At 44.8% G+C, this 117,646-nt stretch overlaps 3 protein-coding genes across 20 annotated transcripts; 2 read left to right on the plus strand and 1 right to left on the minus strand.

Moving 5' to 3' along the window:
• The first annotated feature begins 5,622 nt into the window (after positions 1-5,622).
• Positions 5,623-15,402, plus strand: egfl7 (EGF-like-domain, multiple 7). 2 transcript variants are annotated; one of them, XM_079290033.1, is made up of 9 exons: positions 5,623-5,801; positions 8,873-9,115; positions 9,707-9,829; positions 10,747-10,859; positions 11,484-11,579; positions 11,752-11,964; positions 13,810-13,886; positions 14,018-14,180; positions 14,880-15,402. In XM_079290033.1, exons 2-9 carry the CDS (start codon positions 9,042-9,044, stop codon positions 14,897-14,899), a joined length of 879 nt encoding a protein of 292 aa, XP_079146159.1. In that variant the 5' UTR covers positions 5,623-5,801; positions 8,873-9,041; the 3' UTR covers positions 14,900-15,402. The 2 variants fall into 2 exon arrangements, with proteins under 2 accessions (XP_079146159.1, XP_079146160.1); XM_079290034.1 differs by lacking the exon at positions 5,623-5,801 and adding an exon at positions 7,180-7,292.
• An 866-nt stretch (positions 15,403-16,268) lies between these two features.
• Positions 16,269-28,448, minus strand: agpat2 (1-acylglycerol-3-phosphate O-acyltransferase 2 (lysophosphatidic acid acyltransferase, beta)). The gene is made up of 6 exons (XM_079288847.1): positions 28,133-28,448; positions 22,960-23,093; positions 20,725-20,900; positions 20,376-20,471; positions 18,936-19,008; positions 16,269-18,850 (listed from the first exon to the last, which is right to left on the minus strand). The coding sequence occupies exons 1-6, from the start codon at positions 28,306-28,308 to the stop codon at positions 18,693-18,695; spliced, it is 813 nt and encodes a 270-aa protein (XP_079144973.1). The 5' UTR covers positions 28,309-28,448; the 3' UTR covers positions 16,269-18,692.
• A 4,738-nt stretch (positions 28,449-33,186) lies between these two features.
• fnbp1b (formin binding protein 1b) lies at positions 33,187-81,905 on the plus strand. Of its 17 annotated transcripts, XM_079289644.1 has the most exons (19): positions 33,187-33,485; positions 47,611-47,726; positions 51,787-51,843; positions 52,213-52,360; positions 58,108-58,170; positions 59,825-59,929; positions 62,970-62,984; positions 64,539-64,667; positions 65,338-65,484; positions 66,721-66,912; positions 68,414-68,602; positions 72,810-72,824; positions 73,089-73,124; positions 75,468-75,577; positions 75,695-75,827; positions 76,315-76,453; positions 76,580-76,756; positions 77,385-77,543; positions 79,332-81,905. In XM_079289644.1, exons 1-19 carry the CDS (start codon positions 33,462-33,464, stop codon positions 79,337-79,339), a joined length of 1,962 nt encoding a protein of 653 aa, XP_079145770.1. In that variant the 5' UTR covers positions 33,187-33,461; the 3' UTR covers positions 79,340-81,905. The 17 variants fall into 17 exon arrangements, with proteins under 17 accessions (XP_079145770.1, XP_079145769.1, XP_079145760.1 ...); XM_079289643.1 differs by lacking the exon at positions 79,332-81,905 and having other exon boundaries at positions 76,315-76,454; positions 76,593-76,756; positions 77,385-79,324; XM_079289634.1 differs by lacking the exon at positions 79,332-81,905 and having other exon boundaries at positions 77,385-79,324.
• Positions 81,906-117,646: the final 35,741 nt, after the last annotated feature.

A 117,646-nucleotide genomic window follows, 5' to 3' on the forward strand; every position in this document is an offset into this window, starting at 1 on the left:
ACTCTTCATGTGACAGCGTTCTTTACTGTGTCACCTCCGCGTCTACTGCCTGGACTCTAGGCAGTAGATATTTGTGCGGGAACAGAACATTCAATTGTGGAACTGGCTGGAGAAGATATTTCAGGTGTGGCAGCGCGGCGAGTGTTCACATTTAACACACTTGCAGCCTCAGAGAACAAATCTTGCGAGACGTTGTTGGACCGCAGTCGTCACGGCCGCTGTTCCAAACATTAGCCTCGGAGCAGGAGAGTTTGATTACTTTGGTAAATAAGCCAATCAGACTCGCATGTGTTTTTTGAGGCGCAGACTTCAGTGGAATGTGTATAAACTCCCTAATCTCTCCACACTGTTGATGACAGACTGGAGCTGGCAGCAGGAGGACGGAAACACCGTTAGGAGAGGCCATTGAAAGGGACGTTACACTGGAATATTGAATGAGAACAAAGAACACAATTTGTCAAGGATATTTTTGGGTTTAGGAATTCTACAGCATCAGTTTTGAATTATGTATTTTGAAACTACTCTGGCCGTTGAAATGGAGCACAGGAAGTGCCAGGACCATCAGCGCAAAGTATTTTCAATTCCAGGAGGACTTTGGATGAGTGCATGCCTTGGCTTTGCCTGATGCTCATGGTGTTGGTGTCAGGCCTTGGACAACAGGATGTCCTGTTTGGCTGCTCAGCATGAAAATCCTCCAGAGCCGAGACACACACGCCCACACCTCTAGTCTCAAAGCCTCTCTCGCTTGTGATTCAGCAGAGTTGATCAAATCGGACACGACGGCGCCGCAGTTTGGCTGTTCAACTTATTGAACTTAACGAATTCCAAAAATGAAGGAAATCTAGGGGAGATGTGAGATTGTTTCCACATCGTCATACCCATCTCTGCCTGTTTCAGAGTGAACCACAATCACACAGCATTAAGCCTGGCTTCACTTCTCTAGGCGGCAAACGCGTGTTCTAACCATATTAAAGTATCGTGTCTCTAAAAGCCGCAGTTACGTAAAACATTGCTCATTGGGCTCCTCCATTAGTGGTGATGACTAAATCTGGACCCGAAAAACGCGGGCACACAACACGGATTGAAAAACTCAAAGGGGACGAAAGGAAAGAACAACATGTTTAAAATTGAACTGAAGCTTGAATCCTCTTCACTTTCTGTGGAAGGGAATATTAACTATGATGATAGTACAGCCACTGTGCATATTTCCCCTCCATTCTTCAAAAGAAGATAAAAACCATTGTTGGACAAGCTTCCAGCCCCTGGGCAGGCGTTTCCCATCACACCGGTTGGGTGGCAACTTAAAGCCGGTGTTATTAGAAGACGTGCCGTCAACTTCTGCAGCGCGCTACTGACTTAAGAACGTCTACGTTTATCCCACAAAGTGATACAAGGAGTTGTGTTTCCTTTTTGTTTTTATAAATCAAGCTCACATAAAGTTCAACAATCACTTGTGATGTGTTATTGGGCTGTTACGTTTGTATTCCACTTGGAAAAATTGTATGAATTAATATTTAAATTCCCTTTTTCTTAATTTGGAAAATGCAATTTTGACCAAATAAGTGCACAAGTCACAGCAAGAAGATCGCATGGCTGTACAGACTGTCAGCCTTGAGACCAATTTCTCATATTGGACGATATAATAAAAAATGACTGGACTATTATTTGTTGTTTTAACATTTTATATTGTAATGTTGCTATGAATTGAAACGTTACTCTCTGTCGATGATCAGTAAAGAGCGCAGAGATGTTGCTGTAGATGCTTCCTGCGTCTCTGATGCATTAAAATCCGAAAGGTTGCAGTAAACTCACTATCGACGCATCCAGCGAACGCATGCTATTTGTTCCTTCATAATGCTGCACTGTGAACAACAAATAATAAAACATATAAGAAAAAATTGAAAAAGAAACCTTGCTGTTCAAAAGAAGAAAATACAACACACATTATGACGGATCTTGAATCTGAGCTGAAGTGACCAATCAAAGCATCACACGCACAAACATAACAGGACTATTGTACATGGAGACATTAAAAAAACATCTGCATTACGTCCCCCACCAACCGCTCCCTCTCGCATTCACTGGAAAGGTTTGGACGTTACTCGCCCTCTGCACATTCATACAGATGTATCCCTGCCACACACATCTGCACAGTATTAACTGGAAATCTGTGTTAAAATGTAATTTGTTTTTACTTTTGTAGAGTTATTGTTGGGCACAGCTGCCCTCTTGTTCGTGCCCCATCCAGGGTCACAGCTACAAGCTCTTTAGCTAAAATCTGTCAGGCCCTCTTTGACGCAGATCCGTTTCCTGTCAAAGTAAGATTTTTATTGTTCCAAGGGTGCAGCCTCCAGAATCTCACTCCCCCAGCCTTTTCCTGTTTCCTCTCAAAGAGGAAGTGCTGCCTTGCTTCACTTCCCCCCCCGTCCCACCTCCCACATCTTCTTCTCTGGGACAAATCTGGAACACAGACTGCAAAACCTTTTGCGCGTGTCGGCCAAGTCTAGATTTCAAAGAATGAAAAGAGTTCCTTAAAAAGAGATATACCCTCCCTCTTCGGTCTATCGTACACAAACACACACACACACACACACACACACACACACACACACACAGCAGCGCATTGACAAACAAGCTCACACTGATTTTGCATCCTATATTGTAATGGGCCCCCTCGGAGCGATCAGCCTTGGTGGTGTGTGTTGGTGCGTGCTCACCTGCGACCCCACAGTGAAGTGTTCCCATGGTGCCTGAGCACGTAGCCCCTTTGTTATCGCAGAGTCTTTGTACGCAGGGAGGGTCAGATCATACATTTAGTCAGCATAGGAACCTTACAGAACACTGACAGAACACCAAACACTACATACTCTTCAACAAACTTAAAACAGAAAGAAGTCAAGTAACCATGCGCTGTTCAATTTGAGTAAAGTTGTGATGTGTGCCCTCTGAAGCCCAGCCACCCAACCCTACACACACACACACACACACACAGAAAACGTATTTGTGTGTGTGCGTGCACATTTAACTGTGTGAGTATGTGGTCCAGTTCTCCACATGCTTAGAATGACAAATGGATCCTGGTTGTCGGACTGATCTCAGTCAAGCTCTGCAGCTTCAAGGTAGAGGTGGAGCAGCAGCCGGTCTCTCTTTAATGCACGATGTCAGCTACTGTATCACTACGGAAAGCTTTTTAAGGCTCACATATGGGTACCCCATTTGAGCCCAGGCACGACCCCTTATACTCTCCAAAACCCTTAAAAGACTGGAAAACATGAGGGAAAAACAGTTCTAAGAGGTCATTTGTCAGACAGGCATGTCTGCAAAACTGCAAAAAAAAACTAGCACACCGTGAGGGTCTGAGGACCGAAACGTGAATAAAGTGGGCTGGATTCTTTCCGGTTATTTTACGACTGAAGCACTTAAATGTTCCAATCCTGCAAAGTGTTAATAGGGCCCAGGAATGTAAATGAGGAAAACACATTTAAACAGCAGTTGAGAAAACAATTGTACAAAAGGAGTCATGAAATGGTCTTCATTGTTTATTTTGATAATTTTAAAAACTAGATTATCAAGTTTTCGAACAGCACACATTATGAAAGAAATAGATGAAATCTGTCTTATATGTCGCAGGACAGAGCGGTTCTGGAAAGCTACTGGGCTAGAAGTGCATCGTTTATATCTCAAAGACCTCAGAGTTTCTTTTAATACTGGAGTAAAGGAAGCTAGAACTGCTTATTTTGCCAACCTAATCTCTTCTTCAAAGAGAAATCCCAAGATTCTACAGGAATTGTCCCTTCCTATTTCAAACATGCCACTATCCAGCCCTTATTAAAGAAACCTAACTTAGATCCAGCTTTGCCCATGAACTACAGGCCCATATCAAAACTGCCTTTCTTGTCCAAAATTTTAGAGAAAGTGGTGGCCAAACAACTTACTGCTGCACTGGAGAGGCACAACATGTACGACAAGTTCCAGTCTGGGTTCCGTAAGCAACACTCTACTGAAACCGCTCTCCTGAGGGTTTCAAATGATATTCTCATGTGTGCTGATGCAGGTGACTGCTCTGTGTTAGTTCTTCTGGACCTCAGTTCTGCATTTGACACTATAGACCATGACATCCTGATGAAGAGGCTTCGTGATTGGGTGGGCATAACTGGCATAGCGTTAGACTGGTTTACATCTTACCTCAATGACAGAAGTTTCAATGTCTCTGTGGGTGATTTTGTGTCTGTTACCTCTCCAGTGTCTTGTGGTGTACCGCAGGGCTCGGTTCTGGGGCCTCTGTTATTTTCCCTTTATCTGTTACCTTTGGGACCGATCATAAAAAGCTATAATGTGTCCTATCACTTATATGCAGACGACATCCAACTCCATCTGTCATTCAAACCCAGCGAGGCATTCACATTAACTAGGCTCCTGGACTGTGTCAATGCCATCAGAGACTGGACGGCAGAAAACTGCCTGCAACTCAACAACTCGAAGACGGAGGTCCTAGTTATTGCTCCAGAGGAGTTTGTCCCCATGATCAGGCAGATTATTAGTCCACTCTCCTCTGCTGCCCATTGCAACCTGCGCAATCTTGGGATTTTCTTTGATCGATCCATGTCGTTTGACCCTCATGTTAAGCAGCCGTCCAGGTCATGTTTCTTCCATCTAAGTGGCCCCGAGGCTCTGGAATGCTCTGCCTGCAACTCTGCGCCTCGCAGATACTGTGGATACTTTTATAAGCCAGCTCAAAACCCACCTGTTTAGGCTGGCGTTTGTGTACAAGTAAACCCATGTCCTAGACCTGCTCTTAAAATATGTTTTACATTTTTTATTTTATTTTACATTTTTTAATTTTCTCTGTGTAGATAATTTATTGACCCTAGGGTCACTTTGTGTTTTTTTTGCTTTTAAATGTCTGCTCTGTTTAAGCACTTTGTGATACTGTCTGTGAAAAGCACTATATAAATAAAATTCATTCATTCATTCATCATATCCGGGTCAACACAGACATCTTTTATAGCTGAACATGTCTCATGGACATTACTACAGCGTGGATGAAAGTGACAAAGGGCTATTACAGATTTACCATTCCTCCCACTGATCTACAATCAGCGCTCAGGACCAGGAGGAGGAAAGAGAAACGTATTTCTTATCGTGCAACGATTTAGCTTCAACAAGCTGCAATTTGACAGATTTGATCTCACGGCGCCCTTAACCGCTGTGAACATGAGCCCATATGAGCTCTCATTGTGCCACAAGCTTAAATATTTGGAAACAAGCTAAGTGGTGTTATAATTAGCTAAGCGTAAGGTTCAGGCCCCTCCAGTACTGATGATTCCTGCGTTTCTCTGTGCACTGCAAAGGCAGCAGAGGGCCATGGGGGTGAGAGGGCTGAAGGCCCACTTCAAGATGTCTGCTCCACAATGGGGGACAGAAAAATGCTCCAAAATCAGATTCGCGAAGCGGTTTGAGCAGGATGGACGGTGTTTGTGCAGGAGAGGGGTTTTATCAGCGGCAAACACTCACAGGAATTCCGGTTTGGGATTGTCCATCCAATTCCTGCGTTCCACAGGAAGCTCTGCATAAAAAGCAACTGAAAAACGCCCGAAGACATTTCATTCGCGGCCGGTCGACTCTCAGGGAGCACCTCGAATCAACCGCGAGGGTTTTTGATTTGAAAAGCACCGACCCCGAGCTTTAAAAGACACCGGCAGCATGGAAGAGTCCTCTAATCCACCGGTCTGGCGGCTCGTGCCCACGGCCGCAGCTCGGCCTGCGCGCGCACACGCACCTGATGACCCCCTACTGCGACGGTAAGATTGTTTTTAATGCATTTTATGAAGGACCGTGTTCACATGAGTTTTCCTTCAACATTTTAATTTCACTTTCTTTTTTTATTTCTTGTTAGCTCTCAATATGCTTTGTGTGCTATACAATACAGACATTCAGCTAATTACATACAGAGCTGGACAACTACATCTTCATAGCTGATTGTTACTGCACTGTAGGGTTACAGGTTGTATGGATAACACAGAGTTGGTTTAATGTGCATTTATTGAGTGCATATGTGCAATACAGTCAGACGTATGTGGCAAAGAATCAATATGTACATATTGCACAGTGTGTGTGTGACACTATACAGCAGAACTGCACTTCCATTCCTCTAAAACTGAATAAATAAAATAGAACATAGGGTCCTTGGCCCGTAATGATTGCTTAAAGTAATGGCCATGTAGTATAAGCTACATTAGTAGTCTAAAGCATGACAGTATATGGTAATATATTGTTTTCTTCTTGCCTTAATGTTATCTTCATTCATGATTATAGGCTGGTCAAATATTGAACTAATTTACCTGTAGGTAAATGATATGGCGCTCTATTGCAGAATGTATTAAAAGAAAGAAGACACAATTAAAGCTCGTATTGCTATATCATCTCTAATTCAACTTTTACACACATTTGTTGTTTTTTTAATTTAAAATGTTTTATGTGTTTTTAAATTACTAAATTAATCAATTCATTTAGTGATGCATTTTTTCCGCAAAAGACACAAGGTTCAATGATTTATTATTATTATTTAGTAAGACGAGAAAACCTGAAGCTAATATGAGGCCTCGGTACTCAAAGTCAGCCAAATCAAAAGGATATATTCCTGAATTGCCGTCCTTCATAAAACCCCTACTTTGTGTTACAACCCTTCCACTAATGCATATCTCGGAGACTCCAAAACATGTTAGGTTGAGATATCTTAACAGCAATTATGGGCAGGAACAATGATTACAGCGCCCCAAAAAATAGGTCCAATCCTCACTTATACCTGAGTATTGTTTTAGGACAGACTTAAAAACGTGTGAAGCGACCCTTTAATTCTAGCAGCTGCCGCCATAAAACACCGTCGCAGGGTCTCTCTGCCCGCCCGCCAGCCGGTAAACAGCTTGAGAAGTGTAGAAGTGTACCAGTAGAAGTCTACCAGGAGGTTTATGAATGAACAAGTCCAGTCCGTGTAGCCCGCACAGTGACGTCACGCACGGGTCCCCGCCAGTGCAGGCAGTCGGAGCTCCGGGACACCCAGCTGGAGGAGTGGGAGGAGGTCCTAGCATCACCCCCCATGCTCCCTGACAGTCCGGGCTGCAGGAGAAACCCGACTAGTAGCACAGTTCCATCACTGGACTTTTTTAAACTCACGAGCGGAATATATTTAACGGGACCGACTTTGTTCAAGCCGCGGGCGTTTCTTCACTGCCTGCAGTGTAGGACTGTGTTTTTAATTTTAATTTTAGGAAAAGCTGATTATTCCATGCACGGTCTGTGATTATTTTTTGTATCCATGCATGCGCACCTTGATATATTTGCTTGTGTGCCTGTGTGTGTGTCCAGAGCGCGCGCTTGTGTTTTTCAGTGTAGGTAGTTCTGGGTTTATTTCATCCGTGTCATCCGTTTAATGCGTGAGCGTGTAACTCTTGCGTGCGGTGCGTGTATGTGAGCTAATTACAGAGATGGAGCTCTGCGTGAAGGATGTAGCTCCTCAAATGGTGATCTCCGGAGCTGTGCAGGGCTGTGAACCAGCGCCCTCTCCTGGCGAATGCATGAAACGTGTCTGCTCAAGTTACTCCCGATAGGCCAGAATGTACAGATCCAGATGCAACCACGTGCTCTGAGCCTCGTGATCACAGATTTGCACCTGGATTACAAGCATCCCTTTTGTATGTTGCTTTTTTAAGTGCTGAACCAATACAATAACTATTTAGAACAATGTAATGTGTTTAATCAAATTCGTGCTTCCATTTACTTTGTAGTGGTTTGTACATTCCTTCTATAGAAACGTTGGCAATGTACTTTATGCATCCCAGAGGTAGGGTGTGTTTTTAATATTTAACAGCCTCATAATAAAAACCTAACATCCAATCTTCTATACCACACCTAACTAGTAAAACAAGTGTTTTGCCCCGGTGCACCTTCCTCATCGCCAGTGTTATGATGTATTTTTTGTCACAAATGTGCACACGTGTGTCTTCAAAGTGGCCTCCTGCTGTGCCGAGAGCCACATACCTTTGATTTATGAATGAACACGCAGGCTTTAGATGTGCGTGTCCTGTCTCTGGGCGCGGAGCCAGCGGTGGATCAGAGAGACATGCAAGCCGTCACTCGAGGCTTAGCATCCCCCCCGACTCCACTGCAGGCTACGGCCCCCCGTAACCTGCTATCCCACCAGGCTGACTTTAAGGCCCTGTTAGAAATTTCCCAAAGGTTTAGTGTCTGGTCTGATAAAGAAAAAGGTGCCTGTAGGATAGCGTTGCAGCAGGAGCAGGTCCAAGCCGACCGGCACTCACTCTGGAACTGCTTCGCCGTTCTTTTAATCCTGTGCAGTATGTAATAATCCCAAAAATGGCGTGAAGGGATGAGTGAACATTTGCGGGAAGGGAGAGTTCTTTTGTTGTTTTTTCTTGCTCTGTCCTTTGTGTTAGAGTCTCAGAGTCCATGCAGGTGCAGGTCAGAGAGAGTTCACCCTGCTTTGTCCACAACAGCTCAGGACTGTGTGTTCAGTGCATAGATGGCTACATATGTGGCTGCTTGTGTGGGCTCTATGTGGGAGAACCAGAACTACAACCAGTCCAGTCCCACGGTTCGTCTTTACGTCCGTGCCAGTTACCCGACGATGCATCCAGACATCTGCCCAGCAATGAGTTATCTGTGTCTCTCTGAGGCTTCCTGTGCTGTGGGGAGCATTCCCCATGAAAACCCAGTCCAAACATCACCAGCGAGAGCATACTAACCCTTCAGTGCCAACCCTGACGAATGCCAACTCATGGACCCATATTGCACGGCTCAAAAAACGGTGTTTAATTTCTGCTTTAACACATGGTTATCTTTCCTCTCTGTACAGGTAGCTGGAGTAGTCCTGGAGGAAAAGGTACACACTCAGCGTGAGGAGACCTTGGCTACGATCCACGACCCCCCCCCTCCCCCTCTTCGTCCTCCTCTCCTCCTCCCTTCGACTGGCACAGAGACGAGCCTGAGAGAGCGAGCGAGGGAACGTGGGAAAGAGGAAGACAATGTACCAAACGCTGCTTCTCTCCTCCTTCGTCCTTCACGTGATGGCCACTCCGCAGTTCTTCGCTCCCCACGGGTAACAGCTCAACTCAACAGTCTTCCTGTGTTTATTGTGGCCTGTCATTTGATCAGCGCGGTCCTTAGAGCTACAGATCTCCACTTTAGCTGTCCTGCAGGCCTGTTTGCTTTAGGCCACTTTCACCCACTGCCAATGTATACAAATTGGGTGGAATGACATTTAAACATTTAAGAGTCCACTCTCTCAGGACCAGAGCTCCACCCTTAGGTCCCAGGCTATTGGACGCACAGCATTATGGGACCGAGACCAAAATAAACCGAAAGCCAAAAGAAAGGTCAAGTGGAGCCAAAGAGGCCAGAGATCGACTCTAAACTCTGACACATTCAGGAGTGATTTCACGGGTCAGTCAGGAGCAATTAGGCTGCACGCCAACTTCTGGTGACAAATAACATTCTGGCTCCTTATGTGGAGTTGTTCATGCTTTCTGAATCCGATGGGAGCCACTTGGAGCCTAAATACCTCGCTGGAAATCCACTTCAAACCAGCAGAAACCTCACATCTAAAACCAGCTCGGCTCAGACGCTCGTTGGGGCCGAAAGTCTCTATTCCAAGTTTTAATGCTCGATCTCATTTCTCCCTTTTTTCCAGGAGGAGGGTGTGCGGCCGAGACCTCCGTCACGGCGTTGCAACGGCAACAGAGTCGTACGTCCAGCCGGTGCACAAGCCCTACATCACCCTGTGTCAGGGGCATCGCCTCTGCAGCACGTACAAGTGAGAGAAATAGTCTGCTGTGACATTAAACAACGACTAAATCAGCTTTTGTTGGGGCGAACACCAGCTGAACCACACGGTCCAGCATGTACACGAGGACTCGGGTCACATCAGCGTCAAAAACAGCCTCGTAATTAAGCCATCGCAAGATCTACTTTATTCTATTAAAGGGTAAACAACGCTCGACATGTTTAGGAAGGGCAAGGGTTAGAAGTGCACTCATGAATAGATCTAGACTTTCTCCCACACACACAAAGACATGTTTTACGCAGAAGTGGGTCATGGTGCCACATATTTGGGTTGGAATCTAAATATCGAGTACTTTTGTGTAACTACGGGAAATGAACTGCGTGTTTATCTTGGCCTGCGTCTCGCTCCACACTTACGCATTCTCAATCTCTCTCCAGCTCTGATGCTTTTGAGACCCCCCCTTTACATTTCTTTTTTAACTCTTTCTTCACCACCAAATTTCAGATTGTTTTGCTCATTCTGTGGTGCAGGCTTCAGAGAATTACAGGCCTTCGAATCCCGTGGTGATTCTCTTTACTTTGGTGAAATAGTTTCATCCTCCATCGTCGCTTTCACTTTGTTTTTAAGCTTTAGCCTCAGTTTATCACCTCGTATTTCTCATTGCAAAACAAACAGAGTCTTAGAACTTAGATCTGACTTTGCAACTCTTCTCCTGCCCTTGCTCCCTCCCTCCCTCCCTCCCTCCCTTCCTCCCTCATCTCGCTCTTGTAAGTCAGTGGTCAGTGGTTTTAGTGTCCCACCAATTTCCTATTCCCTCATCAGCGTTCTTTCAGTCTGACAGAACATGGGAAACAACTGGATCGACCACATGCACACATGAGGGCGATGACAGCATTGTGAAGAACCAGGAATCCCTAACTGTGGGTGTCTGTGTTTTGTCTCCACAGGACTGTGTACTCGGTGGCGTACCGGCAGGTGAGCAGAGCAGCACCTCCTTTGCATCTCTACTCAGAGTGCTGCCCCGGCTGGAGGAGATTTCACTCTCACAACTGCAACCAAGGTAACCTGCAGGGACATGTGATGGGTTTATGTGGTCCTGGATGTACTGTCTGCATCTGTTGAGTGGAAAAACAGCTATTTCGACGTGCATATTCACTTTCTTGCTGAAAGATAGATAAACGTGAAGCTGCAGCCAGGAGACGGCTAGCTTAGCTTAGCATAAAGACTGGAAGCAGTGGGAAACGGCTAGCCTAACTCTGTTAAGGTTGAAAAAACAAAACATTAAAAGGCAGTTTATAAACTGAAGTATAAAAAGAAGACATGTTTTCTGGGCTCTTTCTTGCCAGTGGAAACAGCAAGAAGTCACTGCTCCCGGCCAAGAAACAGTGCAGCACATAACTCCCCATAAAACCACCACTTGTTGATTTTACACTTTGGTTTTTTTTACTGCTTAAACAAATGAGATAAAATGTGTTAATTAGCGGTGGTGCTGGTGGTCAGACTTTTGGCCACAGGCGTCGCCCCCCCCCCCCCCCCCCCCCCCACCAGTCTCCTAGCACGTAGCTTTATATTTAGCATACAGACACGAGAGAGCCTTCGATTTTCTCATCTCAACAATTGGCAAGGAAGCAAATCAGCATATTTCCCCGAATGCTGAATGCTTCCTCTCAATGTCCTCCAACAGCTGTGTGTGGACAACCCTGTGAGAATGGAGGTACCTGCTTAAGACCCAACCAGTGTGCTTGTCCGCTAGGCTGGAAGGGGCCTCAATGCATAACAGGTAAACACATGCACACACACACACACACACACACACACACACACACACACACACACACACACACACACACACACACACACACACACACACACACACACACACATCTACCTGCACAACCACACCAGTCTCTGTAACACACCAACACACAGACCTATTTCTTTGTGTTTCTCAGATGTGGATGAGTGTGGCGAGCAGCGGCCGTGCGCCCAGGTGTGCCTGAACACAGCTGGCAGCTATCGATGTGCGTGCAGAGACGGCTTCAGGCTTGCCGGAGATGTACGTTCCTGTCAAAGCCTCCCTCCTCCTCCTCCTCCTCCTCCTCCTACTATTCCTCCTTCTTCCACCCAGACCAGCCAGGCAACAGTGGGTGGTCACACCGATGCGGGTAAATGAACAGCTCAGGAGTGTGAGCGTGCGCTCACGTGGTATCATTTTGTGTTTTCTTGTCAGCAGCGAAGTCTCTGGAGCGCAGAAGGAAAGAAACAGAGCCAGCCTCGCGGTCCATTATTACTTTTGGTACGCGCTATGCCACTTTCAACTCGTACCGTGAGTAATAATGCACTGCGACTGGTGCCGACTCCACACAGATGTCCTGTGGTCTGGCCCCGTGCGGTGAGACTGGGACCAGTTGGTCTTTGATAATGACTCGGTTGACTCCTGTGAGTCCTGTGAGTAAAGCAAACATCTGACTCTGATAGAGCTCCCATGCTAATGAGGACATCGTTTTATCCTACGCTCTCCATTAGTTGCCTTAAAAATGTTGCAATGTTGTCTCTCACCATGAAAAGGTCGGTTTTCGTTTGTGTGTGCTTCCTGTATCTTAGCAACAAAATAAAACAACCCCCCCTCCATGTCTACAAGTGTAGTAGTTGACCCCAGGACATTCCTTTTAATTACTGTTCTATGTCAGCGTTATTGCTTTTTGTGACCATGAAACCTTCAAGAAGGCTTATTTTATACTCATTTCTCCCAAATGTGTCCACCGTTGTCACCAAACAATACATCTAAGGGGGATACTTTCTCAAGTGTCATAAAATGAAATATCTCTCATGTAAATGTGAGAAATTTGCTGTGAAACTCCCCCTTTATTTATCAGTGTTTCTGTAGAGAAGAAAAATCACACAAAGTGGAATTCCTCAGCTGAAATGAGACAGTTCACTCCCGTGACTGCGCCCGCGAGCCCTGCAAGTATCGCTGAGTCAGCAAAGAGACAAACATATGAAGGTTGGGGGGGTGGGGAGGGGATGAAAAGCCAAAATATGACAGATCTCTCTCCTCCGTGAAAGCGATGGTTTTGTTTTGTGGGAGCGTGCTCAGTTTTGCCGCTCAGCTCTCGGATGCAATAACGCAAAAATGCAAAGCCAGCAGAGATGTTTGTCTTCAAACTGCATTCCTCTGTCTGCGCATATGCACACGTCAGAGGGATGTTGATGAAGAGCTCACAAACATGAACACAGGTTTAAATGCTCAAAAAGTAGACCATCGCTCCGACTCTGCCAAGCTGCTGTGGAGGAGTTTGACTGCGTTTGTGTCTCTCCATCTTCCTCTTTTTCCTCCCCCTCCGTCTCCCTTCTTCACTGCGCTCTTGGCCAACGATTGTATTCTCATTCCAGCTCCATCAACTCTCTCTGCTGGGGGTCATCGCCAGCTCCCCTCTTTTCCTTCTCCTCCTCCTCATCCTGTTGCTGAACTCATTCTCGTCTCAGTAATGGACCACATCTGGGAGAGATTGAGCCGCTCTAGCTCTGTCTGCCAAAGCCCAGCCAGATAGCACGGGGTCCCTAATTTTGCATCCCGATCTGGGTCCCGCCTGCTCCAGGGACAGTCCCCTCGGGTGGAGCCGGTCAGACACTTCCCCGTAACCGATGCATGTTCACAGGACGGGATAACGAGCGCTCGTCTATTTCTGGTGACCCCTCTTTCAGCTTGTGTGTCGGCTTTGTTCCTGCGGTTTCCCGAATCCATGATGGCCCCCTGTGCCCTAACCTCCCTCAGCCTCCCTGCAGCTCTGCTGTTCGTCTTTCTTTTGTTGTTCAGAGACGTTGCAGTGGCCCTGAATCATACGAGGAGACGGATCGATGAGGGCGGGATGCACGAAGGAATCTTTTGAGATATAAACTCTCGATCTCACCTTTGATCGATGCCCTCTCCTCACTTAGTTTCCACAAATTCAAAAGCGGCAGTCACCCTCCTCTGATGTGAATTTCGATATTTGTATGGTTTCGTACAGGTGGAGGGTTCAGCCAGATGGAGAACGTGACGGAGGAGGTACTGAGCCTGAGGAACAGAGTCGAGCTCCTGGAAAAGGTACACGGGAAAAGATTAGTTGTTGAAGAAGGATAATTATGCTGCAGGTCACATTGATTTTTTTGTTGCTTTGCGAGGTGAGTAACAGCCGTTTTCTCTCATTTCCCCCTCCTGTTTCTCGCTCTGTGCAGAAGCTGCAGTTGGTGTTGGCCCCCTTCAGCAGCTTCTTCCCACTGTCGCTGGACGAGCGCTGGTCGGAGAAAACCACCTTACTGTCCCACTCCTTCCAGCAGCTCGACCGCATCGACTCCCTCAGCGAGCAGATTGGCTTTCTGGAGGAGCGCATCGGCACATGTGAGTGACCTCGAGCACTCAGAGGGAAAGTCCAACAGTTCGTGGAACACCACTGGAACCTTGTGTCCCCGGGGAAAGCAGGAACAGTTTTTCTGTAACGTCTTCAAAAAAAGATCAGAGAAAATGTAAAAGCCCAAATGGAACAATTGTCCATAATGTAATAAAATATTATCGATTAATAAAAATCTAATAACATAATAAAATCTTGTGACTGTAACGTAATAACATTTTTGGCTCAGTCAGTTCAGTGATACAATCAAAGCAGATCAAACTACAAGTGAATTGATACATTTTGTCTTGGATTGTAACCTCATTAAAGAGTAGATAACAAGAGTCATAACCACAGCGGTGCTTTGAGCGGCATGCTAACGGCAGCGTGCACAACAAGCGTCGTCCTCGTGGTGGTGCTAGAGGAAAAGTCAGCAGCGTTCATCATCTGGAAACCATGAATGTCAGCACAGACGTTACCTTCCCTGCAGCACCAAACTCTTTATTGCTGCAGTGCAGCTGGAGCAGCTCATACTTTACAGATATTCATCAAACAATTTCATGCTTGCAATTTTATGTTCAAGTTAATAAAATCAGGTTGCAATGTCTGAAGCAGAAAAAAACAATTATAACTTCATGAACTTTGTGTTTTAATGTAATGGCATATGGCCAATACATGGTTGTAACTTGTTCCACCCTTCTGCCCCGTAGGTTCTTGTCAGGAGAATTAGCCACCGAACATGGCCGCCATAAACACTTCCAGACATCTCCCATGAAGATAATGACACAAACCTACAGATTATACGCAATGCACCAAGATGGCCGACCTCTTTTTGTCCAAGAAGGGGATGGCAGAAAGCAGAAACCGCCTCAGTGACGCAATCACCGCACAAATCACCACGTGTGTGATTTTCACTACTCCCAACAGCTTCATGTGCTGTTCTTGTTGAATCAGTCAAAGACCTTGATTTTGTAAGAGTACCTGTGGCAGGGCCAGTTTCAGCATTACATCATCGCTGTGACATCCGACTCCAACCCAGTGAGCGTCAAACTGGCCACTTTGCTTCTGTTTGTTTTGCGTCGGTGCAGCTGTGTCCTCTGTGTCCTGTGTCCCAAACTGTCCCGGGGGCAGACATGGACATCTGTATTTATCTATTTAAATTATGATTACATCTGGTTATTTTCTCTGTGCTCCAATAGACATTTTTACCTAGTTTTGTAACATTTTGTAATAAAAAAAAAAAGTCTTAATCAAAAACACCATGTGTGCTCTCTGATATGAAAGGATTACTGAACGTTTGCAAACGCACAGTGCTGTGTACACTGCTGATGTAAGATGAGACGAACTCTCCATTAAGCTAACGCAACACTGGAGATCTCCTGTTGGCCTCTCCTACAGTATATACACAGCATGTAGTTTAAGCAGTGAAGTATTCAGAGCCTCTACTTCAGTAAAAGTATCAATAATACATTGTGGGAGTACTTGCATTTAAAGTTCTGGTCAAGTAAAAGTATGGAAGTATTATCAGCAAGATGTGATTTAAGAATTAAAAGTACAAGTAATCATGATGCAGATATAATGTAACTATTTTGTATGAAGTCTGGTGAGATTATTTCAGCCTGTTTTTGCTGCAGCTATCAGATAAATGTACATTTAGTGACAGAAGTATAAAGTAAACCTGATCCGCCAGGTCGTTTATGTGATCATGTGATTCTCACGAGACTCCTTGACATGCAAAGTAATATCAAAGTAGCAGAAAATACTTTAGGAAAGTACCTTTAAATTGTACTTAAGCAGATTTTGAGTACATGTACTGAGTTACTTCCCACCGCTGACTGTAGTATCACTGAGGAAGGCAAAGCAGGAATTTCATTGCACGGCCACTTAAGAAAAAAAAAAAAAAAGTTGATTTTTATTTATTCTTTTGCAAGTAATTCACATTGATCCAAAAAAGGTGAAATCAAGAACATACATCGTCAATACTAACCAGTCAGTGAGATGGGCGTCTATACCATGTGTGCACGTTCAGTAAGGGGCCGACCACACACTGCTCTGCAGGATGTCGGCGCCGTTTCTCGTATCCATGTAAAGCAACAATTACACTTTTAATAGCTTTGGTGAAAATCAGACAAAAATTGAAAGTCCATGTTTATTTTTTTTTTCATCCAAACTCAGCATGAAAAGTGCTTTATTAGGGTTAAGAATACTTTGAATATTTCATCTTGCAGTATCTTACTTCGTAAACAATCGCCCAAAACCAACCAGCAGGGTTGACGCAGAGCCTGTTCGCCACCGGTTCAAGCTCCCGATTACAAAATAACAAAGAAATAAACAGGAAATAAACACTCCTTTAGCAAACTTTATTTTGTTTCGGTCATATTTTGGAAGAAATTAATTTGGTAGAGTACTTTATAACATTCAAACCACATGCTGCAAAGATATGAATCTGCCCTCACAGATGAAACTCAAATATAATCAAACTAAATAAAAAAAAAGCAAGAACAGAATTTGATGAGTTAGTATTAATAGAGGGGTGTATTCTATACTAGCCTTGAACTTAAAGCTCAGCAGGTATCACTGTTGCACTCACCAGCAGTGTACAGGCTCAGTACCAAAGTATTAATAAACCCAGAACAAGATCTCCTCAGAAGGTTTATGTGCTTGTGTCCGCCTAATTTTAGCATTTCATTTATTTTTTGTCAAAATAAAGACATGTTCTAGATGTGAAGCCAACTGTATGAAAGAAAACATCCCAATAAAATAAAATCAAAGAAACAGGAGTTAGTCGTACACAAATGTCCTGAATGCTGAAATACAGTCTCAGACATCGTTTGATGCGCTAAAGCGGCAAAATAAGAGATTTTGCAAACAGTATAAAGGCAGTGAGCAACGTGACATCAGAGACCTGGATGTAAACCAAAACAGTTCAGTCGGTTCTATGCGGTTATTGTCTGTACAGTTTACAAAAGCAAACTAGCCAAAAACAAACAACCAGTCAAACTTAAGGCGAAATGTCCACAACGTTGTTAAATAACCTCATACTCTCACATGAGGTTTAGCAATAGCTCACTCGTCACAGCTGAAACCATGTTATTCACGTTCATATTGATACAACTAAACGGGGACAACCCTTCACAGGTGTAGACTAGAAGTCAGCCAGGTTTGTTCGTGATTAGTCAAGTTAATCAGCACACAGCCCAAAAAAAAAAGAGAAAAAAAAAATAAAAGGATCGTGAGATCGAAAATCATCTCACACTTTGACCCTCATCCCGACTAAGAGCGACCTTATATCATTGGATCAATCAGAACAATCAGCGATTGGCTGACTAAGCAGGTCATAGCCTGATAATAATAATAATGGGCTTTCATTGGAAACTTCCCAAAAACACTTCGTCATGGCACAGCAGGCAGCTTGCACTTTGGAACAGTAATGCTTAACACAGTTGGACATTGCACACTATGAACTCACCTTTTTGACACGTCTGAAATAGGTTCACTTGTGAGTTCCTTTCCGAGGAGCAACAAAAGAAAAAAAATATGATTATCTGATGATGAAATAAATAGAAAGCAAAGTTACAGCGAGAAGACACTTGTTGCTCAATGCGCACGCAGGTTATTTCAAACCTTTTTTTGGAGAGAAACTGACTCAATGCATACGACACACAACATTGAAAACCCATCAGTCCACGTTAGTCCAGTAATTCAGTACAGATGGGTGCTGTTGTGACACACCGCATCGTGTCCTCGAATTCCTTGCTTGCTGACATCATGAAGTATGTCATCGGGTTGAAGAGCCGATATGGATATAGACTTGAATTCATAGCGACGGAACTTAAGAAGTCCGCGGATCGACCTCTCACCTCCACCACTGGTGGAGCACCGTTAGTCTTTAGGCAGGAGACTGGAACGCAGAAAGGGAGCGAGCACAGTCGAAGGAAAGGAAGCAAGGAAGGAAGACGGGGTACTTTGAATTGGTTTGTGCAAGAGTGCCCGAGGATAACTCGAATAACGGCAGTATGAGATGCACAAATGAACATCCACTGACATTTCTGAAGAAGAAAAAGCCAAAGATTATCTGCTAAACAAAGGTACAAAATGGTGATAAAGTAAGATTAAAGTAAGATTATAACAAAATTAAAAATAGCCAGGCTTACAAAGACAGCGCAGAGCAAAGCAAAAATGAAGGTGGACCGAGCCATCCAAAAAGGCATGCATGGAGAACACACATCTATACTGTTCGGCTTGCCGTCCGTCACTCCGCTCACGGCGTGCAGAGCAGCTGCAGCTGCTGCAGGCACAGTGAGGGTCAGGACCGACCGGGCCGTGTGGTCCGGATCAGAGGCGGACCGGACCAGGCGTCGACTAGACAAGAAGAGAGTTCATGACAGGAGACCGGGTGTGATGTTGTTTTCCTGACCAGGTAATGGGACAACCTAGGGAGAGCGGGGGAGGTCCGGGAGGGGGAGGGGGGGGGGGGGGGGGGACATAGGAGGAAAAAAGAGGCGGGAGCATTTGGTAAAGGTTCAGTGCCTCGACGGCCCGTTGCTCGTGGGTTTGGAGTCGGAGACGTTCACGAAGACGGCGCGCATCACGTCGAAGGATTTGTCGCAGAGAGACTCAACATCGTCCAACGTCATCCCCTTCGTCTCGATCTTTGGAAGGATCGTCACTCCGATGGTCCCTGCGGTGGCACAAAACTTCAGTCAGAAGTCTCAGGCAACAAGTAAAGAAAAGAAAAGAAAAATAGGACAAGCAAGCGGAGTTACCCGAGTTGAACTGCTTTTCTTTCCGTAGGTAGAAGTTGCGGTAGGAGGAAAAAACGATGGGTATGACGGGTACCTGAAAAACAAGAGGAAAGAAGATCAGACTATCATCATCTCCTCTTATTTTCATACCAAGCACACAAATATAATCGGACTCCTAGACTTTACTTTGATCTAAACCAAAGCTAAAAGATGAGAAACAGACAGCAACGCTTGACTGAACCCACATCACTGTCTGTCTCCCTCTCTCACACAATCAGCACAACATCAGCGATCTCCATCTCCTCCACTAATAGAGGCCGAGTCGCACTCTCGAGGCCCCCCGAGCGGCCCCTTCAACGGGAGACTGGCTGAGCCAAACGCGGCTCCCCCTGGGGGCTGTCCTGCTTCCACTCAATCTGGCCGACCGGGTACAAACGGAAAAGAGCGCGCTGCAGCTCAGCAGAGGCCGACACAGAGAGATAAATAGACTCCATGTTCAAAACCAAAACAGTGGTTTTTCCAGACCTCAAATTACACCACCTCAACGCCAACACACACAATCCAAAGTAGAGTATCGAACATGGAACCGTGTGTAGAACCTCTAATCACGTAGAGCCCCTATAGAAGATGTGTTTGCTAATGAGGAGCAGCAGGACTGTATTTTTTCTAGCCTCTCAGTGCATTTCTGAACCAAACAGATATTAATCTTTAGCAGCAAAATAACCAAAAAATGGGCTCACACCATAGACTGGCTCACACATTACAAGCACACCACTACATTTTTTTGTCTGGGGCCAACCACGTTGCGGTTTTCTGGCCAGATCTCATTCAACGATTCTTTTTTAATTCATTCCACCTGCTGGACCCCCCCCCCCCCCCCCCTCCGCCCCCACCGAGCGCGTGCTACGAAACGTCAACTCAAGAACAGAGACCTCCCACCTGCATGCGTTAAGAGACAGAGCTCCGAAAACACACACAGCTGAGACACAATTACTCTGGAGTCATTCTGTGTCGTCTGACCTCCCTCAACATCATTTTGCGTGCAGAGTTGAGAGGGGGGGGGGGGGAGGTTACGTCAAAATCAACCGAGGACAACTTCACAAACGGCCGAGACAGAAATATCACGATGAAAGTGCTCAGACAGTCCGAACTATTCTGGAGCACTTCAAGGCATTCCTGGCTCCACTCGTATGTTGGATTTGGTTAAATCAGAACGCTGCCTCGTGCCACATTAGGCTGCTAGCGCCCCCATGTGTCGAGAGTCAGCCCCTTGCTGCCATCATTACTCTTCAGCCGGTATCATCGCAACCCATTTTTGCCAGCGTGGTTAAGTGAATGCACAGGACGAGGGTGTGCTTCAAGTGTTAATTCCCATATAGGATATGGATACGATAGTCACACTTGCTCAGTACACAGACGGCCCAAACACAAGTGAATTTTAGGGAGGTCAGAGGAACTCACTTGTGCCTGCACTGCCAGGTGGAAAGCCCCTTTTTTGAAGGGCAGCAGGTCGTCGGTCTGGTTACGCGTTCCCTCGGGGAACACCCACAGACGAATCTGTGGAGGTCAGAGGACGGGGGGGGGGGGGGGGGAACAACAGTGATTTAATCATCCAAATGTCATCTCTCAGTCTGAAAACCAGAGCCCTGTGACAGTTGAAGAGCGGAGCGAAAAACAAAGAAAAGCACAAATAACTAAGTATATTTAACAGTTCTTCAGGGACGTAAACCATCACTTCAACCCAGATAAACATAGCTCCTTCTACCCCCACTGATGACGGTGTATCCAGTGTTGACAGGATTCACGGTACCTGATCGGCCAACATGGTTTTGGCAGCGTCAGCCATGACGTTCTTGGCGTCGTTAGTCTTCTTGCGGTTGATGAAGACGATGCCGCCCAGCCAGCAGATGAGACCCACTGTGCCGCAGTAGACCAACTCCTTCTTGGCAATCATGGTGCAGCGGTCTGGTAGGATCTCCATCAGGCCTGAGAAACACAGAACATGTAAGAATAGAATCTCGCAAATCGTCATTTGAAACTAAATTTAAAAACGTGAATCTACCTTTTGTAATTTACAAAGCAAAAATAAGCATCTGTAGTTTTGTTCACACACTGAGTAGTATCACTCTTTCAAAGTTTGAGAAATAAGACGTCGGCTAATTGAATCGTGTAGACCCGATCCCAATAGAGCACAAGCCTGAATTACGTTATATTGTTTTACTCAATTTTAAACTGTGATCCGTCCCATGTCGCTAACGTATACAGCATGTTTCCAGTTTCTCTCTCTAGGGCCTCGTCACAACCTGGATTTCATCATGGACAGTATAAAGTCCACTGTGATGTTGGAGAAAAATCTCACTTCACTGATAGTTATCTCCATTAACATTATGAAATCAGACATGACTGACTAACTTTGGTGTGAAAGCAGCTGGTCCAGAAGATAAAAGGAGCATAAAGATGTCCGACACACAATATGAGAGAAAGACGCGAAATGACACCAGAGCAAGAGACTTGAAACCAAGCTGTGGAGGCGATCTTATCACGTCAGCTCAGGGATGAGCAGCTAATAATGGCTGGGTGTAGCATGGCCACCGAATCAGACACGTGCAGAGTGTCCTCAGCACTAATTAGAGGCCTAGCTCCCCCCGTGGCCTCGAGGCCTTCCCTCGTCAATTACCGGCACAGACAAACATATTCTCTCACTAAGGCACCAACGGAGAGAAACCATACATCTGTTAAATCAAGTGTCCTCAACACTCACATCTAGGACCGTTCCTCCTAGAATAAGGATTCAAGTTTGTGTGGCATACACGTGACGGCCGGGCCTTCACATTTTGTTTCCAACAAGTTGTGGCCCTGGTGTGAGCGGCGTGTCCTGACTTTCCCTTATCGGGAGATGTAAGGTGGCACCAACGATGTCTTTAGCAGACCTCCTGAATTGTTTTTGAGTCAGTTCTTGAATTGTTTGGTGGCCGATCCAAACCAGACCAACGGCCAATGTAAACAGGATGTGGACACGTCGCATTCCAGCTCCACTGCAGCCGTCGGAGAGAATCCTGCCCTCTGAGACCACAAATACTGATTCAACGCTGACGAATTTACAATATAGTGGTTCTCATTCACATATTGTCCTGTCTCCGGTGTCAGACAACAGAACGGTTATGATGATTAGCTGCAGCTCATGAATACTGTGATGACCAGCAGTCAGTTTATTAACGATGGACTTCGCAGATTCCAGAAACCTGAAGGTGGTTTTCGTAACTTGAAAAACGGAAAATGTCAACACAAAACCCCCGACACCTGTTAAACTGTGTTTTCCTGAATCAGCCGACTTCACGAGGACATCGAGGGGTGTGTGAAATACATTCAGGTCATCAGCCACTCGAGTCCTCGTTGGTTCTATTGGGCAATAACAGCTTGTCCACTTCGTTGGCCAGAGAGTGAAATCCCCGCTGCCGTAGCTCAACCAGTACATCGTTCCACTTCTTTCGTCAGCGACTGCTGCCTCTACTAAAGGGGACTCCTGCTTTCAGCTGAAACGTTCCACAAAACTGAGCTGCTGAATGTACGACACTTAAACCCGGCCTTGCTAGAGCATCGGGAGAACAGGGGCCAAAACCAACAAGAACTAGACTAAAAGCTGCCGTTTGCACAACAGTCTTGCACCATTCTCAGTATGAACAAATATCATATTTTCCGGCAGAATCTAAAAATAGATGAGACTGGCTGCCTTTCCAAGCCTCAACATGTGTATCTCACGTTTAAACCACATTCACAATGACTCAATTATGCAGAAACATATCGAATACAACAAGTTAAATATTGGAAGCTATCTAAACATCTGGTGTGAAAGTGTCTCCAGTGTTTGAAGAGCGCAATGATTCCTGCAGAGCTCACAGAATATAGATGTCAACACTCCGAAATTATAGCTGAAAGTCAGCACTGAGCATTGTAGTCATTGTTCGAACATGCACCGGTTGTTTTGAGGGTGAAACCAACGTCACAACATATCTGTCGTCACACGTCGAGGTATCGCAGCACCCACCCAAAACATCCAGGGAGCTCTGGTGGTTGGAGACGATGACATAAGGTCCCTCCGTCTGCAGATGCTCCCAGCCGCTCACGTCATACCGAATACCCAGGAAGTACTTCACGTGACGAACCAGGACCCGGATAATCCTGAGGGAGGAAGGGGGGGCCAAAGGTTAATTACAGTCCTTAATAAGCACAGGTTACTGTTCACAGTCATGCTGCACATTCTTAACCAGAACCCTGCAAAGATAAGTTGGAGATAATAGTGGAATTTATAAAGCCTGCTAAATATATTACAGTATCTTGTGAGAATGCCAGCTCAAATATTGAAATTGTAACCTAAACCAGACAATTATGACTGTCTTAAACAAGACAACATCCCAGTTAGCTTGGTTTGTTTCTTGGTTGGTTAAATAATTGGCTGCAGTGAGAATAACGCTCCAATGAGCTTTGAGAAACAATGTCCCGCCACCTGCCTCTGAAAAATAAAAACACTAAACAAAACAAAAATGTAAGTTATGACCTGACAATCTGTGGATTTATCAGATGTAATCAATACAGTGACAGCACACAGTAGTGGAGGGGAAAGGCTGGATTCGTGTTCAGTTAACTTTCAGTAACTTAATTTCTGCTTTTCTAATATTTGGTGAAATAAATTTCAACCCTGTCATTTTCTAAATATCTAAAATAAAGTAATTATCACATTATAATGTATACATTAGGGTTGAAACTAATAACATATTTTCATGAATGATTAATCTGCAGATTATATTCTCAATGAATTGGCGAATTGTTGCGTTTGTTAAATTTCGCAGCTTGAGATGTTTTCAAGTTTCTTGTTTTATTCAACATAAATAGTCCAAATTCAAAACTATTACGTTTACCATCATATGTCCCAAGAAAAGCTTCAAACATCTGAGAGGATAAGTCAGGAAATATTTGGCATTTTTGATGGTGAAAAATGAAAAAAAGGAACTTATCACTTTTTTGCAGATCTAACCGACATAACTTCACAATGGATCATATCAAAGCTGCATTCATTCATTTTTGGGGCACAGACTTCCCTTTATTTCCATCTTATATATCAAGTTGTTACGGCTAATGTGTTATACCGCAAACACACAGCATGGCAGCCAATGTAAAATGGATCTGAACTCTGATGTTGACGTGTAGGGCTGAAAAGAGAGCCTAAGTCTCCTAAAGATCCCGCAAATGACGCACTACGGTAGCGTGGTTGGGAGCCGGAAGACAGATCCCACAGAGACTCCCAAGTCAACGGCAAGAATATCTGCTTCTCAGTGGCCTAAAGCACGCATTCCAAAGTTCACTACATGACAATGACGCCCAGTCTCTTGAAGCGGCAGCTATTTACAGATTCCACCACGTTGACTGCTCAACAGATGCACTGTGGGAGATCGGGCATGCTATGAATGCACAGTTATGTGGGATTTCTCCTGAATCATAGAGCTCAACAAGATGTAGAGATACTGAAAATAACACACCACCACCTTAAATGACCTCTCCTCCAATGAAAAACATGGAGTCACTCCCTTCTAGAGCAAATGCCCCGTCCTCATCAGTGACACTCATCTCCTCCTCACATCTCCTCCCAAACTTCTCCCCCCCTTTCTTGTCCTAACATGCTCTCATTTTAAAAAGGCCTTCTAATCTCCTTTTAGGTTGGAGCATTCAAGATAGTCAGCTAAATACCTCAAAAGCGACACGCTTATGCGTTTTAAACTAAATATTAAAGCACATATGTAAAAGAACATTTTTTTTAAATGTCCGGATTTAGCACACAATGCATGTAATGTGTATAATGAGCAAACATTTCCAATTTTCTATCCCAAGTGAAATGATTGAGGCTCTTGCGGTGGTAATGCTCCCAATAATGATGGGATTGAAAACAGTAAAAGTCACTGAGTACCTGATAATGGCCGTTATTTCACCCAGATGCCAGAGCTGATCATTAAAAGAGACCAAAGAGAGCATTTACGGCCCATAAAGACTCTTTTGGAAAGGCTCTTAGCTGTGAATGGGGGGGGGGGGGGTCACATGGGTCTGATCAACATCTTGTGATGTTGCTCAAACAATGCCATGAGAAGGGAGGGGGGGGGGGGGTCACATGGGTCTGATCAACAACTTGTGATGTTGCTCAAACAATGCCATGAGAAGGTAAAGCTTTACAGATTGGGAGAGGCTCTGATTGACTACTAATGACTTGATCAGCAAAGCAAGTGTACATTTGATGTGATATTATGGGAAATAAACAAGTAAGTACAGCAGGTAGAAGTTAAAACTAGAGTAGGTTTTTTTTGATACCTGTGTCGAAAATGCCTCCAGTACATCGTAAAAAGCTGAATGGTATTGGTGAGTATGAGAGTCTCTGCATCAATCCAAGACCACGTTATCGGCTCATCTACGCTACACAGGAACAACGCGTGTCATTCGCTAACCGATCGGTACATTTGTGGTTAAACACTCTTTGGCAACCCGTTTCTGTGATTTTAATGAAAATATCAAAAAGTAAAGCTCACAATATTCAAAGACACGAGGAAGCGCTTGAAGACATCACTTGTACTCATTACCTTGTGACTCCTAATGCAATTATCTCGCCTTACACATCGTGTAACCGTTCAGCCAGAACACAGTCTTGAGGTTATCTTTTGACACAGCAGTGATAACACACTCTGGCTGAGTCATTACATAACCGGTGGCTTTTGAATTAGACTGTGTTGCAGCAATTGTAAGATCGCTCAAGGGGAAGGAAATGGCCTTGGTTGGTACTTTTTATGGCCAAACCACTCCGCTTTTCCTCTGGTTCATTTCATTATCAGCCTCTATGTAAGTACCTTTCCTAGGGACCATATAATGACATTTAGGCTGACTTGCTTGCTACCAGATTCAATTAAACATGGCTGCACTCAGGTTAAACAAAACCGAAGCCTGCCCTGTTATCCCGACAAGCATTGTACCAAGAAACCACTAGCGACGCTAATTCAGGTGCTAAAGGTCAGAGAGCTGTTAAAAGACAGGGACGTGGTCACAGTGGAAGACTAATTCAATGAGAAAGGCAGGGACAGGGGAAGTGAGTGACTCAACGGCCTGAGTGACAACATTACTCCTTAGTCAAACAGACGGCAGCAATGGTCGTCTCCCACTGATGTCAGGGGCCTTTACACAGTATGGAACCTGAGCTCAAGCAATTGGGAATGAGACAACTAAGCCTCTGTGGTCTAAGATCCTACCTGATTGATGTTGGAGTAGAGGTATACTGTATGTATGCGTGAGTACGTCTATGTAGACTCTGCACAACCACCGACGATGAACTGAAAACCAACAAGAGTTTTCAGGAAATGCAAGTATGATGTTGGCAGGAACTTGAGTTCTATGGGTGCTTTTCACAGTGCAGAGGTCTGTTCTGGCCCACCATAGTTTACTGTGTTGCTTTAAAGTCCTCCGCCCCCAATATTCAGGCCTCTGTGTGTCCGACAGCGACTGCCTGTGAAACACGACTCTGTCTTTCATGAATCACAGCGCTCTTTCATGCCAGAGGTGGCTGGTGCTTAAAATGTACATCCAAAACATCCTATTCACTCCCCCGTGCAAGTTCTGACCCCGATTCAGTCGCTTTGTCAGTCAACAGGTCCAGATAACCTTTGAGCAGACAGAACGGCACACTGGTGCAACGTGACACCACGGCCATTAGATAGCACGCCAGCGGGAACAGTTATTACAAGAGCAGCGAGGTCTGCTGTGATAACCGACAGGGCTGCCGTCAGCAGATCGAGGCCAAGTGAGGTTGCACGGCGGATGAGCCTGATAAGTATTCAGCAACCCAACTCTAATCAGGGAGAAACTTCAAGGTAATCACTTGAACAGTAATCCATCCTCACCACAACAACAAAAATACCTGGCTACAAAGCGTACATTGACACTGGAGGCGTACATTTCAACCCCAACAGGTATCAGGTGACCCAATCAGTGTGTGCGTGAGGTATAAAATAACACGTTTCCTTCAGTGGTAAGGTCACTGGGCCATAACTATAGAGCCAATATCCTGAAATAACCAACCGTATAGTGACCTATAGAGAGTTTGTGCAGCTGTATTGAAGTTGTTTCCAGCGGCGGAAAGTAACCAAGTACATTTAGTGAAGTCTTGTCGTTTTTCAGGTACTTGGACTTTACTTAAGTAGATTCAATTTATTTATACTTCTACCCCAATACACCCCAGGGGGAAAGTTTAATTAACTGCTATACACTTTGACTTTACATACAAAACATGATCACTTTATGAAATATGATGCTGTTATAGATAAGAGACCATTAAAAGTCAGTTATATTGCTGATTAGACATCCTCATGCTGGAACTGTGTAAAGCACTGGTGGGATTTAATCATGTACTAATAAGAACGATAAAGAACAAAGAAAATATGTGCTTTATTGTGTTTCACAACAATAATCTGTGTACTGCATACAATAAAAACATCTTTCAGGCCACTGAAGACTTAATTTAACAATCTTTAACTTGTATTTCCACTTTGGTATTGTTACTTTTACTTGAGTAAAGGATCTGAGTAACGTTACCCGGTTGTTTAATTTAATATAAACCACCACTACTACCAACTGTAGCCTCGCTAACGATTCAACTTCTCATTCATACACTTCAAAAAAACAATTTAAAACAGTCATAAAGATTGCAGGGCTAACTCTAAATGGTGCTGTAACGTTAGCCAAACAATGATAGCCTTGTTGTGCTCACACAAGTCTAACTTCGCCAGTAATGTTCAGGCATTTGACTGGAGGGAGTATAAGTTAACGGACATTCTTACAGGAAATGTAATTACCGTTATCTGAGGCTAGCATGGGAACAAGCCCCGACTTGGTTCACTGAGCACGTTGAATGTTAGCATTCTTCTTTTCAGCTGCCACGGTGTCAAGGGGGCTAATGTTAGCATTCGTGTGAGATACAGGTTTTTAAATGGCAGACACATTGGTGGACTAGAAGCTCCCTGACGTTGCCCTCATGTGACCACAACACTTCGCTACAAGAACACCGGTATCGTTTCTATCTGAATGTTTGGTATAATAAACCTCTGCTAGGCAGCCGGCTAGCCGGCTAACGCTGGCTAGCTGTCAGACACACGGCGCCGCCGAGCGACATTTATTATGCAAACAAAACTCACCGCATGTTTTCTACGTTTCTTCCGCCGCTCTTCAGTACGCACAGAGGGATCGCCACCAGCGCCAGCACCATCATCCAGCCGACGTAAAAGCACTTTTTGAAATAGAAAACGAACGTGCTGCTGCCCCACATCAGGAGCGGGAGCAGCAGCAGCAGTATCACCCATAGCACATCCATAGCGATCCGCCCGGAGAAAGTCCCACTGCCAGCTGTAGAACACACGCGGTTTGGACGGAGGGGGGGGGGGGGGGGGGGGGGAGGTGAAAAAGCCGCTAAAACACTGGCCAGGCTACGGTGCAAGAAGGAAAGGGAAGCACCGCGAACCTGGCGAGTATTACACAGTCTGAAGTAGTCCTTTAGGCGATGGCAATGTTTGTCTCCGGCTGCCCCCAAATCAACATGTGTCGTTGTTGCTCATCTGTTGCTAAATGGCATCATGAGGTGGAGTCAAATCGTCATTGGTTGTGTTTGTTTTTTTCTCTTCCATTTCCGGTTGCTGGACCACTATGGGTCTGATGTCACAAACTGCATGTTTATTTCATATCAATTAAATTAGTAATACCTGTCAAAGCATTCGGTGATTATCTATCCGCAATCACTGCTCTTGCAGGTTTTTATTTCAAGTTTCGTGTGGCCAAACATTCAAATTTCACTAATAGATTCACTCTCTCCACAGGGTTAGACCAGTTTGACAGCCAATTAAAGCACAACACGTCTAATTGGATTAGCAGTGACAATCCAATCCGAAACTATAATCTGACACTGTCCAGTGGCCCTGACTATGAAGTTCCAGCCCTGTCCAAGGGCTCTACTTGACATGATTTGGAAGATTAGGATCAATCAGTCATTAATCCTGATTTAATATGTGCGGTGATCCTAACCATTGGCAGACTCTAAACTTGGCATCGGTGTCCTTATTGAGAAGCGGTTATTTGCTAAATACACAGAAGCAAAGGATGCTTTTCTGTGAAGTGGTTAGTAACAAGAATATAAACCTCAGTCTCAAAGCAAGCTTTCCTCATTGCTCTTGATTAATGCCTATTTAAAATCATATGAAGGTGTCTTTGTTATATACAGACAGGACTATAGAAATGTGGACAATAGCCTTGTTTTCACTCATCCATGATTACAATGATAACAATGGGATAAAATATGAACACCAGCCTTTTCTGGAAGATGGTGCACCATCACTCTACTTCAAAACACATTACATGAATACACTTTGCACAGTTTAAACATACAGTGTATACATAATAGAGGACAGGGGAGCTTTATTATGCTTTCTTTTAATTGCATACTCCATAATGTTTACTCGTGTCTTATTTGGGACCAGAGTCCACTGGCCTACAGGAAAGGTTTTCACTGCAACTTACTGTCGAAAATAAGGAAAATAAGGAAGACAACTTCCCTTTTCCCTTGTTGAAGATGGATGAACAACATTTTATATTGAAACTACTGCTCTGCTGCTTTTTCCGGAAACAAGGTTTCGCTGTGCCTTCGGAGACATGATGAAGTAGCATGTACTGTTTACTGACTAACTCAAGTGTTGTGACATGATGTGATGCATTGACAAAGGAAGAAACCCGACACTGAGCGACAACAACCAGTGCTGGAGATTTGCAAGAGTGTGTTTGTGGTATATTTGTTTGTGTCCTCCGTCTATATTCTGTACATTTTATGTGAACTTTAGAGGATTTCAGAAAAGTGCATCAGTTTAAAGCAAACTGTTAATCCAGCCACCTGGTGATGCAGCAACAAAATATAGCGTGTCCACATGACTTTAGACAAATACAGCTTGCATATTTATAGAAAATTTGATCCAAGTTGCCATTTCCTTTTTCTCTTACTATTCGAAACCACAAATGTAATCGGCTGTCACGTTGTTTCACTTCTGCTTATTAAGATCACAGCTACAACAAGCAAAAACAGAAAGCTTGGCAAAGTGGGGGAAAAAAAGATATTCAGGGAAAGTGTCCTGATGAAATTAAGGAGACATATTAGAGATTACTGGTAACACTACATTTGTGATGTTCTCAATGATACTCATAGGATACAGAGCTATGCTTGTTTTAATTTGCAGAACTCCATTGTTTGTCCTGCTTTGCTCTGTAGACCTAAGATTTACAGATGTAATGTATGAGCCACCTGAAATTAGCCAGGTGAAAGAGCAACAGCTCTGCATCCTGCATCCTCCGAAGCCCCACAGTGAGAGGGGCCAGTGAGGGTACGGTGCTTGTTGGGAAACTTGCAGTCTAAATGTAGTGGAATGGATCCACGTTCAGGGGAAGGATACAGATCCTGTCGAATTTAGGAGTTCGGGGTCACATCCAGGCTCTCTGGACTCAAACTCCTCCATCTGGAGATTATAAAAACCTGACAGAGGATTCAGAAACGATTGCGAAGCCTTGAGAAGAGTGACCAAGAGAAACAGAGGTCCAGTTCTGAACATGATTTGTTGTGATTGGACGTCTGGAGCGAGCCATGAATTGTTCAAGTTAAACATCCTGTTGAAACACAAGAGGGTTCACAAATGTTCATGGTATCAGAGAGCTTGGGCCACATGGATGATGTTGAATTTGGAGTTGCTCTATCAGACCTGTGCACTTGGATTAATAAAGAGGCCGAGCTGTCAGCGGATCATCATCTGGTGATGTATTGGATCAGAGGAAAAAGCGGTGACTCGTGATCTCATCGGTTAAACCGAAAGCAGGTGGTAAAAGCTGTTGATGTGAGGTAAAGCACATCACTCTCCCTTTAAAGAGGAGCCAGGAACACCTCCGATTCAAGTCACTGCGCCACCTACAAAGAGACGAGACTGGTTTTTTTTGCATTTAATAAAGGACGTACTGTAATAATGGTTGTTGCTTAAGATTTCTAAAGACTTGAGTGTTTCAGTGTTTTGTGATGCAGAGTGGTGCCTGACACCGACAGTGAAAGCCCTTGTGCCCCCCCTGCTGGTGAAACTACGTTTTTATTTCAAATTATGTAATCTTAAAAAGGCACAATCCGTGATTTCATAAACAAACAAGTTGCCCTATTACCTTAAAAGGTTCTCTGTACGATGTTCAGAGCATTGATAGGCTGTATAGCACAGAGGAGTGAGTCTACCTGAGCAGAGAATAGAGTGGTTCGTGTGTTGTAATCAGAGTTTCTCTATGCTTTGTTTCTCACCGCCAGGCAACAGAAATGCTCTACATATCAAGTTTTATTTTTTATTTTTTTATTATTATTTTTTTTTTCTACGGTGTCGGCCCTGCTGTAGCAGAGACTTAGAACTACATGGATCACAGCAAACATGATCTCTATAATCTTCAACTTTGTATCAAGTTATTATTGGATGGTCATGCAGTTGGAAGCACAGACTAGTTTGAATTTAAGTCTGCGCTGCATCACTATAGTTATGTAACACAATTGAAAGATGTTCATCCGGACAGATTAAGTCAATAGGACGTGTTAAGGTTCTCTGCAATGTGATCCTGTGTGGAAACAAACGGCTGCCTGGAAAAATGTTTGAGTCCAGTCTCATATGTCATTTTGGAAATGGGTTGGTCCTCCTGAGTAATTATGAAAGAACGGCTTGAAGTACATTTATTCTATTTGGTTGCTGTACAACATTGCTGGGCATAACATCTTATCGTCCCTAATAATGGATACTAGGGTGTTTTTAGCCACTGCCATTTGTATATGCTACCAACAGAGCTCAGGAATCTGTTATCTTCTCGAATTGTAATTGATTAGTTTTCAAAGCAGACATTTTCCGATAAGATAGTTATTTCTGGGCATTATGATCTGAATATCTTTTTGTTCGGCAAGCCTTCACTGAAAGGCCTCTCTACCTTCCTGTAGTTCTCTCATCAGCTCGGTGTGCCCCCTGTGGTATAATATTTAACCACTAGATGGTAGCGTTGGACATACTTGTCTTGCCGCAAAACAACTGTTTTGACTCCACTTAATGATACATCAGATTGTTGAATGTCTCTCATTTAGTCTAATACAGTTATTTACATATCTATTTCGTTTTAAGTATTTTATTGGATGATCATTTTCCGATATGCAGGTAAAAGTCACTTTTTCAAGGGAGACTACAGCCAACAGGGAAGCATGAAACAACATGTTACAATAATAAATCCAAACAACAGAAACAGACTTAGGCAACTGTCACACACTTACAGACTCAAAATAGTCTGTAAAAAATATTAAAGATGAAACAAAATCTACATTTGCCTGTTCTTTAGACCAAACCCACTGTCCCCGAGAGCTTTAGATATAGTGTCGGAATGTATTGTGAACCTGATTCTTAATTATCTGTCATTATAAAGTCAGGGAAGTGTAAAAACACAAGATATAAAGTTACAGTTGTTGCTAAATTTGTTGCAACCTTGAGATAAATGATGAACTAGTTTTCCATATACTGGCAGTTGATATGTGTTCACAGCTCATATCAGCTCATGATTATGGTAACAGAGCATCCAGTGGTTCTGTCTGCAGACACAGACCTCCTTCACTATTATCCCCCTTTTATGTTGCAGTCGTCCACTAGCTGAATGGCAGGTTTTTAGCTGTCTTCTTTTTTTTTTTAACTATCTTGATTGTTGGTGCGTGAACGTTTCTTAACTCTGCACCTTCAACGCAACGTCCTGTGTGCAAAGTGGAAGCGTTGCGGCTGCTGTGTTGGGTAAGTGTCGGCTAAATCCAGGGGTGTTGTCCCACTTCATGCATGATATAGCCTTAGCCACAAAGACACAAAGAGAAAGTAGGTAGTTGGTATTAAGCCCCGTGGGGTTTGTCAATGAAACATCTGCCGAGGGTGGTGACCTTTTTGAACCCCCACCACCACCAGCCCACGTCCCCCCAATAGCCTCCCCTCAGCATTCTCATCGGTCCGAGCCCACAAGGAATAGAGAGAGAGCACCGATATTTGTAAAGGGCTTTATTGGACAACCCTGCAGTGACACCCCCCCACCCCCCCCCCTCCCTCCACACACCAAACTCTCTTTTTTTCCCCCTCTCGTCTGTGAGCGCGCAAAAGCAGCTGTCATTGCCTCGGAGCGGGTGCCCGCGCGCGCTGCATATAGCGAGACTATCCTGTTTGAAGATTATGCTGCAGCTCTTGGCCATCTTGTGTCAGACAGAATGAGACGTTGATAAAAAAAAAAGAAAATAAACAATAAAAATAAGAACGAGCAGAGGAGCACTTTTTGTTTTGTAACGGAAGACGGTCGGTGACTAAGCGATTACAACGAGAAGGCGAAACATCACGTCTGTCGCTGCGTGCGCTGAAAACACCTCTAACGAGCTGTGGATTATTCCGAGGACATCGGACTGAAACCATGAGCTGGGGGTCAGAGCTATGGGTGAGTGTCTCGTGCGCGTGTGTCGTCATAAATAGGGCTTTTGTTTCTCCTTCAAACCGAGCCTGTGCGGAAACTAACGGTTCAAAGATAACGCAAACGTGCGGGTGACAATGCGCAGTGGCTCCGTGTTTTTAGCCGCTAAAAAACGACTGTGCGCCGCTTTGTGGATGTTCCGCCTCTGGCTGCGACCACAGCCAGCTAATTTGTAGCGAAGCTCGAGTGGTGTTACATTTCATTGCGACATGGAACACGGTGTAGCGTTTTAGTGAGGTGTGTGTGTGAGTGTGTGTGTGTGAAAATCCGAGCTAACCATCCATTTTAGTTCACATTGGAGCGTTTCAAACCACGCTTTAAAAAACAGGCACGCACACACTCGCGTGACACTTGCTTTTTTCAAATTTTTGGTGACGGTTTCATAAAGACGTGAAACAGCGAGCATGTAGATGGACGTGACGTGCACAGACCAGCATCACCGTCGCTAGAAGTCTCTTATCTGTCTGCACACACTGAAGCACTGCTGTTTAACTTCAGTGGTTAAAAGCAACGAGTTAACTCACCAGTAACAGTTCAATAACTGCTTGCTTTTTCCCCTTTTATTTTCATATTTATTGTCAGGTTGAGGTTATGGCAATAATCGCGCAGGCTATACATATAAACGTTATTCACAACCTCAAATGTGTGGTTAATAAACTATAGCAAAAAAAAAAGGAAATGTCAGATTTGGTGAGTATTTGACCACAACATGCATTTTATTTGAGTGAGCAGCCTGAATCAGAAGGTTGAGCTGATATATTATGGATGTGTGATTTGGTTCACCAGGCACTCTTTGTGAGCAACAATAGAAGACAAAGTATTCTGCCCACTGACCTTCCTACAATAAATTCCGGTGCAATGATGTCACTCTTTTCTTACTGAAATTCACTTTCAAGGATTGCTTAACATCTCACAGAACGAATCCATCCAGACACTGGATCAGAGGTATTTCCCCACATTCAGACACACGTGTTTGGTCTGAAACGTACAGCATGGGAATAATGAAGATTACAGGACTGTGTTTACGACTTGATAATAAGCAGCTGCCTGCAGGGATTCCTGTTGTTCCAGCGGCTCTATTATTTTTGTTGTGGAAATGATCTGCAGTAAAACCAGTCGCTCTGCTGCCTGTGTGCTGACAAACCGGCCGGCAGACGCGGCGGCGTGTAGTTGCAGGATTCCTCGCACATTTGTTTTGAATGGTGGTATGTTTCAAGTGTGTGTGTGTGTGTCAGAGCAAACATGCAAGAGTGTGTGTGTGTGCTTGCAAGTTACTACATGGAGTTTGCATTTGAACCTGCAGGAAGTCAGGTCACATGTTATCGACTTGAACTCGCAATCTGTAGCCCACAATATTCAGCACGACACCTGATCACAATACTGCAGCGTGGAGATGAAACTGCAGTCTGATGTCAATATTATGAGCTAAGGATGTCTTTTCCTTTCCAAGAAAAGGAGGAGGGGGGTAGACACTCCCCCCCCCTTAAATTCTCCAGTAATTTACCTGGTCCAAAGTTCACAGAGAAACCAACAGTGCTCCACATTCCTGCGTTTTCCCAGGGATGCCGGTGTATTTTTACCTCACTACCGCAACGCTTGACGGAGAAAAGCTGCTGCAGGTAGTCATGCAAAGCCAACGTAGCCCGAAGACATTCTACGGGCTTTCATGTGCACCTTAAGTCTGGAAAACATTTGAGACTGAGCTTTCGCAGAGAATAATGTATTATAACCAGATGCTCTGCTTCCCTCCCCCTTTAGTGGGGTGAATGGTATCCAGACACTTGTTCCTTTAATGTTAGGGCAGCAGACAGAGAGCAGCGATACTCTGCTGGTGGCTGTTGCCACCGGAAGATTCACGCAGCTGATTTTCTTGTTGTACCAAACCGGATCAAAACATACGGCAACACCAGCGCTGTTGCTGTGGCAGCACCTGCACTTCTATTCAGAGCGAGGGAAGGATGGAAAGTACCTTGTCGTTATTTGTGGGGCTTTTAAATGACATCTTCAACTTTCACTGTCAATTATTCTGCAGAGCATGTGCTCGCCAAATAGATTTGGTCTATGAAATATACAATGACAGTGAAAAAAAAGTCCAAGATGACACATTTAAAGTCTTGTTTTGTTTATAGTCAAAAACCCACAGAAAATCAGTTTATATTGACATAAAACGGATCCGAGCAGGAAGTCCTCACATTTTAGGAGCTGAAATCAGTAAATGTTTGGCTTTATTTTTGCCAGACAAATGACCGAAAGGATTCATTTTCTGCCAATTGATGTATGTGTTTTCTATAACAGCTGAATCCTAAAATACCCGCCATTTAAATTCATTTTCACTGTGATTGAGATCACTGTCTGCGAGTTTTAGTGAGCCGTCAAATCAGATGTTGCAACGCGACAGACGCAGGCCACATGCGTTCTATCGTGCTCATCCTGTTGCTCCTCGCTGTGAACAGGAAAGCAAATGATATTTCAGGAAGTGAAGTCACAGTCGACCGGGGTTTCTTTGGTTGAGGTAGTGCATGCGGGCCTCGCAGTGATACACGCCGTCACTGGTTCATGAAGGGAGGAGCATGGGATTGAAACATTGTTTAAAGCAGAGACGTGGAAAGTTTGGGCTCCATTTGGCTGTTGTTTAGACATTTGTGCGTCGGCGTGAGTAAAGCAACACAGTCCAACATGCTGAATGCCTTTGGTGCAACGTCATAGCACTGATTACAGTCTTCCACTTAAAGACACACGCTGGGAATGTGTGCTGCCATGAAAGTTATGACTATTGCTGGCCTGTCTTTGAAACATTACCAACAGGGTACACGCAGAAGTTATGCAATGAGCATCAGGAGACTCTTGGGCATTAAACCTCGCTGTATGTCAACGAGTTGTGCTGCAGGCTACTGAAATGTATGAGAAGACGGTAAACGTTTTGGTCAACTTTTTTGAAAAATGAAAAAATGCCAGCTGTGTTCTTTTGTGTGCAAGCGGAGAGCGACACGAATGGATCATCATCACATGCATGCACATTTAGGACCCCAAACCGCTTCTGTACGAAACGCAACCGAGGAAGAAGGAAGTCAAATGTGGTGAAACATGTGACTTGCTTCTCGGCGGAACAGGGGTCTGAAAAAAAAAAAAGGAATTATAAATGACAATTTTTACCACTAACAATAGAGGCATGGCACTTTAAATAACCGTTCTACATCAAGTTAGTTTGTGCTTGTGTTGTAGAGAGTTCCAAGAAGGGGAGACCGCGATATCTCAGAAGTATTTCCTTTCGGGGGCTCGAGTGTCAGAGCCAGAGCGGGCACTCTTGGGCAGCAGAGGTGCCAGTAACAAGGCCAGAGTTGTTATGTCAAGAGACATCAAACACACACACACACACACACACACACACCAAATACCACCAGCACAGTCGCTTAAAATGAAAGATCTCTCTGGCCTGAAACAAAGTGACCACTACACCTTTTCACTCTGACACACCTTGAATGTTTCACTTCTCTCTTGTGGTTCCTTTGGGAACTGGATGCAAGCGGTTCTTCTCACAGTTGCACGTAGGGGCCCGCTAAGTCGTCACAGTCCGTGGGACGCCTCGTCCTCTCACACACACGTATTGACGAGGCAGCATGGACAAGGTAGAAACTCTAGTGAAAGAGCAGCAGCTTAAGGTGAGTTTGAACTGCACGGGGCTCCTTCAGCACTGACTTTTGAAACAGTCGGCAGCGCGGCCCCCTGACTGAACCTCGCTTTTAGTTTCGTTGTCCAAATGGTGCGTTACTTTGTTTATTCAGGGGCAGAGAAAGCGTGAATGCGTGCCGCTGTCTTGCCTTTGGGGACAGCTTGAGAGCCGTTTGTTTTCAGTGTTTGTAATTGTAGCCACGCTGCTATCTGTCAGCCATCGGCCCTGATGTAATGGAGAAGGGAAAGTGCTATTGTCTGGAGAGGCCTTCTGAACACCACTTGTTTTCTCTCATGTCATTAAGTGGGGCTCCAGACTTTGGCAGCGGGGCGCAGACTAAAGAAGTTCAATCAAAACCTTATGTTTTTAGTTTTTATTTGGGGAGGGGGAGGGGTCAGTCGTGAGTTCCCAGCAGCGAGATATCAGGGCGGATCTCCTGTAATACAAGTTTAAAAACAGCTTGGTGTTAGACTGAGATTTCCTCAGTGCTTTCTGCTTTTGTATCCCATCTTGGCTCAGACCCCCCCCCAGGGTCCAGCCTCCTACCCTGCCGTTCACTTGACATTCAGGGCACTTGCAGGGCTGAAACCTGAGCTAGTTTGTTTCCCACTGTCATGGTGCTAAAGTCAGAGGGGGGAAGGTGGGGGGGTGGGGGGGTGGGGGGGGGAGACATCTTATACTCATTACCACCCACCTGCTGACTCAGTGATACCACCCCGAGCCCATTTTCTCCTTAGCTCTTTCTGTGAAAGCACCATGACAGCAAAACAGTGATGAATGGATCCACATCTGAGCCGCGGGTCTCCGGCTGCACCGCGGGGAGCGAGAGGCGGAAAGAACGGAGGACAGTGGAGGGGCGGAGGTATTCAGACGGATGAATGACAATAAAAAGGCATTTCTGTTGTGTCCGGCCCTTTGTTAGCGTACCCTTACACTACCTCTGCTTTTTAATCTGGCTCATTGAACCAGGTGAGGTTCACACACTAGACTTTGGAATGTACCAAGTCTTCAGTATGCTGTTGACAAACACATACGCAGTCCATATTCATCTTTGGATTTCTTCTTTCCTTGGACATCTTTCCGTTTACCTAAAATGCATCCAATTAATTATCCCGATATTTAAGCTTAAATTATTCATTAATTAGAAAAATCTGCCATTTAAAAAGTCTTTTTATTAATTCAATTAAATTTCAGTTTTAAAGCAAATATGCTTTGACACTTGATAGCTTCGGACTGTTGGTAGATTTGATGACATCTCCAGGAAGTTGTAACAGGCATTTCCTCTGCTTTTTAACAAAAAAAAGCACCAAACGATTGGGCACATTGAGATGTTCTTGTTCCGCAATCCTCCCGCTTCCCTAAACACTCATCTTGTCCATGAGAAGGTAAGTAAGTAGGTAAAATGTATTTATAAAGCGCTTTTCGCAGACATAAGTCAGAAAGTGCTTAACAGGGCAGAAAATACAAACATGAAAAACGAAACGAGAACTAAAACAAAATTAAAACGTGGTTTAAAAGCAGGTCTAGGACATGGGTTTTACCCAAACGCCAGTCTAAAGAGGTGCGTTTTGAGCTGGTTTCTGAGTGCGTGGAGGTGACTCAGTCCTTCCCGTCACAGACTGTCACAGCCTCTGATCTGTAGTCTGTCATTTGTAAAGTCAGCCTCTAATCACCGCTGCTGTAACAGCGGACATTATACCGCCGTGCTGCCATAACGTCACCTGAGCCCCGCAGCCGTCCGTGTTCTGCTAATTACTGTAACACGCTAAGTGTCGGTTGTTCCTTTGGCTTTAACAGCATTGAGTTCCCCCGGCAGAGTGATGGAGGAACACTATAGCACCGTTTGACAACCATTCAAGGTGAAGGATGAACAAAGAGCTCCAACCTCTTTTCTCACAAAACTACGAATGCTTTCAAGTCAAAGTTTAGACAAAACAGTGTAGCTTATAAACAAGTATGGCACTGATAGCATGTGCACGGAATGACACAGTGAAAACTAAATGACCAAAACTTTCATTTTGATTGTAATATTGAGTTGAATTCTAAATAAATTGCTACGTATCGGGCCTCAGGATTCATCAACCTGTATTCTGTGTGCTATAGGAAATGACATATTATTATCCCCAAAGCAAATGCATGTGACAGCACAGATGTTTGCTGCAGCATGCGTGTGTGTGTGTGTGAGTGTGTGTGGTACTGTGGTAAAGATGCTTGTGTACATTTTCTTTGCTCCGTTATCTCAATGTTGGATGGAATGGATGTTTGTTGAGGCCAAGCCGCGGTGGGTTCGCTGCGTGTTGGACGGCAGGGACCTGTTCTTCCTGAAATCTCTTCATGTTGAGGGGCCACCGACCAGACATGGTCGGTACCATGTGGAGCCTCCTCCTTTACGGCTGCTTTAAGTGAAATGAGTCAGAGCCGTAACGAGAACAGCCTCGTGCCGCCCTGAGGCTTCCACACATTTCTCTCCCACTGCTTGAAAATATTCTCGCTGCTGAAGACGTGTCCGGCTCTCCAGCCCCCTCCCGCCTCGCTTCACATTTCCTCATTGGCTCCGTTTCTTTCTTGCCTTCTCTCTGCTTTCATCACACCGACTCACCAGCTCTCCCCATCTCCTGTGATTGCCTTTTCAGTGATGTTAATGGCTGCGATCGTGTGTTTCTTCAAAATAAAAGCTTGTTTGCGGTTGCTCAGCTCAGATTTTGTCCTCACAGGGCGGGAGAATGAACCTCACATTTGTGTGATTGTTCAGAGGCTGTGTGGGCCGGAGGAGGCACAGTGGCAGTGACACTGCATCATTGTGGTCTGGTCATGCTCTCCATTCTGCAGGATGCTTTGTCAAAACCTTCTTTTGCTTTAGCTGGAATATCTTTCTTCATTGAGACGTTATTTCTAATAGGCCAGTTAGTGTCCATGATGCCAGACAGAGCGGTTGATTGTGTTAGCAACTATAGATGGCATTTGAAATGATATCCATCACTTCCTCTGGTGAGTTTGTGCTTTCATGTAACAAAGAAGACAGACTTCCTCGCAAAGTTAATACGTTTACGCGTCTCTCCGAGTCGGTGTTACCTCACGGTGTGCTCTACATAAGCATAGAAAAGTGGGTGCAGCCGTCACGCAGACCAGGGCTTTAATTGTACTGAGAAATCTTTCCGAGATGAGTTTCCTGCTTGCTGTGTCAGGCCGCCTCTTAAGAGCCCATCTTTACTCATATCCTGAGATGAGGCGTGTCAGGGTGGAGTGAAAGTGCTGCAACGCTGTTCAGACCGCTTGAAAAACTGTTAATGCTGCAAGCTGGAAAAAAAAAGCCCACGTAGATATTTCAGCTAATTTAGGTGATACAGTGAAAGTACTTCTGTATCAAAAGCCCTCTGAGGCCTTTACCCCCTATACGCATAAAGGATTGCAAATATTCGAGCATCAGCGCAAAAACCTTTTGTTTGCAAAAGAGAATAAAACTCAGAGTCCTTGTGGGCTGTTAAGACGTGAACGTGTTTGCTCTTCATCCAGTGGAATAAAAGCAGCCGAGGAGCTCAAATAGCTAATAGAGAAGATGTAGTAGGAGACACGACGTCGTCCATGCCGAGACCTTAACTCTCATGCATTCATTGAAGTGTTTTCTTATTCTAGAAAATAATAAGAACGCTGAAAGAACGAGTCCCAAAGGAATCATCTTTTGTCGATGGAACCAGTGCGATGCTAACTTACTGGTTGGCCTACAGACACAACGTCGTCCCTGAACTTTTACTTCTGGTGTTGAATAGTTCCTCAGGGAATGAGGTAGTGTTCCCTTTACCATAGCTTTGTCTGGAGGAAAGCATGCCATCAACCTTTGTGTTTATCTGTGTCCAACATCAGCAGACCATTCCGGAGAAACACAATGCTGTGGTTAAAAATAGCAACCCCCCCCCCCCCTCATTGGCTGCACCGTCCGTACACGTCCGCACGACTTATGGCACCTTCCTGCAGTATCTAAGTTTAGGTGAGCTGTTGCAGTGAGCAGGGGAATACATTACATCAGCAACACGGACGAGAACCACGCTCTTTGTTTACCTGGAGGGGAAACAAGTGGTCTGAGACTCAAAAGAGAAGTGCAATACAGGGTTGGCATATAGCCAGATGGAGGGATTTGACTTGTCGCCTGAAGCTGAGTAATTAAACTGTAGGTGTAGTGAGACAAAGAGCCACTGCAGAAGAAGCAGAAGCCTGATATGACACTGACAGTACAAGGAAGATCTATTGATGGACTGAAACTGTGAGCGAGTCACACCAGTTTGGGTCTAAGTGTAAACCACATGAAATGTGTTCAATCTGGTCTGTCATTTACAACCATGGTGTTCGCCAGCAGACTTAATTACTAGCATGTTTGCGTGCGTGCTATTCTTCCCGCTCAAGTTCCGGCAGCTACAGTGTGATTAAACTCAAAGACTGACACCTATTGGCAAGGAAGTGTAGTCGTCATAAAAGGTAGTATTTTGACTATTTTTGTTGGAGACCAGGCTTGGCCTGGTGGCATTTTAACACCATTTATGCCATTAACGCCATTTTAACACCATTAACGCCATTTTAACACCATCAACGCCATTTTAACACCATTAACGCCATTTTAACACCATTTAATTTAATGACAATATAATAGAATGATAATGCAAGTACACTCTTTCAAGCAGCAATTCACTTTTAATTATTAAAAGGTATTCAGCCAGTGGAATGTGAACAAAAAATATAAATATCTTAAATTAATAAACATAAATTAAATAAATTTCAACATTCTGCGCTGACGCCTAAGTCTCATGGCAGGAAAAGCCCTGCTGCTTATTCTCATGTTGGCTAAAATGCTGTCTTAAGTAAACAAACCTGCACGTAAACACAACGGGCAATATCGAGGTCGGCTACAATGAGGTCATCTCCGTATATGGTACGGCCTATTGTTGTGACAGGCCTGCTCTCCATACAGATCCTTTAGATTTGAGTTTTTCAAGAATTAAGACCAAGATACGTATTGACGGTAAGTTTTACAGTTGGAAAACAAAGTAAAATCGAGTCAAGTTCATTTTATTCATAACTCAATAACACAAAACCCACAAATTAGCTTCAAGGGGCTTTACGATCTACACGGCATACCGTCTGTCCTCAGACCTTTGATTCAGATAAGGACACACTCCCTCGAAAAACCCCTTTAAACAAGGAAAAAAGATCTCAAGGACAGACCTCAACACCAGTCATATCTGTGCTGCAATTTCTTGCTACTTAGGATCATGGACACCAGTACATCAGCAATAAGCTAATATTGGCAGATACAAACATCAGGTCAGTCGGTGCAATTATACTGATTCATTTCTCCATCAATACCCCTTTTGTTTCAGTCGTCATCTCCATGTAAAGGTATCAAGAGACGGCCTATCTCAGACAAATGACTTCCAACCCGCTCACTGAATAAACGAGCCGACGGCCTGCTGTTGCACTCTGGTACATGAAGTGTCGCTGCGGTTCACGCAACGCTTTCCTTAATTCCAGAGAACGCGTTGTATACGATTCCTGCATCATCTGTCAAGCAAGGAAGGCCGTGTGCCAGTCATAGAATGTCTGGTGTCCCGTTGCACAATAATACAAGAAAAGAGTTCCCGCTTTGTGAAATCAAGCACTCTTTAGATGCCAGTTTGTAGGACTTTTACAGAGCCTAAAAGAATGCTTCCGTACGTTTATTCCATGAATGAGTGGACCGCCCTTCCAGTCACTATGACTCACAACAGCAACTTCCTGTTGCTCAAACCGCCATGTATCTTATCGAGTTAGGGAACCGGCGACTCATACATGAAGCTGTTCTCGACGCCACCACACACTCCTAACGTTTCTATAAATATCCACATGGTATGCAAACAAGAGCTCTTACACATAAGGTCACCCACCGCCCCAAAACAGCTGCTCGAGTTCTGCAGAACGTCGGCGTGTACGTTAGTGTGAGTTTGACTGTGAGCATGCTTTTGTTTTGTTCTTTCTGTGAATCACTTTGCGGATAGATATATATATATATATATATCACCTGACATCAGTCCTCAGCACTGATGTGTTAAATTGTCATTTAGGGGGCCGACAAACCCGTTTCAGCCTTAAATAACCCGATAGAGAAATAGCTGAGGGCAGCAATCACTCAACAGCAAGCCACTCAAGATAAAGTCCAACAATAAGACATTTTAACCAAAATAATGAGACTCATCAGCCCCCACGCTTCTGTTTTGTTCTACATTTTTGAGGATTCTCAGAGAACAGCAGCCGGGCTATGGAGGCTTTGTTCTTGCACAAAGCGCGGTGTGTGTTTGAGAGAGGGTTCGGCATCTCCCGCAAATAATTGTTCTTGCTGCTGGCCGCCCACTGGACGCTCGGTGGATCTCAGTGGCTCTTGCTGTACTCACTCATCTCTCTATCTCTCTCTGCTGTGGTCAGTAAGAAGTACAAGGCTTTGGATAATGACTAGAACAACTCAAACAGCAATGGGAATTTTGCTACAGCGTTGCTTCATTCGATGAGGCAGGGTTCGTTTATAAGAATTGGCAGGACTAGCTGCCTAATGATGCTTTTGAATGAATGCAGTTTCCTCCTCACCCTTTTTCTTTCTCGCTGCAGTTTGTCAGAAATATCTCATTCATTCATGTTTACCATAATGGTTCTAATAGACAAGCGCATGAAAACCACACTGAAACCACCTTCTCTCTTTTTTACGAACACAATATAGGCCTATGGGTGTCACACAATCAGTACTTGTTTTTTGTTGTTGATGGCTTATTCACTGCCATATTTACATGTTGTTATTAGTCAGCGGTTTCCTGTCCATCCCCCTCAGTCTACCAATGAAGCGACTCCTTTTTTGCTCTCCTCTTGTGTTTTTAATGGCGCGTTGATCTTTACTGTGATCACCAGAGCAGCACACCGACCTCTGCAGAGGTGCTGAGGCCGTAATGAAGCAGGAAGTGGCCCCGGGAGTGTTTCTTCAGAGGTTTGAAAAACAGTGCGATCCTGTTATCACCAACCTTGTTGTAAAATGGTTCTGCTCACTTCCTTTGCAACCCGACACCGGATCCGTCTTGATCCGTGATCTCACTATCTCACCTTTCATCCTCTAGGACAGACATGACCGTGTCAAGTGGTTGTTATTTACCGGTAGTGCTTTTATTGTGGACGTTGCATTCAGGGTCAAGCATCAATACCTTTTTTCTGACAATGAACACGTACAGAAGGTTTAAATATTTTTTATCTTCAGTTACTGTAGATGTTTCATAGTTAAATAAATCCAGTAGTTTTTAGATTCCAACATCTGCACTGGTTTGATTCTTTTTTCTTGGTTGTTACGTCTATAGGCGATGACCAGGACATGGGAATAATATGAAACGGTGTCCGCCTGCACCAGGCTCACCTCTGTCTTGTGTTAGCGCTCTGTCTATGTCAAGCAGAGAGGAAAGAGGAAACTTCAGTGTTGGGGATGCAGGTCAATGGGCCCTCAACGTGGGTGAAATCAAGAGATCTGATCTGGATTGGTCGCTAAATAAAGTGCATTAGTTGAGATTAACTAGCAGTCTAAATCATTAAACTGCCCCAATAATCTCCATCAGCAGTTGGAGGGTTGGAGGTCAGGAGGCTGATCCTTAAACAAGCATGCGTTTGTTTTCTTACAGCACACGGGCAGCCGACATACATTCAGTACATGTCTCCTTTGTTCTCCGCTTGAACCTGTTTCCCATTTCCTGGATGATGAAAAAAAATTAAATATTTAGCTGCGCTGTTCCATTTATTTTCTTTCATGTACTACCACAATAGTACATGCATCCCAGCCAGTGGGGTTGTGTCCTGAAAAAACAAGCAGAGCGGGGCCGGCCGGTTTCCTGAAGGGATCCCCCACTTACTCCCTCCTGCAGGAACAAGGTCAGGTGTCAGAGGCCGCAGATGACAGAATGGAAGTCAGGGTTGAAGCAGGAGTTATTAGTCTTAAGTGTGTGTGTGGGTGTGGCGTAGGAGGAGGTTTTTAAAAAATATTCCTCCGCAGGTTTGAGTATGGGTTTAGGAACTGTTCAGCCAACGGTGACAGCATTACGGACCCAACACTGTTTGATTTGCAGACAGTGAACACACTTCTTTTGATCGATTCGAAAGAGTTTCTACCAGGAACTACTCAATGTACAATAACCTGCATGACAAGAGGTCGATCCAAAGAACCACGGGCTCTGCGTCGGACACACTTCCACATAATGTGTTGTTGTCTTTGATACTTGCTCCACTCACATTCATAATTTATTGAGCAGCTTTTCCTGTCGGAGCTGGAGAATTGCTTTGCTCGTGTCTTTTTTTTTCCATTTTACTCGAGCAACCTCTCTCCCGTCTGATATCAGCAACGGTTCATGACTCGTCTAGTTGCGGATCCTAACCTTTATTTTATAAACTTCTTATTATATTTGAAATATGGTAAAGTTAAGAGTTCATGAGACCCCAGCAGCAGTAGGATAATCCCCCCCCCTCTCTTAAAATGAATCCCCTCCCATGTAATCCCGCCTCTCCTGTTATTTTTCCTCCTTTCAACCCCCCTCCCTCTGCTTTTCCGCTCTCCCTCACTATCCTCCTCACCCATCCCACTTACTCCACCTTACGCCTGATGGAGCATTGAGCCTGAACGCTGTGGGCAGCCGTGGCCTCAGATTCAGTGTGTGTGTGTGTGAGAGAGGCAGCCAGCGTATCGGCTCCTCTCCTGCTCTCTGGGATACCTCGCTCCTTCCAGACAATCGTGGAGTTGCTTGCTACAACTGTGCAGTCTCTGTGTGGGAGTCAGCGGACATTGTTCCAAATCTGCACTTGGGATACCTTGGAAATGGTCTCGTGGAAGCCTTCTCTGACCTAACCTCAGCCTTTTGTTGTGCTGCTCCCGAGGAGGGGGGGGGGGGGAAGGAGGCACAATTTGATGGACATTTTCTGGATTTGGATATTTCAAAAGGGTACACGTTCCACACGCTGGATAAGATGTTGCCCCTGCAGAAAAGGGTAATCAGAGTTATGTTTGTGGAGGAGAGCGGGGGGGGGGGGGGGGTTGTTTGTGCATGATGTGGCTGCAGTGACGTGAGCCGTGCTCACAAGTGATAATGAAACAATTCTGTTTGATGACTTTAACTTGCACTTATGTCTGAGCATGCTCTCGGGCATTAATAAAAGGGGAAAGAGGAGCTTGTTGTGGGAAAAATGTAGAACAAAAACAGAAGCGTGTGACTGATGAGTGGGGGCTGATGAGTCTCATTATTTTGGTTAAAATGTCTTATTGTTGGGCTTTATCTTGAGTGGATTGCTCATTGAAACGGCCGAACAATGCACGACTGGAAAGTCCCTCCCATTCAAAGTGCTCTCCATTGTTGTCCTTGAGTGCTTCGATTGGGTCGTTTTAATTTGCTGCTTCAGAAAGGTGTCTGAGGGGATTTCATCCCACTCGATAACGACACGCGGCTCCGACAGTAAACCGTCCTGGACAATCGGCGCGCTCCAGTTCTAGGAACGAATTCAGCAAAGACGCCTCCGAGTGCTGCATGACGGTGGAGGCTGAAGCGTCGCTCTCGTGTAACTGTTCATCGCCACGACCGCTTCCTGTGTCTTTGATATGAACGCGCTTTTAGTGCAGAGATGCTTGGAGCTCTCGTAGAGCACATCTACGTGGTTTGCTCAGAGAAAATCTGACGAAAAGCTTTTGCGGGCCGACACTTCACATACCGAGTGTGAAGTGTAGAGGAACCGTGAGCTGGACTCCAGACATGGGAGAGGAGAGGATGGGGGACTGTTGGAGTCACACCAAGGTTGTTTTGTTTTTGGTTCATCTTTAAAATTGTTTCCGAGTTGATCGTTTGAAAGTAACCATATGATCGTCGGTAAAGATCAGCCGGAGTGTGTGTGTGTTCTTTGCAGATGCAAGTGCTCTCGATGTCAAGACGTGACCTCGGCCAGCTCGCGGCTCATTTTTTCCTCACAAGTCATGAGCAAATCATGAATAATGAGTTCAGCCCCAGCAGCTGTATTTGGTTATCAGGCTGTTAAGTTGTCTGCTTCTACTATGAGCTACACTGCACCCTCTGTAACAAGGCTGCACTTAAAGACGATACGAAGGATTTCAAGAGATATCTGCAACTTAGAGAACGTCAGTCACAGGCCAGGGAGGGTCGCAGGTGTTTAATGCATGTTGCGAAGCAGTGAGAGTAGGTCACATGCTTCTCTGATCAGTGGTTTAGAATAAAACGCATTGACCGACACCGAGATACAATGTCCTCATGTGATGATTACATCTTTCACTAGGTTCCTCTTCCTTGTTTCTTGTATACTTGATTGCGTCAGATTGCCGTCTCCCTTGTATTCAAGTGATTTAATCATTTCGTCTCCTTCTTTCTTCTTCTTCTGCAGGATCAGTTTGACAACTTGGAGAAGCATACACAGTGGGGGATCGAGTTTGTGGAGAAGTACACCAAATTTGTCAAGGAGAGATCAGAGATCGAGACCAGCTATGCAAAACAAATTAGGTGAGTGGCTCAAGCTGACTTATGAATCCATATTCAGGGTTCGATGGAGAGGAAGAACCCCACCCTTCTGCAGCAGGACGTGACCCGCTGAAGTGTCCTTGGAACAGGAGACTGAATCCTCAACCACTTGTTGAGAGTGACCTCTGACCTCCCTCTGGAGGGGGAAACCGACACAGGAATACATTAGCAGAGTTATATTTATAAGCACAATTGCTTTGTGCACGTGTAGATGTAAATAAACAGGCATTAAAAGGATTCATATTTCCTCCTCCTCCATCTTTCTCTCTCTTCGACTGTGTACAGTCTTTCTGCCTTCCTCTCTCTCACTCTCTTGTGCATGCACGCTGTCTGCTGTTGCTAGCTTCTGCTTCAGGCAAGAGGAAGTTAGGTTGTGGGGGGGGGATGTGGGTGGAGCTTGTGTTTCCATAGAGACTAGTAGGTATCAGCATTATCAAGCTCAGGTCTGACCCAGATTCTTTTTTTCAGTTTTTCCTCCAACCACAAGTGTCGGCCCGCCCCCTTCCTATTCTCCCCCGTCACACACACACACACACACGCACACGCACAGTTTGGTGCAGTCATTGATTCTCTACAGTGATGCACTGAGAGCATCCAACTCCTCCCAACACAGTAGGAGATACCCCCCACAAATCCCCAATCCTCATCTTTAAAGAGGCCTGGCAATATGGCTAATGCTGTAAGTATTGAACCCCCCCCCCCACCGTTTCACAGTGACCGGCCAATAACGATCTAGTATTCACATAGCAACAGATCCTCCACGGGCCACACCACTCCTCTTTTAGAGAATTAAGTCCGCTTGAGATGATAGGACTAGCCGTCTGTGTTTACATGCATGCATTACCCGTCCAGCACATCTCAGAGAATACCACGCATCAAACAGATGTATTCATTTTCACCCGAATGCTATTTTGTTCTTTCTCTTTGCATCTCATAAACAATGTTAAACCTATTGAGAGAAAGTATTCCAGTGCATTCATACCCCTTTTAGCACCGTGCTTAAACTTCCTTCTCTTCATGTGGACAGCTTCTGCATGATTCTTAATTTGATCCTAAATAAATTACTAGAAAAATTGTGTTTTTAACAAATAATGTCCAAAAACATACGCACTCACAGATTCACTGTTGCATTTCAATACGTGCAGATATCCCACAATTAGTCTGTGTACAGTGTGTTTGACAAAAGAACGGGGGGGGGGGGGGTGGACTCATCTTAGCAGGTTGGCTTCCATAGAACTTCAGGCTCCACAGATGGTGCGGATGTTTTCAGTCAATGTGCTTACGCAGAGGGCCCGCTGTCAGACTGGGTCTGTTATCTACACACACACACATGCATGCACATTGGCACGCTTGTCAGAAAAAGGCTGAAATGAGGAAATTAGTACGTACTGACAGGATAGCCTGAGTCAGAGGGTTCCTGTGTGGGACACTGATCTTCTTTGTTGTGGGGCTACTTGGACAAATCACAGGACTAATTATGCCTTTAGTTTTAAATCAACTTAGCTCATGAATGCAAGCTTACCGGTAATCTAACGGGGGACGCTCAAACCAGAAGAAACGGCGGGCTGCTGGATCTAATAAAGTAATGGAATGGGCCCTTTGATCGAGTCCTCTTTTCTCTCATCCGTGTTGTCGGGGAGATTATTCCTTCTGTTCTCCTTTCAGAGAGTAACAGGCTCTTACACGGTAGACATTCTGACACATTTTTAAAAACAAATCATGTCACAGTATTGCCAATGCTGGCTGACTGGGACATGAAATTATGAATCTGTTAATAAATAAGTAAGGAAAATAATTGGCAGCTATTTGATAATCAGTGAACAGTTTACATGTTTCTCCTTCTCTTGTCTGAAAGTAAATGTAATATATTTGGGTTTTGGAGTGTTGATTGGACAAAATACGACATGATTGTAAAAAAATATTTTTTTCAAATGATTAACCAAGAATATAATCAGTAGATTGATACAATTATAATCATAGACTGTATATAAGAAGTGGACTTATTCATCGTGACGTCACCCATGGGTTTGTGGTCGTTGTGAAGCTTCGAGTTCGGGCAATTTCGCCATCGCCATCTTTTATGACGGCCGTCGCCAGCTTGACTTTTTGCAACCGTTGAACGGAAGTTACTATATTTGGAATGCGAAGGAGTGACGTAGAGACGATGTAGACAGCTCTGGTAGCGGCAGCGACCTGTCAATCACAGTAAGCCCGCCCTAAAGCAGACTTTGTTTTGACTTAAAACTACACGACATAGCCTACAATCCTCCCCAATCGAACGTCATCTCTGGCTATTGCACCGCTTCGTACCATTTCTACCGCACACTGCACTAAGCCATGAATAATCCTCTTCCACTGCGTCGATGTAAACACAATGCTTCAGTCTGGTCATTGCAGGGCAATGCATTAATGCCTCCCCCTCCTCCACATTCCAGTCTGGCATAATCCATAACACAGTGGGAATAAAGTCCTGCTAACAAAGGAGACTGGGTGAGGGGGGGGGGGGGTCTGTCTTTATTGCGGTTACAGTGTAAAGTAGCCACGTGGTATCATCTTCCAGACAGACACACACACACACACACACACACACACACACACACACACACACACACACACACACACACCTGACAGCGGTTATTTCACTCTCCTAATTAAGCTGCTAGCCTTATTTTGACAGGCTTGTTAAATATGTTATTGAGGTGAGCGGGCAAATACAATCTGTCACATGACATGTGCCTGTGAGTGACTGAATGAGTTAGTGGGAACTAGCACTATAATTAGAGATGGGGTGAGAAGGACAGGGAGAGAGATAGACAGACAGATAAATCTGCCTAGCAACAGTGCAAACACCACCAGGGAGGAGAGGCGTGGTGGGGGATGAGAGCAGAGCGAGACACACAGTTGTTTTTTTTAACACGTGTATTATTTATCACAGTAGGAATTTGCATGCGCTGTTTTACAACATGTACAAGCGGAGGCGTAAAGATTCCATCAGTGAACACAGCGCTGGAGGGCCGTACCCAATAGTTTGAAGCTTAAACATAAATGAACATAAATCTCAAGATGCCCACTGCTCCTCATGCTCAGGATGGGTTACATGCAGGTCTAATTCCATGCATGTACCATTTCATGTACAAAATTAAGCGACAGTAATATTATTAGCATCAAAATATTTGTAGAGTAAGATTCCAGTGGTGGCAGAGTAGGATCGTTTCTGACGAACAAAATATTTTAATCTCACAAAATATTCTGCTTCAATCCATAGTTTTTAAAAAAACAACATTTTGAGTTTGCTCTCCCGCTTGCTGCACACAAAGGGAGACACGCAGCTGTAATAACAGGGCGCTCTAGCAGCAATCTAACAGTTGTGCCGCTCTGTATTTTAGTTTTCGTGCACCACTTGGCTGCTCTTTAATTCGACAAAAGATCCCGAAGGCATAAGCACACAACGCGCACCCAAATCCATCAGAGCACAGTGCACGTTATTATGCTCTGCTGACAGAGTCGCCATCGAACGGAGCATCAGCACAGCTAGCTGGTGAGCGTTTAACACCGTCACGATGAAACGAACGTGACACGGTGTACTGTAACCTGTCAAACTGCACCACGGTTCCCAACAATATCAATTCACCGACAGCGTGTACAGTGACATATTCCCTTTCATCGCTACACAACATCTACATTTTTCCTTCTCCTCCTCGTCACACTGAGGTCATCTCGTGCCACTAACATGCAGCCAGAGTCAAAACAAGGCCAACGGCTGCATATTGAAAAGCACGCTTGCTACTGCTGACTGCTTCCGCATGCATAGACTCCTGGGGGGCATGATTCATGACCTGAAGAGAGGAGAGGGGGATGTAGTGGGAGCGGCAGAAAGCACTCTGCTGGATTGAATGGTGTACTGGATGATGCTGTGGCAGGTCCATAAGGGCAGTGTCAGGGAAACATAATGGGAATGGTGCAGCACCCGTCTGCAGGCCGGGCTCTTCAGGAAGATGCCGTCGCTAATGTCTGACCAGTCTGAACTCTTTTGTCCTCGCAGGAATTTATCAAAGAAGTATCAACCCAAGAAGAACTCGAGAGAAGAGGATGAGAGCAAGTAAGTGAACAGATAGATGAAATATTTTATATGTTTCGGACAATACGCTGACAGGCATTTTCTGTCTGGCGGAGGATAAACATGACCACCTGTATAACGGCGAGTTGATGTTTTTACTGGCAGAATTTGGTTATTGTCGGACAGGGCCAGTTTCCAGTCTTTATGCTAAGCTAAGCTAACTGCTAGCTGTAGCCTTGTATCTCACCTTATTCTCAGACAGAAAACAAAAAGGGTATTTCCCAAAAATGTCCCACCATTGACCCAAGTGATCCAAGTTACTATACTGTTATTTGTTAACGCGATCGCTGTGTTCGTGTCTGCCTTTTTGCAACCATCTTTCCTCTGACATCACTTCCTGTCTCTCACCAGGTACACCTTCTGTCGAGCCTTCGTGACGTCCCTGAACGAGTTGAATGACTACGCGGGCCAACACGAGGTTATAGCGGAGAACCTGACGTCGCAAATCATCAGCGAGCTTTCACGCTACCTGCAGGAGCTCAAGTCTGAGAGAAAATTGGTGGGACATATTTTTATATTGCGCTCTTTTTCACATTCAATGTCGCTAGTTCCTCCTCATCTTGTCATTGTGCCCATGCCAGTGCTTTTAATGAAACTTTAGACAGAAGGATACGGATTCTGTAAAGGATAAAAAGAGACACCGGCCTACGAGAAGGAGCTCATTCCCTCTGCATACTCACTGAGGTCATCGCTGAGTAAATATAGATACACCCCGAAGGCTCGCCAGAAGTGCAGAACGTGACTGACCGAGTCCTTTTTATCGAACAAAGTCACCGTCTCTCTCCATCATTACAGGCTTATTTCTCTCTTTTATGAATCATTTCACAAAAGACTTGATGCACCGCGCACTGTTCTTAAATGCTGAAGTCACTTTCGTCCTCACCATTACAAAGTGATTTAGAAGAGCGGTGGACCTGCTGCGCATGACTCACAGATAACAGTGTGGGCGGCCATTAAAGCCAGAGAGTGAGTGGAGGAGCAGAGAGAAAACTACCCAGCTGGAAAAAAAGTACTTTCTAAAAATCTGTCATGGACTCTTGTGTGACACAAGAGTCCATGACAGATTTTTAGAAAGTCAGCTGAGGGAACTGGAGTGGAAAACCAAAACCAGAGGGCTGCTCAGAGGCACAGGGACCTTTTTTTTAGCGTACAGTGTGCACAACTGTATTGCTGCATCTGCTACCGGAATACAGGAAGCCCTGTGTTGCATGATCAGTTTAGATTTCCAGCTTGGTTTTAGGGGATTTCTAGCGATGCAGAAGGGGAAACACCCACCGCCCCCAGGCCTGTTCTGCTCTTTTGGCTTTGGCTTAGCCTGGCTTGGTTTGGCTTGGCACAGCGTCTGTGTCTCTAGTGTCCACATAGAGGGTCCAGGGTCAGGCCCATGCTGTCCTGAGGCTGCAGGATGTCACTCTGACACCTCTCTGCCTCCTCTCTTCAGTTTTCCGCTATTTTATTTCTAAATATGAACAGTTTTCTCTCTCTCTCCCCTCTGTCCTCCTAGTTTGTCATGTGTCTGCTTCTCGTGACTAAAACAAGGCATAGCTGTAGGGGGGGGGGGGCGGCATGAACCAAAAATGAGTGTCTTTTCTGAACAGAAGATCGTTTCATCTAAAAGTCATTGAGCAAATACTTTCTCAGTCGTATTCAGAACGCTGTCCTTGGAGGGCAAATGTGGCCCATTTGTTTTCTTATTTCAGTTTTCATTCAGTGACACACTCGCATCCTCAGCGCACTCATGAATAATGGAGAACAACAGCAATTGTATGTGATTCCTTGATGCGGCGAGGGCTGCTGGGGTGAAGCAGGATTCCTGGTAGCAGAGGGACTGAGGCAGACAGGGACTTCCAGGGAGTTGGATGGCTGGGTCAAACGGAGGATAAACAAGGGGGGGGGGGGCTGGAATCCAGAGACCTGGACAACAAGGAAAAACTGAACCAGGCAATTATGCAGCAGAGAGTGTAGGTGGCTTGATTGCAGATAGATGAGCAGCAGATGTGCAGGCTTGAGTGGCAGCGGCCGATCATGAAACCGCGCCCAGCTCCAGACAACACAAACAGGAACGTGCAAACACAACGGGAGAGCGTGACGGGGAGAGGAGAGACTAGGACCCGGACATCAAGGGTCGACTTCCCCAGCTTCCTCGTCATTATCAGCTCTGGTTTCATTCACATGAATTTCTAAGCACCACTCTGTGTTTTTTCAGTTGTAGCTGATTTCGGATTCGCGTCTATGTCAGACAAAGCTATGCAGGCCGACCCAGACACTGGGATTAGAGGAGGGTCAGGTCCCGCCTTTCCTGGGTTTATACAGAGGTTATTGGACAGGCAAAAGTCCACACTACAAACCTGAAGGAGAAAGAAAACCTCATTAGTTCCTCGTGTGGGGCTGTTTTGTAAGTCTGCCCAGCTCCCGTCACCGTTTCCCTGAGTGAACCTCTCGCTAAGCTCAGCGTGGGGCGCTGAGGCCAAGAATGTGATCTGAGAGCAGCTATGCTAGTTTTTACAAAGGTGGAACCTGGTTTTATAGGTCAGAACGCTCCATTCAATGTGTTGTGCAAACATATTTCTCTCACTTGATTGGAATCATAAAGGCACGGGAAGAAATCTCAAACTAGAACATGAGCTCAGTGAGATGCCATGTCATTCCCCAGCCATTGCTGGTGTTTGGTCTAATGGTGTAATAGGCAATGATGAAGAGCAGGCAGGGTTAATATGGGATGAAGAGCCTAAGTCTCACTGGACTGTGATTGTGCTGAGGGATCATAATAAAGGGTGTTCGGTCAGCACACCAGGCCTCTGATCACAGGGCTTAGGTATTCTCTCTAATGAGGATTGATGAAGACCCTTAAAGACTCAGCAAGACCTCCAGAGACTTCCATCTACTGTAACATCTATATCTATAGGGTTGCAGGGGTTACGATTCAATACATTGCGATACTCTAACTTTTTTATGAATGAAATCAGAACAGTGGGATCTGTGTTCGTCCCACCTTTGTCCCTGTAACGTTCTCCATCCCAGCTCATCTTTTTGTACAATCGGAGACGCTTTCTGACAAATCTTTGCACGTAAACTATTAATTAACAAATCGATACAGCATCACACTCAAGCGTATCCATATTATCTGTCTCATCCTGCTGCGATGTGACGCATTCAACCAGCTAGAAACATGTCTAATAGAACACATCTACAGATGGCAGAGCCAGCAGTTTGGCATTACGTTTAGCGAATAGTCAGCTGAAAACTGTAATACGCTGTAAAACATCTTTAGGTGCTTTTTGGCAGAAGATGCCGTCCTCCAGATAGCTGCAGCCACAATGGAAGAACAATGTGTCTCTCTGGAGCGGCCTCTCATGCCTCCTTGTGTTGAGTGGAAAGACAAATAGGAAGCTGAGAGGGAGAATTGATCGCGGATCTTTTCCACCGCCGCTGCACGAACACTTCGGTACAGAATACCTCTAATGGTCTGAACATGAGGAGAGAAGTCAGTGGAGCTCCTCATGGGGTTTAATCATCGCTCAAGTATGACTTGTGGCTATTCCTAGTGCCTGATGATTATATGCGTGTTGACAACTGTACAGGAGTGCAGGTGCACATTCCTGTGAACCAAGTCACGGCAATGAATGACGGACAGATCCGTGTAGAGCTTGTGTGTGTGCGCACAGGGTCCACCCTCGCGCTCGTAGACTCAAAAACTGCAAATTCCGGTGCTGCGAGGGAAGTTTTTGGAGTGGCAGCAAGAGGACGTTTGTCGATTGCCCCGTCTTTCGCCTCATCTCTTTGTTTTTTGCGCGTGACAGACGGCCTCATCAGTGCGTGTCTGTCCCACCTCAGCTCAGTCTGGTACACGGATGAAACGTAGAGCCTCTCTACCGAAGGCCGACAGTAGATAGGAGCCGCTGTAGCTCATGCTCGAGACACCATAAAAATAGACTCGCTCAAATGAAAAGGCGTTGATTGACTTCATTCTCTGCCCAGGAGGCCAGTGCTGAGCAGAGCACTGCACTCTCTGTACTTCTCATACAGATGTTTGCTACTATACTATTGCTCTGAATCCCGTATTTAGAACATTTAAGTTATTAAATCTACTGATCTAATGTGTTTAGGTGTTTAATAATCATATTTTCCAGTTCTTCTGTCTGTCAGTTAACGTATCAATGTGGTTAAGTTTGAAACCCAGGTTAAGAATCTGTTCACTCCAGCTGTTATCCTCTCTTCTGTGTCTGGGTAACTGGGAGTGGCAGCTTCAGGTCAGCGACCTGTTGAAGTGGCCCAGATGTCCCCGACAGTGCCAGCAGTCACACGCTGTTACTGAGAAGGACGTGTGGGAGGAAGACGGGGTGTGTCCGCTCTTCCTCGTGCTGAACATGAGGACTGGGTGAACGAAGGGTCTATGCATGTAAACACAGAGAGGCCAAACACTGCACAACATCTGCAACATTCATACCTGCGTCCCAGATGGCCGTTAGTCACAAACGATGATGTTTGAAAGCGAATGAGCTCATGTTTCTTGTTTTTTTTAATCCGTGGATCTTCGTCGTCCAGCAGGACCTCATGATTCTAAACGAGCCGTCAACATAGTTTGTTTATCTCTGACGGAAGATTAGTTCATGCTGGGTATTTTTCTGATATGTTGTTATGGAGACAAATGTTTGGTTGAAAGGAATGCTCCACAGCAACAATGATGTCACCCAGTCTTGTGCTGCGCGTTTATGAAAAAAGGCTTCTTTGTATCTTCACTGTGTCTTATCATGAGACATATTTCCAGAACTGAATAAGATTCTTCTTATACGGGAATTTTAAGGTCAGGGTCTTAACAAAATGCTTTGATTATTCATCGGTTAGAGGCGCCACAGTGTCCCATTTTCTGTCCGAGCTGAAATACTTCCTCTGAAACACTGGAGCACTTCCTTATTCTGCTCAGCTTCCCTCGAAACCTTAGGATACGACAAGTGTGACTATTTGAGGTGAACCGGGGCACATTCTCACTACTCTGGTGTTCAGGTGAGATTAACCTTTAGGACGTCTTCATTTCACATCTCATGCTTTGTGTGTTTGAGTTAGCACGCAGAGTACTGAGGACTTTGCTTGTACTTCTCTTGCGCTGAAATGCAAGCAAAAGCTTTCTGCTCCGTCTACAATGGCCCGGTCCTTTGTTGAATGGCAGCATCGATATTCAGCTCAGCTCCTGACCCAGCTTCCGCAGTCAGCGTAACCAGGGGGATGCCTCATTGATAGTCAAGTCTCAGTGTCATATTCATTTTAATTTGTTTCTTTTGGGGATTTTCTTTTTTTTTTTTTGCAGATTAACGTAACCACAGGAAATGGGGGGAATTATCCGCATGCTTGATAAGTCGTCGCAATTTAATTTTCAAAAAGGTTTTAAATTGGTGCTCTTATGTTTCCGGGGGGGAGGGGGGGATGTGCTCCGGTCCCCCGGAGGGAGAGAGAGGCCGTTAACAGAAAACACACACGTCGTATGTGCTGTGTGTCCACACAAGCAGCTGCCATCGAGCCTCGTCTAATATGCGACACTAAACACTGCCATAAACCATTGCGACCTGTCCGTCTCCCCCTAGATTACAAAATCTGGCTTCCATGTTTTATCTCATGTTATGTTGACTGGAAGCTTTTCATTGCACGTCCAACCTTTGACCTTACCTCATCAGTTAGCCTTTCTCTGTTTCTGATGCTACTTTCTCCTCTGACGGCTACACCGGCCCACAGAGAGGTTTATCAGTAGAACGGTATTTAATAGCTGCTCACAATGACATTGTTAACATGCCGATGTTAAATAGCTATAATATTTTGCCTTTTTGGACTAAATACATTTTTATTGCATCCTGCAAATCTCTTGTTTCGAAATATTCCTTGTTTAAGACGGAATCGGTTGTCATTGTTAATTGATCTACAGTATGTTTGACCTTTATTTTGTTTGTTGGAATATCCACTTAGTACAAAGCCTTCATTCAGCTTGTGTCTCTGAGAGTTAAGCCTGTGGATTGTATGCTCATAATTTGTAATGTAGCGACAGTATAGTCTCTATGTGAATTTGCCCTACTTTCTCAGCTTACATTAATACTTCCCTGACACAGTGTGAGTAATATTCATAGTGTTTAATGGTACGGTTGAGACTTTCATTTCAACTGCTTCTAATTTATTATCCCTACGATGTCGAGGTCACCTGCTTTCAAATCCCTCAAGCTTATGAATAGGATGATAATATTTCCCTATCTCTTTTGACAGCACTTCCATGATGGTCGTAAGGCACAGCAGCACATTGAGAGCTCGTGGAAACAGCTGGAAGCGGTAAGTGACCCCATTAATGTGCAGTACCACAACTGTACACCAGCAGCAGCTGTGAGCACAGGTGGTACAGTGACTCGAGAGGTCTACATGGGCTCAAAGAGAACAGCATACACACTACAGTAACTACATTGTTTCTATGTGCATTTAGCTTTGGGTATTATTTAAAATAAATCATTCATCAAATACATAAAGGTTCAAATTGCAATAAAAGGAATATAATCTTTTATAAAACTGTGCAGAGATAGTCTATTGATGTAAATGGCTCAAGGCTGTACAATCAGTCATCAGCAGCCTTATGATCGATCAATGCTACATGCTACTAAAGCACATGCTTTAACCGACACTTAAGGAGGAGCAGTGTGACTATAAAGTGTATCAATAAACGCAGAGGGAGCACATACAGCGGGTGGCGAACAGTTTGTTTCTAACTGAAAAAGGAAATATCAGTAGGAGGCCGTGTACAGAGCCCTGAGGGACCTCATGTTCTGTCTGCACCATAAACCTCATACAATGTGACATTTAGTTCACTCAAAATGGAGACTGGGCAATAAGCATGGGAAGGATAGACAGCGTCTTACACCAAGATGGACTCATGACAAGTAATGTTGGTTTTAATGTTGGTAATGAGGCTAACTTCACGACTTCTCTCCAGGCAGGCTGATCTGACATAAATGTGTCTGTTAACATCAGAGAGACAGAAAATACTGAAGTAGAAAAATAGAGCTGCACTGAATCATCTCTAAATCACAATTTGAATTCTGTGCAGCTTTTTCTAATCACAGTCATAGTTGCCGATAAAGATTAGGCGAAACTAACACTAATAATATTAGTATTGCACTATTACATACAAATTCACAAAATGTTCTGCTTTATATCACCACAATAACCCCCTAAAAAACACTCTTAATTTTCTTTTCGAGAGATGAGACATAAAATATGACGACAGACCTTTGAAGTTTCATTAGTAAACCTCAGAAGCCTCGAATGGAAAAAAGGGGCATTTGGTAGAGCCCTAAAGCAGAACTAGAAATACAAAAGTTTCACTTGTGTGCCCTTTCAGTCATCACTTGGCCAGACTAACATTGATTTAATTGCAATCTTTGTTAAACCCCTCGATAAGATCACATCCAGGAGGGCCTGCTTCATAAGTGAAGCAGCTGAAAGAGAGATTGCACAGAACACCACTTCTTATCCTCTGCCTGGCCCCTTTTGACGGGGGAGAGAGAGAGAAAGAGCTCCGGAGATATGCATAACTGCCCTGTCCTCCTCAAACTTTCGCTGCATGCGTTCAATGCTCCCATTGTGTGCGAGGCAGATAGCCATAGTTCAGAGTGCACGCCGGCCCAACAAACACGGATTGTTCACCGAGAGGGGTCGAAAGAGGGTTGAATGAATGCTTGTTTTTGCGTACACAAATGGCCACTATGGACATTTGTTTAATCTGCAGCCTGCAGACTTTTAGACCCCATCGCTGTGTCAGGGGCATAAACTGACCTCTGTCACACACAATGCTGCTCAAATCGACGTGACGTTCATTACCGTGCTTATTTAAAAAGGTCAAGTTATAAAGTGGTTCCTGCTACAGCTCGCGGCAGGAAATTACTGATCCAATGTCTGTGGTCATGTTGAATTTGCTTTTCTGTCTGTTTTTCAGTATAAAAGGAGGTTTGAGAGGGACTGTAAAGAGGCAGACAGAGCACAGCAATACTTCGAGAGGATGGACGCTGACATTAACGTGACTAAGGCCGACGTGGAAAAGGTATGTGTCACCGCACTCTCGTGCAGCAAACCACCGATCACGCGAGCTTGTCCCATGCCCTCCATGCTTGACACAGTTGCCTGGCCTTCCTCACCCTCCCACTTTGCACCCCTCCCCTTTCTCTCGCCATTTACGTTTACACCCCCCCCCCCCCTTCCACATTACCCCTAAAAGTCCCGACTCCTCATTCGACGGAGTCCGAAAGACAGCCTACATTAAGTGACCATGAGTTTGATGCCGGGGGACTGTGTGTAAAAGCTGGCATTGTCTCAGCAGCACAGTGATCTGCTGCTAAACAAAGCTGATGGCTGCACCGAGTCCTCATTATCACCCCCGAGCAGATACCAAACACTCTGCTGGTCTGTGTGGGCCTTAGCAACAGACAGGACTTTGTGTCCATGGTGGCGCGTGTGTGTGTGTTTGTGTGTATTACACGTACTTTTGGGGGGCTTTGCTGTTTTACAGTGAAGAATCTAAATACGTAGTTTGGTCTTTCTGTGACAGTACGTACTCCTCATATGCAGCGATCGTCCGATTCTCAGCACTCAAAAGACACGCAGAGCCCCGGGAACTGTAGCTGATGTCATTTCCTGTTGTCACAACCATTTAAAAGAGCCCTCAAAATCTTTCTCCCACATGGCTCCCACGCCCGCAAGGCATCATGGGTCAGCAGCGCGTGCTCTCGCTGCTTCATCAGCTGTTGGAGCGGAGCTCGGGCTCGCAGTTGACACAGTTCAGACCCGATTATTATGCAAATATGGGCTGGAATAAAGAGCCTTTCTGCACTCTGGACACGCAGCCAAAGAGCTACAATAGGCTTAGGCTAACACTGAACTCAACTGGTGAGACCCGGCACAGCAGCTCAAGAAACTAGTTGTGAAACAAGAGCGGCGTTGTGTCTGATTACAGTTATTTCATTTAGTGAAGCATGAAAGACTCATACATCACACAGCATTCAGGGCTTTAGTTAGTATCACTGTTTGTGCAAAGTCATAATGTAAACAGATCTTCATTATGCGAGATACTCAACCCTAAAGGATTGCTTGTGTGTATTATTTACAGTTCTGCTGACCATTTTCTATTGACTTTTAGTTTCATGCCTCGGAAACTCAACTTCCGTTCAGTCTCTCCATCATGATACGTATCGTATCGCCAGATTCTTGCCTTTACAGTCCTAAGATATTTACTGTTAAGCAAGAAAGTACCAAATCAAACATTTCCATTTTCCTCTCGTCTTCCTCTCACTTTAAAATGATTTATAGAAAACTGAAGTTAATTTGAGCTTTAGAAGACTCACTCAAGTCCACTCTTTCCAAACTATAGTGAAGGTGCTGAAGTTATTATGACACCATCAGAATGGTCATAATTAAGAATACGTGCCAGTTTGAAAGATACCACATTTTTCCTTGAACATAGCCGGTGAATGTGATTATTTTCGACATCCACTGTCATTTAAGCCTCTGATTCATTCCAGAGCAAACAGAGTGTTCCTGGAAAAACAGGCTGCAGTGAAATAGATGAAAGCAAATGTCTGCAATGCAAGCAGGAAATCAATCCAAAAGCTTGTTATGCATTAGTAAATGGTAAGCAGCAATGTAAACCGTATCACAAATGTAGTAAATGAGCTGAGAAATTATCTGTATGGTCTCTTCAGAAACTTAAAATGACTTTATGTTATAAGATGCTGTGGCAAAGATTACCATGAACCTTAATAGTCATAATGAATATGTTTGGTTTTCAGTGTCTCGCCCCGTTTCCAATGTCTAGATCACCGCACACAGCTCTTTGTCACCTACTCACATCTCCATTGTTCAGAAATGAGCTGTGGAAGATGATTGGTGATTCGGTGATTCTTCTCACGATTCTTTTTTAAACTCTATACTTTATCGGTGTGTCGTATCTGTGGTATAAATTCTATCAAGTGAAAAAAAGTGTGTGGAAATGTGCGAATGTATGAAGAAAGAAGAAGGAAGTGCGCGTGCTTTATTGCTATCGTGTCACTTTTGTGTGTCCGTCTGTGGTTTAGACACCCGGGCTGCGATGCCTCACGACTTTTCCACGCGCTCGGCAGGAAAAGTTCTTTAGCTCAGAGTATATAGTTACTGTTACACTTCCATCATTACATTTTAGGATTTTTGGTAAGAAACAGACTTGGTCGTTAAACTAAGGCGCAGAAAAGAACAGCCGTGAGTCACAATGTGTTATTTTCTCTGCAGAGGTGCATTCCTTTCATTATTGTGAGGGCCTTTGAGTACAAATCACCGCAAGAAACGACGTGTCACGACCCCGGACTAGTTTGTGTTGGAGTCAGAGTCAAAGCCTTTGGGGGTGAAGTAGGTCTGTGTTGGGACAGAACGGATGCATGATCGGCGAAGAACACGTGTTTGTTGTCAGCTTAGTTGTGTGTACATTCAAATGCTGAAGCTAAAGGCCACTTTAAGGATCTGACAAGTTAGTAACCGAGAACTTCACTTTCTCAGTCACTGGTCTGTCACAACAAAAGGAGAATGGAACCGATAAATCTCCAGGAGTTGCCTTTCGTCTGTGATGTCCCCCGTAATGCCATAAGCTGCTGTTTGTTGAGCTGAGGTGTTGCGGTTTTCTCTGCAGCTGGAGAAAAACCTCAAACGGTTCCCTCTCCTCTTCTTGGCAAGCAAATCCCTCAATTTGGGGTTTGGATTGACAGCCTAGATATCCACAAAGGCTGTTAACAGTTCTTTTAAAAAGGAACCCCGGCTCTCTCACACACTCACAGACTTCCCCGTCGTTGTGATAAAGTATATAAAATAACACAGTGTCCTCCTCTCCGGCTCTGCTCTGCCGTACTAATACCATAAGAGCGTTGGTGTACCATTCCAGTATTTCAGTCGTGATTGCATTTGCTTACCCTCATACCAACTTCCCCTTTTTTGAGTGATGACACGCCCGGTGGTCCAGGAAGTGCGTCTATGGCAACTTCTTGTTGAGCTGGAAACGGCTAACAATCCTTTTTTTGTTTGTGTGTGTTTGTATATCTATTTTTTTATGCCATGCCTTGAAGCGAAGTTCCCACAAGGTAGGTCCAGCGCACAGAGAGCCTGTTATATCTGTGGGAACACACACTGTCTCGACTCGTGTCTCGACCCACACACACACACACACACACACACACACACACACACTCTCTCCCGTTGAGTCTCGACCGGGTCCCTGTGAACACGCCCTGTCCTGTCTGACTGTGATCTGCTCCCCGTACAGTGGCTTGTCTCTTCTGCTGAACACTTTGTGTGCGTGTGATGTAAGCAAAATCAAAAAATGTAGCGTAAAGGCCCCTTTCATTGTAATCTTCCGAGATAGATAGATATTTATACAGATACTGATACAGAGATGTGAGTAACAGAAAAATAAATGACATGTTATTTCCAGAACACGACCACAGGATGTGATGTTGCTGCAAGTTTAGATTTTCTGCCATGTTACCATGGCGATGTTGTTTGCCCTCATCTTTTCACAACACATTCGGCACCACTTTGCATGCACACACGCCGGCCTAACACACACACACACACACACCCCTCAATGCATGCTCACAGGCCTGCACGTCTCGATTTTAAACAGCTGGACTTCCACATGTGCTTTTTAGCTTTCCTCTAGATTCCACATTCCTCTTCTTGAGGGCTGTGACTATCTTTTTCCACCCGAGGCATTACTTGTCATCCCTCCTGTGCTGGAAGTAGTGCACCTTTGTGTCTGACGAGTGTCTCCGCTCTGACGTCTTCTCGTATGTCATCCATTACTTTACCCATATGTGTGTGTGTGAGCGCTGAGACTCAGCTCTTGCCTCAGAGTGGTGCGTGGGTGAAAACTGGACAGAGTCCTCGAAATGTTTCCCACAGGACTGCGACAGATCAGGGTTCCCTCTACTGCCCCGCACCGTTAAATGGCTGCACTGTCCCCCCCCCCCCTCTCGTGCATCTGCATTCAGTTGACTGCGATCACGGGTTCATAAGGTTATTCTGTGTAATATGTGTCCCAATGAAACCACTATGTGTGCACGGACAGGCCTCAGATCTGATAGAAAAGAGGAAACAGATACGAGTACTTAGCGACAGTACACACACACACACACACACACACACACACATGCTGCCGAGCTGAGATAATCTCATCTCCATCTGCTCGCCTTGGATCTGTAATAGGCTGCTCCTGCTGCGTTTCTGACTGCCTGCCTTGTCTCCCTGGGACTGAACTAGCTTAAAATAATCAACATTATCGACGGTAGGGACACGCCAGACTGGGCGGGCAATCAAAAATCCAAATCCCTCCGTTCTTTTTAAGACTTTTTAAGTGTTTGGTTCTGGTCTACATACTGGATGGCCGAACGCCAGCGGCTGTCGCTGCAGGAATTTTGCACCTGTGACCGCGCGTCCGCGAGCTTTATGTTTATGTGCGTACACGTGCGTGCATGAACACTGGTTTGCACAAATATGTCAACTCATGTAGGTCTTTATGCTCTGGCTGCGTGTGTGTAACCCATGTGTCTGTGTTAATCCGGGGGACACTGAGGTTTACCGAGTAGAGCGTCTCTCTGATGTGCATGTTCTGTGTTGTTGTTGTTTGTTTCCTTCAGGCACGACAGCATGCTCAGTCCAGGCACCAGATGGCTTCAGACAGTAAGAGCGATTACTCCTCCTACCTGCAGAAGTTCAACCAGGAGCAGAATGAGCATTACTTCAATGTTATCCCCAACATATTCCAGGTAAATATGACCGCACCGCAATTTACGTCCGAATTCGTCTGATTTGTCGTTGCACTAACCTGCAAATCCAAAACAATACATTTATTTAGAGCGCCCACCCAAAACATGTTTGCCTCCATTTTGTTTTGTTTATCATTTCCACACTCACAATGTGTGGAAATGCAGCAGAAAGTGCAGACTGATGGAAGGGTCTGCCAGAATGGTGCTTTCATGTGCAGTCATTAGCAAGCTTGTGAATTCAACGCTGTTCGCAGCCCACCACCCACACTCCCCTCTGGGTCCACCGCTAAAAATACATTCTGTGAGACAACGAGGGGAACGAGCCGACGTTATGAAGAGAGCAGTTATTCTCTTACATTTCTACCGCTTGTGAGCTGGGAATCACAGTGTGAGGAGTTTAAAAAGCTTTCTTCACAGAGCTTTCTCTTCTTTTCGTTTGTCTTTTAAATTGGGTCGGACATTTAGGAATATGTAAAGTGCAGAAGACATTTCCTGTTCAGTATGTCAATTCTTCCAAAGAACAAGTCTTTCACAGTTTGATTCCAATCTCACAGTGCATCATTTCTTAAGCCTTCACTCTCCATTCCACTTTTTCTACAACACAAGCTAGTTGACCCGTCTTTTACGTGTGAATATGCCGGCATTTTGATTTGTTTATTTTTCTGCGTAGAAACTCCAAGACATGGAGGAGAAAAGAATCGACAGGATAGGAGTGTGCATGAAGACGTTTGCAGACGTGGACCGCCAAGTGTTGCCCATCGTGGGGAAATGTTTAGACGGCATGACGAAAGCAGCCGAGTCCATCGAGCCCAAGACTGTGAGTATACAGAAATTAGATGTATGTGCACGCACACACACACACACACACACCACCATGTGGGACGTATGACTCACTCAGGCAGTGCGTCAGTCAGTCACAACTCGCACACCAGCGATCAGGCTTTCATTTAAGCAACAAGTGTGCCGCTGGGTTGGTCCTCTTGGGGGCCTTTTGGAAATCAAAGCAGCCCACCTGTGAACAAACAAAGCGCTTGCAAGGTGGCTGCAGTCCATTCAATTTAAAGTAACGGTTTGATACTTTGGGGGGGAACAAAAGGGAGTTCGATTTACTCTCGTGTCTGTACGGTAAATATAAAATGACTGCAAGTCGCTAGTTAGCGTAGCTTAGCATAGATACTGAAATCAGGGGGAAACAGCTAGCCTGGCTCTGTCCAAAGGTAACAGAATCTGCCTGTGGCCTTATATTCAATGGAGAGTATGATAGTGGTGTTAATAAGGTTATTTCCCAGTATGGAAGGCAGCATTCGCCTACGTCGAGGAGAAAACAAGCGGTGTGATCTATTGAGATGTCACATGTTGACTGCCTGCCCTATGACAAAAAACAAGACTGTCCCCAGGGATGGAATAGTATGAGAGAGTGTGTGTGTGTGTGTACGTCCAGCTGTTCGCATGGCCCAGCTCCAGGGAGATGACTCTCCCGCCTGTGATAGTAAACAACGGCGGGGGAATAACGTATCACATGCTCCTTCCCTTGTCTTTGTCTCTCTTCCTCTTGTACACAGTGCACAATCTTTGACCCTTGATCTAAACTCCAAAACCACAACCCTCTGCCCTGATCAGTTCATGTGGAGCGATGCACACTGCGCTTGATTAATGTCCTTCTTCCTGTGTTTTATGAGCCTGACTGTGTCCCCCGACCTCAGTATTTTTGTCATAACTCCTGCCTGACAGATTGAGGTCTTCTGTGGCCCACACTCTCTCTCTCGCTCCCTCTCTCTCTCTCTCTACGTCCACGATGCGCTCATGAACTGTTATCAGACTAAAACTATAAACAAGAGAGCCACCAGGCCCACCACTGTGTCGCATCTTATCTCCAGACCTGCTGATTAGCAGGACAATCTATACAAACAGACATCCCCCCCCCCCCCTTTTTTTTGTCATTGCTTTACATTTTAGGATTCTTCCGTTGATATTGAAATTAAAATAAAAAGTGGATGAAACTGTATCAAGGCCAAGGCTGTCACTGATTGCTACCTCCACTCTCCCCCACTAGGACTCCAAGCAGGTGGTGGAGTCCTACAAGTCCGGGTTCGAGCCCCCGGGAGACGTGGAGTTTGAGGATTACGGCCAGGCCATGAAGAGGACGGCGTCCGACACCAGCCTGACCAGCTCCAGAGAGGCCAAGGAGAAGCCCGTCGGCAAGAGCAAGGGCAAGCTGTGGCCGTTCATTAAGAACAAGAACAAGGTAACACATGCACACCTCACACGGAGCCACGTCTGCGCTCCAACGTGCAGCAGAGCCTCACCGGCTTTAATGCATTTTGGTTTTACCGCGAGATGTTCCTCACATGGAGGCTCACGGGTTGTAGTATGTGGTATTTTCGAGACAGCATATGTGTTCAATGTCACATTTTGTAGTATCTGTCACATTTCCAGTGCTGGTTACGTGTTTGATTTAGTTAGTGTTGCCATTTTTGTTGTTATCATTTGCCACCCGTTTCCTCCTCCACGGCAATCACCCTCACCGGTTTGGGAACCTTCCTTCTGTAACACACACACTAATGCACACACAATCTACTGTCATCCTGTGGTCGAACTCAACTGGCAGATATTAACTTCATCTGAAATAACAGTTCCCCCCCCCCCCCCCTCACCGTTTCCCTAAATGACTGCCGATTGTGTCTTGAGTCGCCTCCTTCGGTTTCCTGCTTCTGAACAGCAAAAGTGATCTCGGACCGTCTTACGGGCTGGTGGCACTGTCGGTATTGAAATAGAGCAGAGCATGAATGAGTAATTGTGTGTGGGAGAGAAAGCCTGGAAGCAAGTGTGTGTGTGTGTGTGTGTGTGTGTGTGTAATGCTAGATGAGAAACCCCAGCGCACTGACTTCATGTGTACAGAAAGTGGTCTCAACACATCGCTTACCTGTGCTTGATGAACTCAGGATTCATTTTTCTATGGAAGGGTTATTTTTGGGGAGCACAGACAGCCATACAGAGAGGTATTCCTACTTTGCATACACACTCGCATGCAAACACAACAGACACAGATATGCAAATGAAACATTACGCTGACATTTCAGCACAAACGCACCATTATTGCCTTTCAGAAACAGGGTTTTGCAGTTTTCGGTCTCTTTGTCTTTGACATGCGCATCGTGTGGCGTCTCTGCAACCACTTGATGAATTATGCAGTCAGATGTTTTAGGACAGCGATAAGCAATTACATTTCTCTCACGATGACCTCACATTCAGCTGCTTGATATCCTTGGGGATGGGGTGGGGGGTGGGGGGGTGATGTCGTTCTAGCTGGCATGTGATGATGTCAGGACAGAGAAAGAACGAGGAGGATTTCTTAAAATGGAAGCCCGCATGCGCTTTGACTGGAACTCTGTGCTCTGTTGCAGCCGCTTGCTTTAACACATTTTACGCTTCCTACTCACTCTGGTTGTGTTCTTCCTTTTTAACTGTTTTTTTTATGTTTTATATGTTTTACATACAGCATAACTATTGATACACTAGGTTTAACGTACCTTCGTTTGTCTTTTAATTTCTGTTTGGGTTTTTTGTTGTGTGTTTATTTTTTAATATCTGTAGGAGGCTTATTTATTTCGTTTTGTGCTCCCTCCTCCTTTTTCCTCCTTTGTCTTTTTCGTGTTGGATTCTTTCCCCCTTTCTTCTTCTATGTTTTTCCTCCTCCTCCTCCTCCTCCTCCTCCTCTCCGTCACGGCTCCCTCTCTTACTGGTAGCTTATGTCCCTGTTAACATCCCCCCACCAGCCCCCACCTGCCCCCCCAGCCTCATCCCCGCCCTCACCCTCTGCTGTTCCCAACGACCCCCAGTCTCCCAAGCAGCACAAGGAGCCCCTCTCCCACCGCCTCAACGACTTCATCACCTCCAAACCCAAAATGCACTGCCTCCGGAGCCTGAGGCGAGGGGTAAGTGTGTCTGTGCATGTGTCTGTGCGTGTGTGTGTCCTGCACCTGTACCCGAGCGCTGTACCTGCTACTGTGCACTGTATGGGTGAAGTAATGCAAAGTCGAATAATGCCTGCATGGTACCATCACGCAGCAGATGACTGACAGGCCTTCCTTTACCTTTACAGTGCTCAGCCCATATGCTTCTCTAGCATGCTTCTGTAGCGCATAACTATGAATCCATGGTACTTGTCTGACTCACCAGTGTTCTCTCCATCTCGTCCCTCTTCATGTTAACTCTGTGCTCACAATGACAGGTCCCCCCCCCCCCCCCCCCTTTGACAGAAATGAGCAAGATGCCTGAGCAGTGTTGGCAGTAGCATGGAGACAGCAGTAGCTCCCTGCAGTCTGTGCTGGAGGCAGATTGTTTTGGGGGAAAAGACAAAGAGGGTTAAAGCTTACAACGTGGACAAAGTGATGGGTTGTGGGTATGGCAGCAGGCTGACTGAGTCCCCCAGGCCATTAGGAGGGAGAAGGCCAGCAGAGTAAATTTAGAAGGCTTCCCGGAGGGTGGCTCTATCAGCACCGGCCTGGCGGGTCCTGCTGGGTGTCATCACCGGTTTCCCGTCCTAGTCCAGTGTGCGTTGCAATGGAATCACTGGGCCGGGCCACAGGAATCCTTCCCGTAACCCACTTCACCCTCCAGCTCTCCCTGACCTCAGGAACTGGGCGGTAACTCACGTGTTCCTTCCGGACCCCACAAATAAAATTCTCGTATTCGCTCATATTTTGGAAAGGGTTAGCGGTGATAGTCAAAGTAAAAACATTTGCATGAATCGGTGCCAACATGACGGCTGAAAAGGCCAAAGAACAATAAGGTGCCGCAGTGTAGTGTGTGCAAGCATATCGCAGAGGAAATGATAGAAGGTCGGCAGAAAAAAAAAAAGGGAGGGGGGGGTGTTTTCTTTTCTAGCGCCGGACAGGTCTATCAGGAAGTGCACGTTTCTGAAAGCGGAAGTGCTGAAACAGCTCTCGAGAAGAGCGATAAAAAAGGAGCGAAATGAGATGCATTGTGTTCGTCTTCTGTGCTCAGATCAAACAGGTTGAGGTTTGACTGCTGGAATATGTTGTAGCACAGGAAAACGTTTACGAGTCTAGAAACGGTTAGAGTAGAAATCCCTTTATAGAGTCAAAGACTACCTCCTCTCCATATCTCACGACAACACATTTAAATAAGTTGTTCACCCTTTCATGTCTCACGCCAGCAACCTGTTGATGTTTTCCATGTATGTAGATGTTTAATATATTAGAGCACATTTTTACAATGATTTTTTCTTTTAGGAACAAATCAACCATATGTTGTAGGTGACTAAAAGGCAACAGAAGGTGCATCTTTAATCCTGTCAAATAACAGAAAGTATTTTCGGGACAGCAGCCCGACTGCCTCGCTGACACAGACATGTTGGGCTAAAGCCCCTGAACAGCTGCTGGTACAGTATCAGGGCAATTTCTCAGCTCTTTCACAAACGGGCTTGCATCCATCCGGGCATACGGAGCAAACCAGCAACAATGTATGACCAGGGCCAGAGTATCTATGTTAATTTTGAGGAGAAAAGCTTGTTTTGAACAGTCTTAAATAGCCATATAAAGCTTTTGATTCAGTTTCCTCCCGAGAATAAAAGCAGTCTGTTGAAGGTTTTAAAAATCTTTCATTTCGATGACACGAATCGGGGTCCAGGTGCTATTCAAAAATAACTCTGGGCCGCATCGGTCCATTATACTTTCATACTGTGAAACCCTGTGTAATGCATCATACAAAGCCTACTTTCTATTCCACTCTGTGGTTACAGCTGCAGGTAAATCAGCTCAACCTCCTGCATGGAGAGCATAGCATCACATTAGGGATTAGAGTCGTTGCACCAGTGGAGGTGTGTTGTTGCTCTCTCCGCACAGCGGAGGGATGTCCACCCCTGCAGGAGAGCCTTTTGTTTGCTGCATATCAGCCGTCTCATCCATCCGCAGTGACTGCGCGTTACGTGCAGGAGGAAGTAGAGGACGGCGTTTGTGTTTTGGGAGTCCCATCAAGGCAGTATATACACAGTATAAGATCTTAAGACGTCAGTGCTGTTGTTTTCTGTGTTCTCTCCGACGACCACCGCAGCAGCAATCCCCGCGCTCGCTCATTTGTCACAAAGAGCTTATGAAGAGGACTCTGGGTCGACCCACATATGCTTTCGAAGCCAGGCAATATGTTGTAAGTGTGTGTGTGTGTGTGTGTAGTTCAGGGGGTTGGAAGAAAGTGTGGGTGAATATGGAACGTATGCGGATGTGTGTGATTAGTAGAAGCCACGTACAACACATACAGTGGCCTCATTGTATCAAATAACAATTCATTTTGTGACGCATTCATTCAGTCGTCACAATGAACGAGGCAACGTTTCCTCACAAAAACAGGAGGCCGGTGTCTGTGCCTGGCTCGGTATTGATCACACCCTGTTAGAAACGGGACGAATGGTCGGGAGAGGATGACGACTTCATCCCACATCACATGTTGTCAGCTTGGGGTTTCTCGTTGCTGGCCGTTGTCCTGCAGCTGTGTCGGGGCGTTCCCTCCCACGGAGCATCGACAAGGGGTCAATTCACAAAGTGTCACGAGCACCTGAGGATGTGGGGGGGTTATGAGCGTGAGGATGCTTTTCATCCCACACATCAATCCCCCCCACCCCCCCTCGCTATTTAGATGTCGCCGTCAGCTGGATGTGACATTAGGACGAGGTGTTGGTCACACTTTGGGTCTGGGTTCAGCCTACAGTACCCAGAATTCACCCCTGCAGGGCTTTCTGTGTGCTGGTGTGCCATACTGCAGCGATGTTATCTGTCTGTAAGGACCATAATGTTACAATGTACCTGTATATCTGTGTCTGTCTGGTGGTTGGAAAGAGTTCAGGTAGAAAAAAAAGGAGTTCTAAAAATTTCGGAGTAAAACTATATATCTGCTGAATGTGGAGGAAAACATGTATCATGCAACAGGTTTCTTCTTACAGTAAAGTGCAGCTCTCAAGTGATCACATGGTATGTCACGTGTATGCTCAGAGCAGGAATAGCCAATCAGGGACAAGTATTTACTCATAAACATAGTTTTATATTCCGTAAGTGAAGCTTGTAGGGAATGTAAGAATATTATAGCGTTGCGGAGGCGAAAGGGAGGATCACAAGACGTCATAGCGAGGACTGTGAGAGGCCATTCCAGGTGGATGACTTGATTAGTGGCCTCCAGTGAGTGGAGCTCCTCAGTGCACCGGCCTGTGAGCCTCTAACAGGATTACAAGTCATCTGCTCCAGCTCTACCAGCCAACGGCTGTTAACCTGCTCTCAAAGCAGGTACAAAACACAACCAGATGACTCAGCAAATGGCTCTGAATAAGCCGTTTAAACACTTTCACAACAAGTTATTTTGTTGTTTTTACTCTATTTGCCCTTTTGCTCATTGTTAATTATTTGCTCATGTGCCTTCGTTCAGCTACTTTCATTTGAGACACACAGAGCTGGATATGTGTGGATGTTTCTTCGTAACAAGTGAGTTTTGATAGTTTGGGTTTGAAAGCGACTCTCCAGCTTGTCTGTGTGTACAGTATCTGCCTCCATGTCAACGGACCTGCTGATGTGTTTACGCTTTTGGCGCCCTCTGCTGTCACTTCCGTGTCATTGCAACGGCCGAGAGAGAGCGAGAGAGAGAGAGAGAGAGAGAGAGAGAGATGAAGAAGTAAAGGGTTCATCCGTCCCTGTCGCAGCCACCATCCCTCTACTTCTTTCTCTACATTTACCTTCATCTGTCTTTTCCCCCATTGTTTACTTCATGCTTGAGCAATACGTTGGCCTTTTTTTTTGCCAACTTATTGCTCATTTTTCATTAATTCATTATAGTAGAGATGTTAAACTTCACCACATTAGAAAAGAGTGAGGGGTGGGGGGGGGTTTGTCGCTCAAAGAGCTTTTTTTTTTAATGGCACAACTAGCACACAAATCCTGCAGCCTTTAAACGCTATTCCCTCGAGTCTTTTCCTTAAATGGTGAAGTTTGACAAATCATAAAAGACATGTCGACAATTTTCATTTCAAGGAAAGTTAAACAAATGGCCGTGATATTCTCCTGATGTTGACTGTTGTCTCTTTCTCTCTCTCCTGCTCCTCGCCATTTCTCTCTCTCCCCCCCCCCCCCCCCCATGAAGCTTTCTCTCAAGCTGGTAAGCATGACCGTATAACTTCACGATCGTAGCGGCATGACCATAGCACGCATGTCACGTCCTCCCGGTAACACACTGTTAATAACGTTCTGTACGCCGTCACGTTTCCTCTTTTGGACTTAAGTTAATAATTCAATAATCTTTGCTGTGACACAACGATGGAACCTCAGACTCATGTCGTTGTCTCATGTCCGTGTTTGTTTTTGTGTTTGTGGTTGTGTTCTCGTCACGTCTCTCCCAAACCGTCTGGTCTCTGTGGTGCAGATCACACTCAATTCCCACGTCCGGAATCTCATTGAGGTGATCACATTTACTCGATGTTACGTCCGTCTCCTAGTCCGTCTGGTAGTCCTTGTCTCGACAAATCCTTTCTTCTTGTAACAAACACTAATCTGATGGAGTAGTTGCTCGCTCACGTCCTTACACTGCATGCCGGTATGATTATGTAAAGCTAACGAACTGTAGGCCTCCACAGATTATCAACCTTTCATTAATATCACCCTCAGAACAGGACTCACTTTCAGGGTTCAAAGGAGTCGCTGAAGTCTTTGGAATGGAAGCTGATTTACATTCTTGCTGAGGCTTAAATGAGAAGGTTGATCGAAAAAGTAGCGTCCAAGGCATGCACACTATTTTCTGCTGACAATCCAATAAAGCAATGCGTTGCTTTTTTAAAAGATGCCAAAGTTACCTTGGTGCTACTCTAAACCTGTGAGTGATGAGGCAAAATGATGATGATGATGATGATGATGATGATAAATGTCCAAAATCTCAATTTACTGCTAAACAAGTGAGTAAATTACTGCGGGAGAAGGACGTCGCTGTTCCTGGTTCACCTTTGGACGGAGTCAGGCTAGCTGTTTCCCCTTCCAGTCTTTATGCTAAGCTAAGCTAAGCTAACCGCCAGCTGGCTTCATATTTAGCGTACAGACTCTGCAAGAAGGCAAATAAGCGTATTTTCTAAAAATATGGATCTTATCTTACTTTGTATTAAAAAAATTTGGCCTTTTCATGAGTTTTGTGATTTCAGCATCCTCTACTTAATGTGTTTTGTAAATCTATACCTGATTCCATACAGAACAATCAATTCGGGAATTCTCATCCATCCTAAATTCATCATAACACAAACAACAAATGACCTAATGTCTGCCGATAGTTTTAGTTCTGACCTAGATGCTCGTGTTTTGATTTGTCTTGGGGTTCATAGAGAACGTAAACACTAACACATGACTTCCGTAACTATCAGTATCACTCAGAAAGGAGCATGCCTCTGCATGCTGATTGACATGATCTTTGCTATGTTGCATGCTGGGTAAATGTTGCGTGCCGGTGCAGAAAGAAGAGGTAAGGTTGCTCAAGTGCAGTGAAGTCTGTAGCTCCAGCAGTCACATCCTGTGGTGCCTCTGTGACCCATCGCAACCAAATCCCACCAGGGCCCGACCTATTCAGTCACTGCACGGCTCACTGCAGGGATGGGACCACAGCAAAGGTGCAATAACTCAATGACGGAACCAAAGGAGCCGCAAAGACGTGATACATGAATAAGACTTAATGAATGACATTCTTATCAGCCTCAGCTACTGATTAGTAGCAATCAGCGAGCATGCTAACACACTAAACTGAGGTGGTTAACATGGTAACCGTTATACCTGCTGAACATCAGCATGTGCATTGCATTATCATTGTTAGCATGCTGACGTTAGCATTTAGCTCAGAGCAATTAGGTGGTTGATTAAGCAGTTGAAAGTGACAATTATGAAATCAAAAAGTGACGTACAATATAAGTAAAAAATAAAATCGAAAACGTGCATTTTGAAATATAAGACTTGTTGACAAAAAAAAACTATAATAAAACTAAAATTAACTGTTGATATAATAAAATAAGCTCTGAAATACATGTAGTAATCACTTGAATTTTAATTACATTTTTTATTTAATTGTGAAATAAATAATCATATGAATGACTCGTGTAATGTTGTGAATTTTGAACTCTTGGGGCCTCCATACACACCTGCTAGCACTACTGTTTAGCAAGCTTGAGAATGATGCACTGATGATTAATGTCAACAGAAAGTTCCGAGAGGCTGCCGAGAAGTCTGACTCATCGGTTCAGCGTTTCGGACGGGAAATCTTCTCATCAGGAACAATGCTCTCACTCTCACACCTTCCATTTTAAGAACACACAGTCCCGTCAGCCAGCTCCCTCTGAGACACTACACGAGCGCTGATAGGATGTAGCTCATACTTTATTACATTTCCGATGCGTCTACAGAGAGCACCAGATTAGGCGCAGCGGCTGAATAGGTGAACGGCCTCGAGTGTATCCACAGAAAAGCATCCCGACTCTCAGCGAGTGTGTGTTAGAGAGCGGCTGCAGTGTCTCCTTCAGGTGAATTATGTGATTGGAACATAACAAGAGCTCCATTTTCGGAGCTGTTACCCATTTATCCCCCGAGTCCTGGTTCACAGGGTGTAGAGAGGTACTGTCTTGGAGGTACTGCACCTACTGGAACTAGAAATGATCCCTGTCGAAACAGCAACACAACGAACAATAAGCGATGAAAGCTGCTCATTCTTACCGTTTCTTTCTGCCTCTTTTTCCCCATTTTCTCTTCTCCTCTTCCCTTCTTCTTCTTCTCTCAGGGCTCTGGACCAGAGGACTTCAGCCACCTGCCACCAGAACAGAGGAGGAAGAAGCTGCAGGGCAAGATAGATGAACTGAATAAGGACATTCAAAAAGAGATGGACCAGAGGTATCTTTAAATCTGGCATCAAGGAGCCTTTCCCTCCCTCACATCACAAGCGATATTTGTGTTTACCTCGTTAATATGCAACAAAGACTCGTTCTCACTGTAGTTATTTGCTCTCAGGGACGCGCTAACTAAGATGAAAGACGTGTATGTGAAGAACCCTCAGATGGGCGACCCCGCCAGCGTCGACCCCCGGCTATCGGAAATTGCCCAGAACATCGAGAAGCTCCAGTTTGACTCGCAGAAGTTTGAGGTTAGTTGGGCGCCCCCGCCTGAGCTCTGGTGTGTGTGTGCGAGTGTTAGTGTTGGAGAGGCTTTGCTGTTCGGTTTGTCTGCGACAGTAAATAATGAGGAGTTCAAACGCACGTCTCCGGTTGGAGAAGTCTGCCGCTCGTCCATATTAGGAGAAGATGTGATGCAGCTGGAGGGGCCGGCTGCATGTTCCAGCTCTGTGCAGGGAGAGGAGTTAATAAATGGTAATGCGAGTGGAGTGCAAGGCAGTGGCGTTCCTCCCCTGAAGGTTCTCGCCAAATGTAAGGGCCATCTGATTCACGGATAATAAAACAAAAAAAAGAGTTCCACGCTGCTTGAAATACATTTTAAGTCGTAGAAAGAAAGAAAAAGGTTCGCTGCAGCTTACCCATTCATAATGATTGTGTGTGTGTGTGTGTGTGTGTGTGTGTGTGTGTGTGTGTGTGTGTGTGTGTGTGTGTGTGTGTGTGTGTGTGTGTGTGTTTCAGGGCTGGCTAGCGGAGGTGGAGGAGAGGATGCCGTCCAAGAGTGATACGAACCGGAGAAGTGGACTCTATGAGACCCAGAACAACCTGACAGTGAGCAACAACTCGACAGTGAGCAACAACTGCGCGCAGGACAGAGAGAGGTATGCTATACTCGGACGAAAATGAAACATTACACACACACACACACACAGAAAGATGTTTCACGCCTTCTTTTTTCGGAGGAAGACTATGTATGTTTTCACAGTATATTTACTGTGTGTGTGTTGGCCCTTGAGCAGCCCGGATGGCAGCTACACGGAGGAGCAGAATCCAGAGACTCAGGTCAAGGCCAACATCAACCCCGTCCTCCCCACATCCAGCACGCCAGAGTTCGACGATGAGTTCGACGACGACGAGACCCTGCCCACCATCGGCACCTGCAAAGCCTTGTACCCGTTCGAAGGTAACAAGAAACAACTCATGTGCCCTTTAAGTCGGAGCAATGCGATTACTCGGAATGAGGAGGAGTAGGGGTTACTGAGGTAATGTGTGGAGGAGGAGGGTGGATAGAGGTAGTCATTTCCACCCGGATACTATTTTAAAAATCGAATTGGCAAGTTGTCAAAAGGCAGCGCTGTGCGAAGATCAGAGGTGGTAAAGAGCTCCGATCGGTCTGGGCTGATAAGTACCGGTGACCGAGCTCGGAAACGTGTTCTACGAAGAGATTCCTCCCCGTCTCTCTGAGAGGATCACGGCATCATAAGAATACCAAACGTCACATGTATAAATAATGACCCGACTAAAAAGGCAAGAGGTGAAGACCCTGAATATTTTACGCAGCCTATTTCATGAATCGTTTCAGGCTGAAGAGGTCAAAAAGAAAATCCAGGGCAAAAAAAAAGCAGCATGAGAGAAAACAAAAGAAATAGCTGGTCTTACTTCCTCTTTGCTTTCAGGAAGTCTGATTGATAAATGCAGCTTTACTCTACATGAAGTCATGTGAAGGTAGTTCCTCTGGGTGTGCCGGGTGGACACTCCCGTATTCGTGCTCTGATCTGGCCTCCTCTCCGTTTGTGTCGCTCCTCTTTCAGGTCACAATGAGGGCACCATCGCCGTGGCCGAGGGCGAGCTGCTGTACGTCATAGAAGAGGACAAAGGAGACGGGTGGACACGAGTGCGCAGGAACGAGGACGAGGAGGGATACGTCCCCTCATCCTACGTCGAGGTCTTTTTGGAAACAAATGCCAAAGGTGCTATGACATACATTTAACTCCGCAAGCGTGTTTTTATTTTTGTTACCGTGAAGTCAGTAAGTGTCCGTCCACTGCCGTGTGATTGGGGCAAGTTGTGGAGATTAAAGATTGTTACTGGTAGCTCAGATAAGAGAATAACTCCACACACACACACTTCCTGTCTCTCCTGGAAGGAAGGGCCAATCAGATTTGTCCATTGTGCCTCATGACAGTTGTGGCTGATAGTGTGAGTGTGTGTCACTGTACACTGAACAAAACATGTGGCACTGTGTAGGATATGACACTGAAAGCGAGCTGAGCCAGGCGGGTGTTGAGTACAAGAAGTGTGTGAGAGGAAGCTTGTAGTTCCTCACCTCCCATTCACTGCAGTGCCACCTAGTGGTCATAAATAAAACATTTAAAAAAGACAAGACTCCCTCAGTCCAAGCTGAGCATGATGGGACAAATCACCCACTGACAATGATCACATGTACTTGATTGTTTTTTTTAAATATGTATTTTGTGGGTTTTTTTGTTAAGATTTCAAATGACCATGCTTTTAATCAAGAGTTTGATCCACAACCTCGCTCACATATGCGAGTCAGTACGGTAATAAATCAATAAACTCGGCGAAGTGAACGTACGCTCCATCTGATCGACTATGAACATTGTGTTTTGGTCACTTGTTGTAACCTTAAAAGGAAAGCATGCTCCGTGTGCAATCACGCAGATGTCTTTTCAATCTGCTGTAAAATATGAATACATATTCAAAGATATTTTTTTAGGCTAAAAAGAAGAAAAGAAAATCAAGAAATAAAAAGTGCACCCCCCCCTGAAATGTTGCATGCTGTAGATTATTCATAGAGCCGTTACAACATGAACACGTTGTGAAAGTAATTATTCTCCCCTAGTTCGGGAGGATTTTATACAATTATTGATCAGATAAGTAGCCGATAGCCCCGTTAGAATGTGCTTTCTCTTCTTTTTTAATGAAGTGTTGGGCTGTTCTGGTCCCTTTTTTCCAGGCCAGTGGTAAAGGAATAAAAAGGACTGAGAATTAGCGGCGCTAAGCTGTGTGGTGAGACTGGGCTGAGACGCGGAGCGGGTCATGACCTTAACGATCTGTGCTTTGTGGCATGAGTCTCGAACGGTGCATTCACGGTCAAAGCATGGTGTGGTTGGCCTCAGCGTCGCGTCATCTCACCGCTACAATAAGACATTCTGTGCTTCTTTTCGGAGATCGGCTTCGACTCAGAAATTATCTCTTTCATAACTCATGACACAAGCCTTTGTTCAACTCCCTTTCGCAAGTTTTTTGAATCAGCGTTGATGGCTTGTTACCGGCACAGCATGGGGTTCTCATGTGCGGGATGTCATTTCGCGTCAGGGCTGTAAAGACGCATTTCATGAGTTTCTCGATTTTTTGTTTTTGTTGAAGAACATTTGTTGCACGGTGCAGCACTTTTTGTCCTCATCGTGACGTGATTGGAGCATGTTGTGACAGTGAAGTGGCTGCATTCTAACATGCATTCAATCCAAACTGCAGTGGAATAAGCTGAAAGATTCTAAAGTAAAACGGACACATCTTTGGGTTAATGGGGGTCTTTCACGCATTCAGTGCAGACTACATTCATGCCGACACCACAGTTTCATATCTGTAATGACGTCTTTCTTCCTCCTCTCCATATCTGAATATTTGGGTTGCTGTCGGTTTTCCTTTAAAGCTCTCTAACTTTTCTTTTTGTCGTGTTTTTTTGTTTTGTTTGTTTGTCCGTATTTCCTTTTTTTTCTTTTTTTGAATTGCAGATTCCTAAAAGTGTGAGGCTGGCTGAGGAATGGCAGGGCAAGCAACCTCGGAGAAACCACCACGTTCCTCACGCGCTCACAGAGTCAGAGAGAGAAAGTGAAAGACGACCTGAATCTAGAAACGAGAGAGACGTCCGATTAGAACGCTTCTCTCTTTCCAAACCGTTGCAAAAACAAAAACCTATCGCCAGCGTTGCGCTTCCCCCTCGCAGAACTCTGCGATGTGAAGCGACGACGAGAGAAATCCATCGTAATTTTTGCGCTCATAACCCTTTTCCCATCCTTAACACCCACACAGCAGTCACAACCACAGTATACAATTTGCTTTTTAGTTGTTTTTCGGCAAAGCTTCGCTTCTTAATGTAACTAACTCCGCTTACACCACGCGGTCATGTCCGTGGCTGTTGGCTTCCTCACTCTGAACGCCCCCCCTCCCCCCCCTACCTTTGCCCCCATTGCACACACACACACACACACACATGTGGCGGAGGGTGTGGTCAGAGACAGGACGGAGAGCAGCAGGAGCCTTACGGACAAAAGACCAGCTGTCAAACACCTTCATCCGGCGGTGTGTATGTGTGAGTCGGGCTCATCTCCATCACGGTCACCCCTCCCACTAAAACCACCTCCATATTCGCAGGTGTCAGAAGAAGAAGGTGCTACTCATCTATCTGTATGTTGTGTATTTGTGTTTGTCGGAGCAGAATGCTTGTATGTATGCATCATTTATAAAAAGGTATTGTGTTGTTGTGTTGTTCCGTTTCCTCCGCCCCCCCCCCCCTCACGGACAGAGATGGATGATGGGTCATTCGTCATCTTCTTCATCCTACAATTCTTGTCTTGTCACTGGTGTCTGTTCCTCTCTCTGGCCACGCCCCCCCCCCCTCCCTCCTGATGCAGCTCAGGCAATCCCTTGGCTGCTTTGAGCCCCCCCCCCCCCCCCATTTTTTTAATATCGGGCAGGGGGCCTCTCAGCGTTGTGGTGTGCTGCATGCTTGCCCTGTCTTCCTCCTCACCCCTCTGCTGGCGACCTGGTGGTGGGGGGGTGTTTGGTCAGCTTACCCCCCCCCCCCCCCCAGCCTTTCTGTTCAGTTAACCCTCATTGCCTGGTCATACTGTTTGAATTAACCTGAATGCTGCCGTTTGGGTTCGGTGCCTGTGGTTCTTTTTTTTAATTTTGATTAAATCTCCTTTCTTTTGGTTCAGAAAGCACGTTTCCCTGTTTAGCAGCGAGTGAGTGATCTCCTCCTCCCAGTGTTCCCTAGTTTAATCCCAAAACTGTCAAGTAGAGAACGATAGGGACCCGAAATGTTTTTCTGGATGATCTTATGCATAGGTAGGCCATGGATGTCTTGTGCATTAGTTTTACCGTAAGTACACAGTACAGTATGTATGTAAAAATATTAGCATTGTATGGTTTGATCAGTCTAACGCAAGCTGTTAGTTTACAGTTAATCAAGCTTGTGGAAATGTCTCCACTCGGTCCAAGCAACACTTTCACCCTAAAACAACAGCTGTGAAGATCCTATTTACACCTGGTGTTCTGAGGATGGTCCACATAACTGTCCACTGTATATGAAAGTATACTGTGATCATATGTTCCTGTGAGTTGGTGACTGAAATGTGACCCGGATTCACCTGCTTTGGGCCTTAACTGGCTGATGCTAGCTGTGGAATGATGAAAGGATTAAGATGTGATTGGGGGATGTTTGTTTGGGGGCAAATTTAAGTTTTTATAATCATACAAGAGAAATTATGTCCACTGATCCCCCCCCCCCCCCCCCCTCAACGGCACAATGTACGTGATTTGAACTTTTTTTGTTTGTTTTATATTTGATGATGTTGAATTGAGATTTTGCTTTGTTTTGTTTTAAAGCTGGAAGTCTATGTTGTAGCTTATTCTGCCTGAATAGGTCTAACCCCCCCCCCCCCCCCCCTCTTACTAAATATGAGTAACAATGAAATTGTTTTGAATGGAGCCATTCTTAAATATTCATCTGATGCAGCATGTTACGAACACTTCTTCAACGGAGGAGCGGTGGACATATTGACCATTGGAACCGTTGATGGAAGTATTGATCAAATCTCTGCTGAGTCCAGCTTAAAAAGTCCCCCGTTGGCTTTTCACCATCCGTCGCTTGATGTCGAGACGTCAAAACAAGCCACTTTTCTCTATGTTGTTCTTTTTTTCAATGATGAATCTGATGAGGCACAGATCACCGCTTTGAGCTGCCCGCCCGCCCCGCGCTCTGCAGCGAGACCACCACAAACCTTCGAGTCGATGCCCCGGAATAACCTGCCTGTACAGTGGAAATGGCACGTTGGAATTAGAGAGAATATATATGAATATATAAATAGTTTAAAAAGGAAAACATCTATTTTAACTATTGAGAGTCTTACCCTTACTTTATCTGCTTTGCAAAGTAAGACTTCTTTTCCTTTGTAAAGGTCTACCAAATGGTGTGTTTTTGCACTTTTTCGTTCGTGTTCCGTTTGGTAGCCCATGCTTGTGTTTTGGAGCACTGAATACTTTGTATTGTGTTTACCGTGCCAATTAAATATGCCTGGAAAGTTAACAAACGTGGTGTTGTGTGCAGTTTTCAATCTCTTGGGAATGTAGATACAATGAAGAGGCACGACCCCAAGTCAGTCATCAACATGTGATCATAGTTATATCCACGATTATTAATGATGCGTTCATGAGAACACTCTGTAGATGTTGATCAACAGATCAGGATTTAATCAAATGAAGATTACTTCTAACACAATCAGCACAATGTCCCCACTCATTCTGCATCTGCTGCAATTAAATTATTTCCATCATCGGTTCATCTTAATGTATTACTTTAGTCCGGAATATAAATGTATAAATGACGACAATAAACCCGGATAGCCTGTGTGGTTTGAGTAAGATGATTTGGATGCAGTTCCCCCTGTTGGCCGTTAGATGGTAGTCATGCTCCACCAAATGCTCTTACGTTGTTCACTTCATAGTATCTAAAAGTGCTTTTTCCTTTTTTTATTGCACTATTTTTCAGTGACAATGCAGCGATTCCGCAGGTGAATTATGCATTTTTGGATTCCCCTTTATTGTAGTCTCTATTGGCATTTTAATTCATGTCTTTGACTCCCTGTAGGCGTCTTTCTTATACACATTGTCATTATTACTAACTCCTGTTGATTGCATCCGACCATCAGACAGCGCAGCAGGCGCATGTATTGATCTGGCCCACTGACAGATTGGATTGCCAATTGATTCTGGCCCACTGGGCCCGGGCCATGCTGTGTAGCAGATGCAGCACTTACCTCCTCCAACACACCCTCAAACAGCCTAATTGGCCTTTGCTCCCAGGGACCAAACAAGCTGCATGTGCCGTGACTCGAAATAGCGAAAGAAAATGAATTGCTTCAGTGAGTCCTGTGGGGGCAGCAAGATTACAACACAATTCAGAGTTATTTCCACTTGCAAGATTACAACACAATTCAGAGTTATTTCCACTTTGCTTTCTTAATTGGTGTATTTGGCAAAAACAGTCTACTCATCAATTTACGTTATTCGCAGGAGTTAGCCAGTCTAGTCCCTGGCCTGTTAGTCTAGCACAGGTAAAATGAATATTTAAATTCCACGAATACAGTTTGCAGTATTAAAACTTTATGAAGACATTTGCAAGCATACAAATGATCTTTGAAGGCATTTAAACCTGCCGCAGACTAATCTTTTGGCCCAAATGAGTCACAGAACAATCTGCAGACTTGTGAGTAAGAATCTACAGACCCAAAGAGAAATGTTCAAACGCATTTGCGGTTTGTCACGTGACGTGAGGCAGATTTAGTTCTGGGATTGTGGCTGCACATTAGAAGTAGAGACAATAAATACATGCATGTTGAGTCTTCTCAGTAACACAACACTATGTAATGGCATCATCTTCTGATGTCTGGACACAGTGCTGGTAGTCTGTGTGCAACAACCACTCTAACCAGTTGTTTTCCTCAGTGTGCAAGAAGGGAAGTATTGGGGCAGAGGGTTTCAGGTAATATGAACATGCAGGTTAAAAGGCGGGTAGAGTCTGATACAAACCACTTCAATGCATTTATCTGATTGTGATGAAGTTTCTGCCCTCAGGCCTTCTTCACGATCAACAGCAACGAGACCCAGGCACTGATTTGTTGTATAGGCCACGCCCCCAGTCACACGCCTGATGGTGATCAGACAATCATGTTCCAGCTTTGGGGGGAGAAAAACATAATCAAGAGGCCTTTGGTGAATCGAGCTACAGCCAGATAAATGACCTCAAACGAACCACTTCAAACTAAATGACAAGAGCCGCACACCATACAGCCAGATTTAGATTTTACATACGTTTGTGGGGTTAAAAAAAACCCTCAACAAACAAAAAACAGACATCCTGGAGAAAGATAAAGTAGGGAGGCAGTTTTCCGACATGAACAGCTGAACATGAACTGTGCACTCTTAAATAGTGGACTAAATGTGGATGTTGTTTTAGCCACACTAGCGGCATGGCTCTACGGGTAGCAGGCTAATGTTAGCATGTTAGCATTGTGGTTGTGAGCATACAAGAACACCCTCACAGAGCAGCAAGCATGGCAGAAGAGTTTGTCTTTTTTGTTTCTGCACATTTTTTTAAAAAGCTAAATAGAAAAGCATTAATGCGTTTGTAGACTCAACGGTTGAATTTGCACCAGCTTGAGGCCTACATTCTGCGACCTGTTTTAAGGTTGTTATGAGCTCTGAGCTGGTCACCGCGGTGTGTTTTACCTGCTGCTCTCAGTCTGTTCCATTACTGGTATGTTCCTGTCTGGTGTGAGAGCAGGCGGCCTGATGGAGGAAGCACACCTCTGGAGATCGGCCCAGTCTGCCCCGTCACTGAGGGCTGGTGGGGGCTGATGTCCGTCTGTTCAATGCATCAACGTTGTCACCAAACGCTCCGTGCGTACGATGTGAAGCGGTTTACAGGTATCCTGCTTCGTGTGAACGGATTGAAACGTGACTTTCTCGGCGGCCTATATATTTCTATGGTATGGACCCCAAAGGATGTGACGTTTATGCACACTCCCAAAGGCCTCACAGTGGATCGCGTTCGCTAATATGACAAGATGGCTGCTGTGAAAAACGCGTGTCACAGTAGGAAAAGAACAGGTGTTATGACAAGCGGTGCTGATGTCGGCTAATGGTAGAAAAGAAAGGTTTATAACTAACGATTGCTTTCTACTAGCCGAGTGATGCAGGGGCCGGTGAACTAGCTAACCGTAAGCTAAGCTAAGGTTAAACCGCTGTAACATAGCGGCATGGTTATGTTTTTGCACAGGAAGCGTGCTCGCACCTATGGCGTGTGAGCACGCTTGTGAGCAACAGGATGCTGATTGCAGTTCACTAAACGGCCATAATGATTAGTGTGATTCCATGCTGTTCATGTTCTTTAAGCAGTGTCAGCCCTGAGGGCCTCGTGGACCTCTTTTCGATAATACCGTCACAGCATAGACGTAGCACAGGTGTGCAGAATGAGGAAAGCTGTTATTCACAGTCTTTGTGACTGCAACGTCAACCCCGAGCCTGGAATGAGTAAACATCTTTCAACACTAAACGGCACTCAGCTGCTGGGCTGTTGCAGCGCTGTCTTATACACTGGAAGAACTCTGGTGAATATCTTCAGAGCCAAAATATGTTGAATCCTTCCCCCAAAGAATGACAAGTGTGGGAAAGGAAGAAGCAAACCACCAGAGAACAAAAGTCACCCCAGACTGCCATGGACGCATGTCCCCGACGTCACATTAATGGGAAGAGCTTTAATATTAGAGACTAACACAATCCGCAGTGACATTTCCAAAAATGAAAGCACAGACGTGTTGCCAGTGTAACAAAGAAGGTCTCTGAAAACCAAGAAAAATGTGAAAAAAGGAGGGAAGCTGGTTCCTCCATCTGGAACAGATATGCCGTCAGCAGGCTGCGTCCCGAGCCGAGCTGAGACAATACTTGGACTGAGGCTTCGGATTTCGAGAATATTCTGCACATTATGGTCCCGACAGTATAATCTACTCCCAACAGCAATGTTCTGACCTTATTGGTCTGCCATCTGGCAAAAGTCCTCAATAGCGTCAACAAATATAGGACAACGAATGTGCTGGTGAATTGATTCACGGCACGCACCGATGTCAGCAGTCATAACTTCGTTCTGAGCTGTAACAGCAGGAGATTCAGCCGGCAGTGATGTATGCTGCATGGTTACACAAGCAAAGGCGTGCAACCGTGGGTCAGAAACCATCAAACGCCTCACAATCTAGCAGAAGATCCCTCTTGCGTTGTGTGCCCTTTCCTCTTTTTCTTTCCGGGCATCAGCAAAAATGATGATGGATGCCATTTACTTGGCGCAATAGTGGAAAATATGAGTGCGGAAAACTTGAGCTCGGAAAAGCTCCCTACCAGAGTGGCAAGCTCAGCACTGCTGCATTTGTGTACTGCAGGGATGGCGTGTTTCTGTCGGCCAACCCCAGAAGTTAGTGTCGCACTGGTTCCCTCAGCAAAGAACCAATGGGATGTGTCCTTTTGATTATTGGATTACTGCAGAAAATAAGCTGTTTGACAAACAAACGACGATGATGCTCCATGTTTTGTTTGCAAGATATTCGTCACAATGATCACAATTGATTTTTGAAGCTTGAATGCAATCACTAGAAGTAAAAAACTAACGTGAGACTGTCTGCGAACTACACTACAGTCAACACACCAACGCTGTAAAGGCGGAATAGTCGGTGCGATGACATTTTGTTGTCTCATTTAGCTACTTGTTAGAAAATGCCTTTAAGATGTGTTAAGATCTATGAATAAATAGTATCTTGTGTATCTACTGACTTTTCTTTACATCGTACTCAGTCTATATGCAATTTAAAGCTTCTTTAATGATCTGAATGAATTTTTAGTGGCACGTTGATTTAAGGAAACAACAGACAAAGACTTACATATTTGATAAAACATTTTCTGGTTTAAATAGATTTCAAAAATGCTTATTTTCTCATGCCGGTTACCTGACGATCTCCATTTTTCCATTCATACTGTAGCTCACTGTATGTTCCAGTCCTCTTTGTGTGGTTTTGGAAATGTGTCCTTGGTAGCTCATCTGAGAGAAGGCGAAAGTTAGCAGTCACCTCTGAAGGGACCCCCCCCCCCCCCGCTAAAAAAACAGGGCTGACCAACAATGAAATTCCTCCGCTGACCTCTCCACCTTCAGATGTAATTTGGTTTCAACATTGGCTCAGAGCCACATGGTCCGATTGCAGTTTGACTCTTTTACCAGACGCTTCACATGGCGCTGCCTCAGTGTCATCAACCTCCTTTAGATCCCACAATGAATCGCACGCACACACACACACACACACACACACAAACTACGGAAAATGACTTTGGAAACGAACGTCAGTACGTATTCACAGTGAACAGCACAGCCTGTGAGAGTAAGGAATGCCTTCACCGCAGGACAAAGGGACGTCTGTTGCTCCAGCCGCTCTTTGTAATCTTTGGACAATTTCATAAGGTCTTTTTCTACCCGGTGCGACTGCAGCTGTGGCACACCTCCAGACCATTTGACCACCTCTGACTCCAGGCCGCCGTACCACAGAGAGCTCATCTCACAACCACGAGGGATGGTCCAACGTCTTATGGAGCCAGCAATGAACCCTGGCTAATTAACAGCACAGATCCTCCCCGAGGCTTTGAAACCAAGGACATGGAGACAGGCAAACCTAAAACTCTTCTCCTCCATTTGGCATTAGACTCGAGGTGTTGGCGTTATTGTGTCCAGTCATTGTAAACTGAAAGATAAATACAACAAAAAATGAGCGCTTGTATTAAAATTCACTTAACTACGGTATTTAGTTTGACGATGCTCTAATTCTGGTTCCGTTTTCTTGCAGAGAAAATAGTTAACAAGCCTGTTGGGTGGACAGTGTCTTACATTTGGGAGTCTAATGGGAAATTACATTCGTGAAACAAAATACCAAAGAGGTCGACGTGATCAAGTAGGTGCTTTCAGAGATGATTCAGGATTGCTGTTATGAATCAAGCACTAAAACATGGATGCTGGTCCAGCTTCTGAGGGAGTCTCTGTCCACTACTAAGAGATGGCCTCCACCCTGCATAACGGCAAAACACACTTTGATTAAGAGGCCCCGTCACACATGAAATCCCAGGGTGCCTGCAGGGAGGGAGATTTCATTTCTTTTCCAGTTAATTCATGAGATGAATCCTACCGCGGGTCTGTCTCATTTCTGAACTGATTACCAATCACAGAACAGATTCCCTCGGCTCCTAATGAAAATCTGTCTGGAAGCAAATGAGTACATGCATTTAAATGAGGAATTACTTCTTTTTAACGCTCTTTTGTTTGAGAGTTAGAGAGGCGTGGTGGGATATATGATTAAGAATGCGTCTAAACGTTATCCATGTATGCAACACCACCGTTGGGTCTTCCTCGGTCTTTGTAAATAGTCACGTGGCCCTGGAACACTTTACAATACAGCCTATGATTACCAATATTGTTTTGTTGTATAAATCAGGTATCAATTCATTTTGCAGCGACACACTGGGACTTGAATATACTGTAGAGCTTTGTTGTTTTCCGATGCAGCCTAAAATGATGGATCAGGTATTGGCGAGTAAGGGAGTCCATGCAATGATCTGATATGATATAATTTATTAGTTTATTTTCAGAAACAATAACACACGTGTCACTCACCCGAGCCTTACATCTTGCCCGATCGGTACTGCACATGTGCAAACACACAGCTGTGGTTAAACCTTCTCTGATGATGATACATTGTGAATATCAAATCTGTATTGAAATTGGTAATTAACGTCAGCAGATGTGTTCAACTGTGATCTTGTAAAATGTTTTTTTGGTGAGAAACTTGAATAAATGGTTATGCAGTTAGTCATTTGAAAGAGAGCAATATGAAATAGACGTTAGAGGGAATTATGACCTGTTTAACTTGAATGCACTGCTGTTGGATCGATAGTCGGTATCAGCTGATATGTAAGAAAAATTGTATCAGAACATTGCTGGTATGGGTAACAAGGGAGTAATCTCAGAAGACTAACAAAATACATGGGATTTATTTAGGTAAATATCAGCTATCTTTGGGGTACTCATTCCCTTTAGTCTGTACTTATAAAGTGTCTTTTATGTTAAAAACGATCACTGCAGCTTCAAATTAATTTAAAACAAACATACCTGAGCCAAAGACATAGTTGTCCTCTAAGTTTGCTCATCTGTCAGCACACATGTGCCTCATCAGACATTCGGTCACGTCACAACAGGAAGAGCACAAGTGTAATTCATCATCAGTGATTGCCTAGTGGGACACCTGGAACAGAGTAATCATAAAGTTTATTAGTTGCACCTTCGCTTTTTTTTCTGTGTAGTTAAACTGCCACAGAATGGTCTTCACAGGCATGCTGTGAAAATACAAATGCAACCAGTTTCCTATCTTTAATGCTTCTGAAAATAGTTTAAAATTCTCCTCGTTGTTGGTCTGTTCTGAGGTCGAACTAAATATTCATCTCATGAATTGTTCCTGAGTTCTCTATAAATATGTTCTCCTCCATTCTTATGCAGAAGACACATACCTTTACAGATTAATACAAACTGATGATATGAGAGCGAAGCATCCCCAACCCTTCATTTGATGTTATCAGAAGATAAAGGAGGACTTCCTCACTAATGCATGTAAGCTTTGCAGGCTTGGTCCATACTTGGCAAAATCCAGAACAAGCACATTTTTCCATCTGGGAAGCCTCCCCAGGATTACACGTTTCCTCTTCTGTAGAAGAAAAAAAAATTCATGTTTTTTGTTTCTTCCAGAATTATCCAACGTATTTCTCTCCAGTGGGGTTACAACAAACATCCAGCTCACCAGCCAGCAGCATCCCTGTGTCTGGTTCTCCTTTTCTTCAGTCCCTTTTCCCTTCCTATGACCCAGAATAACAAAAACGTCTCTTTGAAATTGTCCATGGAATTTTAAAAGGCCCCCTCTGTGCTTTTCTTGTCAACACAAAGTTATATTTAATGACTGCTTCTCATTTTTGAGGTCTAGCTGAATGCATTTCTGCCCCCGAAACATTTGCAAAGCCGTTTTTTGTGAATATTTTGCAACGAGTATCGTTTACGTCCACGTTTATTAGCTAGCATTCTTCTTCTCCTTTTGCTGGGACATCAGCTATTGTTTTGACACGTTACCGCCGCTAACTGTAGATCAGTGGCAGAAAATGTGTATTACGCAAGCGTCCAACAATAATAATTAAAATAAGCATAATTGCGAGAGCGTTCATTCTTTTTCCAGCAGAAAGCTCTTTTGCTTCATCATGTTCATTCTTGATGACGTCATTATGTTACGTGACTTGGGCATTGATACGTAACAAAACTATCAACGCCTTTGCACTCTGCTCATAAAGCAAATGTCAGAGATGTTAGTTGTGTTGAGAAATATTTTTGTTTTGTGTTTATTTATTCAAATTTGATGAAAACTTTTTAATTATGACAATTTCAATACTTCAATCAAGCAGCAGAATTTGAAAATATTCCACGGAAAGACGTGCATCAAATGTTTGTGATTGAAATGGCTTTTTAGAGAAGTGCAAAAACAATATTCCACCAGGTCCCGGCCTATTGGAAGAAGTTAATATGTGAACTATTCAAGTTCAAGTTCAAAGTTCAAAGTTCACTTTATTGTCAAAGTTTCCACATGTGTTATGCATACAGAAAATTCGAAATGCCGTTTCTCGCAGTCCCACAGTGTAATATAGACATGAACATATAACATATAATAGAATAAAATAGAATAAAGTTAAGAACATAAGGGCCTAGATAAAGGATTTACAAGTAGCAGCAGAGAATAAAAAGTGACTGGTGCTGATAAAAAGTGACTGGTGCTGATAAAAAGTGACTGGTGCTGGATGAGGGAAGGGGTGTGAGGGGGAGTAGATGTCCTGGTATGTTCCATTTGAGGCAGTGGGGAAAGGTGGGTGAGGGGGAGGGTAGAGAGGTCAGGGGAGAGATGGCAGGGGGGGAGAGAGGGGGAGCGAGAGGAGAGAGGGAGGGAGAGAGTTCAGCATCCTGACCGCCTGGTGGAAGAAGCTGTTCCTCAGCCGGGTAGAGCTCGAACGGAGACTGCGGAACCTTCTCCCTGAAGGCAGGAGGCTGAAGAGGCTGTTGGAGGGGTGGGTGGGGTCACCCGCAATGCCGAGTGCTTTGCGGGTGAGGCGGGTGTTGTAAATGTCCTGTAGTGTAGGGAGTGAGACTCCGATGATCCTCTGGGCAGAGTTCACAATGCGCTGCAGGCTCTTGCGGTTGGAGGCGGTGCAGCTTCCGAACCACAGCGTGATGCAGCTGCTGAGGATGCTCTCAGTGGCGCCTCGGTAGAATGAGAGCATGATGGGGGGGGGGGCTCCTGCTCGCTTGAGCTTCCTGATGAAGTACAGGCGTTGCTGGGCCTTCTTTGCCAGTGCAGTGGTGTTGCTGTTCCAGGTGAGGTCATCTGTGATTGTCACACCCAGGAATTTGGTGCTGCTCACCTGTTCCACAGCAGCACCATTGATGGTCAGAGGGAGGGGGGGTTGGGAGTGGGTTCTCCTGAAGTCAACAACAATCTCCTTTGTTTTCCCCACATTGAGGAAGAGATTGTTGTTTTGGCACCAACGGACCAGCTGGTTCACTTCCTTCCTGTAGTTAGTCTCATCGTTGTGGCTGATGAGACCTACCACGGTAGTGTCGTCAGCGAACTTCACGATGTGGTTGGAGCTGTAGTTGGGTTTACAGTCATGGGTCAGCAGGGTGAAGAGAAGGGGGCTGAGCACACAACCTTGGGGGGCCCCCGTACTCAGTGTTAGTGTGTTCGAAGTGTTGTTGTTGACCCGAACAGCTTGTGGTCTCTCTGTGAGGAAGTCCAACAACCAGTTGCAGAGAGAGGGGCTGAGGCCCAGGTCTGTAAGCTTACACACAAGCTGCTGGGGGATGATTGTATTGAATGCTGAGCTGAAATCTATGAACAGCATTCTGACGTAGGAGTTCTTAGTGTCCAGGTGTGTGAGGGCTGGGTGTAGAGCGGAGGAGATTGCATCCTCTGTGGACCGTTTAGTTCGGTAAGCAAACTGAAACGGGTCCAGGGAGGGAGGAAGGGTGGATTTGATCTGCTTCATGACCAGCCTTTCGAAACACTTCATGATGGTAGAAGTCAATGCGACGGGGCGGTAGTCGTTGAAGCAGGCTGGAGATGACTTCTTCGGCACAGGAATGATGGTGGTTTCCTTGAAGCACGTGGGAACAACAGCCTGGCTCAGGGAGGTGTTAAAGATGTCGGTGAGGACATCCGTGAGCTCCTCTGCGCAGTCCCTCAGCACACGACCAGGAATGTTGTCAGGTCCCGCAGCCTTGCGGGTATTAATCCTCAGCAGTGTGCTCCTCACACTGGCTGGGGACAGGCACAGAGCCTGGTCGTCGGTGGGCGGGGTGGTTTTCTGCGCAGGTGTGTTGTTCTGTGCTTCGAAGCGTGCAAAGAAGCCATTGAGGTTGTTAAGCAGGGAGGTGTGACTGTCACAGGTCTGTGGCGGTAGTTTGTAGTCCGTTATGGTCCTAATGCCCTGCCACAGGCTCCGTGAGTCCCTGCTGTCTTTGAAATGTCCTGTGATTTTCCTGGTGTACAGTCGTTTTGCTTTCCTGATGCCACGGCACAGGTCAGCCCTGGCTGCTCCCAGCCCAGCTGGGTCTCCAGCTCTGAAGGCGGTGTCGCGAGCCTTGAGCAGTGTGCGGACCTCCCCTGTCAGCCATGGCTTCTGGTTGGCTCGGATGGTGATGGCTCTGGTGGTAGTTACATCATCAATGCACTTGGTGATGTAACCTGTGACTGTCTCTGTGTATTCTTGAATGTTAATGTGATGGTTGTAGGTGGCTGCCTGCTTGAACATGTCCCAGTCTGTAGTACCAAAGCAGTCCTGAAGTGCAGCAGTACTGTCCTCTGGCCACACCCGTACCTGTTTTGAAACCGGTTTGGTAACCTTTACCCTTGCTCTGTAGGCCGGTTTCAGCAAGACAGTGAGGTGGTCGGAGAGGCCAATGTGGGGGAGGGGGGACGCCTTGTACGCTCCCTTGATCGATGTGTAGACTAGGTCTAATTTGTTGTTTTCCCTGGTTGGAAAATCAACATGCTGGTATATTTTAGGTTAGCATGGTTGAAGTCTCCAGCAACGATGAGAATGCCGTCTGGGTGTGCTGTCTGTTGCTCACTGATGGCTCTGTAAAGTTCACTGAGTGCCTCCTCTCTGTCCTTGTTGTTGGGGCTCGGAGGTATATAAACAGCCACCAGTAGAATGGCTGAAAACTCCCTCGGCAGGTAAAAAGGGCGGCACTTTAAAACCATAAACTCCACCAGCGGGGAACAGTGTTGGTTAACAACAATAGCGTCTCGACACCAAGCATCACTGATGTAAACACACACACCGCCGCCGCGGGACTTTCCCACGCTAACTATGTCTCTGTCTGCTCGGTAGCATGTTAGCTTGTCCAGTTGAATAGCGGAGTCCGGGATGTTGTGGTGGAGCCATGTTTCCGTGAACACGTAAACACAGCAGTCCCTCACCTCACGCTTGGTTCTGAGTAGCCGTATATTGTCCATCTTGTTGTCCAGTGAACGGACATTTGCCATGAGTAATGTTGGAATTGCCGGCTTGTGTGGGCTAGCCGTTAGCCTAGCCCGGATACCTCCACGCTTCCCCCGCTTTTGCTTCCTCTCGCACCGCTTGCGATGTCTCCTTACCGGGTGGGGGTTGACACAATGGGGGGAGCAGAGAAGTCCCAGGCTGCTCAGATCCACGGAGAGTTTGGCTTCCAAGTTGAAGAAAGTTGTACTTTTCCCAAGAAGAAACTCACGGCTGTATTGTTGTGTTTTGCGATATAAGTCCGTCGGGCATGACGAACACAGCGGCAGACTAGACAAACTAGACGAAAAAGACGAAAAAGACGAAAACACTGTTTTTCCGGGACCGCGAGTGGCCGCTGCGACTGCACGCGCCGCCAACATGCACATTGATGTTGACCCATGTCTTGAAACTCTCACACCCAAAATGGCCGGCTTCTTTATTTTACAAACAGTTTCTTTCTTTCCTCAAATAATACAGGGACGTTTTATTGTTCAACGGAGCAAGACCAGCTACTTGAGGATGTTTGGAAAGATTTCAAATGGTCTCAATAATCTATCGCTTTGTTGAGGCTTGCTGTGATTGTGTTTGCTCAAAGGAAGCATGGTCAAAGTGCCCCAGTGGTTCTCCAGCTCATGCTCGGCCTGATGCAATCATGTAGTAGTGATCATCAGGCCGACCGAGGTTTACACTTCAAAGGCAGATTTTGGCCGATGCTTGAATTCAGGTGTGAGATTCTCCCTTTTTTTCATCCGTGAAACTTTGGACGATAAAGCATCCGTCAGGGATAGTCAGAGATTACAGCTTAAATCAATAGAACACCAAAACATCATTTGATCATGCGAATAACAGAGCACCCTAAGGTGCCACACTGATCAGGACAGATTAGCCTCAGCTGGGAGATCCATCACACGGCCTTCGTAGTGAAACCACCCAGAGAAAAACAAGAGCGGGGATTTGGATTTCGACGGGAATAAAGCCAAGATTTGGTTTAACTTGTAATCACAACAGAGAATCAAAAGCAATTGTCCGTTGGATAATTTGCTTTGAGGTTTGTGTCCTCACAAGATCTTTACTCAAAAAAAAGGAAAGTTCCAGATACAGACCGTGTGTGTGTGTGTGTGTGTGTGTGTGGGCGGGCTAGGGACCTAAGCTTCACGGCTAAAGTGAAGTAATCTGATTTAAAGTCAGCGATTAGCTGCTAAATTGATCTACTCAGCAGTTTTAGAGACATTGGGCTGATACAGAAAAGAGTCACGTGCCAATGCTACACTGTAAAACACTGTGGGCCAAAAGTGATACAGAAGTTGAAGATGGGTTATTCAGAGATTCAACACTCAAGGTTTTTTTTCTTCTGTCTTTCATGGCAGACAGTTTGACTTGTGGTGGGAGAGGAACAGGTGGAACTAATGACATTAATGATCCCTCTGTTCCATTCGGTGAGTCATCATGCACAATACCAGAGAACTGGAACAGCTAAATGAACTGCAGCCACCATTAATGATATAAGGAACACCTGTGGCTGACAGGTCTATTCATTTGGTTGTCCAGATTCCACACAATGTATCACTTGTAAAGCTGAACTGTCTTAGTGTACTACTTTTGGGTAAGAACAAAAAAGACACTTTACTGCGTGGCACGAAGAGGAAATGATACAATGAGTGGAGCGGCAGTTGCAAATCAAACGCTTAAAGCTGCTGACAGTTAAACTTCAAAGACAAAGCAACATGTTTTTTCCACTGATTTGAATGATTTCAGAGGTGTTCCTTGAGCTATCCACAATATGGTTTTGGTGTTTGGCAGCTGTGATTGGCTCCAGCATCCACAGGCAGGGACACACTCTTAAACCTGCAACAAGCTCACACGACATTGACCGATCATTTATGATCACCTTTTAGTCCGACTTGGCAAATGTGTGAGCAAAAAGTTGCCTGTCATCAGTGAATGTGCTCACGGTTTAGCATACCCGATCAATAGATCGGCTACATGACTTAGTGCTTTCAAGTACCAGACTACAAAGTGAAAAATGACCCTTTTAAAGATACATCAAGAGTCTGTCATAAAAAGAAACAGTAGTTAGTTGCTCAACCCGATAATACCATGCTCACTTCATCATGCAACCCGTTTTATCTTTACTGGAGTTCTTGCGAGAGAGTGACAGGGTGGTAGGTGGAGTTTTTTTCCTTCCAGCTGGTGTCTGAGGCCCAAATTGCGGTCCAGCTGGGGTGTGCAACAGGCTTAGGAACAGCTCACGTTATCCCTCACCAGTCATCCCCCTTTTCACGATCCCCCAGAGATCTCAGACAGGCCTCACGCTGCGGACCAGAGTTTACATGGCCTTTTTTTTTTTCTTCCTCTCTTCCAATTTATTTACACTGCCGTCGTCTAGCAACCGCCACAACACTCGCCAGCTCCTCCTCCTCTTATATTGTGTCATTGGTAGCTAACCCCCTTTTTGCACAAAGCCACATCTGTTAAATGCTGGTGTACAGATGATTTTGAATGTTCAGGTACCTTTGGTGGTCCAGGGGTGTGATATGCGCAAAACTGAGGAAACACGCATGTGAACACACTTTTCCAGCAGCTGCAGGGTCAGATGGAGGATAACCCTGGTGGGAGTTCAAAGACAGGTTGTGACTCAGAAAAACCGAGACCACTCAACTAATCAGAGAGATGTCTGGGAACTTATCAACGCTTTGCTCTTCCGCCTCTTTCCCTCCTTGTCTGCGATTAATGTTTTCTGGGGAAAAAGAGAAGGATCAGAGTCCAATGCCTCTGGTCTGCCATGACATCATCCCTGCACACATCTGGAAACGCTAGAGCATGTGTGTGTGTGTGTGTGTGTGTGTGTGTGTGTGTGGAGAGGGAGCTGCAGAAGAATAGGGGGGCTGGTGACACATCAGCAGTACGGAGAAGAAAAAGGGGGAAGAGCAAAAGAAAAAAGGGGAAAAGACGGTTTATCTGAGGACAAAGATGCGATGTATAACCAAACTGTGTCAACACATTATTTTTTTCTGCCAGTGCACGAATGAATGTGAAACTATGGCCATTGTGCAGCAACTTGAAGCCAAACACTGGTTCTTGGTTTCGTTGAAAAACTAAAAAAGATCATTTCTAAGCTGATGCTGCTTTTTTTTTGCCGTTTACATCTTTTGCTTCTGGAAATTCTGCAGAAGAAATAAAAAAGGAGATCTGGCACTGTCGAGATGATTGTTTCTCATTCCCACCACTAGGGGACGACACTTTACTTATTGTGTATTCAAATTGGTGATCTGGACTCATGTAAGTGGCTGTCGGTCAAATCATGAGAAGTGGAGCCTTTTATGGCTGTTCTAAAAACTGCTGAAAAAAGGTTTATATTAACCACTTCCAGATGTGTGCTGTGTATCTATTGGATCATACAAAGCGGTTATTTAAGGACAATAGAAAGGGAGTAGGCTAGAGTACAGGACAGGCTGTCCACTTTACATTCGTACAGAACAGTGGAGATGATGAAGGAAGGAAATACAGGCAAGAGGAGAGAGAAGTTGATGGTTGAAGGGGATGTGGAGGAAGCTGTTTGCCAGATGTTTGTTTCAATACTGCAACATGCTCTGGCAAACAGAATCTGAGCCGAAACTCATTTGGTATTTTATGATCAACATCCACTCTCCCTCCATGCAAATCACTCAAACTGAGTGGAAACTATCACATTTTCTGAACCACCCGTCATTCTTCGCTCTGCTATTGTCTGGTTTCATGTTCCGTTTTCATGACTGACATGGGAGCAGGAAGGAGAGAGAAAGTGAAGTTGATAAAAGGCAAAGCTGCCAGTTGTAGAGGAGCGACCAAATGTGTTGCGCAAGAAAGAACATGAAATGGAAGGTCAGGAAAAGAGGAGCGAGGGAGAGCATGTTGGATATACACAGCAGTCTCCAGAACCCACGTGTACTGTAAATGCAGGAGATGGAGGCGCTTTCTCTCTAAAATCGAGGGGGAGAGTGACCCACTGATCCAGCCACTCCAGCCTGTAATGTTGTCGTCTCCAGCAGGGCCTGCGGAGCACAGCGGACCGCAGCAGAGCGGTGCTCTCCAGAACCCTGATCCTGAACTCTGCAGAGTCACGGTGCATTACCACCGGAGCCGTCACTCTCTCCTGCTCCCTCCTCCTCCTGCTGCTTGTCTCATCTGGGGTACCATCACCATTGACCATCCAAACGTGTCTACAATGTTTCAGTGCAACAGCACAGTGGCACTCTTTCCATGAACATCATCTGTCCCACTTGGTCATGAATGTCTCCTAAGGGGGAGTAGAGGAAAGAGGCTGAAAGATTTTATTTTTAGAGAGGGGGGGGTGTTGTGAGCCAACTCTTACCCTCATCCAACAGTCTGAATAAGGCATCCACCCCCGTGGGGTTATCCTTACTTCAGTCTGGAAAAGTGGAAAAAGGTCTGACTCACAAGGTGATACATTCCTTTCCTGTGTTGAGGGATTCCCCAAGGAAACAATGACCAGCACAAGCTGCCAAACATAAATAAGTCCCGGCTTTAATGCGAGACATTAATTCAACCAAGTAATCACCAAATGTCAGCAAACAATATCCTTGGTTGAGGAGTACTGAGCGTGATTCCACTACAGAGTTTCAGTGCATAAAGGTGAAGAATGACGTTCATATGTCACTGAAAGATGTGGAATCACACTGGTCTATATTTCATGTTTAAGACTTAAAACTGTCTCGTATTTTCCATGTTATTGGTTTTATTTCAGTTGATTTATGATTCTTCAGTCAGTGTTGTAGGCTTTACAACACTTGTGTCAGAGCTTGGCTCCTGCAGAGGCTTTACACGGTTGTGTCATGCTTGACTTGGGCAAGATTCTTCATGTTGCTTGTCTTGAACCTTTCACTGGTGTGCACATTGTTGATGGCAACTGACTGAGATTGAGAGCAATACTATTCATACACAGGAAACAAGTTTATTTTTTCAAGTGATTTAAAAACAAACAACATCTTGAACTTGACACTGCTCTGCCAATCCAAAAAGAAACATGTCCAATGGCGAGCGAGTTATACACACAGCTGTGAGTTTATAAATCATCTGACAATATCGGCAAAGATGAAACCAAATAATTCCCAGCTGCAGTCTTAAGTCGGCCTGTCCTCAGAACATCATGGTAACGACGAACAACAAGCTGTCTTCAATCAAACGGCACAATCCACACTTTGCCTCCGCCTTTGTGCTATTTGCCACTCCATTCATCTGGGAGGATTGTGAGTTGTAAAAGCTGCATTTTCTGGTTGGAGGGAGAAAATGTGCAGGAACTGTCTGGTGTTGAGTAACACACTCAGGTTGGCAGAATGAGCTCGAGGTGTGACGATCCTTTCACGAGTGACTGGAGAACAGAATTCGTCAATTGACATGTAGACTCTTTGAAAAACCTCACAGAGAATAGTTGGTTCACCATAAATGAACAAAAAGTAAATGAAACTACTTCATAGGCTGAGACAGAGACAGAACATCGATGGTAAAAACTTAACTGACTAAGACTCTTCCCGAAGTAGCTGCAATTTTCCACAGGGTTAATTCAACTTTCCCTTTAATCATCTTCCTCAGACGGATGCTGTCCTACAGAAGCACACATTTCTTGTTCTTCCTACACTGCCATTGTCTTAGAGCCTCCTACAGATTGAGTCAGAATCAACAGTCTGCGACCACAAGGCCGAGCCCGGGCCGAGTCCTCATGGTTTTCATGACAAGCATTATATCGGGGAACGATATTAACTTGGGATACATACAAGGATCGAAAACCACAATATTCCTGATTGAAATTATGATCTGAAACCTGCATATTTGTGTTACTTGTTTAATCAAAAGTCAAAATATAAACAACTCAGTAGTGCTAATGTGTATGTACATTTGAGTGTCGTCAGCATAGATGTTGAATTTACGTCATTTCTTCAAGGGATATCCGTCCTACGTATACCTGGACTTTACTGCGGTGAATGTTCTGTGAACTACTGTCACACTGAAAGAACTTCAACAAATAAGTGCTTCAAATTCCAGTGGATTGAAAAGATTGTGATTGCTTGTACCAAATCAAGTGGAATGTATTGGACAAGGAATCATTTATTATTCACAGTTGAAGATGCAGTATCACCGCATTAAGACCTGTAGCCAGATTGCAACAGTTCAAATGGACCATCACCTTTCCAGGACTTAAGACATGACGGGAACATTTGATGTTGGAACCTTAATTGTAAAGGACGTGAGGATTAAGCCGCATTTCTTTTGAGCGAAGGTTTAATCGGTATACCTTTTATTTGGACGCCAGAGAAGAGGATGTAGGGAGTTCTCCTAACAGATGATTGTATTGAGTTTGGCAGGTTGTATGCAAATGAATCTTGTGATTCCATTATTAAACAACTTTTTTACATTGTGTCAACTCTACAGAGTTATTGGTGACAACAGCTGGTGTTGTGCATTCATGGACAGTGTGCATGTGCTTCAAAGAAGCTGATAGAAATACAAATGCTCTTTCGCTGAAGAGGTTGATTTTGGAATCAAACTAAAACCAGTTTGTGGTATATGGAAGCTGAGTAAGAGGGATGATAGATTCATGTGTTAACGCTCTTTGTAGCTGTGCAAACAGCACGTTTTGGATACACGACTCTCAGCCACATTTCTGAACCACCTCTGTTTGGTGCCCTCTTCGCCATAGAAATACAGATGGCAGCAATTATCATCAACAAATGTGTGGAGGGAACAGAATCCTGTAGGCCGCCAAAGTTTTATAAAATGACCCGTCTCCTGTGTTTCAGTGACTTGTTTTTCTATTGCTACTCCCGCAAATCTGTGGGACCTCTCAGCTGGGAGACATTTGAACCAATGTTTTGTGCCTTTCAAGGACCACTTTTGTGGAGGCTTTTCTGTTGGATTTGATTTCTTTTGAAAATAAACAAAAGAACGGTATACCTATACTCTTAAAGGAGAACTACTGTTTTAGGTGTCTCGTCGTCCTACAATCACAGGTCACTTGTGTAACTGTCATTCAACTCGTATGCGTTATTACAGCAAGTCCGTGTTTGTTTGAGTGGGTTTATGTCTGAGTGTACCTTAAATACATAAAAGCAGGAGAGAAGGTAGAGAGAAACGGCACGCTCGCTTTCTTGTAACCGAGATAAAAGGCAGAGACGGGAACTCAGCGCTTTCTCATTGCCTGCTGACTTTGGTAAATGCTCGTCATTCACCCCCCCCCCCCCCCCCCCCCCGCTACTTTACTGCCAGCATCCCCATTTCACTCGACAGCAGAGATCCATGACCTCTCTCCTTCCAGGACCTCCGGCAAAAACAAATGAGCTCACCCTCTTCCCTCTTCCTTACTGTTCTCAGGTTTAGGCCATGTGTGTATGTATAGGGAAGTTTAAGTTACCTCAGATATCAGCCAGGCGATCTGCACCACACTTCACTTCAAGTCCCTGAACCTTTAACCCACAAAAAAGGCCCCTCCACCACCCCCCGGACATTCATGCTCCACAGCTCTGCCCCCCGGCTCCTCAAAGTCTAGAAAACTCACTGTACATCACCTCAAATCCTCTTGTTCGTGACTCAGGTGTGTGTGTGTGTGACTGCTTGTTCTTCGCAAACTTCCCTGGGGATGATGAGCTCCTCCAGGTTGATATCAATTTTCTGAAATGTTGCGTTTCATGACTTCACTGTGTTGCCACATCCCAGATTCATGATTCTGCTCGTCCTGTCCAAATGCTTAATCCAAACCAAGTTACGAACATGTAGAATGGACCGCAGAACAAGAGGCTGTTTTCTTTTCCACTGCGCATTCAGGGTCCAGCTTTCCTCTCAATGTTTCTCCACGGCAGCTGTGGTCGTCGGGATTAGTCAGAGTCTGTGCTTGATTGGTGATTTCTGGGGGTGATGGATTGTTAAAACCCACAATGAGGGAATTGTCTCCCCGAGTACCCTATGAGTCACTCCTGTAGCACTTCACTTGAGTCATGCCGTACAGTAAGTCTCCATCCGCTGTCCCATGATGGCTCTAATTCTGCAGTTGTGTGTGTGTGTGCTGAAGCGAAACACAAGGCGATATCCTACTTCTAATGACGTAAACAAACTGGCTGCGCAGACTGCACAGATGTTTAAAGATGTTAACAACCAACACTATCCAGATCCTGACTTAATGACTGCTCAGCTGCGAGAGGATTTGAACGCTCATTTGCGACCATGTGTTACTATTTGTTCTGTGACAGAAGAGGAGACATGTTTAAGAGTGGTCTGCATTGATTTGTAATATAATGAGCATTCTCCATCTTCTCCTCCATCCTCGGTCTTTCCATTCTGACCACATCTATCTTTCCCACCCCCTCTTTATCCTGTGTCTTGTGTTTTAGCTGGCGGACATAAATCAAGTGTCTGGAATGGAACCACTCACGTTACTGGCGTGCCACATATGTTTATATTTAAAGACTTTTCCTCTTTTTTTTAACTCTTTCGCAGAGAGAGCACCTGAAGAGCACAGGCGAGGGAAACCGCTGGAAAGTGTGATTCAACCAAAAAATGTTTGCCCACCACCTTCTGAGGCTCCCCTCCAGCAGCTTAGCAGTCAGATCAGTGTATTAACCAGAGAGAGAGAGAGAGAGAGAGGTTCTGCTTGACCCGCGAGGCTGACAGAGGTGGAAAGAATGTGCTGTCCAGCCGGTGAACACGTTAACACAGAGGGGGAAAAAAACTTCCTACAAGCAGCTTTCCCACCCTCCCTCCCCCCTCACCCGCCATTCACACATGGAGGAAGGGAGAGTGGAGGAGGAGGAGTAAAGCGGGAGGAGAGGACTGAAAAAAGGGAGGAGGAAAAGTGGGTGGCCAGAAAAAAGAGAGAAAAAAATGTAAAAGATGCAATTGAACCTTAAAGTTTAGACTAAAGAGACACGAGAAATTGGAACGCAGCATTGCTTTGTGATAGCACAATAGAGAAATATGAAAGACAGAGAATGGCAGCCAGATGGCCTGAGTCAGCTCACTGCTGACATACCATACTATAAAGGAATAGGACGACAGTTTGAGAAATACCACCATCTTTCTGCCAGGAGATAGTTAGCGTAGCTTAGCTTTGTCCAAAGGTAAAAAGAAAGTGTGCTCTGTCAAAATAAGTGAGCCGGGAGACTGTTTCTCACTTAATGTGATTCATTGGAGGACAATAAATGAATTATCACTGTTGCATCAAGTTATCAGAGAACTCTCAAGAACTCTGAATAATCGTGCACCACACAACAAAGTGGAAATGTGAAAAATGTGTGGGGGATAAACTCAAAATAAACTACAATGCCTATTCATTGAAATAAAGGAACATGTCATACATTGATGTTCGTGGGCAGCAGTTGAGATTTGTGGTAAAGAGAAACCAAACAATATCAGGCTTGGGATCAGTCGGTAAACATTCCTTCTAACGGCCAGCAGGGGGCGACTCCTCTGGTTAGAAAGAGAAGTCTGATTGTATATAAAAATAACCCTTAACCAGCGTTAGGTTGTACTTAGCTCCACCTTCTTGTGTCACTTCTGGTGGCAAGAAAAACGAAATGGCCAAAAATCCGAGATGGCAATTGTCAAAATGCTGAACTTGAGACTTCTATACAACAAATCAATGGGCGAGGTCCACTTCCTATTTACAGTCCATGCTTTGGATACAAAGGCAATACTTGCCAATAGGATCAATTCATTGTTGGTTTTGGTGTTTGTGGGATTTGTTTACTGCAAGAAATGTAGACTTTTCACCACACTTTTCCAGTTCTTTAAAAGCCATGCCATGTTGAAACAGTGAACGGACTAAAAGCTCCAAAATGAATGACATGGTCCTTTAAATTACAAAAAAGCCTTTGAGAACTTCAGCGGCCTCTTAGAGATGGAAAACCGTCTGTCTGCCAATACTTTAACGGATCTCTGAGGCATTAAAGGGTTGGTTCCGAGTAAAGGGGAGATTTTGAAAGACTTGCAAAAATTGCAATGCTTTGAGAAGAACAAACCATCTGCATCCACTTTTTTGTAATTCGGGTGAGGCTACAGAAAGCAGAGAAACACAGAAACAAACACTCAAAATGCTAAAATGTTGACAGCTATGATGTTTCCTGTTGTGTCAGTAAACAGCAAGCACACCCAACGAGCCCTGGGTGTGTGAGTAATGTGTGTGTGTGTGCGTCTGCAGTTACACACATGTAGGTGTCAGGCCTCCTATGGGGGTATCTGGCCCTGTTTGAGGCATGGGGAACAGACCCACACCTGTCTGCCTTTTCCTACATCAACCAATGGTCAGCTTCCATCTCCAACTTCCCACTTGGGGGGGCCAACTATTCATCATGATTTGGGATGACCTCCCAGGAGGGGTAGTGTCCAGCGCATATGCTAATAGTACCTCTGGAAACATGGCGTAAATCCAAGGCAGAGAGGAGGATGCCCGGGGGAGAACCAGGGAGGGGTCAGAGGGGCCCAGCCTGCCCAGGATATGGCAGCCACTGCCTGGGATGACTCAACTGCAAAGCATCTCTTTCCAGGCAAAACATCCACGTCAGCACTCTCCCACAAGCCCATTGGGTCTTTTAAATTACAGTCTGGACCGACTTTCAGTCTGCACGGACTGTCCTTATCTGCAAGACTCATTTAATCCAATCCATATCGAAGACTTTTTTTTATAATACTTAACAGTGTACGTGATAGTCATACTAACACAACATTTTCTTGTCTGTGAGTGTGCGTAACAGCGTTAATCTGAGTTGACATGACTGAGATTATGCATGAGCCTTCCTGGAAGTGTTGATAGATGAGGGGAGAGGGCTGTGATGTCTTTAGCAGACTGTGGATTCTGTAAACAAGGCCTTTCAGCCCCCTGACCTGCTCAGCCCTGCACCCCACTATCGCTTCCTCTCCTACTGTGGGACCCTCTGTTACTACTATCCCATTTTTTTACCCCCATATGTATCCACTATGCTGCTTTCCTTAGATATAAGACACTTTAAACAAACTTTAAAGGGCTGATATACAGTAGATGTTCATAAGTCCATGAATGTATCTCTTTTCCGAAACACTCTAAACTGGATACCTATTTTTTTTCGAATGCTAAAAAATAAAATAAAAAAAACAGACCATACATCACACAAAAAAGGAATCATCATTGTCATGCATTCATTTGACAACAAAATCAGACACATGTCATCGATTAGAACTCCATGTTGTGTATGAAACAGAGTTGAAGTAGATGAAGAGTCTTTTTTCCTTGTTTGTTCAAAACCAGATGATGCAGATGAAGAGAATTTAGTTGTTTGCCAACCAAAAGAGGAGGAAACAGAGATTGTTACAATTTCCTTTTGGACTGTGAGCTGAACACGAAATGACTGAAACCATCAGTGTGGAGGGATTGTAAGCATCTCCACAATCTATCTTCATTACTTGAGTCATTTAACAGACGCTTTTATCCAAAGAGACTTATAATAAGTGTATTCAACTAGATATTCAAGAGAACTACTAGTCACAAGTGCATCTCCTTGTTTACAGAAGCATCTAAGAGCATAAACCAGAGCAAAAGTACAGTGCAGAAACAAACTAATACGAATACAAAATGCTAATAGTTGCTCAGTGGAAGGCTCTGGGTAGTACTTCTTGAAGAGGTGAGTTTTCAGCCTGCGCCGAAAGATGGGCAGCGACTCTGCTGTCCTGACGTCAGTGGGGAGTTCATTCCACCACTGTGGGGCCAGGTCAGAAAACAGCCGCGACCGGGTCGATCGGCCACAGGGACCTCTGAGCGACGGGGCAACCAGCCGCCCCGAAGCAGCAGAGCGAAGAGGTCGGGCGGGGGTGTAGGGCTTGACCATGGCCTGGAGATAGGAAGGAGCTGTTCCTTTCACAGCCCTGTATACTAGCACCAGAGTCTTAAACTGGACGCGAGCTCTTACAGGGAGCCCGTGTAGAGAACATCTTCATTGTTTAGGACATGTAACAGGCAAACTATCCTTTTCTTGCTGTTCAATAATGTGATTCTAAGCCCATGTATTTCATGAGAAGAGACTAATGATGTATTGTTTGACTTTACGGCTTGCTAAAGCTGAGACTCATTAAGTGGTGTTGAAGACCACGTCCTGGAGCTTGGGAGAACTTCAGAGTGAGGGCAAAACATGCCTGCAACAACCCACATCACACAATACAAATATAGATGACGTGTGGCCAAGAGATGCCAATCACCTTACGTCAGAGTTAGCTCGTGGGGTAAATTAGGAGCAAAACTGCACTACAGATTTGAATGCTTGCAGTTGACTCATTTATTTTATTGAAAGATTGCATGTCACTGCCATAACTGGATTGTTATGGGAAAATAACCAGCTTGCTGAATCATGGAAGAAACTTTATTGCAGGGTAATCACACCCGATTGCTTTGGTGCCTCCAGTCATGGCGTCATGTGAATACATAATGAACACACCAAGTTATGCTGACAGAGTGAAGGAACTGAAGGGCAAAGCTATAGGGAGAAGCTAAGAGCATATGAATAGCTCCACAGAGGAGGTACTCTGTAGAGGATACCAAGATCACCACATCACCAAAACTGCCTTCTTTCACCTCAGGAACATTGCACGCCTCCGACCCTCCCTGCAACATGGATTTATGTCGGGGAAGTGGACGGAGGCACTAAGCCGCAGTAGATGTCATATTCCTGGACTACGCAAAAGCCTTCGACACAGTCCCGCACGAACGCCTATTTGCACAGCTTTCCTCCTTCGGCATCCAAGATAATATTCTATAAGTATAGTACATTTACCCCCTCAAGAGAGTTTTCCACTAAGTACAGGATGGTTCCCCGAGAAAACCTCAGTTTTCAAAAGCTTTTAAACCTAAAAGTAATATGTAATTTTGTCTGCATGGATGGGCTACCGGACACATTTGGCTGAACTGCCTTATGAAAACTACACTTTAGACTTTGGTGCACTGCAGGGGTCAGGGAGCAGAAGAAGGTTAGGAGAGCAAGGTGAGGCTAATATGACAACTTGAACCGCTGTGCTCTGCCCGGACCCGAGGCTTTGCTTGGGCAGGACGAGATATAGCAGGGGCAAACTCAAGTATCTAAATATCGAGTCGAAGAAAGGGAGCGACACATGATACTGAAATCCATTCTCTCACGACTTCTACATGATATAAAAAAGCTGTGGTCAGACCCACCTAAAAAAAAAAAAAGTTCTTGGCAAGCCCAGTGTTTCCATAAGTCAAGTTTAATTTGATATCACCTGACACCTAAATTGAGTGCCACCTACCAAAAGCTGTGGCTCAAAACAAAACAGGCAGCATACCGACCACATCCACTTACTCTGACCGCAGCTTCAGAACAGTGTTAAAGATAAGCATCCGCAAGAGCGTGATTTAGAGTGTCGTTTGATTCCAGAAGCTAAAAGTAGTTTTAGGAGTAAGCTTCAACCTCGCACGGTTGCGGTGTTCCTCTGTCATTTGGTAAATTTGAAAACTGTCTCTAAATTGATGGAGGCTGGTTGTTCTTTCTGATCAAAGATCGGGAATATTTAAAGCCCAGGAAAACTTTTCAAACCCAAAATATTTGTAAATGTTTCTATCATATGTTAATCCTCAATCTTATTGTCTTGTCTCCTGCTCAGCATGCCAGCTGAAGGTTTAGGGTTATATATATATGCTCATTGATGTGGGAATTATTACCACCACATTTAACTTCATTGAGAGGAAGTCTTGAGAAAAGAATCATCTTGTAAAATACTGCTGTTTACATTCCCCCGTGGAACGAGCGGAGGGCATGTCTGTTTCTTATCCCAGAGACATCCTCCCTTTTTAGTAAACACCCACCCAGCCAGAGGTTTACATTCATGAAGAACAAAATGAGCGGCCATCTAGTGATGTCAGACACAACTGTGATAGGCCCTACTAACTGATTGAAGATCTCTTGGTCTTTTTATGCGTGTCTGATCCAATTGTCTATCCTGATTCTTGATACCCTTACCATAATTAGAGTTACAGTCTCACCACTCTTCACCCTGATTGGTTTAAATCATGCTGAGAGTAGGATATGGGACCATGGTCACAGTAAATGACAATCTCGTCATCCAAGACAGAAATGGAATCAAAACCAGCCATCAGGTTTGACGAGAGGGAGGGAGAATAAGAGTATGAATCTTACAAGAGAGGTGAGAGAAGTGGGGAGGAGGGATCTGGAAGGAGGGGGTTGTAAAGTACTGGAAAAGAAAGGAGGGGAGAGTTGAGAAAAGCTTTTGAGAGGAGGAACAGAAAGGAGGGCGGGGAGAGTGTAGGAAGAAGAAAAAAGTGATGGAAACAGAAAACGTGGGAGCTGTGAGAACGTCAGGCAGACGGAGCAGCGAGTGATGCAAAAGGGTGGGATGGAATTTGCTGAAAGTAAGAGCCAAGGCAAATGTGCAGCTGTCAAGAACTTTTGTTCTCTTTAAAAAACTGCGACTTGCTTCGACACACAGAGCAGTGGTTGAGAAACGTAAGTCACAGAGGAAAAGAAAAAGGGAGAAGGGAGAGCAAGGAATAAATAGCAAAAGGAAAATGACCAAACAGAATGAGACAGGCCAGAAGAAATGAGACCCAGAGAAGGCAAAGTGGAGATCAGAAAGTTCGGTTACACGTGGAGCAAGCTAGAACTGGGGAGGGCAATGTGGGGGACATTATGCATCAAGTCAAAATGTGAAAAGAACAAGACAGCAGAGAGGAAACTAAAGGAAACCGGGAAGAGAAAGAGGCAAGGAGGAGAGGAAGTAATAGTATTTTTTCAGTGCACCATGTATCCCTCACCCTCCCTGTGGACCCAGGGCAGCACACCAGTGTGCATATGTTTCTACTATTACATGATAGGCTGTGGAGGAAATGTAGGAAAAGAGTATCTGTGGGTGCATTGGGAGGGGGAAGAGAGAGAAGGGGGTGGAGTAACACTGACAAAGCTGCCATTCCAACAATGAGCTCCACCTTCTCCTAGTGTATCTGAAGTTTTCCAGTCACGGCTCAGGAGCCCCGCCTCCTCCCTCCCTATTGCTTTTTCTATTACTGAATAATGACAGTATTACCACAACACACACACCAGCAGCATTATCAACTTTTCTGTTTTAGATGATGACCGCAGGCTTCCCCCTGTCCACACCTAAGAATGGTTTGAAAGAACACGTCTCTATTTTGACTCCATTTGATAATTTAAGTGAAATGTTTCACACGTCACTGAGCTCGAGTGAAACGTGCATGGGTTTCACCCTTCACACATCATCACACATTAACAGTGTGATCCTGGGGTGAGGACAGCATGGTGATGTCATGACATGAAAGACAGCCTGGTATGTTGCCTCTGTGTCGTCTGCATGTTAGTCCTATGATGCTGACGTTTGGCAGAGCGCCGTTGTGGTTGCGGAAAGGAAAGGGGCTCACCAAGGTGCTGCTGTGATGTCACCCCATGAGGTCATCTTTGAGGTTTAACAGCGGTTAAAATGCATCGTAATCGCAAACTCAAGGTTTGATTTCCCCTCTCATTTCCTCTTTCACCTCTCGATTATCAAATATGGCAAGTTATGTTTGGCATATTAGGTTATGTTAAAGAGAGACTGACTTTTGGCATACAGCAGTTACTTTGGTCGGTGGTAATTATGGCATGAATGCTGAAATGTGGTGTAACAATTGCACAAGCAGAAAATCACAAAGTCAGTAAACCGTCACACCTAATGCGAGTTGTACAATATCTATCTAAAGTTTGCTAACATTCACGACTAAAATCTAGCTCACTGCAGAAAAGTAAGTGAGAGGACAAATGTGCTCATCCTGCTTTCCAAAATTGCATTGTCTCAAGTTAAGTTAAGTTAAACCTGCAATGATCTATTTTTTGGTCACTTTAGAGCAGCGGAAACAGACTTATTACTATATTTTATGTTAATATATGGATATCTACTATGATTTTTAACAAAAAGTTTATTTACACGTCCAGCAGACACATTTGGACTTTCTGGCTGTTTGGTGCTGGGCAGACACAATGGGCTTTTTGGAGCTTTATTCAGCGGTAAGAGACAAAAGCAGGCCGTAAAACCAAAACATTGAGCTGTAAGACACTGAAATGCAGCGCTAGGAACTGCTTCAGTCAGGTGATAATTCACTGAGAGTACGTCACTTTGAGAAACTTCCAGATTACAGTCTTTTGATCCATTGTTAATATGACGATGAGCAGAAGTTATGGTTATGGTGCCCTCTTATGTTATCTTACCTGATCTCATCTAATCTTATGATTTGTTTATGTTGAATAATTAACAGCAGCTTGTCTTTAAACTGGGGAAGCACATCCTTTAATGGTTGAATACCTGACAGGCATAGAAAAGGAAATACTTTGTAACATCCACTCACGGCAGATGGGCCTGTCAAACAAACTGTGTGTGGGGACTGAATGTATATGGAAGGTAGAAACAAAAAAGACAGAAAGCAAGAGAAGGAAAATTCTACAGCCAATGAGTTTATATTGTCACACTTTAGCATGTGTGCAAATGTACATGTTTATATGAATGCATAAGCACAAAGACCATTTGTCTGTGCTTTCAAAATTCACGGGCTATAAACATACCAAGCATTTGTGTGTGTTTGTGTGTGTGTATGTCTGGTAGTGGGTGGGTAGAGTGACAGACGGACAGTAAAAGGAGAGAGGGGTTATGTGTGTCTCGCGTCAACGGACTTTAAATTTAGCTCGTGCTTTGTATATACAGACCATCCTAAATAAATCTGAGTTGACCAGTCTCTCTCTTATTATCTGAATTTGGGATTGTTACCAGGGATGTCATGGCAGTGGGATCTCTGCGTGGTGAATCTTCATCAAATAAATATGGTCTTGATGGCAATGTTTCTAGGTCTGATTTTAAAAAAGAAACATTGTCACGACCCGGCTCTTGAGCGATGAAAAGAACGGGAGACACACGGGTTTTTAAACGGAAAGGGGTACTTTTATTACTCAACAAACGAAAACATGGTGCTGCAGGAACAAGACAACACAGACAAGCAAAAGGGAAGGTCCACAGCAGGCCCTGCCTAAAGCAAGAGGCCGTCAAATATATATACGACATATAAATGATTGAAAATGTTCACATTAAAAAGTATGAAACCTAGCGTAACAATCAGCCACGCTAGGAATTCATTGAGGCTGCACTTCGGCACAGTTAGACGCTAACATCTGCATGCTAACATATGAAAGCGATGTTAGCGTGCTGATGTCTAGACTACCATGTTCACCATCTTAGTTTAGAGTGTCCGCATGTGATCACAGGACTCAGGAGACTGCTGTTCGTGTCGTGTGCGAAACTAAAAGTAAACATTGACATTTTGTCGGGTCAGTCGTTGGTCATGTAAGTTGTTAAGTCACGTGAAGGCTAGTGCCTTGAGTCTTAGTGAGTCAAGTTAACGTCAACCACGACTAAATCTACGTGGTTTTGTTTCCAAACCTAACTCCCTGTACGGCGGAAGTTTATTTTGAAAAGACACTATGTACATGTAACGAGTGGGAACTGACACGTCGTCCCTGCCTTGTCCAAAACTGACGCTACAGGGTTGCCTAGAGTGTATAGTTTGAAGCTCAGGGCCCTGACCAAGAGACATTATTTTACAAATTTGGTGTGTTGGTGGTTAGATATGTCAGTCTGCACCAAAGTGGTGGGCTGACCCATACTGCTAGAGCCAAAGCCGCATGGCAAAAAACAAATACAAACAGATGTAATGTGAAATGTAATGCTCAGTATGCCATCAGAAAGCTGTTCACACCAGCTGGCTGACAAGTCCTGTAAGTACACCAAGTTCTCAGTCTGTAAAATAGCAGTCATAGGTAGCAGACATAATCACAAGGTGATTTAAGTGGTGGTGAAGCAGACAGTACAGACTGACCATAGCACAGCGAGTCAGTCAAAAAGACAGCTGCATATATAATGACACCCAGCTGTTTTTCACAATGTACAAGAATTGATTAAAATGTTTTCCTCTCCTGACCGTTTCACCTATTCAGGACAATTATTCTTTTCGTTACTCATTGTATGTAATAAGAAAACACTCATTTATATAAATGGGATAAACACAGTGGACCTTCCAGCTCTCTCTGTTCTCACATTTACAATGTTATGTGCCAAATCATTCTCCGATCTTTCCAAACAGAATAAAATGTTGGCTCCATCCATCGCATTCGGGGCTAACCATAACTAACCGCAATTAAAATAGTGGACAATGGAAGGCAGTAGAGTTAGGTTGCCTCAGCAAGAACAACAACATTTGATGACCCTTCAGAATTTATTGTTGCCACTGGCGTTCTACGTCATTTGCGTGCTGCTTTGTGAAGCTCTGTACAAGTCATGCCATTCTGTTGGGACTGCCGAAAGACAATCATCTCGCCTCTCTAGCGAAAGCAAATCATATTTTGATCCTTTATTGATAGTTACAAGTGTCCGATTTATGTTAAGAAACTCTTTCACCGACAACCAGTTCAATTACAAAAAGTCTAAAAAAGACAGTGGTTACGATGATGTGATGCCAGACATGTGGTTTTCCATATAAAAATATTGGACCAAGAGAACAACAATAAGTCAGTTGGCCATTGTTTTGTAATTCCTTGCTGCTCTGAATGACTATTTCGATGCCTTTATTATAAAACGCAGATCGGCAGAGATCTTTTCCAGACGTGTTTGTGTACGAGTAGTTGCAGAATTGCGGCAGTGTATGGTTGATTGAGTACAGCGTAATGTAAATCTCCTTTACTTTTGCCTTTATGTTTTTAATGGTTTCATGTGAAGCACTTTGAATTACCTTGTTGTTGAAATGTGCTATACAAATAAACTTGCCTTGCCTTGCCTTTATTGATTCACGCTAGCTCTATCTCCCGCTGCTTCAATCTGCCTCAGCTCGAGACTTTGGCTTTGCTCATTGCTCTCGCATAAGTAGAAACATTGCTGTTGGCTATTTCAGGGCGTTTGTAGACCTCTTCAAATCAATGCTATTGACCCAACAGTTTGTTTCCATCAAGAGAACACCAAATGATTATGCTGTGGAAGAATTGGGATGCATTCCTCCACCAGAGGTCCAGATGGTCGCACAATCAATGTTTCTGGCAGGCATGGTAGCACACTTTTCATCTTTTGGCTCCATGTCTTTTGATGGCTACCCGCCTGCCAATATGGTCGAAAATAAACCAGTTCCTCGAGTTCAAGCCGAGTTCGGTATTACGTCACCATTGTCCAGTTTGGTTCCGAAGAATGTCCACACCACTTCACTGGAATTTCAGTGTGCCTGTGGGTCAGTCGATGCAACATGTGTCAATGAACCACATAATGAACAGTATAAGCTTTTCTAATGGTGCAACCAGGATCCTTGCACCGCTTGCCAGCTCTAACTGAAGCATCATAACCCAACTCCTGTCCAACTAGAATCATGAATTAAAACCTATACAGGTCATATATTATCTGAATGTTTCTAAGAATAAATTGAACATCCTAAACTCCTTGGACAAGAACTAATTACACTCAATCCCAGCAGTGTTTGGTGTTCATTCAGCACAAAAAAAAAACCGGGCTCTCCAATTTTTGCAGATACATTTTGAAAGGCTGGACGTCATCGACAAGTGTCAGAGGCCACATGTGAGAATCATAATTGCTCCAAAACTGTCAATGTCATCCAGCCCATAATGTGATGCAGGTGGATGTCTGCAAAACTGTGAGGTGGTTGGCGAGCGCCACAAGAACACTTGTCGTTCTGTCTCCTGTTTACCCTCCAACACTTAGATTTCATGTTGCTAATCACTTACAGAAGTCTGGGCTTCTGGGAGGTACAGAACTGTGTGTATATTGTGTAGGAACACAGCAAATTGGTGCATTCTCTGATAGGACAAGGTTATTAGAGATTTATCATCCAAAGAGCAGTCGCTAAGGTGGACCAGGCCCACCAGCACAAGTGTGTTGAACACATGAGAAAATAAGGTTATAGGTAAAAACCACGCACATCACTAACTTTCCCACCAGAGCAGCATGTCTTTCCAGAACAATGTCGTGGTTGCTAATGATAATAAACAGACCCTTCTGTGGAGAGTTACACCTTTTCTTTCTTCCAAAGAAATAGCATCTATAAATGAACCTCCATTCTCCTTCCTTTGGCATGACAGGGGCTGCTATAGAGGTACTTGCTAACAGTTAATATAAATATTTCACCCTTATTGCCAGACAAGATCATCAACATTGGATACGCCTGCAAAATCAATCCAAATTATATTCAAGGGGTTTGTTTTTTACAGAATTGTCTGTTTAAATTCTTCCTTTCGACAATATCTGTGCATAGCACCTCTGGTTAAGGTATGGTTAGAGGTAGTGGTGTGGAAAAGGATGTCAGCAAAACTACATGCCACGTTGGACTCGATGACCTCCTCCCTTCATGCTGTCAATTCAATGCAGCTCATTCCGTTACCAGCCAATTCCACTGAGGTGTGCCAAGAATCATCTGAGGCACTGATTTGGGCCAGAGAAGATGATTTCTCTGTCTGTCTGTCTACGAACATGTTGAATAAAGAGTGCTATTTCATTGTAGTTATAATAAAGGAAGTATTAGTTGTTGACATAGCTTAAATTCTTAGACACTATACGTGTTTTACACTTCTAGAAAACGGTGAAAGGCAAAGACGCCAAACTACAACAGAACCGACTGCAGAAGATGTTGGGTCATTGTTTAATTCACTTAGCTCATTATTTCTTCCCCTTTTATTTATGAGAGTGCACATTACAGACACACACTTTGTCTGCCTGGTCCTTTTTAACGAGTTTCTGGGTGTATGTTTTTCTCAGCCAGCAGCTACCAGTTGAGAAGACAAACCTCCATGGTCCCTTCCCTTCTTAGTCTCTACCCCCGTTCTTCCCTCTGGCCTCCTTCCTTTCTTTTAATTTTCTCAAGCTTCTGGAAAGTGCTACCTCACCCTTTCTATAAACTTTCAACGACCGTACAATGCTCTTTTCTGTGCCTTGTTGAAATCATTACCACCGTCGTGAATTATTTTGAGAGGAAGAAAATCAATCAGAGCATCCAGGTATGAGTTCCGTATTTGTATCTGATGAAAAGGGCAATCTGTGTCTCTCTTCCACACACACACACACACACACACGCTCACGCATCTAACATCTGCTTGGAATGTGGTGGGGGCCAGTGCGGCGAAGAGGATGGAAAACGGCGTGAGAGAAGGCAAGGGAGGGAGAAGAGAGAGAGGGGGGGAACACGAAGGGGATCAGTGAAAGAATATGAATGGAAGGGGAAAAAAAGAGAAAACCAGTGGGCACAAAGTCTGTAAATCTAGAGATGATGGTCTGAATACAGAAGATCTAGAATAAGCCTCATCCGAGCCCTGCACACATGCCCCGAGAGAGCAGAAGGCATCACTAACACACACTTCACAGAGCAAAGCTCAGGCAGGCCAGTCTAGACACGCTCTTCCCATCACACCATCCAGTTCCCCTCTGTTCATTTTGGCCTCTCTCCAGTTTATTTTTTATTTTTTTTCCATCTATTTGTCCCCCTCTGACTTTGTGAATGCTTTTTGACAACAGAGACTGATCTTAATGATATTTATGTGCTCTTTTTGGTGCTCACACGCCTCAGGGAACAAGACTCTTCAGCCATGCTGGCAGCTCTGTGAGGCTGTCCTGAGGTAAACCCGCGCTTCGAGCTGAATTACTAACATGCTGATTATAAGCGGGTATAGCCTAATGTTTACAATTGTCACCAGCTTAGTTTAGAGTCTTAGCAATTAGCATGCTAACATTTGCTAATTTGCACAAAAGTGACAAAGTGCCTCGGCTGTTGGGAATGTTGGTGTCAAAACAACAAATTTATACTTTGATTCGTGGTTGCTGAGGGGCTGGGACTTCATATTTTAGTTTCATGGGAGTTCATACAATTGTATTAGAAGTTATACTCAAAAACTCAAATGTCAACCTCATAGTGGCGCTCGCGGTAAATGTCAAAGGATCACGACGGTCTTCTTGTACCTGCTGGTGGCACCATGAATATAATTAGTCCCAGTGGCACACTGTGGCACTGCAACAAATAACATGGCATCTGTAAAACTGTTGACATGCCCAGCTTCAAACATGTACAGTTGCTCCTCTTTGTTTCATGACTTTTGAACTATCAAGGTCAAATTTGTATATTTCAGTCATTAGGATGCAGCCCATGATTTCATGGCAATATTAAAGAAGTTATGACTGGGACATTAGCATAGAGTCACACTGCTAGCATGACTAAGAAAATGGAAAATGAAATGTCCATCGGATGAGTAGCTCCCATGAATAGCAGGAAAGTCCCCCCTCCCTCCCTACATCTCCTCCCTCCCTCCCTCATCGGTGGTTCCAGTCATCAGGGACGAGGTCTGAATGGGAGCACTGGACTGAATCAAGGTTAGCCACTGAGCAGACAGTAGGCAGAATCGTCCACCGAACACCACAGACATGCTTCAGGATAGTTGCGTCTCCATTATGTGTCGATCAGCATTTCAACATGCAGTTTGTCTCGTCTGTGGAGCAAACGACTTAATCCTGTGCCAGTCTGTTTTAGTCTGGAGTTATACGAGAGGAAAATCTTTAGACGTTTTCTGTTCATTCAGAGTTTCGTGGTCTGGGTTTGCGAGTGTGTCATCAGCCACATGAAACAGCCAGCACACTGGGATTTCTGACGTACCCCCTGGTGCAGCTCTTTTTTCAGACCGTCATGACCTGTGGCTGTCTGCATATTTCCGGCATCGTCTGTGCCCATCTGTGTTTTAACAAAGACGCCAAAACATATGTTTTTTTCCCCACTTCTTCACATCGTCCATGTTCACCAAAATGTATCCCCCCGAGACCCCCCAAAGTCTCTCCTCCTGTCTATCTTTTTCCAACTGTGTGCATTCACCAGCAGACATCTGGATTTCAACTGCAGACCGTTGCATGGTAACAGCTCCAGCCTGTATGATCTTACGGAGAGAAGTGGCGAGTAGCAGCCATAAACTGACAGACATCCAAGGAGTGGCACTACTGTAACAGGCATGTAATGAATGGGCAAATTGTGCCCTTATGTTCCTTTCAAATGCGCTTTGATAAAAAAAAGTTGATTTTCAAACATACTACAGTAATAAATTCACAATAAGAAGTCACCACTCTTCAGCGAGTCCCCTCTCCAGACAGTGTTTATCAAAACCAATGAGCACTTTGGCATGGATTGCAGTGTTAAGATTTTCCATGGGAGAGCTGCCAAACCTCAATGAGATGTTTGTGATGAATCCCTTTAGATGGAAAGTGTATTTAAACAGGGTTGAGCAGAAAGATTACCAGTAAGATGAGCGATGGAACAGTTGTGTATGTATGTATGTATTGTATATGTGTGTGCGTACTGCAGTTCACAGAGGAGCAGGGATGCTTGTATAAACATGCGTTTTTCCCAGAAATCCATTACTCGTTCTGTGTAAAGCCTTGAAGTAAAGCAGGGGGAGGGGAAGATTGGTGAATTCAAATTAAGTCAGTGTAGTTGCTGCCCGCTTGCAGCTCCCCCTGGCTCTTATTGCGTCTCTTTAATACGCTCATCCACGTATACAATAAACATGGTTCTCTCAGCCAGCAGAAAGAAGGACTGAGGTGAGAAGGATTCGTCCCCGAGGCTTAAAACACCACGGGGAAATAGTTTGAATGTCTGAGACGGGTGCTCCTGGAATTCAGAAAGGCCCATTAACTCCAGACACTTCACAACCGTATTACATAGGGTGCGTCTTTTTCGTGTGTAATAACATCTGCTGGGCAGATCTGGGGTGGGATTAGGATGAGAGGAAGGCCGGGTCCATCAGTCATTGATCTCTGACCTTTGTATCTTTTTTTCTAGAAATTAATCTTACGATAGAAGGGAAAAGTCAAAGACCCTTTTTCTGGCGAGAAAGATAAGAAAGAGACAAATATCTCTTTTCGAAGAGGGGACTGCTTTGTTTCTGTGTGAGTTTGAATCCAAACCCTCAGATTGGCCTTCTTTGTTAGTGAGGTTACTGAGCAAATGGCATCATGACCAGTTAAGGGAAAAAAGATGACCACAGAGTGCTTGAGTCAGCACTCTCACTGTTTCCATTTCCTGAATATCTCAATATGCTTCATGCATAGAATATCTGATGCAACTCTCGAGTAAAAGGTTGAACTCTAAGATATGGTTTGGAATGACAAACTACACCTGGCTTTGACATGTGATCTGTATCTGGATAAGGAAAAACCCATGTTAATGTCAGGGCGTTGTGGCTCTAGAGAAAAAGACACGGGATCCCCAAAGTCCATGTGATACATCCTCATGGAACCATGAATGTATGTACAAAATGTTGTGTGCATTCATCTAGCATGTTGAGATATTTCGGTGGATAATCGACTCTTTTAACTCGCTGGTGGCGCTAGAGTCAGAGGATTACTAAAGTTAGGATTCACCCTCTGGGCACAACCAGACCAAATTTGAGGGCATCCAATAGCTGTCAAGACATTTGAATAGAAAACATGGATGGTGCTAAGTGCAAAGTCAGGGGATCACCAAAGACATGGAGAATTCATCCTCTGGTTAACATGCACATGTCAAGTTATATTT

The sequence above is a fragment of the Melanostigma gelatinosum genome, assembly GCF_949748355.1.
Source record: "Melanostigma gelatinosum genome assembly, chromosome: 18".
Taxonomy (NCBI): Eukaryota; Metazoa; Chordata; class Actinopteri; order Perciformes; family Zoarcidae; genus Melanostigma; species Melanostigma gelatinosum.

Excerpts from the sequence above, each read along its gene's own strand:
- egfl7 (XM_079290033.1), top strand. The coding sequence starts at position 9,042 with ATGTACCAAACGCTGCTTCTCTCCTCCTTCGTCCTTCACGTGATGGCC. Across the intron at positions 9,830-10,746 it reads CGCCTCTGCAGCACGTACAA|GACTGTGTACTCGGTGGCGT; the intron begins GTGAGAGAAATA and ends TTGTCTCCACAG. Across the intron at positions 11,965-13,809 it reads GGGTGGTCACACCGATGCGG|GTGGAGGGTTCAGCCAGATG; the intron begins GTAAATGAACAG and ends GGTTTCGTACAG.
- agpat2 (XM_079288847.1), bottom strand. The coding sequence starts at position 28,308 with ATGGATGTGCTATGGGTGATACTGCTGCTGCTGCTCCCGCTCCTGATG. Across the intron at positions 23,094-28,132 it reads AGAAACGTAGAAAACATGCG|GATTATCCGGGTCCTGGTTC; the intron begins GTGAGTTTTGTT and ends TTCCTCCCTCAG. Across the intron at positions 20,472-20,724 it reads AAACCATGTTGGCCGATCAG|ATTCGTCTGTGGGTGTTCCC; the intron begins GTACCGTGAATC and ends TGACCTCCACAG.
- fnbp1b (XM_079289634.1), top strand. The coding sequence starts at position 33,462 with ATGAGCTGGGGGTCAGAGCTATGG. Across the intron at positions 58,171-59,824 it reads CGTGGAAACAGCTGGAAGCG|TATAAAAGGAGGTTTGAGAG; the intron begins GTAAGTGACCCC and ends TCTGTTTTTCAG. Across the intron at positions 75,828-76,314 it reads TTGACTCGCAGAAGTTTGAG|GGCTGGCTAGCGGAGGTGGA; the intron begins GTTAGTTGGGCG and ends TGTGTGTTTCAG.